Genomic DNA, 125967 nt, shown 5'->3' with positions numbered 1-125967 from the left:
TAAAGGCCCAGGTTCCACTCATTATTTTTCGTCTTATTTCCATGTTTCAACGGTAGCATATATGTGACCTTAAAAGATTCATATAATGGTTATGACATGCCGTGCCACTTCTTACTGTTATTCATTACAAAATGTTCGCCGACGATCTCAAGTTATATTTTCACTCTTCAGCTTCATCACTGACTCTAATTACCAATCTTTTCCCGGCATGCAGGCTAATATTGACTTGCTGTCATCTACTGCTGCTTCTTGGGAGTTGAGGTTTTCCATGCACTGGTAAATGTGTCCATCGTTTTGCTAGACAGCGTTGCACCCAAGATGTATTATACTTAGTCTAATACATCTTGGTTGCACCCACGCAGATGACCTAACTCCCATTTACCTTCTAAATGGCTTCCCAATAAACCAGAGCTTCTCACACATGGATTTAGGAGTAACAGTTGATAGGAATTCGAAGTTGAAATTTCACTACCGCATAAGTTGTACAGCTGCTAAATGTCGGGGAACTGCCTCTAATCTCTTGAAGTCAACTGTCACTCGCTCTGCTTACACTATGTCTACTCTTTTCATCTTTGATGCTCGACCAATTTTGAATTTCGCATCTTCAGTATGGAATCTTGGATTTCAAGGCCAAAACAAGGCCCCTGGAATCTGTTCAACGCAGGTGGACAAAACAGATTACCGGACTGTCTGATCTTCTATATTCTGATAGGCTGTCCACATTGGGTTTTATTCTCTGTGACGGGCAGAATGTTGAGACTAAATCTTATATATTGTTACCGCATTTTTCATGATCTCTCCATCATCTCCCTATCTGACATCTTCATTATGTCCCCAATGGTTACTCACCTGGTTAGCCACCCTTAGCTCCCAAACCAGAAAAATACAACGAAGAGTAGGAAAAAGGTAGCTAGAAAAATGGGTACGCCAGTCAACTTTAGAAGTAGATTACTGGATGATTGTAACAAACTGTGAGTGAACTGGAATGTGTACCCATTGAAACTGTTCAGAAATGCAGGATATATTATTGTGCAGCAAACAACAGCACATGTGTGTATGCATATTACTCCACAAAGTCGTACAGAATGTCGCCTAAATGACTGTGAAGGGCTGATTTGAAGGATGGCAGCGAGTTCAGAGCAACAACATGGTCAGGCAAAGAATTCCATAAACGGACACACCGGAATGAGAGAAATCGAGATCTAAGATCCACTGAACTGTACTGGTGAGCTATTTTAAAAAGATGTCCACGAGTATGTGCATGTGGTGTTGTGATGAATAAATCCTCGGGAGAGATAGAACACTCAGAGTGGAAGATCTTCCAGTACTTTATTATGTCAGCACGAGTACGGCGTCCACGTACAGAGTAGAGGTCAAGAGCTAACAAACGCTCTTTGTAGGACAGTCCAGTCATTCCATGTATCGAGTCCACGACCTCTGAACACTTTCTAGCATCTTTAGGTCTCTAAGATAACATGTGTTCCATAGGCATGAACAGTATTCTAGTAGTGGTCTTACATGTGTAATAAAAAGATTTAGCATGAAATTCTGTGATCTACAAATAGTTGCTTTTAGTAAATTTGCTGCCATACCTGCAGCCTTGTTAACTGTGGTTTTTATGTGCATGTGGAAGCGTAAAGAAGTGTCAACCAGTACACCAAGATCCTTATGGGCATTACCCTTGTACTATTGAGTGAGTAAGTGTTATATGGGCCTGTGTCTTGCTCTGGAAAAGTGCCTCCGTTGAATCTCAGTGTGACACACTTATCTATATTTAAAGAAAGTCCCCAGGAGTTAGATATTCTATATATAGAGTTGATATCACGTTGGCAGTTAGATACGTCAACAATTGCATGGGTGTGCGGCAAGTTACGAATGGGCAGATAAATCTTTAGATCGTCAGCAAATATTTTGCAGTCACTCTTTATGTAAGACGGTAAGTGGTTTACATAGATAATAAAAAGTAAAGGACCGATAACTGAACCCTGGGGTACTCCACTGGGGATTAACTTGTGACTGCTTGAGACGCCTGTATTTAAACAGAGACAGACATTGTTCGCTGAGTGAGGAAGTTTGATCCACTGTAGGAGGACACCAGAGATTCCAAGACAGGAAAGTTTTTGTAGGAAAATAGTGTGGTTGACAACATCAAACGTTTTAGAAAAATCAAACAATTAATTTAAGTTCACTGTATATCCACTGTCTAACGATGATGTGATAGAGTTGTAAGTAAGCAGTAGTTGGTCCTCAGTTGATTTCCCACTCCTGAAGCCAAACTGGTCTGTTGATAAAATGCCATTACTATTAAGATATTCTGTAAGACCGTCAAGTACTATGCGCTCAAGAGTCTTGCAACACACTGCTGTTAGGCTTATTGGTCTATAGTTTAACAGCTGATGGCGGGAGCCTTTTTTGAAAATAGAGGTAATTTGAGATACTTTCCACTTCCTAGGAAATGTGCCTGTTGACATTGACTTCTTAAAAATAAGAAAGAGTGGAAAAGTTAGATTTGGGCAAGACTAAAATGGCGTCACACTAGCACTTTTCCGTCTTCTTTTTCTGTCAATTTTCTGACGACTGTCAACTTTTGCAGACGGTGGCCGTCACACACAAGCTTGCTTCTGCCTTTGCCGCGCTTGTCGATTGTAAACAAACATGGCTTCTCATTCACCCCAGCAAGCCGCGGCTTTTTTGCACCTTATAATGTAATCAGCTGTTCTGTGATCCCAAAGGCAACACAGACCTCTAATACTCTCTATGAGAAATTCATCAGTGTGGTTTGTCCACTGCTCATCTTGGCCAGCTACTTGGAAGTTGCCTTGGAAATTTTCAAAAGCGTCGCATATTCGCACTCCTCTGGAAATGTACACAAACAACTGAGGAACTTTTCATTGCTAGGCTAGAAGAAAAAAAAATGTATACAAATATATATTCATCAACTCATTTAATTTCTTGTCATGATAATAGCATTCTTCCGTTTAACAAAAAAAAAAAAATAAATAAATAAATAAAAAAAAAAATAAATAAATAAATAAAATAAATAAATAAATAAATAAAAGTATTGATTAGAAACCATAGTTCTTATTTTGACTAAAAATTGGCGCTAGACGAAAACGATGCGTTCCGTCTGACTCAAGACGACGGAAAGAGTTGACAGAAGAGTAAAAAGACAACGAAAATCGCCTGAGACGACGGAAAAAGTGCTAGTGTGACGCCGCCTAACGTTAAAAGTTGAAGATGAATACCATCCGGGCCCATACTGGAGTTAGGGTCTATAGTCTGACCGGGCTTAATTTACGGCTGTGGTGGGGCGAGGGTACCTCTAAGTGTGCCACGTTTCCCAGAAATGCGATGTGAAATTAAAGTTATTGGTGTACAAGGCATTGCAAATACCATCAATTCAGATGTATAAAATTTCGACTTGTGTATATAGATGGCTGAATCAACAGTAACCATCATATGCATAAAAAAACTATATAGTACCATACAAACATGGCATATATATTCAACAGTATTGCTGATATCAACTGTAGTAACTTATAATGGTACTTAGCGTATGTTTAAGGTGTGTAATAATATCAGCGTTACAGATATAAGATAATGAGCATGGAAAAAAGAAATAATCTATTATCCAAAGTAAAAAAAAAAAAAAAAAAAATAGAAGTCTTGTGAGTGGCGGCAATACTGAAGAACCCAGCGTGGCCAGGCCGAATAGCCTCACCTTGTAGTACCAGATGTTGCTATAATTATAAGATAAAATGCTCATTTACTGGCTTTTATAGTAATTTCAAGGGTGAGGCATAATCGCATTCATAATTCGTAAGCCAAGTTAATGTGTAGTTTCTATTTTTACAAAATAGTAGGTATATTTCAATACCTAAGTGAAAAAAAAAAAGCATTATTCACTTGCGAGCGGTAACTCTTCCACACCCAGCTGGTGGCCTTGACACATTGTGGTGGCGACATGACTGACCTCGTGCCACTCATATATATATATATATATATATATATATATATATATATATATATATATATATATATATATATATATATATATATATATATATATATATATATATATATATATATATATATATATATATATATATATATATAATGTTACAGTAAGAACACGTACCTAGGGATTACGTGTAATCCCTGAATATTTCAGTGAATACACGTAATCCCCGTTTCACTCAGGGATTTCACGTAATCACTGAATTTTCCGGTGATTACGCGAAATCTCTGAAAAATGGTCCCAGTAATTACGCGTAATCCCTGATGCTCATTTGATCATCAATGGCAACGTTGCGACGAGCATATTAGTAAGTAACTAGATAAAAAATAAAATTAACATTAAAAAATGCAAACATACAGAATTTTATTGGTCAAACAGTCAGTTAGTCAGTTAAAACAAAGCATTTAAAAGTTCTAAAGAATGGCAGAAACCATTGACATGCTACTTGTTACAACAATTGAGGCTGCTATGACATCGTGAGTTACACAGAAGCCCAGCTTTAAGGCATTTACATCGCCTTGTACTACACTTTTGGGCGCCAGTACAGTTGCATCTTGTGAAGCCCTGTCCACCTGAAGCGGATTGAGAAATCACCGCCAAGCGCAGTGAAACTTTTTTTTCAGTGTTTATGTCGTCAGTGTTGAGAAGGCGCTGAGGGCACAGATCGAACTGATTTCTGGAATACAGACCACTGAGAATACCAGCTTTTACGGCTATCCTGTATTGGTCTGTGTCTTCTCGTCTGTCAATTATGACACCAAGGATATTTCTAGGATCGCCTCTCCCACGATCAACAAGTGGAACTGGCACAGCTACATTGTCTCCTTGTTCGCCAGCTCGCAGATCTACGCGACTTCTTTTCACAATCCTTTCTGCTTGAGAAGTTTGTGCATCGGCTGCTTCACGACGACGCCTTTTGATTTCTTTGATGCGTTCTGCAACTCTGTGGTTTTCAACAGAGGAAACAGGACTGTTACTCGTAGATGGAGAGGGTGAGAGAGACGTTACGAGCTCTTCTGATTCTCCAGAAGAAACAGGACTCTCAACATTGTAGGCAGATGGTGTTGCTGTGGGCGAGGAAGGTCCTGTGGGTAGATCAAGGATTTCAGCTGTCATTGGCTGACTTATCACATTGTCACCAGTGTACTGAATTGTAGCGCTGCCATGTTCGACTGGGAGCAGAACATCCTCCGTCAAATCATGTGTTGATGTTTCATCACTTGTAGCTTGGATCTGGTTTGCAACACCATCAGTTTGGGAGAGAGAGTTGTCATTGTCAGAGTCTGGCCTGATTGGTGTGACAGCAAGAAGATCCTCCTCAGTCTCCATCCAAGCAATCACTTCAATCGGCAAAGACGAAGTAGTAAGTCCTACACGAGCCTCACAGCCAAACATTGCAGAATATGGAGAGCACTTTATCCCGGAATGGAGAGCACTGTTTTTCTGGAACTGAACAAACTTGATGCCCGTAGGCCAGTCTTGTGAGTCATTGTCAGCCATCCATGCCACCAGCATATCTTTAATATCACCGTTTGCGCGCTCAACCGACTCCTGACTTTGGGGATGGCGAGGCTTACCATGCACCAGTGTTAGTTTTGGCCAAACTTCCTTCAGCTCTGTAATGACTTGTGAAGTGAACTCGGATCCGTTATCGCTTTGGAGAATAACGGGGGCACCAAAGAGAAGAAAAATGTCCAGTAGATGAAAAAGCGACCTCTGCAGCTCTTTTAGACGTCAAGGCTCGAAGGATGCAAAACTTCGTCAGGTGATCCTGGTACACCATGATCCATTTCTTGTTGGATCCACTGGGCATGCTTTGCATGTCAATTAGATCCACCTGACCCCTTGACGAGAATTCCTTGGTGAGTATTGGACGAACGACAACCCCCTTCATCATCGGCCGTTTTCGTTTCTTTTTGCATTCTTGGCAGAGTGACTTGAACGGCTCAACGGCCTTAGTTGGAATGTTTGCGTATTTCTTTTGTAATTCTTTCAACATCCGGTCTCTTCCGCCATGGCCTGTTGAGATGTGGGCGCTCTGGACAACGTCAAACGTCTCCTCGATGCTCACATAGTAGAGTGGTGACTCCTGTCGTGTCGAACGTCTCTTTATCAGTTTTTCTGTAGGCCCGCACTGGAGTACTTCATACCTGAAAACACAGTTAACATTAGAGAGAGACAAACACACAATTAAAGAGAGAGAGAGAGAGAGAGAGAGAGAGAGAGAGAGAGAGAGAGAGAGAGAGAGAGAGAGTGAGAGTGAGAGAGAGAGAGAGCGAGACTGAGTAAAATAATAGATTGAAGTGAAAACTTACTTCTCCAACAGATAATATCCGTGCCGCCCCTTGGCATGTGAGTTATCAGCTACTGCTTTCAGAGCATCGATGGTCTTCTGATAGTCACACTTTGGAATTAATCCTTTTTTGTTTTCTTTAAAATGATCCGTGAGGTTTTGTGTAAACCTTTCCTCGATAGACATCTTGACTTTGCTGGAGGAAGAGGAAGAATGAGGCAACAAGTCAGAGTTGCTTGAAGAAAAGAAAGAATGAAGCAACGTGCAGTGGTTCAGACACTTTTGAAAATTGAACCATTCGCTCATGTCTCAGTCGTTTAAACACAAACACTCACTAACGCAACTGAAAGGTCGTTAAGTTAAACTATGTTCTGTGTTATTGTATGTGTGTAATTGAACTGTGTGTAATTGAAATGTTCATAGATGAAGGTTACGCGAATTCACTGAATGCTCAATAGTAAGAACACGTAAAATGACAGGTCTAATTTCAGGGATTTCGTGTAATCACTGGAAATTTCAGTGATTACGTGAAATCCCTGAGTGAAAAAGGGAATACGTGTATTCACTGACATATTCAGGGATTACGCGTTATCCCTAGGTACGTGTTCTTACTGTAATATATATATATATATATATATATATATATATATATATATATATATATATATATATATATATATATATATATATATATATATATAAATGACTTACTAAAGAATCAAAGGTAAGCAGAGAGAGAGAGAGAGAGAGAGAGAGAGAGAGAGAGAGAGAGAGAGAGAGAGAGAGAGAGAGAGAGAGAGAGAGAGAGAGAGAGAGATTTTAGGCTTAGACCCCAGATCTCATATAGGACAAGCGGAGAGAAAACAAGTAAATATGCTTAGTGTTAAGAATAGGGTAAAAGAATTAAAATTAAGCCACGCACACAATATTCATAACAACAGAGGACCAACATATCTTGCAGAACACTTCCAAAGGAAAACAGATACCCATACAATTAGGACAAGAAATAATGATTTCAACTTTTGTATGTCAATCGCACAGGGTCCCTCAGCACATACATTCTATCACACAGCCATTAGAGACTGGAACTCATTACCAAAAAACCTACAAATCATAAAATCCAAACACCTGTTCAAAGTAGCTCTCAGGAAATATTTACAGGATGAAGAAAGAGCTGCTGAATCAAATGACTATGTTTATTTTTAACCATGACTGTCTTAGAATGTAGATTTAGGCTTTACTGTTAATTTTATGGAAGAGTAGGTAAATAAGTCTTAGATTTAGTATTACTGTGTGCCATTTCTATATGTATAATGACTCCTGTGCTGTCTGCCCCATCTTGCTGGATAGAAAAAGGGACCCTACTGGAAATAAGTTGTTAAACTTTAGTTGGTCATCCTGGAGGAAATATCTATGTACATTCAGTGGTTTTATACTATGCCTGTAATGCACATGAAGAATCCAAATAAACTTACTTACTTACTTACTATGAACAACAGTAGTGAAAATGTGGCAACACTGTACAGAGACGCTCGCCCCCCCACGACCGTAAATTAAGGCTGGGCAGACTATAGTAGAGAGAGTTTCTGACGAATGTCTTCCTGTTGTATGTCAATATGTGCAATTTGGGAGTCGCTATGTTGATGAGGAGCAGGATACAAGTTTTTGTTCTCAAAACTAGAGGCCATATATTCAAGATTTAAATGCAACATTCACACTGTGAAGCCCGCAGACGCTTTTTCTCTTGTAGAATCGTTCAGAAATGGAATTCACTACCCCATAGAGCTGGGCAGGAACCGGTTCTGCTTTAACGGTTCCACATGAATACAGAAGGTAGATACGCATGAGTTACAAATCACAAATAGTAGGGGTAAGATGGAACCCCCTTCTAAATCCAAGCATAAAGGGCGAGTTTCAAAATTTGACTCCTAGATGGCCTTCACGTCGCCCAACAATAACGTCATCACTACTATATATATATATATATATATATATATATATATATATATATATATATATATATATATATATATATATATATATATATATAAACTTGTTAACCTATATTCCTGCTGGCGCCGAGGCGGGTTTAAAAGCTGGGCGGCGGCGCTGATTGGCTGCTACTACCCTCTCTCGTTAGCACCCACGGAGAGACTGTCTCGTATGTCCACTGAGAAATGTTTTTATTTTATATGCTATAACTCCCTTCATATAAGGGATAGCCAGATTTGGTCAACACCATAAGACTCAGCAGTGACTGTACAATCAAGATGTACGTAGAAAATTAACGAAAGAAAAAAGATAATGGTATTATGACGAGTTGAACTGCGACGATTTCATAAAAATGTTTATATCCTGTTTTGTTTTGCTCGTTATTTTCAAAGGATGTTCATTGAATGCTGAAATATATTATTGCATCATATAGGAAAAACTCTCATGAACACGACAGTGTTATCAGAATGCAGGTAAATCTCCACTTAATGAAAACACATAGTCATTTATAGCCACATGTTACTTACCGACTCCGGAGTTGCTTCCCCGCGCGCCAAGCATGCAGGACACATCTCAACATTAAGGATGGCAGTTTTGGTCCGAGTAGTACTCGGTTTACTCGATTTTTGGATTTGAGTGAGTACTACTCGGTTTTCATAATTCAATTACATGTTCAATTTATGTGTTGAAAATGTAATACAGGCCTTCAAACTAAAGAATAAAGATTTTTTTTCGGTATTTTGTTGGGGGAGAAGGCGGTGCATGCCGCACAACCACCCAGACATTAATGGAATAGTCCAATTCCTAAGAACAAGCCTAACAGTGCCAACAGTCGAACACACGGGCTTGGGTGAAGGAAAGAGAGACCTGTACGAGTACACGACGAGTAGGCTTACTCAGTCAGTTCACAGTTGGTAGTTAGTAGTGGTGGGCAAGTACTGCTAATTTCAGTACCGGTACGTACCGGTGCAAAAGAAACCGTTACCGATACTATCGGTACTGTACCGGTACACACACACACACACACACACACACACACACACACACACACACACATATATATATATATATATATATATATATATATATATATATATATATATATATATATATATATATATATATATATATATATTGCCAATTTAAATATCTAGCATTTATCATTTCTATCTACATAAAGCAAATAACACAGCTTTTTCATAAATATTTTTGTAAAAAAAAAAAATAAATATATAAATTGTGGTTCCCTTTTAAAACTGATGGGAAATACCTGAATTATAGCAAACTAACATGAAAAAAATAATTCGTAATGGTATGAATTGAGTGGTATGCAGCAGCAGCAACAGTAGTAGTAGAAGTAAAAATGCAAGGGTAAAATGCCGGCCAACTGCAGTGTTACTGCACCGCCAGACGCCAGTCCCCCAGACCACCACCCGTCCCGGCCACCGATCCGCCGAGTGGTGCCGACACATTATTCATTCTTAGCGGTACGAAGCAGCAGAGTCCCGGCACAGAGGTTAGACGGTACAAGCGTCAAGCGGTACCGGAAATGATGCCGGCACATTCAGTCGTACCAGTACAGAAGCGTCTCGCCGAGCTACCGCGGCTCGGCCGGTGGAATGAGGCAGCGTGCCAGTGGCACGCGCTGCTTACAATAAGAAGGGTCTACGGTGTCAGATATAAATGGCCAATTTTCACTATTTTAATCCCCACATAAGTTTGTGAAGCTGTGTAAAATCATTGAGTAATAGCCAGAATAAATATGAAAACACGTCATGTTACTGCAGGGGTTAACACGGCGGGGCGAGGCGAGGCGATAGGGGCACCTTGCTTTGCTCCGGGCTGTGTGTTTCCTACATATCATAGCTTCCCTTTGCTCAATAAGCGATAAGAATGGGACACATTTCGCTATACGCTATTACTTGCAGTTTGTGTTGACAGACGCCAGAGATGAAACGTATACAGAACGGTGAAATAACGACACACACACACACACACACACACACACACACACACACACACACACACACACACACAGTCTGAGTCCTTTCCGAAGATCTGTCTATGTGCTCTGAGCTTGTTCCGTAATGGGGAAGGCTGGCTGGGTGACTACCGGGCGACCATAGTGAATCACACACACACACACACACACACACACACACACACACACACACACACACACACACACACACACACACACACACACACACACACACACACACACACACACACGCGCTAAGTACCATGAAAGAAAAGGACACACACACACACACACACAGTCTCAGTCCTATCCGAAGATCGCTCTATGAGCTCTGAGCTTGTTCCGTAATGGGGAAGGCTGGCTGGGTGACTACCGGGCGACCATAGTGAATTACACACACACACACACACACACACGCTAAGTACCATGAAAGAAAATTACACACACACACACACACACACACACACACACACACACAGCCACCTTTCCCTCCAACACCCTCCAGCTGGGAGCTGGGTGTCAGTGGTTCCAGCTGGTGGGCTCCCTCATAACGAAACATAAGGCAACACACACACACACACCCACCCACCCACCCACACACACACCAACCCAACCCCACACCCTCGGGCCTGGAGCCAGGTATCGGCCTGGGTCAAGCCGGGGTGGGGGTCGGCCTCCTTGATGACGTCACATATATTCGTTACGCAAATCATTTTGAAAATGAGGATTCCCAAAAAGGCAGCTGGACACGAATGTTATAAAAATTCTGACTCGTTATCAATCGAAACTAACTTCTAAAATACAAAAACATTGCCGAGAGAAGGAATAATAACAAAAAGCTCAAAAATATACTAAATAAAGTATTAGAACTTCGACTTGCCTAAACACAATTTCAAAGCCCACCAATTTCATTCAACTGAATCGATAACGTTTTTCAAAAATTATGACTATCATTTCGATATATCAAAACCTGGCAACTCGCCCTATTAGAAAAAATAATATTTAAAAAATGACGTTGTTTACAATATTAACAGGACTACATATAATTCTTAAAGTTCACATCTTTAACTTCTCAGGAGCCTTGCACACTTTTCTCATGATAAACCATCTTTTGAAAACACAAACACTTCGCTACAACCTCAAACAAAAAATCAGATAGCGGAGGTAAAAATTTTTGCGTATTTTGGCCCTCCCATTCAAGTCATAAACACCCTCTACATCACCGTACGTCACTCAACTCAAGCATGGTAGACACGTAAAACACAGCGAACTATCATTGGAAACCCTTAAAAGGCACTTGTGACTCGAAATAAATGAACTGAGACAAATATAGATAATAGTGGAAGTCGAGCATCTGGGACCGGCATTTTGGGCGGGAGCTGGTGATGACGTCACAGCCTGGGGCTCGTAACGTCATGGGTAGGCCCGCTTCTTCTCACTGAGCTTCCATAGCACACAAATCAGGTAATTGCGGATATATCTCAACAACTGACATAAAAGATTAGGTCTATGGGTCCACTTTGTGACCTGTCTGGCCTGTAATGAGTGAGAGATGAGGCAGATGATGGCTGAGAGAGAGGCGGCGGGTCAGAGAATCGGTTTGTTTACGTTTTCAAGATTTGAATTATTTGGTTTTTATAAGTATGTGCAGGTGTTAGTTCACTGATATGTTGTCCTGGAGGTTACCAACGTTAGGTTATGACATGGCACCACCGTGAAATGATGAGTTACACCAATATATTACTTACGTTAGCCAAAGACTGCTCGGCGGCGGCTGTCCGTGTCATTAGCAGGCACCCACACTCCACTGTCCACTTTGTGTCCTCAACCATGTTTGAATAGTTAACCTCTGATTACTGAGAGGCTACACACACAATATTCTCTTCGCTACTATAGATTTCACTATTATCGGTATCTTCATTTCCACCACTCACTGTCCCTCACGGCCAGCGCCTTGTCCTGCCAAGTGCAGAGCGGCTCACGGACTGGTGGGCAAGTTCCGGCACCTTCCTCACACAACTGAGAGGCCCCGCGTTCGATTCCTAAGCGGGATGAGATAATTTGGGCTTGTCTGTAATATTCGTACACCTAATCCTATGTGTAGTAGTAGTAGTAATAGCAGTAGTAGTAGTAATAGCAGTAGTAGTAGTAGTAGTAGTAGTAGCAGCAGCAGCAGCAGCAGCAGCAGTAGTAGCAGTAATAGTAGTAGTAGTAGAAGTAGAAATGCAATGGTAAAATGCCGGCCAACTGCAGTGTTACTGCACCGCCAGACCGCCCCCCGTCCCGGCCACCGATCCGTCGAGTGGTACCGACACATTATTTATTCTTAGCGGTAGGAAGCAGCAGAGTCCCGGCACAGACGCTAGACGGTACAAGCGTCAAGCGGTACCGGAAATGATGCCGGCACATTCAGTCGTACCAGTACAGACGCGTCTCGCCGAGCTACCGAGACCGCGCCAGGGCAGCCAGTCGGTACCAGTGTGGAGCGGTACCGAGAGTGAGAATGACTCACACTTACCCATCACCGCTCGCCTTGAACCACCTCCACGCTGTATACAATTTGCTCAGTACCGTTTCGGCTAATTACCGGTACGGAAAATTTTACCGGTACAGTACCGTTAAGGCTGGTACCAGTATTACCGGTACTGGTACCGGAACTTGCCCACCACTAGCAGTTAGCCAGTTTCGCAGTTTCCGTTGGCAGCGTTAGCATCATATCAGCCAGCCGTCTCCCTGACACACACACACAGGTTGTACCATGGTGCAATAACGAGAGTTATTGTTATTGTACCATGGGTTGTACTACGTCACAGCAGGCTGCGGCAAGACGGGGGCAGCTGCCTTCACACCTTGTGATGCCTAATAAATAAAGACGGGTAGAGACGTTACCCACAATAAAAAAAAAAAAAAAAAAAAAACGAGAGAGATGGGGGTGACGGACATGATCTCTCTCTCTCTCTCTCTCTCTCTCTCTCTCTCTCTCTCTCATCAATGGGGAGATTGGAAGGAAAGTGAAGGAGCGAAAAGGAGGCAACTCTATTGGTCGAAGTGGAATAAAACAGGGTCAAGTAATGTGACATGACCTTTAGGAAAGGGAGATGGAGGGAAGGGGGGAGTGAAAGAGAGAGAGAGAGAGAGGGAAGGAGAGAAAGGAATGAGAGGGAAGTGGATGGAGGAGGGGTAAGGAGTTATAGGAAGAAGAGAGGAGGAGTAAGGAGGTAGAGGCAGGGAGGGTGGAGACCCGTGACGCTGAGCCCCGCTATGATAAGCTTCTGGCATTCTATATCCATTATACTATTATTTTCCTCTATTTTAGTTATATTAAGAAAGAAATTATCTGCTAATGTCAACTATAAGTGCATGCACATAATTCACATTCTCATATTATAATAACATTGAAAGTCAAGTGAAACATGATCTCATAATATACGGCCTACCTTGTACAGAAGTTAAAAACCTCAGTCTAACTACACCAAGAGATTAATTTTCTTACACGATTCTCTCCCTTACGTTAAGTTAGGTTAGTGAAAAGTAATAATTTCGTTCGCGGTTTACTCGGTTTCAGTGTAATCAATACCGAAATACTCGGTTCGTCCATCACAACTCAACATGCATTCTCTTCTGTATCACCACACGAGTGTTATTCCATACTTACCATTTCCCCAGTATTCATCATGTATTTTGCACTCCGTCAATCATAAACATGAGCTCCGTCAATCATAAACATGAAGTTATTTTCATATTTTCATTATTACAAGTTTGTGGAGGATATATATATATATATATATATATATATATATATATATATATATATATATATATATATATATATATATATATATATATAACAGACTATTTGCCCAATCATATGGCGACAATTCTTATTTAACCCTTAAAGTACGGTGAGTTGATTTACTTTCCGTTTGTTACAACGGGAAAAAATCACACCTGTCAAAAATGCTAAAAATATTTTTTCCTTATAAAAAACATATTTCTTTGTGTTATTCTGAGTACAACGATGTAGTTTTTAACATGTTATGACCTCTGAGAGCAAAGTTATTGCATATAAAAAAAATTCATTGCAGAACCAAAGAGACACGGACACACCCAATGCAGTTACTCAGGACACGCAGAAATGCAAGCAGAATTTTTTTTCTTCAACGCCTTTTCCTGCTTCAATCTGCATTACTTTCATATAAGGACAATTATTTTTACTCGAGTTCTCAACTACTATATATCGTCTTTATTTTCGTTTTGTTTAGATAAAGATATCGACAACATTTTTTTTATACAAGCAGTAAGTTTTTGTATTGATATGTATTTATAGTTTTCCAAGAAAAAACGCAAAGCATTTATGGTAATAAAGTTATTTTTTTTTCAGAGAAATTCGCTCTGTGGTGCTTAGACACGTGATGCCATCTGGAGACAGAGGCAGTTTCACAAGTCGCCTATTCCAATGGGGAAAACGCTCCAACAATTTTGATTTTCCCAAAAACTTAACATAGTTTAGTATATCATTCAGTATATCTATTTTGAGGAAGTGTACGTCTCTGGCAGTTGAAATTAACTAAAATATATGTATGGGGAGCTCTTAATAGAAAAAGAAGTCATTTATAAAGTGGTCACCGATCATGACTAACATCTGCTATCTACTCAAAAACCGCTGTGCGCGGTGAGGTGTATGACTACGGTGCATTTATTACCACTTGTGAAATAACCATTACTTGTTGTTGAGGGCTGCCAGGTTCCCCTGGAGGGGCCCTATGAGCCCTGGCGATATCCTGTGAGACGCTCACAGGCGTGACAGTTGTCCCGACTTCTTCAGGAAGACACAGGTGAGGCGTAGAACGGCGTGTTGTTTTGTGGGGTGGACACCCGCTGCAGCCAGCAGAGTGGGCAGGTCAAGAGTGGGAACTCCAAGAGCGATAAGTTGTGCTTGTAGCAGAACGCGTTGGGAATGGAAGCGGGGACACTGTAGTAAGAAATGTTCTATGGTGTCTGGGACGGACCTGCACCAGGGGCAGGGGCAGTGGGGATCTGGCGTCAGGCGGAGGCGGTGCAGGTGTGCGTTGACTGTGGTGTGGCCCAGGCGGAGACGGGTAAGCGCTATATCTAGGGCGCAGGACTGTTGCCTCACCCACGGCTGTGGGGAGGAATTGTGGTGGCCCATGGAGGTGATGCGGAGATCAGTGGCAAGGGTGGTGTCGGAGATAGAGTGGCATACTCATGATATGAGGCGCTTAGCGGTGGAGAGTGGCAGAGGGAATGGGGTAATGTTTACTTCTGATAGGGCCATCTTGGCGGCGGTGTCGGCGACCTCGTTACCCTGGATACCTGTGTGGGAGGGAACCCACTGGAGGGTTAACTCCCAGCCTTCGGTGTGAAGATGGATGAGGATCCTCTGGGTGGCGTGGACGATGGCGGTGGAGGAGGATGGGTGGCGGGAGAGGAGGAGGTGGAGTGAGGAGAGGGAGTCGGTGTAGATTACTGCTTTGCCCTTGGTATGACAGACCTGCAGGTGGTTGACGGCCTGGTGAAGGGCATACAGCTCTGCTGTCAAGACGTCTGTCTCTGGTGGGAGTCGCCATGTCGTGCAGATGGATGTGGCGGGGTCGTAGATGGCTGCAGCGGTAGAGGGTGGTGATGGAGAGTGGGAGTCTTCTGTGTAGAGCTTGATGTGGTGTTTAAACAAATGTCTTGTCCCTCTGATGGAAGAGTAGTGATGCTAATCTGCTTGAAGAGTGCCAGTTGGGGAGGCTGGGAAGGTGTAAGGTGAACATGGGGGAGAGGTCCAGCCATGATGGGATGGGAGAGTGTGGGCTAATGGGCTGTGGAGGTGGTGGTGGTAAGCCCAGGATGTTGAGGGTTTGTAGGGCTCTGACAAGGAGAGGTTGCCGTGCTGCAGGGAGCCATACAGGAGTGTGTTGGTCCACCCCAGAGGTGGAATAGAGGGTAGTGAGGAGGTGAGACTGGGGTAAGCTCAGAATGTGGTGGTAATGCTGGCACAAAGTCTCTCTTCTGTGAATAGATAAAGGGAGGATTCCACTCTCTGCATGTAGAGAGAGGATTTCATGGCCCCCAAGGAGATCCTGAGTGCAGCATTTGTTGAGGAGGGAGCGTGTTGCTGAGCTGTAGATACTGCTGCCATACATTAATTTGGGTCTGATGGTGGTCAAGTAGTATTGAAGATCACGGTTGACTCCCCATCTGACTCCAGTAATCTTCTTCAGAATATCAAGACGTTTATTGCAGGCAGTGCGTAGATGGTCTATGTGTCTGGCCCAGGAAAGACGAGGACCATCTAGGCGTAGACCCAGGAAGGTGTGCGTCCTGGAGTAGGGGACACCCTGTCCACACAGTGATGTAGTAGGTGAGGATGGGAGGTGTTTCAGGGTGAAGCACATAAATGTGCTCTTAGGAGTACTAACTGTCAGGCCCCAGGTGGTTACCCAGTCACTCAAGGCAGCTGCAGCTTTGTGCATGTTGGTCTGGGTCATGGCCAGTGTTTGTGCACGGCTGACTATGGTAATATCGTCGGTATATATGAGGAGTTGCGAGTGGAGGGGGATGTGGAGGTCAGACAGGAGGACGTTGAAGAGGAGGGGGCTGAGGATGGAGCCTTGTGGGACGCCTCTGCAGATGGGGTGGGAGGTTGATAAGGAGGCACCCACTGCCACTTGATAAGAGCGGTGGGAGAGGAAGTCTCGGATCCAAGTGAGGGTGGTATGAGCAATGCCCAGTTTGGCCAGCTTGTAGATGATTCCCTCGTGAGGTGCTGAGTCAAATGCACCCTCCAGGTCTATGAAGAGGGCGAGCATGACCTGACGTTGGTGGTAAGTGTCACTAATGTGAAATTCCATTTGGCTCAGGAGATTGATGGTGCCTCTACGAGGTCGGAAGCCACATTGCTCAGCAAGTGCTTCTCCTCGAGCCACCAGGTGAGACACGTAGTCACAAGACGCTCCATCAGTTTCCCGATGCAGGACAGGAGTGCGATGGGCCAGTATGCAGATGGAAGAATTGGATCCTTGCCTGGTTTGTGGATGGGAACAAGTACGGAGGGTTTCCAACATGTAGGGTAAGTCCCCATCGTCCAGCTGGTGTTATAGAGAAGGAGGAGGCCATCCAGGAGGGGAGGAGTGAGGTGGGTTAAAAACTCATAGGGGATAGTGTCAAGTCCTGATGCCATGCCGGTGTGCAGTGTGGCTAGGGCCTTTTTCAGTTCTTGTTGGATGAAAGGCTGGGTGAGTTGCAGATGACCCAGAAAGGTAGTGTAGGTCGGGTGGAGGTTGTAGGGTTGGGAGAATGCTCAGTTTCTGGTGGTAGTGATGTGCCAGCAGTTCCGCCTTCTGAGCGTCATCGAGTGGGGCCTGGGCTCCATGCGTCAGAGGTAAGGGTTGATGAGCCCTCTTACCCTCCATGGAGTGCAGGAAACCCCATGTTCTCTTGGTGGAGGAAGATAACGAAAGGGAGGAGCAGTGAGAAGCCCATGCACTCCTCTGAGCCTTAAGGATGGTTTTAGCACAGACTGCATCAAGGCAACGATATTCCCTGCCAGCCTCAATTGTAGGTGTTCTCCACCTGGACCAAGTCCTCTGACGGGCCTGCACTGCCTGGGCACACTCATCACTCCACCAAGGTTTCCCAGGGCGGCGAGGTTTGGAGCGGGTGACTTGGTGAAAGGCAGCTTTGCCCACTGCCTCTAGTGTGCACTGGAAGGATACTGCAGCTTCTAGTGGGAGGGTGGAAGTCTCTGGGGAGGGCTGAAGGGCTTCCCTGTACTGGGACCATGCAGAGGGCTGTAGCTTCCATTGGGGGCAAGCAGCCAGGGTGAGCTGTTGGGGGTGCTTGTGGGATGGAGGCCAGAACAGGGAGGTGGTCGCTCCCCATGTAGGGACCAGTGGAGAAAGTAAAGTTGTGGAAAGCTGGGTCCCCGAGGAAAAGATCCAGGACCGAGGAAGCTCCGGTGTGGGGATGAAATCTGGTAGCGAGGCCAGGAGGGCTCAGTAGGGACAGGTGAGGAGAATCCATGAGGATTTGGAACAGGGCAGTACCTGAGGTGTTTCTGTGGTGTAGTGGCAGGTCCGGTTCCCAGCACTGGTGATGGGCATTAAAGTCACCCATGATAAGCACAGGAGGGGAAAGGGAAGTGATGAAGTGATCAAGTTCGTGATGTGTAGCACCACCTGGGTTATAAATGACAGCCACGGTGAGCCAGTTGTGTTGTAGCCTAACCCTGCTAGCAACAACCTCCAGATGACCAGCAGGCCAGTGAAGGAGGGAGAAGGGAAAGTGAAGAAGCTCATCACGCAGGGCTAGGAGGACACCCCCGCCACGTCCCTGAGGACGGTCCGTCCTAAGGATGGTATAGCTTGGAAGCTTGAGTGTAAGGTGAGGTGGCAACCAGGTCTCACACAACCCGACCACTGAGGGAAGTGTGCCCCAGAGGTGCGACTGAAGCTCGGCTGTCTTCCTGGGGAGAGATTTGGCATTCCAGAGGAGAAAGGTAAGGGCCATTATTGAAGGAAAGTGGTAAGTAGTTTGGAGAGAGTGGGCCACAGGGTGGTGAGGATTACAGGCACAGAAGTACAGTTGGTAGGCATCCCAGAGAAGGGTGAAGACTTCGGAGAGAACCTCCTCAGTGCGTAGAGGAGTAGGGCTAGGTGTTGAGCAGGTGGGGTCTGCAGGGCGGGCAGGCTGCCTTGGGGGCATGGTGGGCATGGGACGAGGTGAGCCGCCAGGACGGGAAGAACATCCCATCCCCGAGTCTTGGTGGTGTGAGGGAGAATGTGGCTGGTGGACTTCAGCTACAACAGTGTGGTGAGTAGAGCCGTCTATTTGCATCAAGGGCGTCGGGGTTGGTAGAGGTGGTTGGTATCCATGAGGTTTCGGGTGAGGCTGACGATGGTACCTAGTGGGATGGGTTGTGGGGCTGGGTTTGGGAGCAACGGTAATGTCATCAAGCACAATGTCATCCTCATTCTGAAGGTTCTGAAGGGCAGAAAACCTGTTTCCTGTGGTGATGGCAGAGAAAGAGACACCTGACTGGATTTCCCTTACTGGTGGAAGGTGAGGCCTGGTTGAAGTGGCAGATGCAGGTGAAGTGTGGTTGGGGCTGTGTGGAGAAAGTGCAGGTGGAGTATGGCTTGTCCTGTGAAGTGCATGTGGTTTCTGTAAGGCAATGTTTTGTAGCTCCTTGTTTATGGCGTGGAGGGGCTTGCCGTCTTGTGCCGTGGCTGTGTAAACCTGCTGGGCATGGTGATTGAGGGGACAGTACGATGACCTAGGACCATGTGCCCCCCCAAACTGGAAGCAGTGGTATGGCCTAGTGCAGGTGGTGTCCTTGTTCTGCTTGTAGGAGTGGGGACCACTACATCTGGAACAACGTATCGCTGACCTGCAGGCGTTGATGGAGTGGCCGATCTTTTGGTATCCAGGCCAGTGGAGGAGAGGAAGGAGATATGGTAGAGGCCGGTAGACCACCTGGGAGATAGCCACCTTTGTAGGAGATGTGCCCCTAACCTTGAGGCGTACCCACCTCCCAGTGGTGGCTCTTGGCAGGTGATGTGCTGGGATCCAAGCAAGCTCTACCACACGTCCACTATCAAAGGCCTGAAACTTGTCCAGGACATCAGTCAGGGCCACATCATCTCCTAGCAGTCCCACCCTAGCATACTGGAAGTCACCACACTCCCACTCAGCTCTACAGCAGTAAACTGACCATTCCCCCAGGTCAAAGGTGGTGCTGGACAACTGAGGTACCTTGGGGAGAAGGTGTTCCCATACAGCAATGACGAGGGCAGACCCATTGCCCAGGGAATGAGTTTCCTCCCCCATGATGTACTTTGCCAGGTTTGACTGATGGAGGGCGTGGGAAACTTTGCTAGGATTATTGAAAATCCCAGCACCAGAGACAGCACGCAAGAGGAATGACACTTTTACATACTGGTCAGGATGGGGCTGAAAGTCCTGCTCGATGCGTGGAGTCTTGTCTCCTGGGGCGTCCTTCATGGGCGAGGTTGGGCAAGTCCGCTTGTTGGGGGCGGGGAGAGGTGGGAAGGCCTCGGTGGGCATGGCAACATCTGCGATGGGCGGCAGACCAACCTCCATGTTGGCCATCACCTCGGTTGATGTTGCTGCCTTACAGGTGACTGCACAGGTGTGTCACACAGGTCACTGCTATCTGAGTTCATAGCACACTTGTCCTGGAGGAGACAGTGCTCCAAGGATCCTTTGTGCCGGTAGGAGGAAAAACACAGAGAGCGGCTGTTGAGGTCTTTCCACAACGGCGGCCAGAAGCAGACATAACCATTGCTGGTGACAACCAGCAGCTGGTTGCTTCATAGCATCATTTTTTTTTTTGCTTAATTAGGAATTATTGGTTACATTGGTGAGAATAGAGCAGCAGCAAAACATTCCATATTTACCTAGTTATAAAGGCAACGTTAATGATGGAAATGTTATTTTAGAGTTATGTAAGTAGAATTGATATTAGCATGAATGATAATAATAAAAAGTATAGTATTGTTGGTTCTTTTATATGTTATCATCAATACTGCTCACCTTGGTGTTGCTATGTTCTTTATTATTCTATCGTTATTACTACTACTACTACTACTACTACGTACAGCTATATATTATTATTATTATTATTATTATTATTATTATCATCATCATCATCACTATTGGTGTTGGTGGTGTTGGTGCTGGGTTGGGCGTCCGCGTCGCTCCATGGAGCATATGATATGTGCATCTGGCAGGGCAGGTCTTTACTTCCCGTCTCATCATGGTTGGACACTTCTTCATGCCACACCCCCACCCCTAATGATAACATGGGCCATGCTTCGCTTTGCGACCTACGCCTGACCTGCAGAGGAAGTACCATGGCAGAATTGTGCTCTGCTGACACGCATCCAATTCTGATAGTCGCCGGGTCTTCAAATGCCAACTCCTGGACAAGTGTCCTGTACTGACTTCTCGATTGCCTTCTTTGTAACCATTATCGACTACAAAGTTGCCGCTGTGCACCTCTTGCCCTTGGTTCTTGTCTAGCTTCTTTCTCTTCTTCAAGCACACCAAGTGCAAATGTAATTAATCCAGCACGAAGCATGTGTTCAGGTATAAGCGGCATATTTTCGTGAAGGTACTGGTGGTGGCTGGTTTGTTTTGATTAGTTATGATCTCAGATGGTGGGCCATTTGCCTAGGATAGGGAGAACGCAGACAGCTTCTGTGTGCTAGCGTTCCTGGTTTCATATCAAGAACTGCGTTTTGCGTACCATAAGCCAGTGTGATAACCCTTTTAGGGTGGCAAGGCCCTATCAGGTGAGTTGACCAGGTGAATTGACCTAGATCAGGCATCACCAAATGGCGGACCCTGGTCCGGATCCGGACCGAGCGATGGTTCTGTCCGGACCCGTGACCAATCTGCGGCCAGGTGACAGCGGGGAGGGAGGGTGTGGCGGGTGGCGGGGCGCCGTGCAACGCTGGCGGGTGTCAACAGGCCAGTGAGAGCGTGAACACTCTCAATTTCCTGCAGTAGAAAGGTCAAGCTAATATGCAGGGTGGCAGGTATGACCAAAGGGCGTGGTGGGTATCTGGGTGGCATGCACCTTTCACCATGGTGACGAGGTGGTGGACGGTGGCAGCCAGCAGGCGACACGCGGGCAGTGTATAGTGTGGGGGTGGGGGTGAGAGGGGGGGTGGAGAGCGTTCGAGCGTGCTGCCAACGTTGCCAGACTGTCTTACTCAGCCTCTTATATTCACCGGCTTCCGACCCAAAAACTGTCTCGTGGACCTCAGTAAGGAGATTCACTTATAATTATCGTTAAAATAGTTTATTCCTGATGTTTCTTGGCAATAGTTAAGCGTCAGAAACCGGTAAATACTATGCTCTGAGTACGACAATCTGGCAACAGTGCGTGCTGCCTTAACCTTGCGCTCTCAGTGCACCACAGCAGAGAGGAAGAGACAGATGAGAGCATGGCTTGCTCCAAGAGACGCAAAGTTGATGCGGAAAACTGTTGTGTCAAAGAGGAATGGACAGAGAAATTTTTGTTCATTCTTTCAATTTTTAGGCTGGGACATCTTCAAGAAAAAAAATAAAACTTTAATCAATGCTATGTTTGCACATATTCTTTTTCCTAAAAGAGCCACTTTTTATTCATTTTCTCCTGATGATGTTGACTGTTTTACTTGAAGTGTAGGCCTTTAATTCTTTAGGCTGGGACCTCATTAATTTGAGAGAAAAAAGGGTTTTTTGGCTCTGCTCGCAATTTATTTTATTCTGAGATTTCTGTTTTCTTTAATCTGAAATAAAGGCCTTAAATTTATTTGCCTGGGACTACTTTTATTTAGGGCAAAAGAGCTAGCTGTGCACTCTGTTAAACATTTCCTGCATTGAAAATAGACAATAAATACTGTTGAATCCATATGAAAATGTCGACATAGGGAACGGCTATAAGACACAAGCTGGACTTCCGTTCGGACCTTTTACTTGGGGAAATTTTAAGAACTGGACCTCAGTGACTTTTAATTGAATACCCCTGACCTAGATGAAGCCAGAGCCCCATCTAGAAGCAGATGAAACCTCCAACAGGACTACATTTGAATTTGAAGACATCTACTCTAGTTGGATGGCGTATTGTTGGCTAATACACGGTTTTATCCAGACTCCTTACCAGAGAAACACTTCGCACAAACTCATATAGAATGTACGTACATTATGCAGAGATAAATCGAGTTGGCACTTGGCGTTTGAATGCATTGACAAACTGCAGTAACATGTTCAGGGAGATTATTACAAACAGGCAACAGCCTGATTGAAAATAATCAAGCCCTGCATTGACTTTACAGCGAGGAATAGCAAGCCAACTTGTAGGAGTAACCTGTAGCTCGTTTCAACAATATTGCTCCTTACAAACAAGTGGTCCAGATCAGGCCATAAACCATGTAATTTTAATATAAACCATGATAAGATCGGCTCTAAGGAAGCAGCCTTTCATTGAGTACAACTACAGAGAGACGTTCAGAGTATTATAAGTCTCTGCCGGCAGATATATCACTCTATCCATTTCGATATGTGAAGGTCATGCTACCTAAATTTGCATTCTTTGATATGGAATGGTGCGCATTGAATTTTTTCTCGATGCTGCACTGTCAATGCTGTTTTCTATGTGGAAGTTCTGAAATGCCTGTGAGAGGCTGTTAGACGGAAGAAGTAGAAAAATCGCTGGCTGCTGCAGCATGACAATTAATACGCCCTTGTACGTACATATCGCTGCTTGTTCAAAGTTCTTTGTTTAGCAGTTCATGGTGGGGAAGAATTTAGCTGCGGTTCTGCATCCACCATATTCCCCCGACTTGGCACCTTGTGACTTCTGCCTGTTCCTAAAAGTGGGAAAAAAAAAAAAAAAAAAAAAAAAAACGATGAAAAGGAAGCGATTTGACACCACTGAAGAAAACAAATCGAACACGAGTCTCAGCACTTGCCACTTGAAGTTGTTGAAAAAAAGAGGACTTCCAGCTAGGCAGTAGACATCTTTTTGACAGTAGCAGGAATGATGGAACACATGTATGTGAGGAAGGAGATTTTTTCAGTACTTTGAAGATTAGTGACAAAACATCCTTATTATTCGTAATTCAATAAATATTCACACATTTATTACCAAACTTTTTGAACACGTACGCCTTGTATGTGTATGTGTTATCTATCTATCTATCTATCTATCTATCTATCTATCTATCTATATATATATATATATATATATATATATATATATATATATATATATATATATATATATATATATATATATATATATATATATATATATGTATAGTGTGTAGGCTATAGTACATATTAACATGGGGTAGGAGAAGGGAAGAAAAGCGTAGATTTGTTACGATGTGGATATTGTACATCACATAGCTCATCTGTATGTCATAGGTCATCTATAAATGCTTCAAACTTACAGCATTACTGCATGCTTGCTCTTTCAGGGATACTGAATTATTTATGCTTTCCTTGATATGAAATTTTCCATGTTAGACATAGTTATTGTCACATTTAATTAATCATGGAAATCTCTCATATATCTCGTACATGATTTTTACTCATTCCGAGAAAGGCAGAGGCTGCCTTGTACCAATAACAGTATTAGTACCATGTTAGTACAGTATAATAATTAAGTCTCTTTTAGCAGTAGACCTATGAAAGCTATATGTAGGTACTCATTAACTTGCACTCAGCAGAAAATGCAGATTAAGAGGCTCTAAACTGCACATATCAGTCATTCAATAACTGGACTCCATGCCCTTGGGCCTGGTTTCTTATGGCTAGAAAACAATGAATGAAAGACCAGCTATCATTAAATTTTTCGAGGTGAACTTTGCAACAAACTCAGTTTTGTGAATTAATGCGTATGTTACTTAACAACAATTAATCAATGTGCTTGATGGCCTAATAGAATTAAGCTTCTAAATATCTCTTAATAGAACCTAACAAATTCCACAACAACAGAAACTTATCAACAGGTTAATAGTAATTTTTTAAAAAAAGCTGAAGTTAGTGTTACTATGTCATTGTACATCACCTGTCACATGATTTCTCCTTCACTCACAACACACTAAGGGGCATCCAGATTAGGGTTTAAGTTAAATAGCAACATCTTCAAAACATACAATATTCCCAAGAGACTTTAGCTAAGCTTGCTGCTGTACTTATCTAATGATTATTATGAAAGAGAGTCCTCTTTATTGTTGCATCTCTGAAACATTATGATTTTTGGAAAACATGTGGAGAAGCTAAACAAGTTTTGAGATCAGTCATCCTTGGATGAAACATATGAGAAAACTGGTACAAAAATGGTACATTGTCTAGTACATACAAGGCACCAAATCTCCTTTCCTGAAGGAAATATACCTACTTTAGGCAATTATTTGTACTAATTAATCAGTCTATATGTACTTTAAACCACCACATACCACAATATGTACACTACTGTTAGATTGAGGTGTGACCTTATTAATAAAACTAGATGGCTAAAGGTTAGTCTTAACATACTGTTATGCTATGCTAAATATCCATTCTCATTATTCCTGTTAGGAGACAAAGTATATATAAAAAAAAACAACAACAACTTAGTCTTACACATCTGCAGACTTGGAGAGCTTTTGAATGTATCTTTCATTCATACTCAGTCTGACATTTAATTTGCTAATAATTCTCTCATTCACAGCCATACTGTATGAATGTTCTCTATCTATAAGATAGTTCAAGACATCCTGAACATCCCACTCATTCCATATAAATACACAGGCTGAACACTGAACAATCAAAAACAGAAATAAGAACAAACTTATTTGTAATACCTCAAGTTACTAGAACAAACATGGGCCTTTAAAGCACTGTCAGTACTGTATTACTTAAAATGAGGTTGTGATTCCCAGAACAACAGAGTAAGTGTGAAACAAATCTTTTCATAGAATAAATAATTAATTATGTGATTTGAAGAGGATGAAGGGTATAAAAACATTTTGTCAAATAAGCATTTTATTAATGACTTATTCCACCAAAAGATTAGCTGAAAAGACATTGAGAAAAATGATCAAATTTCTAAGTTTCATTCGAATCTATGAAGTTAATTGAGCTAAACTCAAGATTTCAAAAATTTAGCATGGTGATCAAAATGATCTCCCATGAAAGAAGCAATGAAGTAATAAGAATGGTCATATTCTTCCTGCATGCGCATGATGAGTGGCACTCCACCAGTAGCACATGATGTGACCAGAGCATCTGGCAGTAGCTGTCCTTGGGTAAGGAAGTTGTCAGCCTTTCCCTGAAGTAAAGCCATGAATAATGATTGCTCTAAGACCCATTTTGTGATGTTTACATTCAATGAAACAAATACATGTACAGGCAATCCCGGCTTAACGAACGGGTTACGTTCCTAAAAAAAGGTTTGTTAAGCGAATTTTCGTCAAGCAAACCAATTATAACAAGTTTGACCCCCTGACTTGAACTTCCATTGAGAGTAAACAAAGCGAGAGTGCATCATAGTACAGTAAAAGGTTTAATTAAAGTAAAAATTATGAAGTTAAACATTAAGCAGTTTAATTTAAGACGAAGTCATTATAATGTACACTAATGTATGTATGTAAGTAACTTTATAATCTTGATGATATTAAATTTATGAAGGGAGGGAGAATGGAGTGGGAAAGATGCTAGCTGGCAACCTGTGGAATGTAAAGGGTGCATCATTGTACCACATACAAAACTTATGTACCACATTTCCACAAGGCTTTCCATTTTATCCATTGCAGCCACGAGTTCAGGTGGTTCTTTTAGCTTGCAAGGAAGATACGGTCACACCAAACTTCTTAATAGAGTCTGCTGACTTGAAAATAGTAGAGACACTAGATGGAGTCAAGCCGTGGTGGTGAGCATTGCTATTAGTTTTCTCGCCTTTTTTAAACTTGGAAAAAATTACCTGGATAAAATTTTGTTAAAGCGAGTTTGGTGTTCGTTATACGAGCAGATGGTAGTAAAAGGAAACGTTCGTTGTAGCGAAATTTTGTTGTGTGAACGTTCGTTAAGCGGAGGTTGCCTGTACTAGAAATGTGTAAAACATATGTAACGCACACACACAATGGAAGAACATTATGAATGGAAGGAGAGTACAGGGGAAATATGAACTATTCCTACAGAAGTATAGCAAGGGAGTGAAGAAATACGTACCAATCTATAGAGTAAAGAAGAGTATACAAGCCTGGTACAATGACAGATGCATAAAGCTAAGAGGGAAAAAAAATAATGCTTGGAAGAAACTAAAAAAAGCAGAGAAATGAAAGCAGCAGACAGCAGTATAAGGAGAGAGGAAGAAAGAGACTTTGAGAAAGATATGGTGCAGAAAAGCAAAGATGAACCCAAACTTTACTACAGGTATATAAATGGTAAGATGAAGAATAAGGAAACAATAGAAAAAAAGTTAAAATAAGGAAGACAGCAAACAGCAAAGGAAATGAGTGAAATTATGAAAGAGTTTCAAAATTGTTTTCACTGAATAAGAGGAGTTTACAGAACCAAATAGGACACTGCACTGTCAAAGCTTGCAAGAATTTATAGTGCACAAGAGCAAAAAATTGGGAAACTACTAGAAAATTTGGATGTCAGAAAAGCGATGGAACCAGATGGTGTGTCAGGCTGGGCACTAAAGGAATGTAAAGATCAATTGTTAGAACCAATTTAGAAAATGGTTACAAGCTCATTAAAGGAAGAGAGAGTACCACAGGAATGGAAGAGAGCTAACATAATCCCAATATTCAAAGGAGGAAAGTCAACTGAGCCATTAAATTACAGACTGGCGTCACTTACAAGTGTTGTGGATAAAATATGTGAAATTGTTATTAAAGAAAAATGGGTTAAATATCTGGAAGAAAAACAAGTTATATTGAACAAACAATTAGGGTTCATGACAGGAAGATCATGTGTGTCAATTTTACTGGGTATTATTCACAGACAAGAGAGAGGCCAGAAAACTAATAACATTGCTTGCCACCATCTTGACTCCATCAGCAAGTCGGCAGACTCTATTAAGAAGGCTGGTGAGACCGCATCTTCCTTGAAAGCTAAAAGAACCACCTGAACTTCATAATTTTTACTTTCATTAAACCTTTTACTTTTACTGCACTCTCGCTTTGCTTATTCTCAATGGAAGTTCAAATCAGGGGTTAAACTTGTTATAATCGGTTCGCTTAACGAAGTTTCGCTTCACGAAGTGTTTTTTAGGAACGTAACCCCTTCGTTCAGCAGGGATTGCCTGTACATGTGTTCTCAAGTTTTTGACTGAATGAAGTAAATATTCGAGTCAAATGTGATGGGTCTGCTGTTCACCTTAACAAATGGTATTGAAAAAATAGAGAAGCAAGACCTGGTGCTGGTGACAGAAGAAGCTCGAAGGACAAGAGGACATGCAAAGAAGATTAGGAAGAAGCAGTGTGTGAAGGACATTGGAAAATAGTAATATAACATGTAATGGTGAAAAAATGGAATGCACTGAATGATGAAGTTGTTGCAGCACATAATGTGCGTAGCTTTAAAGAAAAATTGAATAAGTGGAGACTTGGAAAAAGGACACTATAAAAGCCCCACTCGAACCCTGTACAATACTAGTAGGTAAATACCACTAGATAAACACACACACACACACACACACACACACACACACACACACACACACACACACACATTTTTAGAAAGACATATAATTTACTAAGGAATATTGGAGTAGCATTTCACGACATGGACAAAGAAATGATGAAGAAATTGATAAGTACTATAATAAGACCCAGATTGGAATATATAGGAGTAGTGTGGACCCCTCATAAAAAGAAACACATAAGGAAGTTGGAGAGACTACAAAAAATGGCTACAAGAATGGTTCCAGAATTTGAAGGGATGACATATGAGGAGAGACTAAAGGCTATGGATCTACCAACCCTGGAACAAAGAAGGGAGAGAGGGGATCTGATACAAGTTTACAAATTGATCAATGGAATGGACCAAGTAGATAATGAGAAACTGATCCTGAGAGAAGAATATGACATTCGAAGCACAAGATCGCATAGTAAAAAGCTGAGAAAAGGAAGATGTCTGAGAGATGTTAAAAAATATAGTTTCCCGCAAAGATGTATTGAGACGTGGAACAGTTTGAATGAAGAAGTAGTGTCTGCAACGAGTCTGCATACTTTTAAAGTAAGATTGGATAAGTGAAGATATGGAGACAGGGCCACATGAGCATAAAGCCCAGGCTCTGTAAAACTACAACTAGGTAAATACACACACACACACACACACACACACACACACACACACACACACACTAAAGGACTAAAGAAACTTACGTATGAGCGGAATGTAATGTATTCCAACATAAATGGAGTGATATCGGGGATTTTAGAACTCAACGATTACTTGAGGGACAAGAACCCAGATATTGTGGGTCTTACTGAAACAAAACTGAGAGAGGGAGAAGACTTGATGATGGTTGGAGAAGGAAATATAATGTTTGGAAAAGAAATAGAGTAGGTAAGATGGGAGGAGGAGTGATGTTGCTGGTTAAAAAGATATAAAGGTGGATCAAGTGAAAGAAGGTATGGGAAAGGCAGAAGTGCTAAAGATCAGAGCAGAAACTAATGAAGGAAAAAGAGGCACTACATAGTGGTGTACGTACCACCTAAGACAAATGCATGGTCAGTACAGGAATATGAAGAAATGATAAGTGATACAGGAACATGTCTGGAAGAAATGTTGGGTGGCTGTGAACGAACTATAATGATGGGAGATTTTAATTGTAAAGAGGTGTGTTGGGAGGACTGGTCAATGGAAGGATCAGAGACAACATGGGAAATACACTATTGACACTGGCAATGGAAAATGTGTTAACTCAGTGGGTCAAAGAAGATACTAGGTTTGGAGGAGAGGGAGCATCGTCAAGACTGGACTTGGTCTTTAGTACAGAGCCAATGGTCATTGAGGAGATGAGGGTGGAGTGCCCTTTAGCAAAGAGTGATCATGCAGTTTTGGAGTTCAAGGTGATAGATGAAGAGAAATCTAGAAGAAATGAAGAATATAAAGTGGGAAGATGGAATTATGCCAAGACAGATTTTGGAAACCTAAAGAAATTCTTTCAAGAGACAAATTGGATGAAATTCAAGAGTGCTAAGGAGCAAATGAAAAGTGGAAGGAATTTATAAAAATATACAAAGAAGGTGAGAAAAATTTGTACCAATAAGACAACATAGAAGTTGGAAAGCAGGACTGGTTTAACGATAGATGTGAAAAGGCTAGAACAAGAAAAGAGGATGCATGGAAGAGGTGGAGAAGGAAAAGACGGATTAAGCAGTGGGAAAGTTACAAAAGAGCAAGAAATGAATATGTGTTGATTAGAAGAGAAGAAAGAAAGAAACAAGAAAAGGATATAATTGATAAATGTAAAGACCAACCAAGGCTTTTTACAGACATGTGAACAACAACATCAAAAATAGAGAAAGTATTGAAAGTTTAGAAGTAAATGGAGTATGCAGTGAAGATCCCAGGAAATGGCAGAGGCTATGAATGGATGCTTTCGGAAGGTATTCACAAAGGAGACTGCTTTTGACAAACCACTGGTAATGGAACAGAAAGGGATTATGAAGGAGTTTCAAGTAACTGTGGAGGAGATCAAGAATATGATGGGGAGTTTAGAAGTGAGAAAAGCTGTGGGACCTGATGGGGTATCAGGATGGATTTTAAGAGAATGCAGGAGCAACTGGCAGAAAAAGTTTGTGAAGTAATTGATGCCTCATTAAGGGAAGGTGTAGTGCCCCAAGACTGGAAAAGAGCTAACATTGTCCCAATCTATAAATCAGGTAACAAGAGAGACCCATTGAACTATAGACCAGTGTCACTTACAAGTGTGGTAGCTAAGATGTGTGAGAGGGTGGTGAAGAATAGATGGACAGACTTCTTGGAGAAAAATGACATACTTTGTGAGTGTCAATTTGGTTTTAGAAAAGGGCGTTCATGCACGACAAACCTGATATGTTACTATTCGAGGGTGATAGATGTAATACAGGAAAGAGATGGTTGGGCTGATGGAATATATCTGGATTTAAAAAAGGCCTTTGATAAGGTACCACACGGAGACTGATCTGGAAACTTGAAATGGTAGGAGGAGTGCATGGCAGTTTACTAAAATGGATGGAAGACTTTTGGTAGGAAGAGAAATGAGAACAATAATTAAGGACAGACCATCAGAATGGGGCTTGGTGGAGAGTGGAGTTCCACAGGGATCAGTGTTGGCACCAGTAATGTTCGCGGTCTACATAAATGACATGGTGGATGGGGTGTCCAGTTATGTGAGCCTATTTGCAGGCGATGCAAAATTGTTAAGAAAAGTGAGATGTGACAAAGATTGCGAACTACTCCAGGAAGACTTGGACAGAATATGGAAATGGAGCTGTACATGGCAAATGGAGTTCAACACGACAAAATGCAAGAAAATAGAGTTTGGCAAGAGTGAAAGAAGAATCAGGAGTATGTACAAGATAGGAAATGAAGACATAAAACCAGTCATGAAGAAAAAGACCTTGGGGTGACAATTACCAATGACCTATCGCCAGAGACATATAAACAAAATAATTGGAGAAGTATTGAACTTATTGAGGAACATAAGAGTGGCGTTCGTATATTTAGATGAAGAAATGATGAAGAAAATAATTACTGCAATGATAAGACCGAGGCTTGAATATGCAACAATACAGTGGGCTCGAACTTAAAGAAACACATAAGGAAACTAGAGAAAGTACAGAGGGCTGCAACAAAATGGTGCCTGACTTAAGAGATTTGACTTATGAAGACAGACTGAAAAAAATGCAACTTCCGACCCTGGAAAACAGAAGAAAGGGAGACCTGATAGCAATATACAGAGTGATGATTGGCATGGAAAAATGGATAGGGAAGATCTGTGTATGTGGAATGAAAGAATGTCGAGAGGGCATGGGAAAAAACTAAAATGGCCACTTATAGGAGAGATGTGAAAAATATAGCTTCCCTCATAGAAGGGTGGAAGCATGGAATAGTTTAGACGTGGAAGTGGTCAACGCAAGGAATATTCATGATTTTAAGAAAAAGCTGGACATTAATAGATATGGAGACGGGACAACACGAGCATAGCTCTTTTCCCGTATGTTACAATTAGGTAAATACAATTAGGTAAATACACGCACACACGCGCACACACACACACACACACACACACACACCACATAGTGAATGGTAGCACACTTGACTCATAACTGAGAAGGACTAGGTACAAGTCTTAGGTGCAGTGATGCAAATGGGCCGGTCTGTTAATGTGTAGCCCATGTTCACTTAGTAGCAAGTAGCTACATGGTGTAATCCAAGGACTTGTGGCTTCACTGTTCCAGTGTGTGGTGTGTAAGTGGTCTCAATCCTACTTGAAGATCAGTCAGTATGAGCTCTGAGCTCTTTCCATAGAGGAATGGCTGGCGAAGTGACGAACGGATGACCATGGGTGAATGTGACCGGGATGTTTACATTTTAGAAATGCTGACTGTCCTGTTCGGGTGGACAGAAGACTACTGTGTCACTGAGTGAGGTCTCTGTCCCATGCCCCATGACACACCCATAAGGCAGACCACAGCAGGCTGCCACATAGATCAGACCATGGCAAGCTACCACAGAGGATACATTATCATCATCATCTCCTTCGTAATGTGTTGTGCATAGTGCATAGTAAACACATAAGTTCATTGTCCTTTGGATATGCTTATCCCGCATGCCACTCTATGATTGTATCTTATTGTATTTTAGTCGCTTCACATAATGTATCATGTACTTGTTTCACAGCCATTCTCATTTGGTGGGAATATGGGTGCAACTTGTTATTTCACCTGCATCCTTGTCAAAGGAAAGCATCCCTATTATATTTGTTTTACTGTGATATATTGTGTCAATAAGTTTTTGATCCAAATATACAGTATCGTATCAACATGAGAATCTCACTGTCCTACAATGACCAGATGGGCAGTTACACACACACACACACACACACACACACACACACACACACGGGACATCGTCGATGGCGGAGGTGGTCGCTGAGCTCCAGAGCAATCATCTATAATTCTACAGTTACCTAAGAGTAACCAAGGTGGGAAAGGAGCTGGTAATGTTTGTCCCGTCTCCATATAGTCATGTTAACTGTTGATTAGCAAAATAATGTCCAGTGAAGGTAAATATAAACTGTAGCCTGCGTTTGAGCCATCAGCTGGTTTGTTTACGTCTGCGCAACATGGCGGCCGTGAACTCGAAAGAGGAATCAGACTTCACAGGGTTTCAAGGAATAATGGAAAAAGAGCGCTTATGTGAAGAAAATTCTGGAGTTAGAAGGTAAAATTGAAAAACTGTTTGAAAAGTATGAGGGCCTGGAAACGAGTTATGACAATGTAAAGAGAGACTGTGCCGATATGAAGAAGGAAAATGCAGCACTGAAAGAGGAAGTTAAGCTAATTAAAGTGAATTGCGAAAAATGTGGAGAATCTCTAGGAAAAGTGATGGAGAAGCAGGCTGAATGGAAAAAAGTCAGGAAGTGGAAAGAAAGGAGGTAAATTACAAAGTTGCAAGTCTGGAAAAGGAAATCAAAGAGTCAGGGAGAAAACTTTGGGCCTTGCTGAAATTATAGATCAACAGATCATAGAAGAGAAGATAGCTGAGAAAGTGGTGAAGGTTATTAAGTCAAATGAGACATTGGTGAGGGAAACTGTAGACAAAAGAGATGTGTGGTGATATTTGGTGTGGAGGAGGATAAGACACCGAGTAAAATGGAGAGAGAAAAACATAAAAAGGTGATAAATAATATCATTAATGTGGTGCAAGAGGAGGAAAAGACCTAGTACAAGAAATAGAGGACTTCCATAGAATTGGAAAGTTCACAAGAGAAGGTATGAGGCCAATAAGAATCAAACTTAAGTCACAAAAGGATGTAGATGAATTGGTGGAGAAGTCATGGAGGCTAGCCCAGCAGGAAACAACAAGGAAGATTTGGTTGAGAAGAGATCTCGGTGAAAAGGAAAGAGAAATGTTAAATGAGTTGAGAAAGGAGGCTTTGAAAAAAATGAAGAGAGGACAGAAGAAGAGAAGAAAGAGTTTTCTGGAGAATCTTGGATATGAGACTGAGGAAGTGGTTCATAACCCAGAAAAGTACAGCAAGAAAGGACTAAAGAAACTTACATATGAGCGAAATGTAATGTATTCCAACATAAATGGAGTGATATCGGGATTTTAGAACTCAACGATTACTTGAGGACAAGAACCCAGATATTGTGGGTCTTACTGAAACAAAACTGAGAGAGGAGAAGACCTGATGAAGGTTGGAGAAGGGAAATATAACGTTTGGAAAAGAAATAGAGTAGGTAAGATGGGAGGAGGAGTGATGTTGCTGGTTAAAAAAGATATAAAGGTGGATCAAGTGAAAAAGGTATGGGAAAGGCAGAAGTGCTAAAGATCAGAGCAGAAACTAATGAAGGAAAAAGAGGCACTACATAGTGGTGTACGTACCACCTAAGACAAATGCATGGTCAGTACAGGAATATGAAGAAATGATAAGTGATACAGGAACATGTCTGGAAGAAATGTTGGGTGGCTGTGAACGAACTATAATGATGGGAGATTTTAATTGTAAAGAGGTGTGTTGGGAGGACTGGTCAATGGAAGGATCAGAGACAACATGGGAAATACACTATTGACACTGGCAATGGAAAATGTGTTAACTCAGTGGGTCAAAGAAGATACTAGGTTTGGAGGAGAGGGAGCATCGTCAAGACTGGACTTGGTCTTTAGTACAGAGCCAATGGTCATTGAGGAGATGAGGGTGGAGTGCCCTTTAGCAAAGAGTGATCATGCAGTTTTGGAGTTCAAGGTGATAGACGAAGAGAAATCTAGAAGAAATGAAGAATATAAAGTGGGAAGATGGAATTATGCCAAGACAGATTTTGGAAACCTAAAGAAATTCTTTCAAGAGACAAATTGGATGAAATTCAAGAGTGCTAAGGAGCAAATGAAAAGTGGAAGGAATTTATAAAAATATACAAAGAAGGTGAGAAAAATTTGTACCAATAAGACAACATAGAGAAGTTGGAAAGCAGGACTGGTTTAACGATAGATGTGAAAAGGCTAGAACAAGAAAAGAGGATGCATGGAAGAGGTGGAGAAGGAAAAGACGGATTAAGCAGTGGGAAAGTTACAAAAGAGCAAGAAATGAATATGTGTTGATTAGAAGAGAAGAAAGAAAGAAACAAGAAAAGGATATAATTGATAAATGTAAAGACCAACCAAGGCTTTTTACAGACATGTGAACAACAACATCAAAAATAGAGAAAGTATTGAAAGTTTAGAAGTAAATGGAGTATACAGTGAAGATCCCAGGGAAATGGCAGAGGCTATGAATGGATGCTTTCGGAAGGTATTCACAAAGGAGACTGCTTTTGACAAACCACTGGTAATGGAACAGAAAGGGATTATGAAGGAGTTTCAAGTAACTGTGGAGGAGATCAAGAACATGATGGGGAGTTTAGAAGTGAGAAAAGCTGTGGGACCTGATGGGGTATCAGGATGGATTTTAAGAGAATGCAGGGAGCAATTGGCAGAAAAAGTTTGTGAAGTAATTGATGCCTCATTAAGGGAAGGTGTAGTGCCCCAAGACTGGAAAAGAGCTAACATTGTCCCAATCTATAAATCAGGTAACAAGAGAGACCCATTGAACTATAGACCAGTGTCACTTACAAGTGTGGTAGCTAAGATGTGTGAGAGGGTGGTGAAGACTAGATGGACAGACTTCTTGGAGAAAAATGACATACTTTGTGAGTGTCAATTTGGTTTTAGGAAAGGGCGTTCATGCACGACAAACCTGATATGTTACTATTCGAGGGTGATAGATGTAATACAGGAAAGAGATGGTTGGGCTGATGGAATATATCTGGATTTAAAAAAGGCCTTTGATAAGGTACCACACCAGAGACTGATCTGGAAACTTGAAATGGTAGGAGGAGTGCATGGCAGTTTACTAAAATGGATGGAAGACTTTTGGTAGGAAGAGAAATGAGAACAATAATTAAGGACAGACCATCAGAATGGGGATTGGTGGAGAGTGGAGTTCCACAGGGATCAGTGTTGGCACCAGTAATGTTCGCAGTCTACATAAATGACATGGTGGATGGGGTGTCCAGTTATGTGAGCCTATTTGCAGGCGATGCAAAATTGTTACGAAAAGTGAGATGTGACAAAGATTGCGAACTACTCCAGGAAGACTTGGACAGAATATGGAAATGGAGCTGTACATGGCAAATGGAGTTCAACACGACAAAATGCAAGAAAATAGAGTTTGGCAAGAGTGAAAGAAGAATCAGGAGTATGTACAAGATAGGAAATGAAGACATAAAACCAGTCATGAAGAAAAAGACCTTGGGGTGACAATTACCAATGACCTATCGCCAGAGAGACATATAAACAAAATAATTGGAGAAGTATTGAACTTATTGAGGAACATAAGAGTGGCGTTCGTATATCTAGATGAAGAAATGATGAAGAAAATAATTACTGCAATGATAAGACCGAGGCTTGAATATGCAACAATACAGTGGGCTCGAACTTAAAGAAACACATAAGGAAACTAGAGAAAGTACAGAGGGCTGCAACGAAAATGGTGCCTGACTTAAGAGATTTGACTTATGAAGACAGACTGAAAAGAATGCAACTTCCAACCCTGGAAAACAGAAGAGAAGGGAGACCTGATAGCAATATACAGAGTGATGATTGGCATGGAAAAAATGGATAGGGAAGATCTGTGTATGTGGAATGGAAGAATGTCGAGAGGGCATGGGAAAAACTAAAATGGCCACTTATAGGAGAGATGTGAAAAATATAGCTTCCCTCATAGAAGGGTGGAAGCATGGAATAGTTTAGACGTGGAAGTGGTCAACGCAAGGAATATTCATGATTTTAAGAAAAAGCTGGACATTAATAGATATGGAGACGGGACAACACGAGCATAGCTCTTTTCCCGTATGTTACAATTAGGTAAATACAATTAGGTAAATACACACACACACACACACACACACACACACACACACACACACACACACACACACACACACACACACACCACACACACATACACACACATTTATGTCATTGATATCATCACCTTATATGAAACAGTTGCAAGGCTAAGATCTTCTGATAATTAAAAATATCCAATAATGGGCTTCAGCTTAACACCACCTTACCTGATCTACTAAAATTTCCAAGGGAGGTCCATTGTACTTCTTGACCAATTCACATGCATCATATTCCTTCCAGGAATCTTTTTTATCAGTTCCTAAGTAACCTGAGAAAGCCTTCACACCCCATGGACAGTTGATAGGGTTGCATATTGGTGAAAATGCTGAAACAGACTTGTACTGGCCAGGATTCTTGAGGGCACATATCAAGGCACCATGACCTCCCATGCTAAGTAAGAGAGGGGAAAAAGATATTAAAAGTATTCTGAATGCAAAATGAAGATCAATTCCAAAACATTTTGATTTTGTATGATTGAACAAAAGTAATACAGATTTTTAAGAAAAAAAAAGTAGATAACTGACTTTACACATTTATTAACAGTGAAAATTATACGCAAAGTGTGTGGCAAAATGAAAAATTAAATTAAACAAGCAATTAGTATCATTATATGCAATAATGAAAACATGGAGGAAAAGGAAATATGAAAAAAGTGGTGAAATAATAAAAATGGACATTAATACGAACTGGAGAAAAAAAAAAAAAAAATCAAGACACAATAGCTATGCTTCTTTATACTATATATATATATATATATATATATATATATATATATATATATATATATATATATATATATATATATATATACAGTTAGCCACCCCGCACTTGGCGAATTTCAGCTTGGCCAAATTCACTTTTGGCAGTAGGGTGGCTATGGACCACCAAGTGCACACTTGGTGATTTGAATTCAAACTTGGCGGCCGCACAGCGAACCACGCGGCTCCCCGGTGACATCAGACCTCTCTCTAAACCTATCAGAACGCAGTGTGAGAGTTCCCTTCAGCTATTTTGTTTGTGCTACCCTCTGTTCTGCTATCATGGGAACAAATTCTGGCGACTTACTGCCAACATGGCTTAGGGTAAGGACAATGGTGGTAGCGGCAAGGACAAAAGTGGATGAGGGAAACGGGTGGAAAATCGCGAGTTACAGCCTTTATATTGTGTCTTATTACCTTTATTTATTGTTTATTAGTTTGTCTTGTACATGTGTTCTAATATGTGAAGGCAAAATATTTTATTTCAGCTTGAAAGATGGTATTTTAGGGGTCAAAAGAGGGACTTTGGCAATGAACAAAGACTTTGAAATATTTTTAAGGCAATTTATATTGTATAAAGAACTCGTGCTTGGTGAAATTCGTATTTGGCGGTAGTTTCGCCAAACTAATTAATTTGCCAAGTGCGGGGGCTTACTGTGTGTGTTTCACTGTTTGATCTGTTGCAGTCTCTGACGAGACAGCCAGACGTTACCCTACGGAACGAGCTCAGAGCTCATTATTTCCGATCTTCGGATAGGCCTGAGACCAGGCACACACCACACACCGGGACAACAAGGTCACAACTCCTCGATTTACATCCCGTACCTACTCACTGGTAGGTGAACAGGGGCTACACGTGAAAGGAGACACACCCAAATATCTCCACCCGGCCGGGGAATTGAACCCCCGGTCCTCTGGCTTGTGAAGCCAGCGCTCTAACCACTGAGCTACCTGGCGTGTGTGTGTGTGTGTGTGTGTGTGTATATATATATATATATATATATATATATATATATATATATATATATATATATATATATATAGTACATACACCTAACCCTCCGTTATCGCGCCCCTTCGTTATTGTGCTTATGCGTTATCGCGCACTTATGAAAATCTGGAAAATTCAGTTTTAGCGCATCTGGAAAGTTGTTATCGCGCACCCATAGTAGTAGTACTACCCATATCCCAACCACACACTGATGAATGTTTAGATGGGAGAGGAGGAGGAAAAAGTGGAGGGGGAGAAAGATGATGATCATGAGGAGGAGCAGCAGCCAGCAGCCAATCATCGCTGTGTATTCACATCAAGTGATTTGAATAAGGGAGCTGATTGGTTCTGGTCACTCTCCTCCTCACCACCACCACCACCACCACCACCACCACTACCACAGTCTCGCACGTGGTATTCTGTTGTTCAGAGCTGTTTTTTTTAGGACATTTTTTGGGTTGAGGCACCAATTTATTTATTTCCTATTTATTCTTCACTTCCGTTATTGCATTTTCCGCTATCGCACGGTTTTTAGGCACCAATTTCGCGTGATAACGGAGGGTTAGGTGTGTGCGCATATATATATATATATATATATATATATATATATATATATATATATATATATATATATATATATATATATACACAGTAAGGTCCCGGGTTACGTCGGTCTCGAGTTACGTCAAACTCGCACTTACGTCAGTCCACTATAAGGCAATTTAAGATTTAAAAAATTGAAAATTTATAAATCGTAAAGCGGGGTTTATTGTTATTGTTGGCAGGCGTCACTAGTGGTTATCCACCACACCGCCCACCTCATGCTTGAATACAATAACACTCTACGTACCTCAGTTCCACCACACCGTCGCCCCTGGCAAGAGTGTTCCTACCTCTACGTTTGCTGACTATCTTAGTATCTTGCTCAATGGCACCAAAAAGAAAACTCCTAAGTGATAGCAGTGATGCTAAGAAAAGGAAAACCATTACGCTACAAGAAAAAGTGGACATAATTAAAAGACATGAGAAGGGAGGCAGCAGCTGTGTGTAAGGGAGTGAAGAAGAAAATGGGAAACCCGTTACCATGACAATGGGGAGGTTTATGACCTTGAGAGCTCACGCACCTATCACAACAATAACAACTCCGGAGCCTTCGCCTGGCCCCACACTACGCTCGCAGCTCACTTGCACCGTCTGCGCTTGTCTGCTGATCCCTATTGCCCTTTCCTATTGCATTTCCTGCCCCGCTGCCCACGCTTCTACTCCCACCGCACTGCACTACGTTCCCAGCTGTCCGCCCTGGGCGTCACAACATTCGACCTGCCCACCCTCCTGGCGGCCTCAGGCGTCCACCCCTCTGGCAACATGCATTCCTTTGCGTTCGCGGCCCTAATCAATAACAAAAACAAGCTTGTGTTTCATATTCCTACATACTTGTAAATAATATAACAATATAACCTTTTACTTATATAACGCTTCTACTCCTACCGCACTCCACAAAGCTCCCAGCTGTCCGCCCTGGGCGTTACAACATTTGACCTGCCCAGCCTCCTGGCGGCCTCAGGCCGCCCCTCTCGGCAACCTGCAGTCCTTCGCGTTCACGGCCCTAATCAATATATTCCTACATAGTTGTAAATAATATACCAATATAACAATATAACCTTTTACTTACCTGAATAACCATAAAAATTATTGGTTGAAAACTCGATAATATGCTTTGAAAGTACAAAACTCGAGTTACGTACAAAATCGACTTACGTCATGTTTCAGGAACGTAACTCTGGCGTAACTCGGGACCTTACTGTATATATATATATATATATATATATATATATATATATATATATATATATATATATATATATATATATATATATATATATATATATATATATATATATATATATATATATATATATATATATATATATATATATATATATATATATATATATATATATATATATATATATATATATATATATATATATATATATATATATATATATATATATATATATATATATATATATATATATAGTACCCTCTCGAGTTTAGCGCTTGCTTTCTTCTTAAGATATAGCGCCAAACTCGAGGATCGCTAAACTCGGGGTATTGAAAACAATGTAAAACGCTTATTCATTCTGGCCGGACGAAGCTGATTTTTTTTCCTCCCCACTTTACTCCCTTATTTCAAAATACCGATAAATTGGTGGGTGTATTCTAGCTTGACATTGGCGATAATTTCTTGATCCAAGGGCTGTATAATAGAGGTTGTATTAGGGGGAAGGAACACGACTTCACAGTTAGGATGACGGCCTTTCAGAAACGTTGGATGCCCGGGTGCGTTGTCCAACAGCAGCATCAACTTGAATGCCAGATTGTTGTTCTCGCAGTATTTCTTTCCTTCAGGTATGAAGTGGTTATCGAACCAATCCAAGCAGGTGACAGCTGTCATGTATCCTTTCTTGTTGCAGGTCCAGTGCACATTCAGATTTTTCATGTCCTTGTTACGATAAGGGTGAGGGCGGGCAGCGGTGTACAGAACAAGTGGCTTCATTTTACAGTCTCCAGTTGCATTGACTGTAAAAAGAACACTGAAGCGTGGCTTACTTTCCTTGTGCCCTCTGGGCTTCCTTTCTTTGGCGATTATGGTTGATTTTGGTTGTTGTTTCCAGTGAAACCCAGTTTCATCGGCGTTGAATATTTGACGGAGATCGTAACCGCCATCCTCAGTCATCTGTTTCAAGACACCAATGAAACTTTCCACCTCTTCTGTAGATGCGTCTGCTGCTTCACCCAGACATCGTGCCCTCTTGAACGAGTGTCTTTTTTTTAACCTTGAGAACCAGCCATTACTAGCAGAGAAAGGTGTAGGATTGTCAATGTTTAACTTACGTGCCACTGCAGCATATATTTCTCTTGCCTTCTGTCTTACCTTACCAGAAGATATGCACACATTTCGGTAATTTTTGTCAACAATATATTTCTTCAAATAGTGTTCTGTTGTTACCATCAACTTGCTTGTAGGATGCATGATGTGAGCAACTTGAATCACAGAGCTCCCTCGAGCGTCTTTCAGGAAATGTTTTATTTCCTCATGTTTCGCTCTTATTCCTCTAACAGTAGACTCACTAAAGTTGAACAAGTTTCCAACGGCAACAGGTCCCATTCCAGCATCAAGCTTATCCAACACTTCGCCTTTTTCCTTCATGTTTAACAGTCTTTTCTTCTTACCCTGCCTCTCTGGCCTGCTTCCTTTTGCCGAAGTAGGTTTCTTCGAGCCACATGCTGCAGTCCCTCCTTTATTTCCTGACATCACAATTAATTAGCTTGCATATAAGAACTATGAAGATGCTGGTGGAAGAGGGCTAAGGACGCGTGCACACGTGGTCAGCTCAGTCAGCCAACTGCAGGTGTCTTGGGGCAGCATACGTGACGCCGCCCGGAAGTAAACGCGACTGATACTTGTCAAAGCAGTGCGAAACTCGGGGCGATACAGCGCCAAACTCGGGATGGTAAGAATTTAGGACTAAGCGCCAAACTCGAGGATCGCGAAACTCGGATAGCGCTAAACTCGGGAGGGTACTGTATATATATATATATATATATATATATATATATATATATATATATATATATATATATATATATATATATATATATATGAGACTATGACAAAAACAAATTGCATGTTTACTAAGACCAAACTGTGTATTGCCTAAGAGTAAGAATTACCTGTAGCATGAATATGATAGAAAAACTGCAACATTTAGTGATGAGTGTATCTGGTGGAAACAAAGTAAGAAATTGTGATGATGAAGGAAACTACTGTGTCAAATGCAGAGAGAGAGAGAGAGAGAGAGAGAGAGAGAGAGAGAGAGAGAGAGAGAGAGAGAGAGAGAGAGAGAGAGAGAGAGAGAGAGAGAGAGAGAGAGAGAGAGAGAGAGAGAGAGAGAGAGACTTAAATGAGGTGTGTGGATAGATGTGAGTGGACTATGCTCTGCCATAACCACACTCTAATGGAATTTAAAAAGACTCGTTGCCAAGTGGAAAGAACAAAATAAAGAGGTTAAGATGTGATTACCTGTGCCCCATGACAGCAGCCTTGTCACTTGCCACTTTGAAGTTTTCTGCAATGATAGCAGGTAACTCCTGGGTGACATAGGAGTACATGCGATAATTCTTTTTCCATTTTTCTTCTGTCGCATCCACATAGAATCCTGCACCTGTACCAAAGTCCCAGCTGTCTTCCTCTCCATCAATATTGCATCCTCCTGTTGTTTTCAAGAATTAACTCATTATATGATATTACTGATTCTTAAATAAAATGTGTTATCAAGATGATATTCCTGGCAGAATCAAACAATAATAGTAGTTTAAAAGTAATGCCATGGGAGGAAAAACTACTGTTGTTTATATTAAGAGTATGAGCATGGTAAGATGGATGAAGACAAAAATTCTCTAAAGATGTTTGGGAGCTAAGAATTAATTACAATCAATAGAGAAGAGTATCATATGGTGTAGAGTGTATACTGAGAACAATAATCATAAGTAAGCATGGAAAAGGAAAGTGGCATGAGATGGTAGGTAAGGTTTGTGCATAGACAAAATATCCTGAGGGTATTTCTGCTGTGACCTTCACTTGCTTGAAGCTTCCCAGAGAAAAGTGAGATGTCTCAAGATACAGTTGGTACATAAAAATACAAACAAATAAATAAATGAATAAATAAATAAAAATGAATAAAAATAAATAAATAAATAAATTAATAAATAAATAATAAAAAAAAATAATAAAATGAATAAATAAAAATAAAAAAAACTAAAATAAAATAAAGAATAAAAAATAAAACTGAAGTAAAATAAATGAATAAATAAAAATAAATAAATAAAAAATACATAAAACATGAAAAAAAACAAAATAAATAATAATAATGATAATAATAATAATAATAATAATAATAACAATAATAAAATCAAAATATAAAGTATAGATCAATTAAACACAAAAATAAAAATATACAATAAACAAATTAAATCAAATAAACATGTACATAAGTTTAATTAAGTGGATAAGTTGTGAATGCCACATAAAACAACAATATACACATCATAATGAAGCAAGGGTAGTGTATGCACTGGAATTTAGGGTGAATCTGTAAGCAGCAAACTTACTGGGGCTGGTGTCAGGTGCCACCACCAGGAAGCCATGTTTAGCTGCATGCTGCTGGGCACCAGCTTTGGTCACAAAGTTTTGTTCAGTACAAGTAAGTCCTGACAGCCAATACACCACTGGTACAGGGCCTGAATGAAAAGTGTACATAAATTAAACATATCATCTACCAATGCATTCACCAATCTTGTATCAGTTACTTGATTGACAAATGGTGAAAACTCACAGAATCTTTCCCTATCCTGATGCAGAGGCATGACACACACCTTTGGAAAACGATAATAGACAGAAAGATGGTACAGTAATACTCCGCTTAGCAAACAGGATAGGGGGTGTCAAAGCTGTTCGTAGAGCGAAAATTCGTTAAGGGGATGTAATTTTCCCATAGGAAATAATGGAAATAGGGGGGATGCGTTCTGGGCTGGTCTCCAACATACCACATGGGTAAAAAAAAAAAAAAAAAAAAAATATATATATATATATATATATATATATATATATATATATATATATATATATATATATATATATATACACGTTTGGCAGCATATTGGGCCACCGTTGTACCACTACTTTTATGATGTCATATGAGTCATTGGAAGTTAGAGGAGCTACGTACAAATTTTCTCACATTCTCGCATTTATGTTCACAAAACAACATTTCTATTAGCTTTTTACAAACCTTGCCACCAAGAAAGGATTGTTATGTAATGCATAAAGTGAAATCTAATGGAATACCAAAAAATAAAGCAGAGAGGAGATGAGCCACAGATGAAACGGGAGACTCGCGGTGACTCACCGCTTCTTTTTCTTCTTGTGACACTTTTAGCCTGCATGTTGTCTTTCCCCATGATATTTGTTTCCACTCCTCTATTGCCTGCTATAATGGATATCATATCTTAGTATTCATATACGCTCATGCCACGAGGATAACCTTGACTCCATGGCACTGAGTGACAGTGAATTATTAATGAAATACTGCGGTATTTCATTAGTATTTCACTATCACTCAGTGCCACGGAGTCAAGGTTATCCTCGTGGCATGAGAGTATATGAATACTAAGATAAGATATCCATTATAGCACTATAGGCAATAGAGGAGTGGAAACAAATATCATGGGGAAAGACAACATGCAGGCTAAAAGGGTCACAAGAAGAAGAAGAAGCGGCCGAGTGGCTGTGAGTCTCCCACTTCGTATGTGGCTCATCTCATCTCTGCTTTATTTTTTGGCATTCCATATAAGATTTCACTTTATGCATTACAAAACAATCCTTTCTTAGGGGCAAGGTTTTCAAAAAGCTAATAGAAATGTTGTTTTGTGAATATAAATGCATATATAAGACAGTAACACCACCTCCAGAGGTGGTGTTCCCAGCAACCTCAGAGGAACCTGATAGCAATCTTGTCACCGTTCCTTCAAGCGTTCATGGATGCCATTTCGCTGCAAGAGGTTGCTCTGACGTTGTTAAAGAATCTTGGATAAAGCTCCAGGAGCACTAGAGACAGAGGCAGGGAGCCAGACAATCACAGCGAAACTGCCAAGTTCGGTCCCTCACCAGGCAAATTCAAACCCAGAAAATTCGCTAAAATGGATGTGGTTGTACGTTATGCGGACTTTTGGTTTAACTTTATATATTACGTTAAACCGGAAATTCGTTAAACGAACGTTCGTTAAGCGGAGTATTACTATAATTGTGTTTGAGATAGTAAACTAATACTTAAAAAATAAAATTACTTATATGCATGAATATAGTTCCAAATGTGAAGGTTGTTACCAATTAACTAATTAGGACAGGTTATTGGTACATTCCATTCCTACTCACACTGTGTTAGATTTTTAGTGCAAATTAAGAGCAAGTTTCACTATAGTATTCTTCTATACTTGAAGTGGAAAATTTCAAAAAATTACTGCAAATTACATTTTCAAACAAGGGCTACATTTGTGATATTTCACAGTATGATGAAACACAAAAATATGACTGTAACTGAATTCAGGAACTGAAAAGATATATGATTCTGCTTTCATATTTACCTGTTTCAGCCTCAGATGGGATGAAAACTCCAAACTTCATGCGACAGCCAAGTTCTTTGCTGAAAAATGTTTAATGCATAGATAAATCCAATTAAAACCTCATCATTGTATCCAAACAAGTCAGATAATACAATCTGTGGCAATTCTTCAATATGGTTCTTTGTCCAACAACTTAGAAAATCACAAAAGGGTGAAGGTAAAGCATATCTCGGTATCAAATCTTTATCCATCAGAGAGAGAGAGAGAGAGAGAGAGAGAGAGAGAGAGAGAGAGAGAGAGAGAGAGAGAGAGAGAGAGAGAGAACTTAAAAATCTCAGAACTGAAAGATGGCCTCTTAAGAAAACATGAAGTCATGAAGAGGATGATGTGACAGATAAAAAAAAAAGAAGTAAAAAACCACATATGATATCAATACATGCTTTATCAGATTCTTATTGTCTCCCATACAACTCACCTGTCATGGGAGTACACTTTCTGCCATCCTCCGAAAGATTTGTTGGAGCTCTCTTCAGTAATAGATGCCATAATACTGAGGTGTGCTGTAATAAGAAAGCAAGTGTCATAAGCAAGCCTTAGAGAGAGAGAGAGAGAGAGAGAGAGAGAGAGAGAGAGAGAGAGAGAGAGAGAGAGAGAGATATATATATATATATATATATATATATATATATATATATATATATATATATATATATATATATATATATACAGGTAGTCCTCAATTTAAACAAATTTACTTTATACAAATTCAGAGTTATACAGTGTCCAAAAATAGGGGTTATTCATCACATTGTACGAATTTCTCAGAATTATACGGTCTCAAAAAAGTTAAAATTTGCGTGGTGATTTAGTTCAGAAATGCAGCCACAAGGTGTCACTAGCTAGCTGTTTCCTGCCACCCGCTTCCCTCACACCCTGGCTGCAGTGCTTCCATTTTAGTGTAAAATACCCTAAACTAGGGTAATTGGATCCTTCTTAGAGTAGTGTTTAGGGTTATGCAAAAAACTAGGGTAATTTTAGGGTAATCTGCTGTCCTATGGATAGGTGTGCTTGGAATGGTGCCAATCTGGTGGCAGGCTGGTTCTCTTTCATGTTCGATTCATGTACACAATCATCCCCGTGACTTGTATCATCCCTTCACCCCCGAACCCCTTTCTCCCCAGTCTCCACTCACCTGTCTACTACGTGTAAACGTTTTGGACCTTCGGACGGTTAAATCACAGTTCACACACAGAGTCAGTCACTTGCTATGACGAGTCCACACAGAGCAGTCGCAGTAGTGGCTGTAGTGTGTAGTCCTGTGTGTGTGTGTGTGTGTGTGTGTTTGGGGGTAGGGGGGGCAATATTTAAACTTATGTATGATAAGAGTGCATTAATCAACAATTAATGGGCAACTTTGACAATCTATGGTAAAACACTCGAATCTAGGATAAAATCGACAAAAATCTAGGGTAAGATTTCATCATCTCATGGAAGCACTCTCTGGCCGCGCTCCAAGTAGCCTCGTTGTTCACCTACGCGTGGTTGTGGCAACATCTCCCTCTCTTGAGTCCAGTTTTTACCATGGCTCCCAAGTGCCCTTCTGCATCTCCAGTTAGCGGTGATACACCCAAGAGAGCCCTCACAGCAGCCAACTTGTCTGAGTGTAAGGGCTTGTTGGCACAGTCAATGAAAATTCTTGAAGAAAATGACCCAAATATTGAAAGAAGTACCGCCATCATCAGAGGGGTCATGGAAAACGTGACGTGCTATGAGGTTCTTCTCAAAGAAAAACAGCAATCGATAACAAGCTTCTTCAGACTGCACACACCAAGTCAAGTAACAGAATCGAAGACAGATGATGACACATCAGAGGAGGAAGTAGCAAAATAAAGGAAGGTGGTAATAAAATAATTTTGTTTAAACATTTCCTTTTTTCATGGTCATTTTTATGTCTTTGTAAGTTTATTAATAAAAGCATTAATAAGCATAATAGAAATGTGTTTAATGCAAAATGTATATGTACAGTGAAAGATTATTTTATTTTGAAACACATCCTTCAAAGTCGTTTCCTGGTCAAGACGGCCCTCCCCGATGGCCCCATGTTTACCGTGACGACCCAACACCAAATTTTAGGTTACTGTCCTCTTATTTTTTTCATTATGTTAACACGTTAACCGCGGATGGCAATTCAGCATTCCTGAGATAGTGTTTTGTAGTATGTTAAAACCATAACATATTGGTACACCGCATATAGTGCAGGGTGTAACACGACTTTCTGTAAATATTGAAAGAGGTGAGAGAACATGCATTTCTAAGCAGAAAATGTTACATACACATATGCATTTTAAGGTTGTGTTTACTCGTAAGATGATTTTAAAATTTCTGAGAGGCGCGTGATAGTCCATAGTGTTTTTTTATGAGGTGATGACGACTGTTGTTGGCTTGCTGCAGCAGCCAGAGGTGCCACTTGGCGAAATACCGAATGTTTTAATATTATGTTTTGCAATCTTACATTTAAGACAGATTGTATCAACGAGTATGCAATTTACTGATAAACATTACACGATAACATTATTGCAGTGATTAAAAGTAAGCACTCATGTACAGTACTATCGGGTACAGTACCTATCACTGGATGAGGAAGAAGGGGGAGGGATGGGGGTGGGGAGCGACTGATTTATTAATACAATCTGTCGCAGTATAAGATGTTCTATTAACAAGTATAATTTAAAACCATCTTAAGGAGAAAAAAAAAAAAAAAAAAAAAAAAAAAGGATGCTGTGGTCTGTAGTGTGGGGCGGTCGTGGTAAACATGGGGCCGTCGGGGGGACCGTCGTGGTCAGGCAAACCCCGTTTAACGAAGGGGTTACGTTCCTAAAAAACACTTCGTTAAGCGAAACTTCGTTAAGCGAACCGATTATAACAAGTATAACCCCTGATTTGAACTTCCATTGAGAGTAAGCAAAGTGAGAGTGCATCATAGTACAGTAAAAGGTTTAATGAAAGTAAAAATTATGAAGTTAAACATTTAGGTAGTTTAATTTAAGTCATTATAATGTACACTAATGTATGTATGTATGTAACTTTATAATGTTGATGATCTTAACTATATGAAGGGAGGAAGAGTGTAACGGGAAAGACACTAACCGGCAACCTGTGGAATATAAACAAAGTGCGCATCATTGTACTGCATACAAAACTTATGTACCACATTTCCACAAGGCTTTCCATTTTATCCATTGTAGAGTCACGAGTTCAGGTGGTTCTTTTAGCTTGCAAGGAAGATACGGTCTCACCAGCCTTCTTAATTAATAGAGTCTGCTGAGTTGAAAATAGAGACAGTATAATATGGAGTCAAGATAGTGGCCAGCACTGCTATAGTTTTCTGGCCTCTCTCGTGTCTGTGAATAATATCTAGCTCCATTTGGAGAGTAAGAGACTTCCTGGTTTTCTTACGAACACTAGGCCAATTGCAGGGCATTTTGGTGGTAAGTTGAGCTAGGGAAGACAAGTTGCTGCTGACCCTGTTATGTTTTGACTGGGGAGTGAATATTGAGTGTGTTGTCCACGAGAGGCTTGATCTTGATCTTAATCTTTATTCTATAGGGGTCCCAGGATTTTTTCTGAGGCAGGCCTTAGTACCAGCAGCTCCTGGTGTATTCAAAAGCCTGTCAGCTTGCGTGATATAGTGGGGCTTTCAAATTTTGAAAAAAATTACCTGGATAAAACTTCGTTAAAGCGAGTTTGGTGTTCGTTAAACGAGCAGATGGTAGTAAAATGAAAACTTCGTTGTAGCAAAATTTCGTTGTGTGAATCTTTGTTAAACGGGGGTTGCCTGTATATATATACAGGCAACCCCCACTTAATGAAGGTTCACACAACGAAATTTCACTACAACGAAGGTTTCATTTTACTACAATCTGCTTGTTTAATGAACACCAAACCCACTTTAATGAAGTTTTATCTAGGTAATTTTTCCCAAGTTTGAAAGCCCCGCTATATCATGCAAGCCGACAGACTTTTAAATACACCAGCGCCTCTCGTGGACAACACGCGCACCACTCACTCCACCCGTTCAAAACAATAACAGCGTCAGAAACAGCTCGTCTTCCCTTGCTCAACTTACCACCAAAAATGCCTTGCAATGTCGCCTAGCATTGCTAACAAGCCCAGGAAGTCTCTTACTCTCGAAGTGAAGCTGGATATTATTCACAGACACGAAAGACGAGAAAACTAATAGCATTGCTCACCACCATCTTGACTCCATCTACTGTCTTTACTATTTTCAAGTCAGCAGACTCTATTAAGAAAGTTAGTGAGACCGTATCTTCCTTGCAAGCTTAAAGAACCACCTGAACTCGTGACTCTACAATGGATATAATGGAAAGCCTTGTGGAAATGTGGTACGTAAGTCTTGTATGTGACACAATGATGCCCCCTTTGTTTACAATCCACAGGTTGCCAGTTAGTGTCTTTCCTGTTTCTCTCTCCCTCCCTTCATAAATTTAAGATCATCAACATTATAAAGTTACATACATACATACATTAGTGTACATTATAATGACTTAAATTAAACAGCCTAAATGGTTTTTCACAATTTTTACTTTCATTAAACCTTTCACTGTACTATGATGCACCCTCGCTTTGTTTACTCTCAATGGAAGTTCAAGTCAAGGGTTAAACTCATTATAATCGATTCGCTTAACGAAGTTTTTTTTTTAGGAACGTAACCCCTTCGTTAAGCAGGGGTTGCCTGTATATATATATATATATATATATATATATATATATATATATATATATATATATATATATATATACATATATATATACAGTAATACTCCGCTAAACGAACAGGATAGGGGTGTCAAAGCTGTTTGTAGAGTGAAAATTCGTTAAGCGGACGTAATTTTCCCATAGGAAATAATGGAAATAGGGGGGGGGATGCCTTCTGGGCTGGTCCCCAACATACCACATGGGAAAAAAAAAAATTATATATATGTTTGGCAGCATATTGGGCCAGCGGTGTACCACTACTTTTATGATGTCATTTGAGTCATTGGAAGTTACAGGAGCTACGTACAAATTCTCTCACATTCTCGCATTTATGTTCACAAAACAACATTTCTATTAGCTTTTTACAAACCTTGCCCCTAAGAAAGGATTGTTTTGTAATGCATAAAGTGAAATCTTACATGGAATACCAAAAAATCAAGCAGAGATGAGATCGGCCACAGACTAGGCGGAGACTAGCGGCGACTTGGCCGCTTCTTCTTCTTCTTGTGACCGTTTTAGCTTGCATATTGCTTTCACCCCGGTGTTTATGTTTCCACTTCTCTATTGCCTGCTATAATGGATATTATATCTTAGTATTCATATACTTTCATGCCATGATAATAACCTTGACTCCGTGGCACTGAGTGATAGTGAATTACTAATGAAATACTGTGGTATTTCATTAGTAATTCACTATCACTCAGTGCCATGGAATTGAGGTTATCCTCATGGCATAAGCGTATATGAATACCGTGGTATTTCATTAGTAATTCACTATCACTCAGTGCCACGGAGTCGAGGTTATCCTCATGGCATGAGCGTATATGAATACTAAGATATGATATCCATTATAGCAGGCAATAGAGGTGTGGAAACATAAATATCATGGTGAAAACAACACACAAGCTAAAAGGGTCACAAAAAGAAGAAGTGGCTGAGTCGCTTTGAGTCTGCCTCGTCTGTGGCCGTCTGGCCGACCTCATCTCTGCTTTATTTTTTGGTATTCCATGTAAGATTTCACTTTATGTATTACAAAACAATCCTTTCTTGAAGGCAAGGTTTGTAAAAAGCTAATAGAAATGTTTTGTGAACATAAATGCATATGCAGGCAAACCCCACTTAACGATGGGGTTACGTTCCTAAAAAACACTACGTTAAGCGAATTTTCGTTAAGCGAACCAATTATAACAAGTTTAACCCCTGACTTGAACTTCCCTTGAGAGTAAACAAAGCGAGAGTGCATCATAGTACAGTAAAAGGTTTAATGAAAGTAAAAATTATGAAGTTAAACATTTAAGCAGTTTAATTTAAGACTAAGTCATTATAATGTACACTAGTGTAACTAGTGTATGTATGTAAGTAACTTTATAATGTCGATGATCTTAAATTTATGAAGGGAGGGAGAGTGGAGTGGGAAATATGCTAGCTGGCAACCTGTGGAATGTAAACAAAGAGTGCATCATTGTACCACATACAAAACTTATGTACCACATTTCCACAAGCTTTCCATTTTATCCATTGCAGGTGGTTCTTTAAGCTTGCAAGGAAGATATGATCTCACCAGCCTTCTTAATAGAGTCTGCTGACTTGAAAATGGTAGACAGTAGATGGAGTCAAGCCATGGTGGGAAGCAATAATGCTAATTGTTTTCTCGTTTCTCTCGTGTCTGTGAATAATATCTAGCTTCCCTTCGAGAGTAAGAGACTTCCTTGTCTTCTTAGCAATGCTAGGCGACATTGCAGTGGATTTTGGTGGCAGGTAGAGCGAGGAAAGACGAGCTGATGCTGATCCTGCTATTGTTTTGAATTAAGGGAGTGAGTGATGTGTGTTTTGTCCACAAGAAGTGCTGGTGTATTCAAAGGCCTGTCGACTTGCGTGATATGGCGGGGTTTTCAAACTTGGAAAAAATTACCTGAATAAAATTTTGTTAAAGTGAGTTTCATGTTCGTTAAATGAGCAGGTGGTAGTAAAAGGAAACGTTCGTTGTAGCGAAATTTCATTGTGTGAACCTTCGTAAAGCGGGGTTTGCCTGTATAAGACAGTAACACCACCTTGAGAGATGGTGTTTCCAGCAAACTGAGAGCAACCTCGTTACCGTCCCTCCAAGCGTTCATGGATGCCATTTCGCGGCAAGAGGTTGCTCTGATGTTAAAGTTTCTTTACACTAGAAATGCGTTCCTCAAACAGCTATTGTAAACCAAAATTAGTGTAAACCGAACCAGTTTTAACATGTATTAGATAGGAATACGTTCCAGCTCAGTATGAAAGTCAATCAAAAAAAGTAAACAAACTGGACATTATGTAGGTTGGACCAATGCTGAAAACGATCAAACCAGCCTTTGCTGGTCTTGAACTGCACATCCTTCATATCCATCTCAACCTTCAAGGTTTCAATAATAGACAGGGCCTTTTCTGAAATGAGGCTCAACGAGAGTGGGGCATGCTGGCGTGTTTGGCTGTCTATCCAAATTTTAAGTAAACCCTCCATCCGATCCATAATGGGTTCCCGATATTTTGTCATTAATTTTACCTGCAGGCTTGAAGCATTAGCTGCTGCCTCCTTAACACTTGAAGCATTCCTCAAAACAGTAGCAACTGTTGACTGTGGTAAATTCAGGTAACGGCTTATGGCTGACAACCCTTCCCCAAGTTCTTTTCTCTTGACTATATCAAGCTTTGTTTCTAACGTTAAACTTTTCCTGGCTCGTTTAACCTTACCCACTTCTTCACCAAGATCCAAATTACGTTTCAGTGACATTTTGGACAGGAATTGGTCTTCAGTGCAGAGAATAATGTAAGTAAATCAACGAGCAGTCTCACTGTTATTTGTCGTGGTGGCGCGAAAGTGACTGGTTTGTTGTTGGTCGCAGTGCAGCGCCACAATCATAGGCGGCGGGAATTTCAAATATTGTAAGTGCAATTTTTTTTTTTCGTAAATTGAAAGAATGGTAGTAATTGTCAATTATCGTATCTGCGAATTTATCGTATACTAAACTAGTGTAAAACATGGACTTACTGTATATATATACACTCGACCCTCGAAACAACGGACAAATGCGTGCACGACCCTGTCCGTAGATTGCAAAAGTCCGTTCTTTGCAAAAGTACGTAAAAAACTGTATAAAATGTACGTAAAATACTGTGTAATCATTAAGAAATCATTGAAGCAACATTACAGAGCATTAAGTACAACAAATAACCTGAAATAAATTACATGAGCATGGTCAGTTTAATAAATATTAATAATACAGAAAACGAAGTTTACCGGACAATAATTTGCCGGGAACCGACAATCGCGCGCATTTTAATATTAGTCCATAGATTAAACCGGACTCCAGAATTTGTCCGTAGTTTCTGAAATCTGTTGATGGGAGGTCCGTTGTTTCGAGGGTTGAGTGTATATATATATATAGGGAGGCGGTGGCGTAGTGGATAAGGTGGTGAGTGTGGGATCGGGCAGACGTCCATGCGTAAGTTCGAATCCCACCACGTACAGTCTTAAAAACACTTTGCCATTTGTCGAGTGGTTTAAAGTTACCTACATGTCACCATGATACCCAGGTTCTAGGTGGTTACACCCAAGATGAGCTTGGGCAGTGATATGGGCCCTAATATGGGTACCACTATAAATAAAATTGCCTGCGCCACTAATAGGCAGAAGCTGAACAGCGCTTCCCATACACTCTTCAAGTGTGCCTACAGGCGCTATAAGCCTTACCGTAAAAAAAAAAAAAAAAAAAAAAAAAAAAAAAAAAAAAAAACTTGACCCTTGTTTATCTGGATTTTGGTTAATACGGACAGCGTCCAGATAATAATTTAATAATATGAGTCCAGACGGCCAAAAATTGAATTCAAACAATCCGTGCCTCACACACTTCCAGAAATGGTCAATAGATGGTAGTTGTGAACAAGTCCAGCTGATGCAAGTGAATACTGTGTATTGCCCCATATCAGTGACCAAGTTTGTGCATTATTCAGTAAAAGTCCATAGACATAGTTGGAAGAGTGCAGACATGGAAGCATAGTTTTTGAGAACAATAGGAGGGACCCTATCAGGTCCATAAGCTTTCTGAGAGTTTAAGCCAATGAGGGCATGGAAAACATCATTATGAAGAACTTCAATTGAAGGCATGAAATACTCAGAAGGAGGAGGAGAGGGAGGAACGAGCCCAGAATCATACAAGGTGTAGTCATTAGCAAGGTTTGAGAAAAAGTTCTGGTTTAGATACAGAAGAGATGGCAATGGTGTCATCAGGATGATATAAAAAGAGGGAAAGTTGAAGAAGTAAAGCTATTGGAGATGTTTTTTGGCCAGATGCTAGAAGTCATGAAGGGGGTTAGAGTTTGAAAGATTCTGACATTCTCTGTTTATGAGACTGGTAAGTTTAAGAATAGACTTGGTATAATTCCGGACAGAAATATAAAGTGCATGAGATTCAGATGGAGATGGACGGCTCAAGTACCTTTTGTGGGCAACCTCTCTATCATGTACAGCATGAGAACAGGCTGTTAAACCAAGGTTTGGAAGGTTTAGGTTGAGAAAAAGAATGAGGAATGTACGCCTCCATGCCAGACACTATCACCTCTGTTATGCATTCAGCACACAGAGATGGGTCTCTGACATGGAAACAGTAATCATTCAAGCGAAAATCAGATTAATACCTCCTCAGGTCCCCCCCAACTGGCAGGCAAAATGGCAAAGACACCTCTGTTTTGGGGTATCCTGAGGAGAAATTGGAGAAATAGGACAAGATACAAATATGAGATTTTGATCTGAGAAGCCCAACGGAGAAGATAGAATAACAGCATAAGCAGAAGGATTAGGGGTAAGGAAAAGATCAATAATGTTGGGCGTATCTCCAAGACAGTCAGGAATACGAGTAGGGTGTTGCACTAGTTGCTCTAGGTCATGGAGGATAACAAAGTTCAAGGCTAGTTCACCTGGATGGTCAGTGAAGGGAGATGAAAGCCAAAACTGGTGGTGAACATTGAAACCTCCAAGGATGGAGATGTCCGCGAAAGGGTAGAGGGGTAGAATGCACTCCACTTTGGAAGTTAAATTGTCAAAGAATTTACTATAGTCAGAGGAGTTAGGGGAGAGATAGACAGCACAAATAAATTTAGTTAGAGAGTGGCTACTGAGTCGAAGCCAGATGGCGGAGAACTCAGAAGATTCCAGAGCGTGGGCACGAGAGCAAGTTAACCCCTTCAATACGGTGACGCCTATGTAGGCGTCATGAAGCCCCAGTAGCAAATACGGTGATGCCTACGTAGGCGTCATATTTCTTTTCTGAGCTTTCTTCAGTTCAGTTGTCCCGTATAGTGTGTTGGATACCAACTACACACGCCGTATGCTGTCCTTAAAATCCTAGTGCTCCTCCCACCATCCTTGTCTCCACCAATCACTAAAGATAAGCTACATGCGTCCCACCTTGTGTCTAAAATTACCCAATGGCATAGACTGTTCCCATCTCTCTCTCTCTCTCTCTCTCTCTCCATTCCCTCCCTCCCCATCTCCCTTTCCTCCCTCTTCATCCCCCTTTCCTCCCTCCCCATCTCCCTTCCCTCCCTCCCCCTCTCCCTCTCGAAAGATAATTTACATGCGTCCCGCCTTGTAACATTCGTGAAAACACACACACACACACACATGATTTTAAGAAAAAGCTGGACATTAATAGATATGGAGACGGGACAACACGAGCATAGCTCTTTTCCCGTATGTTACAATTAGGTAAATACAATTAGGTAAATACAAATACAAAAACAACAAATTTTCTAATCTCTCTCTCTCTCTCTCCTCCCTTCGTTTCCCTCTCCCTTCCCTCCCTCCCCCTCTTCCTCTCCAAAGATAAGCTACATGCGTCCCGCTTGTGTCTAAAATATTAGCAAATGTCACTCTCTCTCTCTCTTTCTTTTTCTCTGAAGAGAGAAGCGTCCACTTCCCTCTTCGAAGGCGATATAGTGACTAAAAAATAGCAGCATAATACACAAAGACGACAAGTATGACAAGCTTGCACGAGTTTCCTGCGCTCGGGCGCGCGGCACTACCACCTGTATATCATACAGGCGGGCTTTTTTAACATCCGGCGCGAAGGGGTTAAGTCGTTGTGTACATAGATGCAACATCCAGCTTTGGAACGAAAATGAGGATAGAGAAAGTAGAAGGGAACAGAGAATGGGTTACTTTTGGTTGCCTCAGACAGCTGCATTTTCGATGAGGAGAAGAGGAGAGATGGTCATCTATAGATTGAAAATTAGATCTATGACTGTGAATGTTGCAGAAGTTAATGAAGAAAAAATAGAGGGAGGTGTCAAGACATTTTATGTTGCCACCGAGAAAGCAGTTTGATCTGGGGACATTTCCGGTCCCCTCCCCAGAAGGGGACTCTGAGGCTGGATTTGGAGTTGCCATTTTTAATTTTGAATTTCAAGGGAAGGGTGTGTGTGTGTGTGTGTGTGTGGTAAGTGTATGTAGTTTTGTGTAAAGAAGACGAGTTGTCTTTTGAGGAAAGGCTGTGACTGCCACCTTGAGTTGTGAGACAACTGAAAGAATGTAGGGAAGAACTAGCAAGTCCTATATACAACATCATAAAATGCTCAATAGAAAATGGAACAGTACCAGCAGAATGGAAAAGAGCTGAGGTAGTTCCCATATATAAAAGCAGAAGGAAGGAAGAACCTCTAAATTACAGACCAGTATCACTAACTAATGTAATATGTAAGATGTGTGAAAAAGTAATAAAGAAACAATGGATCGAGTTCCTTGAAGACAACAAATCATTATCAAATAGCCAATTTGGCTTTAGAAAAGATCGGTCGTGTGTAACAAATTTACTGAGTTTCTACTCTAGAATAGTTGATAGGGTACAAGAGAGAGGGGGATGGGTTGATTGTATTTACTTGGATTTAACAAAGGCATTTGATAAAGTGCCACATGCAACGTTACTGTGGAAATTAGAGAAAGGTGGTTTAAAAGGAAACACATTGAGATGGATGGAAAATTATTTGAGGGGGAGAGAAATAAGGATGGTAGTCAAAGATATGAAGTCCAAGTGGAGAGCAGTAGAAAGCGGAGTGCCACAGGTGTCAGTATTGGCGCCAATACTTTTTCTCACTTATATAAATGACATGCCAGAAGGAGTGAAGAACTACATAAATCTGTTTGTTGACGATGCAAAACTGTGCAAAGTTATAAAGCAAAAAGAGGATTGTGAAATACTGCAAGAAGACCTAAATAAGATCTGGGAATGGAGTACTCGTAAAATGTAGGAGATGGAATTCAATGTGGACAAAAGCCATGTCATGGAAATGGGAAAGAGTGAAAGACGACCAGTGGGAATCTATAAGATGGGAGATGGTGTAGAACCGGAGAAAGTAAAAAAGGAAAACGATTTGGGAGTGACGATAGAAGAAAATAATCAACCGGCAAGCCATATTGATAGAATTTTCAGAGATATATAATTTGCTAAGGAATATTGGAATAGCATTTCACTACAAGGACAAAGAAATGATGAAGAAACTGATAAGTACTATAATAAGACCCAGATTGGAATAAGCAGGAGTAGTGTGGACCCCTCACAAAAAGAAACACATAAGGAAGTTGGAGACTACAAAAAATGGCTACAAGAATGGTCCCAGAACTTGAAGGGATGACATATGAGAAGAGACTAAAGGCTATGGATCTTATAACATTGGAGCAGAGAAGGGAGAGAGGGGATCTCATACAAGTTTATATATTGATAAACGGAATGGACCAAGTGAACAATGAGTATCTGATCCTGAGAGAAGAATATGCCAGTCGAAGTACAAGATCACATAGTAAGAAGCTTAGGAAGGGAAGATGTGTAAGAAATATTAAAAAGTATAGTTTCCCGCAAAGATGTGTTGAGACGTGGAACAGTTTGAATGAAGAAGTAGTGACTGCAACGAGTGTGCATATAGTTTTAAAGTAAGATTGGATAAGTGTAGGTATGGAGACGGGGCCACACGAGCATAAAGCCCAGGCCCTGTAAAACTACAACTAGATAAATATAACTAGGTAAATACAAAGGGAAATGTTCAGCGAGATCACAACTAGCTTTAATGGAAAGTTCACAGCACCCCCTGAACTAGTGCTATTATAAATTTGATGGGAGTAAATTATCGTTTTGGTGGTGTCTACTACCTCCTCCAAACGTTCCCTTCACTGAGTGACAGTTAACTACCTGCTTCCTTAGGCACGAAGTTTTCGAACTTTATCTGACAAAAGACAAATCAGTGGGGCATGCAAGTCTCATTCATACCCAGATTTTACTTCACTTACTGACTAACCAATACTGAACTATTGCAGTCAGCTCTGGTCACCCCCAGAAAAGGTGACATACAAGAGCTTGAGTCAGTACAAAGAGCTTATACCAGGAAAATAAGAGGCATGAATGAATTAACTAATCTACTGGCAGAGATTACAGTGATTTGGACTATATTCCCAACTGAAGAGGAGAGAGTGGTATAGGGCCATATACACGTATGTGTGGAAGATACTGAAGGAGCAAGTGCCTGACCCTACCACCATGCTATTGAAATCAAAGAATAACGAGCGCTCAGGCCGCTAACGTGAAAGATGGGCTTTTCCGTCCTCTATCCCAGGGAGAGTCAAGACCCTCCTCACCTCAGTCTTTCATACAGTGGCCCCAAACTTTTCAATGCCCTGCCAAAAATATGTCAGAGACACCCCAGGCTACCCAGTGTCCAGATAAGGCATTGGACCACTTTCTGCGAATGGTGCCAGATGAGCCTCCTGTCCCAGGCTACACAGCTTACTGCAGGGCAGCCTCTAACTCTGTGCTGGACCAGATGGCTCTTCTGAAAAGTAACTTTCTGACTGGCAGCAGCAGTGTACCACCACAAGAGTGAGGAAGACCCTTTAAATCCAACTAAGTAAGTATGTGAGAATTACATGCCCCACTGATTCCTCCTCTGCCAGATGAAGTTGCAAAGAAAAAAGTTCATGCTGAGAGAAGCAGTATTTCAGTAGTAGTTCACTATCACTCACTGCCACGGAATCAAGGTGATCTTCATGGCGTGATCGTATATGAATACAAAGATATAATATCCATTATAGCACGGAGATTTCAACCTGTTTTGATTGAATCTGCACTTTGTTTCTGTCGCAAATCAGTACTTATTTTTTATTACCTACCCTCCCTCCTTCTCTTACTAATCACTGCCAACATTGCTCATCACTGATTATGCCACCCTATTTTAGGCTATCAATTTAACCAAAACTAACCTAACCCTAATTTTAATCTAACCTAGCTAATGTAACCTAGTTGAGATGACTTGCACCACTGATTTGTCTTCCTCACAACAAAATAACTTTATCTAACACAATTAAACATATATAACCTAACCTAACCAAACCTGACTGGCAATGCTAAGAAATGATCAAGTCATTACCTAATTTCTCTTTGTAAAATCTGCTGATACAATGGATATAATCAAGGCGATATCCTGCCCGTTCAGAATTCTTCTGTAGATTGAGTCACTTCTCTCCACAAACTGCTCTGATTGACTACTTTATTCTGTATTATTTTTATTGGTTAGTGGCTGCATGCTCAAACAATAGAACCAATTTCACGCGTACGCAAATAATGTGACAATACACAAGCAAACACGTGTAATGGTGTTTCTCAATGCCCGACAGTCCATCACATGGGTGGGTGTCGCTTGCTCTCCCCAAAAAGTGGTAGATTTAAAAATAAATCTTATCAACATTATAAATAATTTGATGGGTATGTATGGGTTCCAATTACTCATAATAAAAAGCTCTATATATAAGATGAGAAGGGTAACAAAAGCCATGTTGCTGTTGCTGTAAGAGTACAATAATACCCAAAACACACCTGGATCCTTGCTGATCCATCATTCCCAAACAAAATAATATTTCACTTCATATGGTGCCACAGCATGTCACAAGACACAAGCCGGTATAATTCTAGTTTCTGCCCATACTCTCCCTCCACCCCCAACAAGCTTGGGGACAGGTGGGAATGCGGGGTTTTATGTGGTAGGGTTCACATGCTACATGAAATGCGTCGGAAATGCGTATTTTTTGCGTAAAATGAAAAAAAATTCCCATTAAAAAGTCTACATGATTTTCATTACAAATTTCATGACGTTGATGAAGCCACGGAGCTCCATCACACTCGGAAATAAGCAGTACACTGACTTGCATTTGTTTATTGCTGGGGTTTGTGGGTAACTAGTGAATAGGATTCTTATTGTGTCTATAGTACTTTTGTCCCATAACGTGCCACCACCTCTTAACACCACAAGCTGCGCCAATGGGAATTTGCTATATGTATTCGAAGGCGGGGCACAGCTGGGCAGACAGGTGCACAGAGAACTGTGTGCGCAGTTGAGCTATGGCCACCAGTGACATTAGTTGTAAAGGTTGCGAATTTGAGTACTGGGAAATCATCGCTCCTGCGATGCAAGTCAGTGTACGAGTGCAATCGAGAAGAGGACCAGCCAGGACTCTCGTTAAGGTATTGTGAGGAGGGTATTGGTAGAGTTAGGGCATATTGTGACTTTTAAGCTATAAGAGAACCGTTGTGAGGGGTGGAGGAAGCTGCCCCAAAGCAAGGATACGCTAGGTTTGGTTACGTTAGGTTAGTCAATTATCTCATAAAGTACGTAAGCAATAATCCTAAAGGAAGCTGCTAATGTCTAACCCTTACATCACATACGCCTTTCTGCTTGACAAGACTGCAAAACTCACGCTAAAGTGGCTCCTCACTAATGAACGAAGCCGGCGCTTAGCTAGTGAAGGGTACAAATGATAAGACAAGAATTTCCATAGCAACAAAGTTGATATATTGTCACTACATATCGCGGCCGCATCTCCACGTAGCCTGCCCCACCTCAAAGTTGTTCTCAACTTTTTACCGAAAAATCATTACCTGAGTTACACAGTATTCCAAGAAGCAATTTGAAAGCTCTCGATGTTGACACGCACTGCTGCAGCGCAATGAAAGGATGAATCATGGAGTTGTTGGAAAATTAAGCCTTTATTACGGTATATCAGTATGGATATATTCATCTTATCTCGTTATCAGGATATATACTGATGGAATGAAGGACAGCCACTTTAATAATTAATTTGTCACTATTATTATCTATTGACTCGCCTATCCCTATTCCCTAAGTTTCTGAGTCAGGCAGTTTTTTTTTATAATTTATTTTTCCACTCGTCTAATAGTTCATGTTAATTAAAGTAATACATTGCATTTGTATATTACCTTTTTTCTAGTATCTTTATTACCTCCGTAATCAGGAAACAATGACAATGGTGATGATGAGAGGAGGCGTGGCCTTGGGACAGTCAACATCATAAGACGGGCGATTGCGCCATTAGTAGAGTAGACATAAACACAACACAACGCAAGGCAGAGGTAAGACGGCCGCCCCTGCATTACTTTATGTGTGTGCCTAGCAAAGACATTTATTTTCACCATTGTCATCAAACTTAACTCGTTTAACTGATTGGGCTTAAATTTGAAGAGTTTCTTGCCGAAAAAAAAAAAACGTGATTAAAGAGATTAGTTTGGGTAGTCCTTACTCTGGGAAAACTCCACATTCTCATGTTGTGTAACACATGTCACGTGGGCAGTGAGTGTTATGCTTGGGGAAGCGTCTGGGACAGAAAATCTAAGGTCAGTTTATAATTTCATCCAACCAATGATGTGGCCTACGTTTTTCTAGTGAGATATGTTGTGAAGTGATTGATGTTCTACATCACAACCATTTTTTTTTTTTTTTTGATGCTTTGTCATTGTTCATGTATTTTATGTGTAAGGTATTGCCCTCAAATTCAATTTTTACATGTAACCTATGCTTTAGTTTATTTTATATTTTTAATTAAATTTCAAAATATGTTAGTGACTGATAACTCCTTTTGTTAAAGTGAAATGTGATTAAGAGAATAAATGAAGAAAGAAACTGTGTACCTCTGCTTGCCCATATATATACACACACACATGCGTAGTTTATCTTATACCTTGTTATATTGCACCCACATCAAATGAAGAGAGAGAGAGTGAAAGTGATATCAGCTACATATTTGAAAATCTACCTTATAAAAATGTCGGTTTTAAGTAAAACTAAAAAAGAAAGAAAGAAAGGATTTGAAGTTACTTTTGTGAATCATAGAATATTTCATGCCAAGATAATATTCATATCTGGTATATGTGGTGGAAAATTGGATCAAAGAGAGAGTAATTAAAATTCGTTTTTTCCTGTAATGAGAAGGGTTAGTATTATAGTCAAACCAAAATGTACTGGCTCGTAAGATGAGACCGTTAATCCCCACGACATTGTCGTATATCACTCATTACTTCAAAGAAAACAGAGTAACTGTTCTTCATTTAACGAAAAACTGTTACTCTGTTTTCTTTGAAGTAATGAGTGATATATGGCAGTGCTGGAGGGATTATCGGCCTCACCTTAGGGGTTAATACATTTTGGTTTTGCTATAGTTTCATAGTAAATATCTGTTCAAGACCTCAGCATACAGAATTAGGTAAAAATAATAAAAAATTTTCCTGGAATCTTAACTGCTGATGTACCTTACAGTTCCTCACTGTATCTTTTACCTCATTGTTTACCATTCCTCTTTTCTTTGTTAAAATTTAAGTGCATTTTTGTATGTAATATATCTTGCATTGTTTCAGACTGTTGTACGAGTGTGATCCATCCTGTTGAGAGAGAGAGAGAGAGAGGTAGGCAGCTATCAAGAAAGGTAGAAAGTAGTAGCGTAGCTCGTGATAATTGGACCATGGCTGGCTCGGCAGCATCCCCCACTTCCTTAGTTGAGCTTACCATTTCCTGCAGGTGAGAATGAAAACACTATTAGATTTCATTGAGTTAGATTGAATTGCATTCTTATATTGTATAAAGATTTCCATTGTTGACTAACGTAGAATTCTTTACAGTACTGTGTTATTCTCAACATTATATAGAGATTAGTATCCATAGTCCTTTCTATTGAGGCATTGTCCTAGTGCTAAACTAGGGAAATTTGATGTTTATCCAGGAAAAAAATACAGTAAACTCCTTCCCAGCAGCAGTGTGGATGAGTGTACTACCAAATAAAATTGTATATATATATATATATATATATATATATATATATATATATATATATATATATATATATATATATATATATATATATATATATATATATATATATATATATATATATATATATATATATATATATATATATATATATATATATATATATATATATATATATATATATATATATATATATATATATATATATATATATATATATATATATATATATATATATATATATATATATATATATATATATATATATATATATATATATATATATATATATATATATATATATATATATATATATATATACCAATATATATACAGGCAACCCCCGCTTAACGAAGTGGTTACGTTCCTAAAAAACACTTCGTCAAGCGACACTCCGTTAAGCGAACCGATTATAACAAGTTTAACCCCTGATTTGAACTTCCATTGAGAGTAAGCAAAGCGAGAGTGCATCATAGTACAGTAAAAGGTTTAATGAAAGTAAAAATTATGAAGTTAAACATTTAGGTAGTTTAATTTAAGTCATTATAATGTACACTAATGTATTTATGTACGTAACTTTATAATGTTGATCTTAACTTTATGAAGGGAGGGAGAATTTTTTTTTTTTTTTTTACGTAGGGAATAGGGCCTGCCAAGGGCAAAAAAAAAGAAAGTTAGAAAAAAGCCCACTTGAGCGCTGGCTCTCCAAAGAGTACAAAAAGTGCCAAAACCGTCAGCCAGAATTAGTGGAGCAAATGCCTCGATACCTCCTTCTTAAAAGAAGACAAGTTGTAGGAATTTGGAAATACAGATGCAGGGAGGGAGTTCCAGAGTTTACCAGTGAAAGGGATGAATGATTGAGCATACTGGTTAACTCTTGCATTAGAGAGTTGGACAGAATAGGGATGAGAGGAAGAAGAAAGCCTTGTGCAGCGTGGCTGCAGGAGGAGGGGAGGCATGCAGTTAGCAAGATCAGTAGAACAGTTACCATGAAAATAGCGATAAAATATAGAAAGGGATGCAACATTTCGGCGGTGAGAAAGAGACTGAAGACTGTTAGTCAGAGGAGGGGAGTTGATGAGACGAAGAGCTTTCGATTCCACCCTATCAAGCAAAGCTGTGTGACTGGAACCCCCCCAAACATGCGAAGAGTACTCCATACAGGGACGGATAAGGCCCTTATACAGAGTAAGCAGTTGGAGTGAAACGAGAAAGACACTAACCGGCAACCTGTGGAATGTAAACAAAGTGCACATCATTGTACTGCATACAAAACTTATGTACCACATTTCCAAAAGGCTTTCCATTTTATCCATTGTAGAGTCACGAGTTCAGGTGGTTCTTTTAGCTTGCAAGGAAGATACGGTCTCGCCAGCCTTCTTAATAAGAGTCTGCTGACTTGAAAATAGTAGACAGTAGATGGAGTCAAGATGGTGGCGACCAATGTTATTAGTTTTCTGGCCTCTCTCGTGTCTGAATAATATCCAGCGTCACTTCGAGAGTAAGAGACTTCCTGGTCTTCTTGGGAACGCTAGGCCACATTGCAGGGCGTTTTGGTGGTAAGTTGAGCTGGGAAGATGAGCTGCTGCTGACGCTTTTATGTTTTGACTGGGGAGTGAGTGGTGCGCGTGTTGTCCACGAGAGGCTTGATCTTTATTCTACAGGTGTCTTAGGATTTTTCCTGAGGCAGGCCTTAGTACCAGCAGCTCCTGGTGTATTCAAAACCCTGTCAGCTTGCGTGATACGGTGGGGCTTTCAAATTTGGAAAAAATTACCTGGATAAAAGTTTGTTAAAGTGAGTTTGGTGTTTGTTAAACGAGCAGATGGTAGTAAAAGGAAACGTTTCTTTGTAGCGAAATTTCGTTGCGTGAACCTTCGTTAAACGGGGGTTGCTTGTATATATATATATATATATATATATATATATATATATATATATATATATATATATATATATATATAGGTATATACAGGTAACTCGATTTACATGATAGATGCGTTCCAAGAGGCATCACATATACCAAAATTTGCGTAAAACAAACTTGTAATTCTCATAATAAACAATAGATAATATGGGGGATGTGGGATGTGGCTCCAAAAAAATTGTACAAAATACTCTATTTATTTGGCTAAATTAACATGTTTTTATTATTTATCATTCTAAATACTAGAAGTGTATTTAAAGTAAAGAAATAATAAGAGAAAGCAAAAAATTATAAGAGAAAATAACAAAACAAAGAATACGTAAACACAACACTCACTGCGTCACTTTATCAAAAATAACCCCAGTATAAAAATAAACACTAGCTAAAAAAAAAAAAAAAGACGCAGGACTCCAATGTCGTCACCCCTCACAAGCACACGCCTCGCTGTTCATCTCCTAGTCAAGGATTTCTTCATCCACCTGTGCTTCCTCTGCTTCCTCCGCTTCCATGGGATCGTCCACATCCTCTTCTGGTACTACATCTTCCACTGGTGTTTTCTTGAAAAACTGCAGCATGATGGTCTGGCGCTTTTTCTTGGAAAATTCTTTTTGCATCACTGTGTAGCAGAAGAGTGCATCCATGGCAGTAGAGCTCCCACCTATCGGCCAGCTGCGGAACTCTGTGGCATGCAGTTTGAAATTGTTTCTGGCGCTCAGTTTGAAAATGCATGGCACTCAGTTTGAAAATGTAGTTTGGCCAAATCGTGTATAAGCTAACCGATCGCGTAAATTTGATTAACTATATTATTTTTTCAGTCGCGTATTAACAAAAACGCGTAAATTAGATACGTGTAAATCAAGAGTTAACTGTATATATATATGTATATATATATATATATATATATATATATATATATATATATATATATATATATATATATATATATATATATATATATATATATATACAGTAAGGTCCCGGGTTACATCGGTCACGAGTTACGTCAAACTCGCACTTACGTCAGTCCACTGTAAGGCAATTTAAGATTTAAAAAATTGAAAATTTATAAATCGTAAAGCACGGGGTTTATTGTTATTGTTGGCCGCCAGGTGTCACTATAGTCCGACTCAAATATGAAGGCCGCTAAGGAGGGAGACCTAACGGGGATTCCCCGGCTGCGGTGTTGCCAAGCATCGTAGCACATGTTTCGATCTCATTATTAACTTACATCTTAATGAACCGTCATAAAAGTGTATTCCTCTAAATTTCTAATAAGGATGTATAGAGAGCTTTGAATATTATTTTAGTGTAATGAAGACAATGATTTTGTATAGATACCACAAAATGTAGCACCACTGCTCTCCAGCGTTGCTACTTTTCAAAGTTGGACATGGGTGAGGTCAACCTCCCTGACCGCTGATAATCCCCAGGTCAAATCGAGTCACTCCTCCCCTCCCTGTCGCTCAGGATGGAAGGTGAATATCTCGTCCGCGCTACTCGCCATCGCAACCTTCATAGTCAAGAGAAATTAATTATTTACAGCGTCAACAAGTTCTGCTTAGAGGATTCTTTTATTATCAATGTGGAGGACACTTCTGACGAAGAACTGTCTGATTAAATAGCTGAGAGAGGATTATGCTTACAGGGTAAAACCTCTATAAAAAAAAAACGCACCTTAACTCTGGGTGTGGTGTGGAAAAAGAATAAAATAAAACAACAAAAAAGATGCATGTCTACTTGTCTATTTTAGAGAGAGAGAGAGAGAGAGTGTGTGTGTGTGCGTGTGCCGCGTCACAGGAGAACCAATACGTAAACTGTTGAAAGACTCGCAAGCAGGATTACACACACACACACACACACACACACACACACACACACATGAGAGAACTATATAGTAATAAGAAACAGGAGAAAGTAGTAACAAGCCACAGTGAGAGAGAGAGAGAGAGAGAGAGAGAGAGAGAGAGAGAGAGAGAGAGAGAGCACGGGAGAGATGGGCATTTCTCCACACTTCAGTGTTAATCCTATAATTGGGGCTGGTTTGGCGCGCAACCGGGAATTCGATAGGTCTCCCCTCAGCGGCCTTCATATTTGTGTCGGACTATAGTGGTTATTCGCTATACCGCTCACCTCACGCTTGAATACAATAACACTCTACGTACCTCAGTTCCACCACACCGTCGCCCCTGGCAAGAGTGTTCCTACATCTGCGTTTGCTGACTATCTTAGTATCTTGCTCAATGGCACCAAAAGAAAACTCCTGAGTGATAGCAGTGATGCTAAGAAAAGGAAAACCATTACGCTACAAGAAAAAGTGGACATAATTAAAAGACATGAGAAGGAGGCAGCAGCTGTGTGTAAGGGAGTGAAGAAGAAAATGGGAAGCCCGTTACCATGACAACGGGAGGTTGACGACCTTGAGGGCTCACGCACCTATCACAACAATAACAACTCCGGAGCCTTCGTCTGGGCCACATGACACTTACAGCTCACTTGCACCGTCTGTGCCTGTCTGCTAATCCCTATTGCCCTTTCCTATTGCATTTCCTGCCCGCTGCCCACGCTTCTACTCCCACCGCACTGCACTACGCTCCCAGCTGTCCACCCTGGGCATCACAACATTTGACCTGCCTACCCTCCTGGCAGCCTCAGGCGTCCACCCCTCTGGCAACATGCAGTCCTTCGCGTTCGCGGCCCAAATCAACAACAAAAACAAGCTTGTGTTTCATATTCCTACATAGTTGTAAATAATATACCAATATAACAATATAACCTTTTACTTACCTGAATAACCATAAAAAGTGATTGGTTGAAAACTCGATAATATGCTTTGAAAGTAAAAAAAACTCGAGTTATGTACAAAATCGACTTACGTCATGTTTCAGGAACGTAACTCTGACGTAACTCGGGACCTTACTGTATATATATATATATATATATATATATATATATATATATATATATATATATATATATATATATATATATATATATGTTTAGAGAGAGAGAGAGAGAGAGAGAGACTCTAGCAACTTTCATCCATACATCTATATACAGGGGATCCTTGCAAATCGACGGGGTTAGGGCGGTTTTTCATCGGTCGAATCAACATTTATTTGAATCGTGAAGCAATTTTTCCTATAAGATACTTAAGAATAAGGGGGGATAGGGACCAACCTCCAGCCTAGACCCCCCAAAACATCACTATAACCTCTAAAAACACTAATTTAGACTAAATCAATACTATTAAAGGCTTCATTTATATCCAACTTTTTTTTTATTAAACACATTAAAGTTCTGTACAGTACATTTTTGGAAATAAAAACACTTGCAGTGGTCTCGTTGTACTTGTCCCTGTTTTTCCAAATTGTTGATACTGTTGATCTAGGGACACCCATTTGCACTGGAACGACACTGTGAGCTATACCTGCCTCACACTTTCTTATAAGCTCAAGCTTATCTTTGAAAGGCAGGAAATTGTGCTTCTTAGAGCCGGGGCTGAAGGTGGCTTTGCGTGGCATGGTCGAAGCGGCATGGAGACAGGAGGTGGAACAGCGGAGTGTGGCCTGCCTGGACAACAGCAGAGGAAACGACGCACGGCCTGTGGATCGTATCCTCTGCCAGATTTTCCTAATGAAAAGTAGCAGAAGCACGCTTGAAAAGTAGTGGATTTCACCACAGTATATCCCAATACAAAAAATTACTACCTATTACTTTAACTACTATATTTTGTACTTACCACTATCCGCTCATATTTTTTTTCCATGGGGTTAGGGGGAGGGGAGTGGAGTCCTCTTTCTCGATGTACCATTTTTTCCATAAGTTTTTTCGGGCATCTTTTTTATCTATAGATTATTTCCATTCTTATCTATATTTAGTGATAGTGAATTACTAATGAAATACCACGGTATTTCATTAATAATTCACTATCACTCGGTGCCACGGAGTCCAGGTTATCCTCATGGCATGAGCGTATATGAATACTAAGATATGATATCCTTTATAGCAGGCAATAGAGAAGTGGAAACAAATGTAATATTGTGGTGAAAGAAAACACGCCAAGCTAAAAAGGTCACAAGAAGAAGCGGCCAAGTTGCCGGAGTCTCCACCGTCTGTGGCCGATCTCATCATCTCTGCTTTATTTTTTGGTATCCCATGTAAGATTTCACTTTATGCATTACAAAACAATCTTTTCTTGGGGGCAAAGTTTGTAAAAAGCTAATAGAAATGTTGTTTTGTGAACATATATGCATATATAAGACAGTAACACAGGACCAGCGGGAGATTCAAGTGGAGACCAAATCGTGCAATCGCGAGTCAGAGTCGTGCTCGGCGAAATATGGTATATTTTACCGATTGTTGTATACGTGAGATTCGTGTTCGGCGAGGTATGACAGTATACAGGCAACTCCCATTTAACGAAGGGGTTATGTTCCTAAAAAACACTTCGTTAAGCGAAACTTCGTTAAGCAAACCGATTATAACAAATTTAACCCCTGATTTGAACTTCCATTGAGAGTAAGCAAAGCGAGAGTGCATCATAGTACAGTAAAAGGTTTAATGAAAGTAAAAATTATGAAGTTAAACATTTAGGTAGTTTAATTTAAGTCATTATAATGTACACTAATGTATGTATGTATGTAACTTTATAATGTTGATGATCCTAACTTTATGAAGGGAGGGAGAGTGAAACGGGAAAGACACTAGCCGGCAACCTGTGGAATGTAAACAAAGTGCGCATCATGGTACCGCATACAAAACTTATGTACCACATTTCCACAAGGCTTTCCATTCTATCCATTGTAGAGTCACGAGTTCAAGTGGTTCTTTTAGCTTGCGAGGAAGATACGGTCTCACCAGCCTTTTTAATAGAGTCTGCTGACTTGAAAATAGTAGACAGTAGATGGAGTCAAGATGGTGGCCAGCAATGTTATTAGTTTTCTGGCCTCTCTCTGTCTGTGAATAATACCCAGCATCACTTCGAGAGTAAGACACTTCCTGGTCTTCTTAGGAACGTTAGGCCACATTACAGGGAATATTGGTGGTAAGTTGAACTAGGGAAGATGAGCTGCTGGTGACACTGTTATGTTTTGACTGGGGAGTGAGTGGTGTGCGTGATCTTGATCTTGATGCTACAGGTGACGCAGAATTTCTTCTGAGTCAGGCCTTTGTATCGGCAGTGCCTGTGTTGCCCATGAGAGGCTTGATCTTGATCTTTATTCTACAGGTGTCTCAGGATTTCTCCTGAGGCAGGCCTTAGTACCAGCAGCTCCTGATTTATTCAAAAGCCTGTCAGCTTGCATGATACAGTGGGGCTTTCAAATTTGGAAAAAATTACCTGGATAAAACTTCTTTAAAGCGAGTTTGGTGTTCGTTAAACGAGCAGATGGTAGTAAAATGAAACCTTCGTTTGTAGCGAAATTTCGTTGTGTGAACCTTCGTTAAACGGGGTTGCCTGTATATATATATATATATATATATATATATATATATATATATATATATATATATATATATATATATATATATATTTCAGCCCCAATTGGGCGTGATAGCTGAGGGTTAAGTGTATAAATAAATATATATATATATATATATATATATATATATATATATATATATATATATATATATATATTTACACAGGCAACCCCCACTTAAAGAAGGTTCACACAACAAAATTTTGTTACAACAAAAGTTTAATTTTACTACCATATGCTCGTTTAACGATCACTAAACTCGTTTTAACAAAGTTTTATCCAGGTAATTTTTCCCAAGTTTGAAAGCATCGCCGTATCACACAAGCCGACAGGCTTTTGAATACACTAGCGCCTCTTGTGGACAACATGCGCACCACTCAACCTCCCTGTTCAAAACAATAACAGCGTCACCAGCAGCTCATCTTCCCTCGCTTAACTTACCACCAAAACTCCCTGCAATGTCGCCTAGCATTGCCAAGAAGACCAGGAAGTCTCTTACTCTCAAAGTGAAGCTGGATATTATTCACAAACACAAGAGAGGTGAGAAAACTAATAGCATTGCTCGCTACCATCTTGATCCCATCTACTGTCTCTACTATTTTCAAGTCAGCAGACTCTATTAAGAAGGCTGGTGAGACCATACCTTCTTTGCAAGCTAAAAGAACCACCTGAACTCGTGACTACAATGGATAAAATGGAAAGCCTTGTGGAAATGTGGTACATAAGTTTTGTATGTGATACAATAATGCGCCCTTTGTTTACATTCCACAGGTTGCCGGTTAGTGTCTTTCCCGCTTGAATCTCCTTCTCTTCATAAATTTAAGATCAACATTATGAAGTTACATACATTTATACATTAGTGTACATTATAGTGACTTAAATTAAACTGCCTACATGTTTAACTTCATCATTTTTACTTTCATTAAACCTTTTACTGTACTATGATGCACGAGCAGATGGTAGTAAAAGGAAACGTTCGTTGTAGCAAAATTTCGTTGTGTGAACCTTCTTTAAGCAGGGGTTGCCTGTATATGGTACCTTGAGATACGAGCTACCTGAGATATGAGTTTTTGAGATATGAGCTATGATTTGGTAATTTCTTTATTTTGAGATATGAGCAAAATTTCAAGATATAAGTCACCCTTTGGAATGTTGCTACTGTAGGCAGCAGCTCGGCTCATCGGTCCAACCTCAACTGAGCTAGTATCGACATGTTTCCCGTGGATCTCATGCACTGTGATTTTTCTTTCATCATTTTCACACTATTTACTGACCTTTTTTTTGTGTAAAGGAAGTGCAGTTTTAATTTATGTTTAATGTTTACTTGTGAATGATGCCTGCATCCTTTCCTCCCTTCCTCCTCCTCCTTCTCCACCATTTACCATTAGCCAAAAATGTGTGTCTCCAAGGTAAGAACACTAAATAAATTTTTGCTGCTATTTCACCTATTTTCATGCATTAATAAAGTATGCATGTGTACGTAACTGAAAAAGGCAAAACAAATTTCTTTCTCTGCCTACCTCTTCCATCGATGCTTATCGTGGAGGAGGGGAAACAATATAAACGAACTTCCTCTATGGCTACAGCGTTGTGGCTTCTATTCTCTCTCTCTCTCTCTCTCTCTCTCTCTCTCTCTCTCTCTCTCTCTCTCTCTCTCTCCTTAAAACTTTTAAACTTCATTTATTCAATGAATAATTATTACAGGATCGTCAACAAGTTCTTCTGTGATTATTAGAGCAGCCAGGCAATATTTGTGCACCAAGCTCATTGAGAGTCACAAGTAAGGGTTGGGAATGCGGTAGGGTAATAACCCGTGGAATGCACCCACTTAGATATATATACTTTGTAAGAGTAGTTTACCTATTTATATTATCATTTGTTATATTTTATTATTTTTCTGTGCAGTGAGTATTATTTATGAATACCTTTTTCTTACCTGAAAACACATAAGAAAAATAGAGGTGCTCTTTTTGGAGAGGCTGGAACAGATTAATGGCATTTCAATGCATTTTAGTGGGAGAAATTGTTCCGTTATGGAGCTCATATCTCAAAAAGCTTGTATCTCAAGACAATTTTTCCCATTGAAATGCACTGAAGTGCCTTTAAACTATTCAAGCCTCCCCAAAAAGAGCACCCCAATTTTCTTTTAAGTAGAAACAGGCATTTACAAATAATAATTATTGCATAGAAACATAATAAAACATAACAAAAAAGATTATAAATAGACAAACTGCTCTTATAAAGTACGTATATTTATATGGTAGGGGTGCATTCCACAGGACGTTACCCTACCGCATCCCCACCCTCACTTCTGTCTATTGATTAACTAGAGTGTACAAATATATCCACCCACAAAAGACTAGCTGTTCTAATAGTCACAAGAGAGCTCGTTGATGATCCTGTAATCATTATTCATAGAATAAATGAAGTTTTAAGTAGGAGAGAAATAGAGAGAGTTGGGGGGATAGAGGCTGCACCACTGCAGCTGTAGATGTTTGTTTACATTGTTCCCCTCCCTTCATGATTAGCGTCGGTGGAGGAGGTAAGTGGAGATGGAAGAAATTTGTTTTGTCTTTTCAGTTATGTACACTTGCTTAATTTATCAGTGCATGAAAACATAAAATATAAACAAAAGTTTATTTAGTGTTCTTACCTTGGAGACAGACATTTTCAGCTAATGGTGGTGAATGGTGGAGGAGGAGGAGGAAAGGAGCGAGGGATGCAGGCACCATTCACACAAACATTTAAGGTAAGTCAAAACTGCACTTACTTTAAACAAAAAAAAGGTTAGTAGTGTGAAAATGATGAAAGAATCACAGTGCACGAGATCTGCGGGAAACACGAAGATACTAGCTCAGCAGCTGAGGTTGGACCAATGTGTTGAGCCACCAACTAGTGGTAGCATCCCCCAAGCATGACTAGTATCTCAAGATTTCGCTTGTATCTCAAAACAAAAAGGGGACTAAATCATAGCTCATATCTCATAAAACTCGTATCTCAGGTAGTTCGTATCTCAAGGTACCACAGTATATATATATATATATATATATATATATATATATATATATATATATATATATATATATATATATATATATATATATATATATATATATATATATATATATATATATATATATATATATATATATATATAAATAGTATATACACCTAACCCTCCATTATCGCGCCCTTCCGTCATCGCGTTTAGGCGTTATCACGCACTTATGAAAATCTGCAAAATTCAGTTTTAGCGCATCTGGAAAGTCACTATCGTGCACCCTTAGTAGTAGTAGTAGCAGTAGCAGTAGTAGTAGTAGTAGTAGTAGTAGTTGTAGTAGTAGTAGTAGTAGTAGTAGTAGTAGTAGTAGTAGTAGTACTACTACTACTACTACTACTACTACTACTACTACTACTACTACTACTACTACTAATAATAATAATAATAATAATACGACTACTACTACTACTACTACTACTACCACCCATATCCCAACCACACACTGACGAATGTTTAGATAGGGGGAGGTGGAGGAGGAAAAGGTGGAGAGGGAGAAAGATGATGATCATGAGGAGAAGGAGGAGCCAGCAGCCAATCATCGCTGTGTATTCATGTCATGTGATTTGAATAAGGGAACTGATTGGTTCCAGTCACTCTGCTCACCACCACCACCACCACCACCACCCCTCAGTCTCACACATGGTATTCTGTTGTTCAGAGCTGGTTTTCATTAATTTCAGATTGTCAAATGTTAATGAGCTACTCCAGTATTAATGGATGTAAATTTAGGGTAACAGGAAAATTTTTTAGGAAAACTTTTGGGTTGAGACACCAATTTATTTATTTCCTGTTTATTCTTCACTTTCATTATCGCGTTTTCCGCTGTCGCACAGTTTTTTAGGCATCAATTTCGCGCGATAATGGAAGGTTAGGTGTAGTATATATATACAGTCGCGGCCAAAAAAGTCGTAACATCTCATTGGCAATAAAAAATCGTAACACAAAATTCACGTGTTACTATATTTTTTGCTGTTCCAACATGAAGAGAGTGGGCAGAGCTTTTGTTGCTGCAGTGGCCTTGACTGGCATGTAGCTACACCACACCACCCATACAGGTCTTGGTGCACAACGACTGCTCGTCAGGAGAGGTTGCATGTAAAGCTGCTCTCGTTAGCACTGATCCTGACTGTAGTCCTATCTTTCCAGCCATATAATTTAATTCAACCTGAACACAATGGGACATACTAAGCTCAGCATGGAGGAAAAGTCTCGTGCTATCGAGCTATTAGATTATGGCATGTCTGTGATTCATGTAGCCACTGACCTAAAGGTGTTTAGACAAGCCATTGTCGTGTTCGGGATGCGGTGGCGATGCACGACCCCGCCAAGGAAATCAGGCTCTGGAGCACCAAGAAAGACATCAGCAAGGATGGATAAATTGTTAAAACGTGAAAAAACACCCAAACATCCTTCAGAACGTTGCTATTAGGACAATTTGGCACTGGCTACAAAAAGATCTTGGTTACCCGCACGACGCGTAGCCAAGAAACCCCTTCTTACTAATGCTATGAAGAAAAGGTGGTTTGAATTTTGCAAGAAATACAAGGACTGGACCTCAGAGGATTGGAAAAAGGTAATGTTCAGCGACAAAAGTACCTTCAAACTGGTCAGGACTCCGTCGCCCGAGAGGTGCATCATGGTTTGATCCCTGGTACACAGTGAAGATGGTAAAACATCTGGACAGTGTAATGGTGTGGGGTTTTTTCGGTGGTGGGAAGGGCAGAGCACGGCTGTACTTCCTCCCCAAGAATGTTACCATGAGGGGGAGCAATTACACTGATGTTTTGAAGGAACATTTGCTATGTTTTGGGAGTATTCATGAGTGTAATTATTTCATGCATAATGGGGCCCCTGCACACAAATCAAAAGTGGTCAAATAGTTCCTTGCAGACAAAGAAATTGAAGTGTTAGACTGGCCAGGTAATTCGCCGGATCTGAACCCCATCGAGAATGCTTGGAATGTTACGAAAAACAAGGTACAAGCATCCAAACCAACCAACAGTGCAGGAGGCACTGAAGGGGTTATGGATCAATATGGACGTCTCCTACTTTGCCAAGTTCGCCGAATCAATGCCCAAAAGACTTCAGATGGTGATAAAGAACAAAGGCAATACGTCTAAGTACAAACTTTGAGGATATAATCACAATAAAATACATGCAAGTGAAATATTTGTCTTTTATTAACCGTATCGTGTGAATGTTACGATTTATTTGCTGCGACTGTATATATATATATATATATATATATATATATATATATATATATATATATATATATATATATATATAGTCAACCCTCGGCTATCGCGACTTCAGCTATCATGACTTCAGCTATCGCGTTTTATTGCTATCACGCACCCATTAAAAGCTGCTAAAATTTCATTATCGCGACCTCAGGTGCCTGCTATCGCGCGCCTAGCCATGACATCATGAGGTATCTGAGCGCTCATTGGCCAAAACCGATACCAGAATTTTGGCCGATTCCGATACCGATACCACCTAATTGGGCAGATACCGATACTACTATCGATACCGATACCACCGATACTGATACTACTACTTATAGTGATTACTGCACTGGACACCAGGATGAGTTGGTGGACGGCGATCGTAAGTCCTTCTGAGAACGTTTGTGAAATAGGAGCAATTCTAGAAGCTTTTTGAAGCCATTTGCAAAGGTAAATTACTCAGTAATCAATATCTTATATCGAATATATCGCTAAGTAGTAAATTCCTTTTAGGTATCGTAAGTATCGGCATAAAATAAGCCGATACTGATACCCAAAAAATGGGCCGATACTGTCGATTCCGATACCGATACCAATGCATCGGTACATCTCTAGTAAATACAATGAGCTGATGTAATTTTTTTTTTTTATGTTATAACCTTGACATGTTTTAATTGGTACCAATGGATTATACAGTAATTTAAAAAGAAGTAAAAATGAGGGATATTAGGAGTAAAATTTGTGGTTGCGGTACCAATAACAATTTTCACCATTAGTTGTTCAATTCGGCTATCGCGTTTTGGCGCTGGCTATTTCGGCCCCAATTGGGCGATAGCGAGGGTTATGTATATATATATATATATATATATATATATATATATATATATAGTGATCCCTCATTTATCGTGGTTAATGGATACCAGAACCCCCCCGCGATAGGTGAAAAACCGTGAAGTAAGATTTGTCCCCCCTTAGGAATTTTCGTGTATGTGTATGTGGGTACCAGAATGTTTAAAATATGTAAAGAGTAATTTTATACTTTACATATAGAGTATTTTACTTAAATCTATTTAATTATAAAGCCTAATACAGTAATTATACATTTACTCTTTCCCTCGCACAGAATAGTTAACACTCACCCTCTCTTGCCCTCTTTGATCATATCCAAAAGTTTCCACTTTTTTACTGATGGTCATCATCTTCCTCTTCCTCTTAGGCTCACTAGAGGAAGCTTTCGCAGTGGCACAGCGCTTAGGTGGCATTGTAAGGGCTTAACGAATCACTAGTTAAACAAAAAGTTATCGCGAACACAACACTAAGATACAGTATGCGAGACAGTCAACAGCCTGGACGAGACTGGCAAGATACAACCAAGGCCCTTAGAATAGAAGGTCAACCTATGAGGCGTTCAAAATGTGTCTGATATGCACATCCATGACATCAGCGGGTTCAGTTAGCAAGCTGCTGGGTAAGTATTGACGTGCTTCTCTCTCTCCCATTCTCTCTGTTCTGCGTCAACATCGGTCACAATACCGAGTTGTGCAGTGCGTGACTGTTTTAATTATCAGTAGTATATAATATGTAGTATGTAGTATGTAATAAATGAAAACCATTACTATTTTTTTCCTGGTAATTTTGCACCTTAGTCTATTATATTAGTAAATTTCTGATGTCTAGTTATTGAGAGGTCCCCATTCAGTTACTTGTGTAGATATAAATTGCCTCAATTATATATGTAACATAAAAATGAAATAATAATAATAATAATAATAATAACAATAATGAAAATAGCAACACTATATTAATATTAATAATAATAAGAGCAAAAGTTTAATAATAGTAATAATAATAATGATAATAATAACAGCAAGAGTATTGACATCATTAAATATGATGATGCAATGGTCAAAGAGAGAAAAAAAGAGTGCTCTGACAGTAGAGAGAAAGAGAGAGAGAGAGAGAGAGAGAGAGAGAGAGAGAGAGACCTAGCAGGTAGAGGGTGTAAGAGAAGCCTTCACAAAACTTGTCTACTGTGCCAATTAAGTATGATTTGCTCAGCGGGCAGAGGGAGAGTGTGAGGTTTCCATGCAAGAAAGACACGTCTTGGGAGGAAGCTTCCCTGTTGGTGAACCTGCTGACGACGTCACTAGTTCCCCCTTTTCCCCCTAGAGATGCACGTAGGTCGACCTTCTGTTCTATGGCCTTGGATACAAGGGAAGATTGTTTTCTTACCCCTCACTTGGCGAATCTCAACTTGGCAAAATTCACTTTTGGCGGCAGGGTGGCCACGGACCACCGAGTGCACGCTTGGCAATTTGAATTCAAACATGGCGGTCCCCTGATGGCCGCACGCCGATCCACGCAGCTCCCCAGTAACGTCAGACCTTTCTCTAAGCCTATCAAAACGCAGTGTAAGAGTCCCCTTCAGCCATTTTGTTTTTGCTGCCCTCTGTTCTACTAGCGTGAGAATGAATTCTGGGGATTTACCGCCAACATGGCCTCTACCAGGGCAACAGGTGGTACCGGTTGGGGTAAGGACAATGGTAGTGGAGACAAGGACGAAGGTGGGTGAGGGAAACAGGTGGAAAAATGAGAGTTACAGCCTTTATATCATGTCTTATTAGCTTTGATTATTGTTTATTGCTGTGTTTGTACATGTGTTCTAATATGTGAAGGCAAAAAATTTTATTTCAGCTCGAAAGTTGGTATTTTAGGGGTCAAAAGAAGGACTTTTGGCAATTTATATGGCATAAAGAACTCGTGTTTGGCGAAATTCGCATTTGGCAGTAGTTTCGCCAGACTAATTAATTCGCCAAATGCGGGGGCTTACTGTATACATATATACATACACACAAATACATTGACATCTACTTATGAAGATGATATTAAGTTGAGATTATAGCATCATTCCAATTAGCAAGAAAATAAATTTTATTATAAAAGTTTTGGCTAGAAACCATAAATCTTAATGTGACTAAAAATTGACTCTAGAAGAAAACGGTGTGTTCCGTCTGGCTCAAGACGACGGAAAGAATTGATGGAACAGTAAAAAACCAACGGAAATTGTTGAAGATGACAGAAAAAGTGCTAGTGTAACGCCACCTTAACCCGCTAAGACCGATGGCCGCAAAATTCGCACCCTCCCATTACCGCAATTATCATAAAAAAATCAACTCTTATAAATTACTCTGGAAAAAAATCTGCTGTTAGTAGACATGACAATGCATCATCCTACAAGTTTTTATTGCTGTACTCACTATGGTTGTCTCAGAATAATAACCGATAATTGGAGAAGATTGTTGTAGCGGCAACTCGGGGGAGGTGCTTTTATGTGTATTCTTACATAATGTAAGGCACTGCTCATGTTTTTATGTGTTTTCACATGTTTTTCGTGTTTTCACTCATATTGGCTGATTATAGTTACGTATGTTTTATCAAGCGTGGGTGACGATGTTGTCACAATAGCGGGGTCGGGATCTACCTCCAACCTGTGCACTTTCCGTCTTGTCCCGCCTTGTCTATCACTTTTATCACTAAACTTTAGCTTCCTCTTAGCACCAGTAGCCATAGTTGTAAATAATAGTTCCTTAAATAAGTAAATACGTAAATAATTATCACCGCGACACGACGCTCACACACCTCACAGAAATTTGCGGGAGACTAGCTGGCTAGAGTGGTGTGCTTCCTGGGAGCCGACAGTACTACCATAGGCCTACGTCATGACCAAATATAGCAGCGCTACCAATGCTAGCGCAGTTTTTATTAGCGCTCAAAGTAGCTGCCCCATTTAAGGACTGTCGGAAGTGTGCAATGCAGCCCTATTTAAGGCCTGTCGGACTTTACGGGTTAAGTGCTGCCGCCTAGCGGGATCAAGGGATCACTTGCGCAGTACGTTTGAATATGCTTGGGGGCTGCTCCGGATAGTAGCAAATTCCAGATAGTGGTGATCCGGATATGCGGGCGATTACTGTATATATATATATATATATATATATATATATATATATATATATATATATATATATATACAGGCAACCACCGCTTAACGAAGGGGTTACGTTCCTAAAAAGCCTTCGTTAAATGAAATTTTGTTAAGTGAATTGATTATAACAAGTTTAACCCCTTACTTTCACGCGGGGACGCCACGGAATGCCTGACTTTCGATCTTTCTAAGATTTCCGATTGGGGTAGAGAAAATCTAGTAGTTTTCAATGCCTCAAAGACTCAATTCCTCCATCTATCAACTCGACACAACCTTCCAGACAACTATCCCCTCTTCTTCAATGACACTCAACTGTCTCCCTCTTCCACAATGAATATCCTTGATCTGTCCTTTGCTCATAATCTTAACTGGAAACTTCACATCTCATCTCTTGCTAAAACAGCTTCTATGAAGTTAGGTGTTCTGAGGCGTCTCCGACAGTTTTTCTCACCCCTCCAACTGCTTACTCTGTATAAGGGCCTTATCCGTCCCTGTATGGAGTACTCTTCGCATGTTTTGTGGGGGGTTCCAGTCACACAGCTTTGCTTGATAGGGTGGAATCGAAAGCTCTTCGTCTCATCAACTCCCCTCCTCTGACTAACTGTCTTCAGTCTCTTTCTCACCGCCGAAATGTTGCATCCCTTTCTATATTTTATCGCTATTTTCATGCTAACTGTTCTACTGATCTTGCTAACTGCATGCCTCCCCTCCTCCAGCGGCCACACTGCACAAGGCTTTCTTCTTCCTCTCATCCCTATTCTGTCCAACTCTCTAATGCAAGAGTTAACCAGTACGCTCAATCATTCATCCCTTTCACTGGTAAACTCTGGAACTCCCTCCCTGCATCTGTATTTCTGAATTCCTACAACTTTTTTAGAGGGAGGTATTGAGGCATTTGCTCCCCTAATTCTGGCTGACGGTTTTGGCACTTTTTGAAGTCTTTGGAGAGCCAGCGCTCAAGTGGGCCTTTTTCTAACTTTCTTTTTTTTGCCCTTGGCTTCCATTGAGAGTAAACAAAGCCAGAGTGCATCATAGTACAGTGAAAGGTTTAATGAAAGTAAAAATTATGAAGTTAAACATGTAGGCAGTTTAATTTAAGTCATTATAATGTACACTAATGTATATATGTACGTAACTTTATAATGTTGATGATCTTAAATTTATGAAGGGAGAGTGAAACGGGAAAGACACTAACCGGCAACCTGTGGAATGTAAACAAAGGGCGCATCATTGTATCACATACAAAACTTTGTACTACATTTCCACAGGGCTTTCCATTTTATCCATTGTAGAGTCACGAGTTCAGGTGGTTCTTTTAGCTTGCAAGGAAGATACAGTGTCACCAGCCTTCTTAATAGAGTCTGCTGACTTGAAGATAATAGAGACAGTAGATGGAGTGAAGATGGTGGCATTGCCCGCCACTAAAATAAGAAGAGATGGAATGTTTCACTGTGTATATAGATTTACCTATGGTGTTTTTATTTACATAGTTTTAAATTTGTGGTGAGTGCTCCAGCAAATTTGTAATGAGTGGTGAAACAATAGTGTCTTGCAGACTCCTTGCTTTTGATGTTTTTGTGTTCAGCGGTCGGGTATATGGTGAATGTGTTCTTGTATGAGAATGACTTTTTTTCTTTAGAAATTTCTTTCAAATATTAGGGTGCATCTTCCAAGATGCAGCGTCTTGTAAGCCGTAAAATATGGTATTTATTTAATTTTTTGTTCAGTTTCTAAATGGCGAGAATTTTAAAATTTTCGAGTTTTGTTTTGTATCTTTCATATGCTGAGTAATTTTTCGCAGTATGAAGCGAAAAAATCTTCGCTTATCATTTTGTAAAATGAAATTTTTGTATACAGAAGCTTTCGTGTCTAGAGGTACCACGTACTTCTTATGCCTCATTCACCTCCTCCCCCCCTCCCCCATTCTCTCTCTCTCTCTCTCTCTCTCTCTCTCTCTCTCTCTCTCTCTCTCTCTCTCTCTCTCTCTCTCTCTCTCTCTCTCTCTCTCTCTCTCTCTCTCTCTCTCTCTCTCTTTCTTTCTTTCTTTCTTTCTTTCTTTCTTTCTTTCTCTCTCTCTCTCTCTCTCTCTCTCTCTCTCTCTCTCTCTCTCTCTCTCTCTCTCTCTCTCTCTCTCTCTCTCTCTCTCTCTCTCTCTCTCTCTCTCTCTCTCTCTCTCTCTCTCTTTCTTTCTTTCTTTCTTTCTTTCTTTCTTTCTTTCTCTCTCTCTCTCTCTCTCTCTCTCTCTCTCTCTCTCTCTCTCTCTCTCTCTCTCTCTCTCTCTCTCTCTCTCTCTCTCTCTCTCTCTCTCTCTCTCTCTCTCAGTATGCAGACAGATTGGTGAAGATTGTATTAAGTGGCATTAGATTGTGGCCACTTATTTCCTTGACCTGCATTTTGAAATGTAGGATGAAATAGCTAATTTTATTTTTTTAAAATGTACAGTAACATTCAGAAGGTAATGTATTATAGAGAGAGGCTGTAATCTCCATTTTTATGTGAATGTGATAAATGTAACGATAACATTTGTTTCCATATGTAAGTGATTGACAGAAAAATTATTGTTAGTGTTGATGTCTAGTTTGCTTATTATTTTGAGGAAATGGTATGCAGGCAACAAGATTAAAAGAATTTCACTGTCACTAATTTGTAAGTAAGTAAGATCATAGCCATCATGGAGATAATGGTTACATTATCATCACAGCAGAAGAACTTAGTTCATGTAAGGAGGAACTTGTTGTCTAGTTTGTTGGGAGGAATCTTGAAAATAGAGGCTGGTTCTGTTCTACTATCAGCCCATTTCTTGAATGATTTAGAATGTTTCATGTATTGGAAATATTGTGAATATATAGGTGGGACTAGTAAGCTTGAAAAAGTTACTTCACATTGTGTAAAGTCATACATTATGGAAGTAAATAACTTTAAAACATTATCAGAGTGGCTGATAAAAATTCAATAAGTTTAGGTGAAAGAAATGCCCCTATTATACTTTCTAAAATTTTCTGAAAATGTACCAGAAAATATTAAGAAAGTTGTATATAGCAGAAGAATGGTAACAGATTTCTTCTCATTATTGATTTGTGCCTATGTACTAGTCATCTATCATCATATTTTCTTTCCCTGTCTGTTGTTTGGTCCTTTTATTTATTAATTGATAATTTTCTTGTGATTAAGTAGTTTTCATATTTCCACCCTTCACTAGGATGGCAGCATTTATAAGCTTAGAATAATTTTTATAGGTATTTTTTGCTGATTGCTTTTTGTATTTATTTGCTTTTTATGTGTTTTCAATGTACTAACTGCACCACATTTGTATTTACGATGTAATCATCAAAATTTTTTATCATGAGGGATACTGAAAGCTAGCTTCTTTATTATAAACCCTGCTTATTTTGTCATATATACGTATTACTCTTCATATAATTTTCTGATGACTTTTAACTAGGTAAGTGGATGTACATATACAGAATGTACGGGAGAGATGTTTGTCTGCCTGTATGTTTGTATATATGCAGTGTTAATTTATGGAAACTAATAATCATAATAAAGATAAAATGTCTTGTCATTATTTCAGATTACATTACTGTTCATATTATTTAAAGTGTGAGAGGTATGATTAGATTATTGAAAAAAAAAAAAAACTAAAGATATAATAAAAATCTAAATGTGTTTTTCGATTTCCAGGAATCTGCGTGACACAGATGTCTTTTCAAAGTCAGATCCCCTCTGTGTAGTGTTTTATCAGCCTTTTGGATCAAAAGAGTGGAGTGAGCTTAAGAGAACTGAATGTATTGATAATACACTTAACCCTGACTTTGTTACTAAGATCCCAATCACCTATCACTTTGAACAACAACAGAATCTTAAGTTCAAGTTGTTTGATGTTGACTCTAATTCACCATCCCTTGGTAAGCATGATTACCTTGGAGAGTATGAATGTAGCTTGGCACAAATAGTCAGTTCTAGGAGTATCCAAAAGCCTCTGTTGGATCATAGCCATCATGGAGATAATGGTTACATTATCATCACAGCAGAAGAACTTAGTTCATGTAAGGAGGAACTTGTTGTCCAGTTTGTTGGGAGGAATCTTGAAAATAGAGGCTGGTTCTGTTCTACTATCAGCCCATTTCTTGAGTTTTATAAAGCTAATGAAGATGGAACATTCACTCTTGTACATCGCACTGAACATGTACGTGGAGCAGAAGACCCTGTGTGGAAGGAATTCTCTGTACCCCTGCGATCATTCTGTAGCGGAGACTATGATCGCAATATTAAGGTTGTTTGCAATAACTTCAAAGTAAATGGGAGTCACAAGCACATTGGCACCTTTTATACTACAGTAAAAAAGATCATTGAAGGCCCAGGTGCAGAAACCCCACTCTGGTTGATCAATGAGCAAAGAAAGGTATGTATTTTTGATATGTGCCTACTTGGTATTGATGAGTATGCAAAAAAAGTGAAAGTAATGCAACTATGTTGTTTTTTGTTATATATAAGGAATTTAGATTTTAACTACTAACACATTCTTAATCACATCAGTCAATACTCTTTTAGAACCTAAAAAAGTTGGTTTGTTTCTTTCTAGCTAACATGTTTCCTTGATTGAACAGATGCAGAAAGGGAGCAGCTACAAGAACTCTGGGGAGGTGTTTGTGAACAAGGGTCACATTCGACAAGTATTTTCCTTTCTTGATTACATTAAAGGTGGCATGGAGATAAATGCCTTTATTGCCATTGATTTCACAGGTATGTTTTATTTGTCAGTTTTCAGTATGTAGCCAAACCACATGAGCTGTGCTTGACCGTAGTCACTCACATATAACTTTTATTTATTTTTATCTTTTTTTAACTAATTCCTGAAAAAATAACAGAATTACATTGTTACACTTCCATTCATGCTAAAATCTAGAGACTCCCAAACTCATAATTATGGCCCAAGTGAGGATTTCGAGTGTTTTTGAGGGTTACTGTGTGGTTTCTTTGAAAAAAAAAAAAAAAAAAAAAAAAAAAAAATATATATATATATATATATATATATATATATATATATATATATATATATATATATATATATATATATATGATACAATAAAATAAAGGCAGAAAATTTAATTTTTTGTAGTAAGATTCATAAATATTTTGGTATTATAGTTAAATTAATTGTACACAGTAGAGATATTTATCAAAATCTCAAAATCTTATAATGTGTGTTCATAGTGATAAGGTTTCATGCTTACTATTAAGATTCTAAGAAGAGCACAGTATTCTCAAACTCTGTGAATTGGATTGCAAGCATTAAACCACATGCAAATGTTGAAGTTTTATGATAGAGTATAGCTTTGCTTTAACACTGTGCACTTGTTATGTACTGTTATTCGGTGTTTAATTGATAATTTAATTATTGATAATAATACATATTGATAATGCAGTACAAAGTTTGATTGTAATTTCATGAAAGTTGTTTAACTGCATCATTGAGGTATTGAACAAGATGTATGCAGCACTAGTCTCTCATCATCCTTGAGAGGAGGTTTGAGGAAAACAAAACCCAACCTAAGAGCATGAAGGAACAGGGAAGGGTAGAGTGGGTATTTGATACCTCAGTCATGCAGCTAAATGGCTTTCATGAAATTATGATCAACTTTCTTATCAGTAAGTATGTACTTGCTTAATCTTACACTTTCACCTCAGCAGGCTGTGTAACTGATGTCACAAATGCTGTCAATGAGAGCTTTAGAGTAATTGCTCAAACCTATCAAACCATACTACATAGGAAAAGAAAATCAGTAATCCATTATTCCCAACAATTAATACTTTTATTTAGAAAAAAATAAGTACATAAGCAGAAGACAAAATACCAATAAAATTTACAATGTTAGACCATAGTATCAGTGTGAAAGTGTATGCATGGGCAACATAAAACTTCCATATAATTCTGATTAAAAAGCAATAATTCCCTTTTATATGTCTGAATAGGAGTATACAAAATTGGACTAAAAATAAGAGCACAATCTAACTAGATAAGACAGCTTAGGCAAAGAGGCTTTGGTTCTTTATAGGTCTGTGGTAGTGTTTGGTAGATTCACTAGACCATCCCACAGTGGAGATGATGGTGGAAAAAGGTAGTGTCAAACCAGCTTTGCTAGATGAAGTAGACCTGGTAGAATGAGTGAGAAAGTAGAAAGATCCACTCTAGCACTTTACATAATGTCTTTTATCCAGTGCCTTGAAGTGTCCTGGGAGGCAAAACTTATGGGAGGGACAGTGGTTAGAAGAAAAGCCAGTAGTTGATCTCCTAGAAACTGAGTTGAAAGAAACTTTTCTGCTACAGCATCTGTCAATGCAAGCAACAACCTAAGAAAGATGCGAGTTTGAATATAGTTCTTGCAAAGGGATTTTAATCCCAATTAGATGGTATTCAATTCCAAACTATTAATAGGATCATGATGTGCCTCATGACCACCTGTTGTCAAGCTACTTACTGTTACTCCTCACGCCTCCCCTCACCCCCCACACACGGCAATGACTGTTTGAGGCGGACCCAAAAACAAGACCCCTGACATGGGCTACACTACCAAGTTAAGACAATGAAACCTAGCAGACCTGGTGATATATTACAGAGGGATAGTGGGCTAGGTTAGTGAGCCTGTCTCCAAAGTTGTATAGAATTTGCTTGTGTTGAGGGCTTGAGGCCAAGAAGTATGGAAAGGGATGAGAATATGGACCTTGCAGTCGGCACTGCTGTTTATGTAAACAAGGGAGCCAAGCCAAACTGAGAGTACTCAGGAGTGAGATTATTGAAACACCTCTGGGATTACAACAGCTGGAATATTGAAGCAAGAAAAGGGAATTTTCTGGATTTAAGGAGGAAAGTCAACATGAGAAGGATTATCACAATAGATAGAGAAATTAGAGTCTTGAGGGAGATGGTTGTTGGAATTCTTGAAAAACAGTATCGGCTGATCATGGAAAACCTAGAGCTGAGAGAGAGGTATGAAAAGTCAGAGAGTACAATTAGAATGAACAATGACATGAAGAAAACTCTAGAGGAAATAAAAAGGGAAAACAGCTCCCTTAAGAACAAATGTGTGAACTATGAAGTAGCACCACAAGGACTTGAAGAAAGACTAGACTAGATCTGGAAGTGGTTATACAAAAAAATCTGAACCCTGAAAAACACATAAGTAAGATATTTGGATCATCATATAAAATGTTAAGTAATAATAGAGTGGCATTTCAGTACTTGGACAAAGATGTGATGAAAAAATTATTATGATCAGGGAAGTGCACAGCTAGTTATCTGTGGGTTAAATGAAGAAAAGGAACCTATAAATTTCAAGAGGGAGAAAGAACAGAAAAAGGTAGCAGAAGATGTGGTAAGAAGTTTTCAGGGAGAAGGTGAAGACTGGGTGAGCAAAAATGAGGAAGTGCACAGACTAGAAAAATATACAGAGGAAGGAAGAAGACCATTGAAAGTCAAGTTCAGAGCACAATCTACAGCATCAGAGGTGATACAGCATGCATGGAGGCTGGACAAGACTGAACAATTTAAGAAAATTTGGATAAAAAGGGACATAAGTAAGGTGGAGAGAGATAAAATGAATGATCTTATAAGAGAGGCAAAGGAAAAAAACAAGAACAGATCAGAGGAAGAAAAGTTCTACTGGAAGATCAAGGACGAGAAGATGAGCAAGTGGTATCTGACAAGGAAAGAAGAGGAGTCAGTAATGTAAATAGAAGCACTAAATGGTCAGCAAAATATACAAACATAAATGGTATAATATCAGGGTTACAGGAAATCAATAATTACATAAGATAAAGCAGCCAGACTTCATAGGCATAACAGAAACTAAACTAAATGAACCAGCAGAAAATATAAATATTGGTGATGGAAATTATAATGTGTGGTTAAGATCTAGGAATAATGAGGAGGAGGAGTGATATTACTGACCAAGAAGAATATAGCAGTGGAGAATGTTTAGATAGGAGAAGTAATCAAGATTAAGATAAAAGAAAAAAGAAAAGGGAAAAAGAGATGTTGCAGTAGCATATGTACCATAAAAAAACTAATGCATGGAGTCAAGAGTATAAGTATAAGAGTATAAAGGGATGTTGAGAGATATGGGTAATTGTTTAAAAAAAAAATTGCAAGAAAGCAGGAATATAACACATATGGGTGAGTTCAACTGCAAAGAAGTATGCTGGGAAAACTGGACCACACAAGGAGGAGAGTTGTGGGGATATACACTTCTAAACTTAATAACAATTAACACTATGGCACAGTGGATTAGGGAAACTACAAGAGTTGAGGGAAATGAGGAGGCATCAAGGCTTGACCTATTGTTTACAAAAGAGATTGAAGTCATTGAAGAAATGAAGTATCAGTGCCCTCTAAGGAAAAGCAACTATCTGTTAATCAAATTCAGCCTAGACAGCAGTTCAACAGTAAATAAGAACAAACTTCACAAAAATGGAAGATACAATTATGGGAAGGCAGACTTCACAAAATCAAGCTGAGTGGAATCAATTATATACAGCAAATAAAGTATAAGAGATATTTATAATGATGGGATTAAAAGATATGTTCCCAAAACAAGAATAAGTGAGGGGAGAGAAAGGAAGACTGGTATAGCATAATATGTAAATTAGCAGAAGTGAAAAAGGAAGCAGTATGGAATAGATGAAGAAAAAGAGGAGGACTTAATAAATGGGAAGAATTTAAAGTAGTAAGAAGTGAATATGTCCAAATACTAAGAGAGGAACAGAGGAACTATGAGAAAGATATAGTTGACAAATGCAGAAATGAGCCAAAGCTCTTTTATAAGTACAGGCAACCCCCGTTTAACGAAGGGGTTACGTTCCTAAAAAACACTTCGTTAAGCGAAACTTCGTTAAGCGAACCGATTATAACAAGTTTAACCCCTGATTTGAACTTCCATTGAGAGTAAGCAAAGCGAGAGTGCATCATAGTACAGTAAAAGGTTTAATGAAAGTAAAAATTATGAAGTTAAACATTTAGGTAGTTTAATTTAAGTCATTATAATGTACACTAATGTATGTATGTATGTAACTTTATAATGTTGATGATCTTAGCTTTATGAAGGGAGGAAGGGTGAAACAGGAAAGACACTAACCAGCAACCTGTGGAATGTAAACAAAGTGCGCATCATTGTACTGCATACAAAACTTATGTACCACATTTCCACAAGGCTTTCCATTTTATCCATTGTAGAGTCACGAGTTCAGGTGGTTCTTTTAGCTTGCAAGGAAGATACGGTCTCACCAGCGTTCTTAATAGAGTCTGCTGACTTGAAAATAGAGACAGTATAATATGGAGTCAAGATAGTGGCCAGCACTGCTATAGTTTTCTGGTCTCTCGTGTCTGTGAATAATATCTAGCTTCATTTGGAGAGTAACAGACTTCCTGGTCTTCTTATGAACACTAGGCCAATTGCAGGGCATTTTGGTGGTAAGTTGAGCTAGGGAAGACAAGCTGCTGCTGACGCTGTTATGTTTTGACTGGGGAGTGAATGTTGCGCGTGTTGTCCACGAGAGGCTCGATCTTGATCTTGATCTTTATTCTATAGGGGTCCCAGGATTTTTCCTGAGGCAGGCCTTAGTACCAGCAGTTTCTGGTGTATTCAAAAGCTTGTCAGCTTGCGTGATATGGTGGGGCTTTCAAATTTGGTAAAAAATTACCTGGATAAAACTTCGTTAAAGCGAGTTTGGTGTTCGTTAAACGAGCAGATGGTAGTAAAATGAAACCTTCGTTGTGTGAACCTTCGTTAAACGGGGGTTGCCTGTATGTTAATGGGAAAATAAAAAACAAAACAATAGATAGATTAAAATTTGACAATGTCACATACGAGGATACAAGATCACAGGCAGAAATAACGAATAGGTACTTCCAATTGATACTCACCAAAAGAAAACAAGTTTGAAAGGACACAAACGGGTCACAGGGACAAGGAAACGGGGGAGATCCATGTAGAAGTCAGGGAAATCAGGAAGATTATGTAAACCTTGGATGTGAATAAGGCTCAAGGACTGGATGGGGTGTCAAATTGATATTGAGGGAATGTCATGACCAGCTGGCAGAGATATTACATAACATTATAGTATATTCTTTTAAGGGAGGAAAAGTCCCTCTAGACTGGAAAAGGGCAAACATTGTACCAAATTTTAAGGGAGGTAACAAAGAAGAACCATTGAACTACAGACCATTGTCCCTAATGAGTGTGGTTACAAAAATAGCTGAAAAAATAGTGAAAGACAGATGGATGCAATAGCTAGAAGAGTCACATACAATAACTGGAAGACGATTTGGCTTCAGAAGTGGAAGATCTTGACAATGTCACAAACTTATTGAGCTTCTACGGCAGAGCAATAGATATAATTCAGGAGAGGGACGGATGGTCAGACTGTGTCTACTTGGATCTAAAAAATGCTTTTGATAAAGTACCACATCAAAGATTGCTATGGAAAATTAAAAATAAAGGTGCTTTACAGGGAAAAGTACTGGACTGGATAACAGACTTCTTAAAGGACAAAGAAATGAGAACAGTGATAAAAGGTGAGGAATTAAAAGAGTGCAGAGTTATAAGTGGAGTTTTACAGGGAATGGTTCTGGCCCCTGTAATGTTCATAGTGTATATCAATGATATGGTTGATGAGGTGGACAGTTATATAAGCTTATTTGCAGATGACGCAGTTACTGAAATGAGTGGAAAATGACATGGACTGTGAAATGCTACAGGAATTTAATGCAAAAAAAGTGCAAAGTGATGGAACTAGGGAATAGCAATAGAAGACAGAAAAGATCTTACATTACAGGAGGGGCAGAAATTCAGAAAACAAAAGAGGAGAAAGTCCTGGGTACTACAATAAATGACAGTTTATCACTGGAAAAATGCATCAACATAGTTGGGGAAACATATGAGTTACTAAGAAAAAATGAAATGGGTATTTACTTATATAGATGAACAGATGTTGAAGAAATTAATAGAATACATGATTCCACCTAAACTAGAATATGCTGCATTTGTATGGTTACCACATAACAAGAAAGATATAAGGAAGATAGAAAGGATTCAGAGCTGCAACCAAAATGGTTCTAAGTTTGAGAGAGCTAACATATGAGGACAGATTAAAAATATTAAAACTTCCAACATTGCAACAGAGGAGAGAAAGAGGAGACCTAATTGCTATTCATATACAGAGCATGGAAGGGGATGGACACAGTTGACAGAAAAGGCCTATTAGTGTTGGACTCAAGAGATACAAGGGAACACAGCATGAAGTTGAAAATGACCAAGTGTAGAAGAGACATTAAGAAATATAGCTTTCCAAACAGAAGCATAGAAATATGGAATAATTTGGATGAAACTAGTTCAAGCAAGAAATATTTATGACTTTGAGGCGAAATGGGATGACTATAGGTATGGAGACAGGACAGCACAAGCATAGGTCTTTTCCTGTAGTAAAACACAACTAGGGAAATACAACAGGTAGATACACACACACACACACACACACACACACACACACACACACACACACACACACACACACACACACACACACACACACACACACACACACACACACACACACACACACACACACATGGCCCGGTAGCTCAGTGGTTAGAGCGCTGGCGTCACAAGCCAGATGACCGGGGTTCGATTCCCCGGCCGGGTGGAGATATTTGGGTGTGTCTCCTTTCACGTGTAGCCCCTGTAGGTACGGGATGTAAATCGAGGAGTTGTGACCTTGTTGTCCCGGTGTGTGGTGTGTGCCTGGTCTCAGGCCTATCCGAAGATCGGAAATAATGAGCTCTGAGCTCGTTCCGTAGGGTAACGTCTGGCTGTCTCGTCAGAGACTGCAGCAGATCAAACAGTGAATTACACACACACACACACACACACACACACACACACACACACACACACACACACACACACACACACACACACACACATTTTGTCCATAGAAGGAAAACTGGATAGAGTTATAGCCGAGAATGATTTGTTAAAAAAAGAGATCTATTTGTTAACGAAAGCGAATAAAGAGCTATTGAAGGAAAAAGTAGAAATGGAGAAAGAAAACCAACAACTAAGGAATCAATGTGAAGAGATGAAGGCTAAACTCCTGGAAATGGAGATGAAAATATCGGAAGAGAACTTGAGGAAGGAGGAATGCCTTAATCTAATTGATACCAGGATGAAAGAAGTGAACCATGAACATCAGGAGGTACAAAGGTCCTTTAGGGAGATAGTGAAAAAGCAGGAAGAGGAAAATAAAATGATTACGCAGAGTGAAATGGTAAAGGCACTAAAGGAAAATGAGTATGTGGTGAGAGATATTGCTGAAAAGAAAAAATGTGTGATCATAATAGGATTGAGGGAAGAAACTAACAGGAACTGGCAGGACAGGAGGGATAAGGAAAATGACAGGATTAAGTCTTTACTGAATAAGATCTCTGTGGAGGAAGAGGACCTATATGCTGAGGTAGAAGAAAGTGTGAGATTGGGAGCTTTTGAGGAAGGCAAGAATAGACCATTAAAATTGAAATTAAAGTCTCAGGTGGCAGATGAGGACTTGTTGAGGAGGGCTTGGAAACTTAAGGACTCTGAGGAAACCAAAACAATTTACATAAGAAATATGTCACAGGATGAGCGAATGAAAATGAAAGAGCTTGTAACTGAAGTGAAAGAGAGGAATGATGAAAGAACAGAGGAGGAAAAGACCAAGTTTTTTTGGAGGATGAGAAATGGGAGGCTAAAGAAGTGGTGGCTAAAACAGATTATGAGGAAAGACTGAGGAAGCTGGGGCTGACCACATTAGAAGAGAGAAGAACAAGAGAAGACATGATAACTATGTATAAATTGGTGAACAAGATTGACATACTGGACAGAGAGTTGATAAAGGTGACCACAATTAATAATTTCTCCATGAGGGGGATCATCGTCATATCTTTGTCATCTTGTCCAAGAAAGATGTCTCCTGATTCTGGGCCTGGTCTTCCATGATGGGACAACATGGGTGTCTGGAGACAAAAAAACACTTGGTTAGAATGCAAGGTTGCACACGAAGGAAGAACTGTAGGGCAGGTAAGCTTCTCAGAACAATGCTTCAGAGAAGCCATTAGCAAAAAAAAAAAAAAAAAAAAAAAACTCTAAGAAACAGTTGAAGGCCCGAGATAACAGGGGCTTTGGGTTGACTGAACGATAGTTGACGGCAAACTGATGAGAGACGTGGTATGTGACTTGTTTACTACTTTTGTAATGTCATTTAAATGGTTTGTTGAAGTGAAATTGCTGGCTCTTCTTTATTGCTAATTTATCACTGTGTTTTTTCATCCAAAATATCACAAAACCAACTGTTTTATTCTGCTACTGTTTTTTTGTAGCTGTATGTGCAGTATTTCCTTGTCCTTTGCATAATGTTTGAATTTCAGAATTTCCAACCTAGGAAATCTCAATTTCTGTGTATGCTACAGGTTGACCTTCAATATTTTCCCCAAATGATTTGCCCTCAGAACTTGACATATATGTAAAAAAAAAAAAAAAAAATATATATATATATATATATATATATATATATATATATATATATATATATATATATATATATATATATATATAATTTGCAGTACCCAGGTTCACTAGTACTTTTAACAATGCAGTGTTGTCAGTCCACTGCCATTCCTCAAGCAACAAATATCAACAATTAGAACTTTTGTTCTTTATCATACATCCAGATATCATTGCATTGGTGTGTTGATTCTATCAAAAGTGTTGCATTTTTAATTTAATGTTTTTCATCTTTTCTTCATCTTAAGCCAATTAGAATCAACATCATCTCTTGCACAACACAAGAGAGAAAATAAGATGAGTCAAGGATTGATTGAAAACAAATTCATCCACATACACACTTACACCACTTTGTGAAGAAGTATAGGTTCTGCAGCAGAAGTATAGAAGCATTGAACAAACTGGGAGAGAAGTTGGTCTTTGGAAAAGAAAAAAAAAAGAAAAAAAAAATCAAGAATAAGTTGGACGAGTATACATGGAGATGGGACAGCAGGAGCATAGCTCCTTTCTCATATGTTCAAATTAAGTAAATGCAAACATGAGAGCAGAATATAACTAGCACAAAGCATGATTGGTAATTTTTTATGATTCCTTACTTTACAGCTTCAAATGGTGATCCAAAGTCATCACAGTCTCTTCACTTCATACATTCACAAACTCCCAACCAGTATGTCCGTGCCATCACTTCAGTGGGAGAGATTATAGAAGACTATGACACAGACAAGTTCTTCCCTGTCCTCGGCTTTGGAGCAAGAATGCCGCCTGACTACACACAAGTGTCACATGAGTTCTTTGTCAATGGGGATCCTTCCAATCCTTTTTGTCATCGAGTCCAAGGTAAGTTATTTTTATTAGATTTTATATTTTGGTTCTGGTGTCATGTTGAAACTTCATGCAGTAAGAAAAAAAAAAAAATTTATTGAATATGTGTTTGATCCATCAATAGATATTTTTTTTACTTAACAAGTTGCCATATTTAAAGTGAGACATTCAATAAAGCATTAGAATAGAAATTTAACCAAGAAAAAAGTAAAACTGATAATAGCAAATTCAAGTCACATTACTATTACAAGTGGGATAGAAATATAGTGTGAAGAGAGTCTGTTAGATGGAAAGAGAATGTCTGGATAATTTAAATTGCATAAAATGGAATACAACCTACAACCTCAAAGTCTTCTTGGAAAGTTCATCTGCATATGATCTAATTAGCTGATCATGTCAGATATGCAAAAAGAAATAGGTCAGATATGGTGCAGCAGTGATAAATAAATTTCTGTTGTCATCCAGTTGTGAGAATCCTGAGTATGTTGCACCATAGATTGATTTTTATTTTATTGTTTGGGAATGTTTGTCACTGTAATTGGAAGAATGAGTTTAATGCTTATTGGAGCCTTACCTCAACATTCCTCTTTACTGGATATGTTCTATACATATATGGCATAACCATGGTCAGAAGTTTGTTACTGTCTTACACTTTTCTGGTGTCTTTAGCACATTCCCCCAATTTTAAGTCCTGATCTGTTTGTAGGATGCTTACAGAGTGTGACAGAAAGGTTCTAAGGATAATGGAGAAGTTGCTGACAGAAAATGCAAAGCACTGTGGAAATTAGTCTCTCTCTCTCTCTCTCTCTCTCTCTCTCTCTCTCTCTCTCTCTCTCTCTCTCTCTCTCTCTCTCTCTCTCTCTCTCTCCCTTACATTCATTGTCATAGTTATTATTTCTAAATAGAACTTTGAATTCAGGAAACTCATCAATTTATATTCTTGTGCTATTCATCAATTTAGCAATTTTTATGAATGCTATATAATTTTTAATCAAGATCATACTGTAATCTTTATGCATTATGAAAATGCTCTTATTCAAAAGTTGCAAGTGTTTAAAGTTAGTTGCAGTGCTGTTTGTTAATTAATATATGATACATAAGTATTGAATGCAGAAATTAATTAATTTAATCATATGACATTCTTTCAGCAAACTGTTTTTCAATCATTGCTAGCATAACTGTCAAAATTGAGAAAATCCATTTATTTGTATGACTTCACCAATACAATACAAAGGTGCCATTTGAAAATCTGTACATAGTCTTATAATTTCAACTCTATTTGAATTGATATATTATCCCATTAAGAGTGCTTTCTGTTTGACCATACAAGCACAGTGATTCCCTTTAAGTATTTGTTATGATCGCAATTTATAAAACTTTTGTGCCTAGTAATGGTTTATAATTGTTTTTGGATTGTAAGCAATTGTGAATTTTGAATGTTTTAAATAAATATTTTGATATTTTTATCCCAGCTTGGCTGCCACTCCAAGACAATGTTGGATAAATATTGCCACTATATTCCTGTGCTTTGTAAATAGTAACTTAAGGTTGGGTTCAGGCCTCTCTCTGTTATTCACTGTGCTATCAATATAAAGTACAAAATTTATCATAAGTTCCTTTCATACTCAATAAAAGTTACTTATTTTCAGTTAATTTCTATATGTACAAAAGTTTTGTTTATACACAGGAGTTCTTGAGGCCTACTATAACTGCCTGAATCGTGTGCAGCTTTATGGACCTACCAACTTTGCCCCAATTGTGAACCATGTAGCACGCTTTGCAGCTTCAAACAAGGATGGGGATAAGTATTTCATTCTTCTGATCTTGACGGATGGAATCATTACAGATATGCCCCAAACCAAAGAGGTAAATGAATGTCTTTTTCCATAGGCTCACTTGTGAGTCAGTAAGTGATGAGCCAGTTATTCCAAATCCTTTGAGGAAATTTCAAGGAAAAATGTATAGAGTAAGAGTGTATCAGATAATTAGATAAGACAGTGTTCCTCATAATGCTAGACTTGCTTGTCTAATGGTTTGAATACAATAATGAACCATCTTTAAATATCTCATAAAACAACTACAAAGACTTAGATGTTTTTGAATAAGTCATCTTTTTTAGTGAAACTCATTTGATCTCTGTAGAGGTTGTATTAGTCCTCAGAAGATTATGATTCTTGATGGACCCTGAATACTTAACCAGATTGAACACATCAGTAAGGTTAACCCAAACAAGCTGCATGGCAAAGGATTGCTTTAAGATCTTCTATATATATAAATCTTTTCAAGTGTAGTTTTAAATTATTGACTCATTTCTTATTTTACTGATGAATATCTCACGATTTTTCAGTTGATATTTAATTCTTTATTCCAGGCTATTGTAAATGCATCCTCCTTACCTCTGTCAATCATCATAGTTGGAGTTGGTAATGCAGATTTTGACAACATGGAAGAATTAGATGGAGATATGGTGCGTCTTTCCAGCAATGGTCGGTATGCTTCTCGAGATATTGTTCAGTTTGTTCCATTTAGGGATTTCTTGAAGGGGATGGGGGATCCTCGCATGGCTAGGCTTCGACTGGCACGAGAGGTTCTAGCAGAGATACCTGACCAAGTTGTCTCGTACATGAAATCCAAAAACATTGCACCACAGCCGCCAAAGGTTAATGAAGCTCAGTTGCCATCAGATCACACTGCCATTGATGCTTAACACATCATGTTGCTTGTATTTTTTATGAATGTTTCACTTTTATATGGTATTTATCATGTATCCTTTATAAAAACCCATCAACTAGTGTATTGTGATACCCTGTACTATTGTGCACCAGTCGGTGTTAGAGACACTTTCTGAGATATATCCAGCTTATGTTTAACAAGAAGTATATGGCAGTCTCTCAGTGCACTTTGGAATTTATAGAGTTTATATTTTTTTCTTTAGGAAATCATTACTTTTCATTGATGATATGGTATATTGATTATTTTACATGCCTGTCAGTGCCTAAGAAATAAATCACTGACATTTTTTAGGTTATATAGGCTTAAGCAGCATTAGTTCCATGCTGTAAGATTTCATTACAGTGTATTCCATCAGGAAAAGCAAAGCTGTGAATAAAAATCCTAATTAGTTGGCATCTACAGTGGGTAGATGGCCCTCAAGTAACTAGTTCACTGCATGCTGAATGATATTGCAAAAAAGGAAAATCTCTTTATGTACAGAAAGATTCAAGAAAGCCAAATATATTATGAAGATATGAAGTAAGAAAGTATTTGTACAAATAATAAAATGAAAAGTTGATTTCAAATAGAAATTTTGGAAATAAATTTCAGTAAGTTAATAATGGATATGCTAGTTGCTTACCATATGAAATAATGCAGTATTTTGTAAATATGTGATATATTCTTAATGTGTGAAGAAAGTAAAAGAAATTGTCAATATTGAGCTGAATTTTTCAAAGAAATCAGAATAAGCATATGAAAGGTTAGCAGGTGGTGCTAGACTGAAATACTTCAGTGGTGCTTTTTAAGAATTTCAGTGTGATTCTAAGTCCAGATAGGTGGATCACTAACTTTGTAGGTTATTGATTGTATATCGTTTATGAATGCATATTATTGTCATTGAAGGAAAGTGTTTTATATATATATATATATATATATATATATATATATATATATATATATATATATATATATATATATATATAAATACACACGCACGCACATACAAACACACACACACACACACACACACACATATTGAGTTATTGAAAGATCTGAGTTACATGAGGAATTTTTTTTTTTTTTTTCTTCCCTCCACATTTCACACCGGTTATCACTGACAGTTGAAATGGTCTGTGTAATGTATTACATAAGTAGACACTATATACATGGTGTGCACGCACACTTACGCATGCAGCATACGCACTCACACAAACATACTTGACTCACAACCGAAAAGGCTTTGGTTCGAGTCCCGGGTGTGGTGAAGCAAATGGTGAGCCTCTAAATGTGTAGCCCCTGTTCACCTAGTAGCAACTAAGTAAGGGACGTAATTCGAGGAGTTGTGGCCTCGCTGTTCGGTGTGTGGTGTGTGGTTTGGTCTTGGTCCTACCTGAAGATCAGCCTATGAACTCCAAACTCTCTGATGGGTAAAGGCTGGCTGGGTGACCAGCAGGGTGAATTACATGCACCACACACACACACACACACACACACACACACACACACACACACACACACACACACACACACACACACACACACACACACACACACACACCGCGTAGTGTAGTGGTTAGCACGCTCGACTCACAATCGAGAGGGCCGGGTTCAAGTCCCGGGAAACGATGAGGCAAATGGGCAAGCCTCTTAATGTGTAGCCCCTGTTCACCTAGCAGTAAATAGGTATGGGATGTAACTCAAGGGGTTGTGGCCTCACTTTCCCGGTGTGTAGTGTGTGTTGTGGTCTCAGTCCTACCTGAAGATCGGTCTATGAGCTCTGAGCTCGCTCCGTAATGGGGAAGACTGGCTGAGTGACCAGCAGACGACCGAGGTGAATTACACGCACACACACACACACATGTGCGTATGCGGCATTGCTCACACCTCTCTCATGGCCCTGTATAGCAGCTTTTTGTCTGCCACCAACAGCATCTTCATCCTAACTGACATGGAAGACAGCCTTGTCCTTAGAATACATGATAGAATTACAAAGATAACTAAGTAAGCTGTGTAAACACTGATCTAATGATCATGGCACCAGCTGGTGCCGTGACGTGTCCCCATTTCACGTCTCAAAAGGCTCGGACAACTCCTCAAATATTTTATTGATTTAAGAGCTTTCATGGGTATTTTTAGCCTGTAAATAAGGCAAGTGGCTTAAAATTAGTCAATTAAAAGGCAAAAAATGCCTACCTGTGCACTTGGGATAGAGTGTAAAAAAAAGAAATGAAAGAAAAAAAATTCTGAAAGTATATGACATCAGATATCTGGCTTATTTGGATGCCATTTAGGTGGGATTTGCTGTATATTCTAATCTTGATTAAGCAGTAACATTTTTGCATCTTTATTTTTATGGTGGGTACTGATAAAAGAATTAATTTATTCATGAAAATTGATATGCTCCTTTGATAACCCTGACCAATCTTGAAATATGAAATTACACACATAGTAATCTATCCAAAAATATGCTCCAAATAATACAGATGGGCTATTGTAAGAGTTGATATCCTGAATTATATTTGGTTATCTTATGATGGTGTAATCAGCACATAACTTGGATGAATTTAAATGTATCCAAGTTTGGTTTAATTCAATCTTAGTCAGATTTATTTGAATATGAATGAAGTTTACTGCATCATAAGTCAAGTTTCAAGGAATTCACTTATATCTTATTCAAACTTCAACTTGTGATGGAGTTGAAGGACTGCTGAGCCACAAAATTCACTTACACTACTGGTTCAGGATTTCAGTTGTGGTGAAAGCTGAGAGTCAAGAGGACTTGGTTTCCCACAATGCATTTATCTTAACTATAAGAAGCTTTTGCATGTTTCTTTCAATTTCGTATTAATATTGTAATCATCGTTACATTAGTATCTGAATATTCAAGCTATTGTTTTGCATTTTGTTTTAATGCTTGATTATTATTGTTGATTTTTTTGTTTTTCACTTTACATTTCATATCAGTGTGCTTGATGTGAGTGTTTTAGTGTAAAGTTGATGCATGACACAGTTGGTTCTTGATTTATTTGAAGGATGTATTCCAAGTTAATACATGTGATGTGTAATAACTTATTCTGATTGCAATCAAAGTTGAAAAATGCAGATTAAGTTAATAAGTCCATTCAAGCTTGAAGTATGCTCTGCATTGTGGTGTTGACTTTCTAGTTTCATGCACATTTGTGTTTTGAATATTTATGTCAAGTTTGGTGTACCTCTCATTCTAAGAACATATCTATTTTCAATATATGTAGATCAGGGAAGTCCTGTTCTTCACTGGTATTTATTATTTGCATGCTTCATATAATGTGTCCAGTAAATTTGTCTTTCTGTGAAGTGATTAAGGTGGTAATTCGATGACTCGATATCAATATCGATTTTTTGGCTCTTCCATTGCTATTTTTTCACCGAATTCAATAATATTTATACACAAGGTGTACGTTTATGGTGTACGTCTTCAGTGTTAATTTGGTACACAGATGTGGCGTAGTTTTTTTGCAATAAATATTTTTTCGGCGATAAGAAAATAATTCAAAATACCATTATAAAATCAAAACTAATAACAGTGTGGCAATTTCCTCTTAACCACATATAATATACATAACAACAAATAAATGTTAGCATCGGCATACACATAACCTATGTTATAACAATTTCATTACACGCCAAATTGTTACCTTTTTTTCATCAAAAATTTGAGTTTATAAGCCTGTTGTAAATTTATTTGAGTGAGTTCATGCATTATCATGCTGGCATTTGTTAAGATGAGGTTGTTGATCATTTTGCTGCAAAAATTTTTGAAATTGACCAATTACTGAAAAAGTTATTCAACAGTATATGCTGAAAAACTGAAAGTCGAGAAAAACGCATTTTTCTGTGAACATCTTCAAAACCCCCACATAACTCGCTTCCTCACTCGGGGCAACGGTTTCCTAGCAGGTGGGCTTTAAGATAGGAGGTACCCTAAAAAGTATCCCCTTTAGCCCATAAATTCCCGTGAAAAGCCCACATGGTATAAAAAAAAAAAAAATAACTCACTCCAATATGTACCAAACTCAGATATGTACTTACATAATCCCTTGACAACTGCTTGGAGGCTGGTAGTGGCTGTTTAGATAGTTTCAGGCCATGTTACATCATGGCCTTACACGTGGCATTGTCACAATTTGGGAACCCAACACGTGTAAAATACGATCAACAGGTAGGCTGCACGCACGCGCACTCCCTAAGGCTGTATCGATTGGTACTGAGGGAGTAGCGTCTTCCTCACCCTCACTGCCTGATACTAAACTATCGTACATCACGCAAAAAAAAATAAAACAGCTCAAAAAAGGAAATAAATACAAGCAAAACAAAGACTAGAAGAAAAAGGGGTGTATGCACGCTTGGGTATTTAAAGGGCCGGCCCTTTAAACCCGCCATTACCAGGTAAGCAGTGCGTTATGCGCCTGGCAACTTCGGCCATGGCTTCCCTCTCTAGAGACGAACCCAAGTACCAAGTTTCCAATTTTTCAATTTTTTTGACCAAATTAACGAATTACCCCCTTAAAAGAAGTTCAGTGGTATACTTTTCTGAATTTTGCAAACAATTAATGAAATATCTTTGATTGTTATATGTATGTATAGAAACAATTTTGAGCATATAAGCAACTTTTACATATTCCTTTGGAGACAAATTTTATGAATGAATAAATTTGAGACAAATTTTATGAATGAATAAATTTGACCACTAACAGTAATATTATTTGAATTAGTGTTGATATTGTGGTCATAAAGAAGTTCTGCCATCCCTTAAGAAAGTCTGTCAAAAGTCAACTCTTGATTAACATGAGAGTTGTGTTCCTGGAGACATCACATTATTCAAAATTGCGATATTCAAACATGATTTTCCCATAATATGGGGTATTACATTCCTGGCCACTGGCAAAGTCTGCCTACCTTTAGAATTTTATTACTCAAACTTAAAAAGTAAATAAATCAAATCAAATCAAATCAATACATCATTAGGTCATGGAAACAAAAACACACATTCTCATTTTATGAGCTCTGATGATACACAATATGCTCTCCCTTAGTAACATCGCTTGGACAATCACTGGGGTTTTTTCTCCCCTTGCATAGTGACTTCTAACTTCTTTTCAGTGGTCACAGTCTTCCTTGATTTCATGGAATAACTTTCTTGTGAGGAGGTTGAAGGATACTTGGATGCCATAGTATAGGACACTAGGTGAAACTACAGAGAAATGATTCACTCACAGTGCAGGTTAGCTCCAGACTGAAGAGTGAGGACTGTGAGAAGGAATAGCTGAGCATCTCTGAACTATCACTCAGTACCATGGAGTCAAGGTGATCCTCATGGCATGATTATATATGAATGCAATGATATGATATCCATTATAGAAGGCAGTAGAGGGGTGAAAGCACAAATATTTTTGGAAAAGCAACACGCAAGCCAAAGGGGGTCACAAGAAGAAGCAGCCATTGCCAATCAGAGAAAGACAAGTGCCTTCGTATTTCCTGCTTTGTTTTCGTTGTTCTGTGCAAGATTTCACTTGTGTATCACAAGACAATCCTTTCTTAGTGGTAAGGCTTGTTAAAAGCTAATAGAAATGGTGTTTTGTGAACACAAATGTATTTATGAGACAATAGCACCTCCTTGGGAGGTGGGACCATGCTAACAACTCATTACCAAGGCAACAATGTCTCCCTATGTGTTTGTGGATACAGTGTCATGGTCAGAAGTTACTCTGCTCATTGTTAATTCTTGGATCCCAGCCCAGTGTGATTCCCACCAGAAGCAGTGTGGGGTGCATGTGACGTCATCGAGTTGAGTTAAGTCGCAATAAATTGAATAAATCGTATTATTTAATCAAGTTGCGTTATTCAAACTCACGTTAATCTATAGTTGACTGTGCTTTTTTTCTATTCCTCATTTGTTACCTGTTTATTTTATTTATTTTTTTCCTACCAGCAACAATGTTCATTAAACTGAACAAAAAAATTCCAGGAGTGATTAGATGCTGTTTCTGCTCTTTTTAAGGATCATGGGTGATTGTTGTTTATTTAGGTGTATGTTGTTTACTTCATTGGTAATGATAGAGTTAGTAAAAAACTAACATTTTATAAATAATAAGATATTTGTAGAAAATAACTTATAGTGAAACACATCATTGTTAATATTTTTTTTATGACCAATAGCAAGTTAATATTGTAATGCAAATTATAATGGCTGACAAGAATTTCCGGTTTGAGAGACAAGGCCAACTGCTGGTCCTTAGAGCAACATAAAGACTACTACTTTGTATTGTGTGGCAAGTTTAGGTTAGAATTGTAAATGGAAAAGAGGGATCAGTGTATGGCATGTCACCCATATCTGAGAAGCATTGGCTAATTATTTGGGAATTGAAATAGAGTACATCTATCCGGAGTGAATTCAGCTTATAGGTAAATGTATCATTATGCTCAACATTGGCTAACCATTGTTTGCTGATAACAAATAAGAAAAAAAATAGATGGAACCATGTTTTTTTTTTTACTGCACACACTAAATCAAGAGTATTACTAAAATGTACAGTAATATACAGCATAGTATAGTGAAGCACTGATCAATTCCTTAACACTTTTCTTCACCAAATGCCCCCAAATTACAAACCTCTCAATAATTTACCAAATTGATTATTTAACAACATTATAGTATTATTTGTGAAATTAAACCATGAATCAGCCATTTAATTATGCATTAGTCTTAGGGAGAACAGAGACATGTAATACTATCCATCCAAGTTTTATTATCTTGAATTATGGTAGACTATTATGTATATATTATTTTCACCTAACTGTCATGAGTTTGTTTAATGTGAAGCTTGTTGTACAGACAGATTCACTATATTGAGGGTGTAGAAACTCCATTTTCAGGTCTTGATGGCAAATGAGGGAACACACTGAAATTGGAAAGTTCTTAGATTGTAGTGTTAAGCTTAAAAGTCTAAAATCAATTAGATATATAAAATACCCATTCAAAAAGGAAGGAATGTTTGAAATTGTTTTGTAACGTGTGAGGTGCATTACTTGGTGCTGTATCCTTGGGGTACATTACTTGGTGCTAAGTCAGTAATAATAACACATATTGGTTTTTCATTGCTGCAATGACTATTTCATATGGTTGAATTTGTTTAGATTTCTTCTGATTTTCCTTTGATAAGGGAGACTTGTTGGTTTGCATAACTACATAAATTTTAAGCTAGCTTTCCTTTATTTACAAAAATGTATGAAGAGTTTGGAAATTAGCTTTTAACATCTCTTGAGATTTTCTATGAAAACTTTGATAAATAGAGGTTTGCAAGCTAGGAAGTTTAAGAATAGAATATTCCCCTGTGTCCCATTAAGTGCATCTTAAAAGGATCTCCCATGTGTGTGTGTGTGTGTGTGTGTGTGTGTGTGTGTGTGTGTGTGTGTGTGTGTGTGTGTGTGTGTGCGTGTGTGTTTGATCTGCTGCAGTCTCTCACGAGACAGCCAGACGTTACCCTACAGAACGAGCTCAGAGCTCATTATTTCCAATCTTCGGATAGGCCTGAGATCAGGCACACACCACACACTGGGACAACAAGGTCACAACTCCTCGATTTACATCCTGTACCTACTCACTGCTAGGTGAACAGGGGCTACACGTAAAAGGAGACGCACCCAAATATCTCCACCCGGCCAGGGAATCGAACCCCAGTCCTCTGGCTTGTGAAGCCAGCGCTCTAACCACTGAGCTACCGGGCTTGTGTGTGTGTGTGTGTGTGTGTGTGTGTGTGTGTGTGTGTGTGTATGTATGTGTGTGTGTGTGCTCATGTGCATGCGTGTGTCCGTGCATGCATACCTAAAATACATTTATATTAATGTGGTTTTCCTGTATATTAATAGGACTCTAGGTAAACTATAATCATACACAAATAAGATTATTAACAAGCTTTTTGACTTGAAATATTGTGGTGAAGAATACATTAACATCATTATTTTATTTTCAAAATGCAGATGGTGCCTTTATTATTTTACTTGAGGAGACTCAAAGATTTCAAGAGTAGGACATGATGCTCAGTTTGATCCATACTCTAGTCTTTATTAAGCATAGCCAAACCATTTTTATCCTAAGCTTTTAAGCATGGATACCATGGAGATTTCCCTTTCTGTTGCTCTCCCATCTGTCACAACACCCAATTTTCAGTCTAGTAAGTTGACTATGTTTTACTTCAGAATGAATCTCGATACTCCCATTTCTTTTTTTCAAAGTGGTATGAATGTTAAGTTTCCTGTTTTATTGGTAATAACAATGTTCGTAGTATATATGCCTATAGCACAAGATTTGATAACACTACCCTCTAAGCATTTAGGCATTGTCCTTTTAGGGGATTTCTCAGCCTATGGAGCTACCACACTTGTACCAAAGCATACCTTGTGCCAGGTACTTCTAATATCAAAATTAAATGGTGATATAAAAAATCAAGTCATTGTAGTGTACATTCGACTCTTATTTATCTGGACCTCATTTATTTGGATTTCGGTTTATCTGGACTGTGTCCAGATAATAATTTAATAATTTGATTCTGGATAGCCAATAAATGAATTCAAACAATGTGAGCCTCACGCACTACCAGAAACCGCCGCTGCGGCAGGCAGTTGTAAACAAGTCCAGCTGACTAGTGAACACTGTGTATTGTTCGGTATTAGTGAGCAAGTTTGTGCATTTTTCAATACCTTAGAACTCTTAATTATGTCTCCCAGGGGTGTTAGGCATAAGTGAGTGGCCCTAGCTGTGATTTAAAAGCTAGAATTAATAAGAAAATTAGAGAAAGTTGCAACTTGCCAGTGTTTGTGAGGAGTATGGTGTTTAACACTCTTGCTAAACTTGAACACTCACAACTGCATTGGTCACAGGAAAATAAACACATGCAACAGATTAGACTATTTACCTTGGTGGTGATGATTTGTCGTTGTCACTAACGTGTCCAAGAAATGATTTATGACCGTTGACTCCCCAATCTACTAGCCAAAACACACTGCCAGTGCACCACGGACCTCACTAACACACACACACACACACACACACACACACACACACCATCAGCTGACCAGAGATCCTATCAAGACACACCACCCCTTCCACCTTAAAATCCACCATGAAAAAACAAGACAGGAGCACTCTCACAACAGCAACCAACAAGTTTTGCCCCTTCTCTCCTTCTCCTCTGCTACCGGCACTCCACCAACCCCTCATCACCTCCCTGATCTTGATCTTGACCCATCTCTCACCATATGTATAATTATAATTTATGATGTGATTTTTTTTTTTTTTTTTTTTTTTATTTATTTTTTTTTTTACAGTAAGGTCTATAGCACCTGTAGGCACACTTGAAGAGTGTATGGGAAGCGCTGTTCCGTTTCTGCCCATTAGTGGCGCAGGCAATTTTATTTATAGTGATACCCATATTAGGGCCCCTATCACCACCCAAGCTCATCCTGAGTGTAACCACCTAGAACCTGGGTATCATGGTGACATGTAGGTAGCTTTAAACCACTTGACAAATGGCAAAGTGTTTTAAGGCTGTACGTGGTGGGATTCGAACCTACGCGTGGACGTCTGCCCGATCCCACGCTCACCACCTTATCCACTACACCACCGCCTCCCTAAAAAAACCTAGGAGGTTGAAAAACCAATCTAACTTCCTTGGCTAAAACATACATATATCCTGATATGTATACTAAAGGGGCCTTTACACAGTCAAACGGTTTGTCAAACTCGGTTTGACAAACACACGTTTGAAGTGATGTTTGAAGGGATATTTGGTTTTGAACCACGTTGGTCAAATGGTTTGAAGAAAATCTGTCTGATGGAGCCTGACTTTTGTGGGTGGGGCTCCATTCATCCACAAACTGTTTGCATGTGAGAACCTCAGAATAAGCGTCAAACATCAAACTTCAGTAGCACTTCAAGCCAAGGAGTGGACGGATCATACTCTAGACCTAAAATATGGAGGAAACAAATGCCTGTCGCTAGATAATGGAAAGTGACACTCAGTCTTTCATTTGGAGTTATGGCCTTTCTCATAGGTGTATGTTTATACTTAATGAAAGGGGTGACACACCTCAGTCGATCTATACATGCCTCTTCATCCATCCTCAAATAATTACACAAGTCATCTGGCTCTAATTTCCAATCAACAAGCAAGTAGGTATGTGAAAGTTTATCTCTTTTATCCACTTTGATCTCCTTTTTTTTTTCCTTAGTGCCACTGCTAAGCTAATGTCAATTGAATCGTCCTGACTGAGAGGCATATCTTTGCTTCACATTAGCATGAGTCATACTGAGTCGAGGACTGAGGTTTGATGTACATTTGGTTTGACAGTCTGACACCTCTTTAAACTGTTTGACAAGCAAGTTGAACAACTGGGTTTGATGAATCAATTGACTGTGTAAAGGGCCCTTTAGTCTAACATATGGTATGGGCAGCAAACTGTGTTGGACATCAGTAAATCAAAAGATAAGCTGGTGAAATATTCTGCCAAATACTGTGTAGATGCATCATCAAGTTAAAGTAGTAAAGATGCACCAAAGAAAAATGTAGGGATTGGAGATGATGCTGCATAAGATGTTGCAGTTATGAAGTGGTATGTGCTGCAGTGGTTGGGGGGGATCAATGTACGTGACATTGAAATCTTTGCAGCCACTAGGAAGCTGGCACACAAATTGATATAGAGAATTTCATTGGGAGTGATGGGCGGACATTGTGCAGGCGATGTGGACACAGCCAGCATTGCTGTGTACTCACTGTACTGCACAGCTATCAAGTTTTTTTCATTGCATGCCTGGTTATTACTGTTAGGTTAGCTTTAGTGTTAGCTTAACTTTGATTAAGTTTGTTTTGGTTTAGTTGGTCAGGGAAACCAAAATAGCCTAAATTTTGCATTTCCTCAAAAGTTTTAAGGAGACAAACAGCCATATTTGGCCTGCACCATTTAGTCTGGAAAAATGAGGGTGGAATGTATACATATTTATCTTTAATGATAATTGCAGTGTTTTTTGCAAATAGTGCAATTCTTGACTATGGTCCTTTCCTTATACCTTTATTTACTCAATAAATAAGTATTTTTTGGAGGAAAAGGCTAATATTTGGCTATCAATTGACATTTCAAAAGCTGTTGTCCAAAGAGCAAAAGCCACCACCATCAGCGAGAGAGAGAGAGAGAGAGAGAGAGAGAGAGAGAGAGAGAGAGAGAGAGAAATGGTGTGTAAGGAGTGAAGTTATCAATGACAGAAGCTCAAATCTGATAATTTGTCCAGTGGGCCAATACAAGGTTTGGCAATGTTGCAGGCCAGTAAATTCCAAAAAAAAACAATGCCCCAACATTTAGGATGAAATAGTCAGACTAAAAGTTCAAAATGGTTGCTCACAGCCATGCACCACAGATGAAATGGAGGGGGTGACTGAAGTCACTTCTTCTCTGGGCACTTCATATAATAGAAGCTTCCCTTCCTGCTACTGCCATGCACAATGACATTAATGAATTATATATATATATATATATATATATATATATATATATATATATATATATATATATATATATATATATATATATACAGGTAACTCAATTTACGCGATAGATGCATTCCAAGAGGCATCGCTTATATCAAAATTTGCATAAAACAAACGTGTAATTCTCATAAGAAACAATAGATAATAGGAGGGATGTGGGATGTGGTCCAAAAAAATTTGTACAAAATATTCTATTTGTTTAGCTAAATTAACATGTTTTTATTATTCATCTTTCTAAAGTATATTTAAAGTAATAGGAAAAGCAAGAAATAATAAGAGAAAGCAAAAAAATAATAAGAGAAAACAACAAAACAAAGAAAATGTAAACAAAACACTCACTACGTCACAGCCTTCACCACTCACACCACAGTCAGTCACCATCTTCCATCTTGGTGAATTATAGGCAGATTGAAGAGATTCCGTCTGTACTCAGTGCTGGCAGACTGCAAATGAGGCACAAGAAGAGGAAGGAGCAGCGGAGCTCCCACCTATCGGCCAGCTGCGAAACTTTCTGGCGCTCAGTTTGAAATTGCGTCTGGCGCTCAGTTTGAAAATGCAGTTGGGCCAAATTGCGTATAAGCAAACCGATCGGGCAAATTAAATTAATTATAATATTTTTTTGGTTGCGTAATAACAAAAACGCGTAAATTGAACACACGTAAATCGAGTTACCTGTATATATATATATATATATATATATATATATATATATATATATATATATATATATATATATATACACACACACACACAGTAAGTCCTCGTTATACGGTACATATACGTTCCTGAAAACCTTACCGCATATCGAATTTACGGTATACCGAACCCATTATAACATGTAATAATAGGGAATGCGTTCCAGCACGTCAAAAGTCACCCCTACAGAAATGAAAATACATGAAAATAATCATAAAAAAAAAAAAGAGTAAAGTACTGCGCAAAAGAAATAAACAAAATTTTTTTTATTTACCTTTCAATTGCCATGTATTCTATCAGATAACGTCCCTCCCGAGGCTAAAGGACAATAGGGATTTCAGCCCTTAGTCATCTTCCACTCACGCACAGGTTCTTCCTCGTCTCCCTCTTTTTCTGCCTCATGTGATGCCTTGTCCAGCTCTATAAGTTCGTCATTTCAGACAGATTCAGCATGCCTTTCCAAAAGATCTTGAACATCATCAACATCAACTTCATCGAAGCCAGCCCTATGGCACAGATTTACTATGTCATTTCTGATCGCACTGATGTCGTCTTCAGCGAAGCCTGGGAAGTCATGCGCTCATTCTGGCCATACTTTATTCAACGTCAAGTTCATGGTAGACATCTTCACTTCGTCCCAAGATGACTTGATGTTATCTAAGGCGTGCTTGATGTTATACAATTTCCACCATTCTCTGATAGTGGGCTTGCCAGGCCCATCTGTGCCCTTTATCAGTTGCTGCATGGTTCGCCACTGGTAGTAGGCTTTTAGTGTTTGCCATGATTATTATGAATATATTTGTGCTTACAATAGACCCTTTAATATTCCATTAATTCATCTAATTAGTAATGCATGTAAGTAATATGTAATGCAGTTAAAAAAAGAAGGGGAGGGGAAGAGATAATGGGCTCCAAGGGTGGTCAAGTTAAAGTAAGTACTGTGAGTGGCGGGGAGGTGTGGCGTGGATGACGTCATCACCCCTGGTCCCCTGCGCTGGGCCCTCTCGGATGACATGAGCGGATACCGTATCTGTGAATTTTTCTTACTGTATATCGAATTGAGGGTAGTAATTTCCAAATACCGTAACTGTGAATTTATGGGATAAAGAACTACCGTATAACGAGGACTTACTGTATATGTATATATATATATATATATATATATATATATATATATATATATATATATATATATATATATATATATATATATATATATATATATATATATATATATATATATATATATATATATATATATATATATAGAGAGAGAGAGAGAGAGAGAGAGAGAGAGAGAGTGGTATACTTGAAATGGGGTTGGCAATAGTGAGTGTATTCTTCAATCACTATTTGCTGTATAGTCAGATTGGGCTATGGAGTAGACATTGGAATCCCGAATGGGGACACTCCTAATTGCATGAGCCTCTCAAAATTTTTAGCTTTGGACTACTATGGTGAAGTTTTCTGAGAAAATTCATTATACTTATATTTGAATGACTATCCATACATTATACTCATTAATGTGTTGTATTGATAATAATACTGACACTGTGATGATTTGAATATAGAACATTATAACATTACATACTTTTCTCTATAACAGCTATTATGTATAAACATTTTTCATTATGTATGGATAGTACATTAAATCCTTGTAGATTTATCAAACTTGAATTCTTAGTAATATAAGACCTGCAGCTAACTTTCTACATATATTACTTAATTGCATTGAATGACCTCTATACATTTGGAAGATATAGTTGTTGCAGTGTTTTAAAGGAATGTGCTCTGGACTAAATCATAGTACAGGATTGTACAATGCACTATAATACTGTGGTGCAGTACACTGCCATAAAGGTCATGATTTATTCACAACACAGAGCAGTACAGTATGATGCAGTATTGTGCAGGGTACTGTAGTGTTAACAGCATGATGCTATCATTTTACCAGACGTGACTGATTATTCTTGTATTATTCACCTCATTTTTTGATACATAAATTATTTATATTGATTTGTATGTTATTCATAATCTGTGCCAATTTTTATCTGAAGAAACATATTATTTTCATCACCAGTGGGTGAAAGTGATGAATGCCTTTAGTTTTGCACACAAAAAATGACCTGTTAAGTCCAGTCTGTGTGGATCCCCTTTTCCCCTTTGAGCTTCCTAATGCATTTTTTTTTAATTAATTAATTTATTATTTTTTTTTATGAAAGTGTAAGGCTTTGCTTGCTTATATCATTATTGTGTATCTTGTGATGGGATTATGGCAATATGACTCACAAGATTACTTTTCAGTATGCCAATATAACACTTCAGAGTTTAGTGTGTTTGACTCACAGCTAAAATGCCTCAGGTGTAAATCTGGGACTGGGGAGGAGACAAAATTTGATTTGACTCCTTTTTCATTAAATTCTTTGTTTATCTTGCATTGAATAGATACAGGAAATAAGTTGAGTAATTTTGACTTTGTAGCATGGCAAAAGTGGAATGCCAGCAGTCCTCCCCTTCTCGTATGTGTATATTATGTGTAATTGTATGCACTTTGTGTGTGTGTTTGTATGTGTATTTGTGTGTGTTTACCTGGTTGTGTTTTACAGGAAAAGAGCCATGCTTGTTCTGTCCTGTCTCCATACCTATAGTCATCCAGTTTAGCTTTAGTCATGAATATTTCTTTCTTGAACCACTGTTTCATCAAAATTGTTCCATATTTCTATGCTTCTGTTTGGAAAACTATTTCTTAATGTCTCTTCTACACGCGTCCCCTTGTATTTCTTGAGTCCCACATTAATAAGTGTTCTTTGTCATCTGTGTCCATCCTCTTCCATGCCCTGTATATGAATAATAATTAGGTCTCCTCTTTCTCTCCTCTGTTTCAATGTTGGAAGTTTTAATATCTTTAATCTGTCCTTATACATTAGGTCTCTCAAACTTGGAATAATTTTGGTTGCAACTCTTTAAATCCTTTCTATCTTCCTTCTATCTTTCTTATTATGTGGTGACCATATAAGGGCAGCAAATTCTAGTTTAGGTTGAATCATGTATTCTATTAGTTTTTTCATCATATCTTCATCTTTATAGGTAAATGCCCATTTCATTTTTCTAAGTAACTCATATGTTTCTCCAACTATGTTGTTTATGTGTTTTCTGGTGATAAATTGTCATTTATTGTAATACCCAGCAGAACCATTCCCTGTGGAACTCCACTTACAACTCAACACTATTTTGATTCTTCACCTTTTATCATTGTTCTCATTTCTCTGTCTTTTGAGAAGTCTTTTATCCAATCCAGTAATTTTCCCTGTAAACCACCTATGTTTTTAATTTTCCATAGCAATCATTGATGTGATACTTTATCAAGACCTTTTTGTAGTTCCAAGTGGACACAGTCTGTCCATTCGTCCCTCTCCTGTGTGTCCTGTGTATTTACCTAGTTGTAGTTTTACAGGGCCTGGGCATTACACTTGTGTGGCCCTGTCTCCATATCTACATTTTTCCAACTTTTCCTTAAAGCTATGCACACTCCTTGCTGACACTACATCTTCACTCAGGCTATTCCATGCTGCTATACTTCTTTGTGGAAAGCTGAAATTTTTCATATCCTTGCAGCATCTTACCATCCTCAACTTTTTACTATGACATCTTATGCTTCTACTGGTGACTTCATCTCTTAGTAATAACTCCTTGTTATCTACTACATCCATTCCATTCATTAGTTTGTAGACCTGTATTAGGTCCCCCCTATCTCTTCTCTTCTTTACTCTAGTGTTGGTAGATCCAAAGCCCTCAGTCTCTCCTTGTATGTCATCCCTCTTAGCTCTGGTACTATTTTTGTTGCCATCCTTTGCAGTTTCTCCAATTTCCATACATGTTTCTTTTTGTGTGGGGATCACACCAGCCCCGCATACTCTAATCTGGGTCTAATCACTGTGGATATCAGTTTCTTCATATCTTTATCCATGTAGTGGAAAGCCAGTCTGATATTTCTTAGCAAATTTTGTGTCTCGCCAAATATTTTGTCCACATGGCTATGTGTGTTTGTGTGATAATTATTTATTTTTCATAGAGACAAAATGGAAAAAAAAAAAAAATGAATCCACTTGTGCTATTACAAAATACATATTCCTTTCCTAGTGTTTTATATTAGATATGTTTTTTATTGTAAATTCATTAAGTTAAATTGTTAAGTTTATGAAAACATTATGTATATTTGTATGTGACTACATTTAAAGTTATTTCTTTATGTTGGGTAAAATTTAAAAACTTATAGATCAAAGAATCGGTTGTTGATCTGTTTATCAACTACTGTTATTAAATGTATGGACTTTATATTATAGTGATTTCAGAAATTAGCATTCTCAATGATTTTGCCCAAAGCTACCAGTATTTTATGTGACCATCTTTTATATCTCATACTACAGTGCCTTTCAAACTGTTTAAATATTTTCTTGTTTAGTATTGAGTATCAGTCAAGAATGAGGTACTCTTAGTACCAGCATCTGCTATGTAGTGGTGTTTATGATGACAGAACTATTTCAGATAACAGACATGGGACCATTACAATGTGCATAATGTAATTTCTTGTCTTTGCTCTGATGACCGTTGATCTGGAGTTGAAATATTTAGGATGTTGAAACATTAAAAGTAGTTTTCATGACTTTGCAGATCCAGACTGAAAGAAGAATTTTTTTTCTTTTATAGTAGCTCAGGAAAACTCATTTCTATTAATAGTATTATATGTGAATGGAAATTGCTATAAAACTAAATGGCAGTGTTAACAACTACTAAGTAGGTCAGTGGCTAACCTATGGGTCGCAACACAAAATTGAGTCACCAACCCACTTCAGTGGATCGCCAAGGATATGTACATAGTTTTTTTTCCTCATTTTACCTTTTGAAAATGTTACAAAGTCATTAACATCTAAGGCTCAGCAGATCATAGAGACAGAGTTGTATGACACATGAAGGAGATTGAAACATTGGACAACCTATATGGGAGAAGGGTAGTTTGAATTTGAACATTTAGATCTTGGCAAAGATTGATATTGTTCAGTCATAGATAAATCTCATGTCTTGACTTTACCAGTCACTGTTTTGAGTAAAAAAAAAAAAAAAAAAAAAAAAAAAAAAGATAGTTTTTCTGTTTATAAAGAAACACTACATACAGAATAATCACTAAATATTTGATAATTTAGTGTTGTACTTACATAATGTACTCAAGAAATATATAGTTCATATGTATGCATAAAACAGTATATAGCTGTATAAGTACAAACTAATGCATACATATATTAGCTATTTACATCCTGAAGTGGAAGGATGGCATAGAAGTTTGTGGCATCTTGAAAACAGGTAAAAATGGAATCCTCATCAAACTATAACCTCCTCAGGATATAGCCATGCATAGTAACCTCTGTCTTAGGGAGACTGTAGGTTCATAGAAACATTTAGGGGCTACATGATAAATGTAAAAGCATCCTTTTCATCACTCAGTTGACGGAGATTATGAATTTCGATTGATTCAAATCTCTCTCAAATGATGAGTACATACTTGTTGGGTACATATTTGTAGCTTAAAATAAATGCTGATTTGTAAAAGAAATATGTATTGGATCACTCACTAATTTGGGCACACAGAGTAACTTAATGGAGTGACTTAACACCATTGAAGAGTTGTCATTTAGAGACTTCATTAAATGAACTTGTTTTTTTGTCTGTGGTTGGGCCTTGCTATGGATGTAAGTGGGCAGTTGTGCTATGCCTAAAATCTTGGGATGTAATAAGGCAGTCCGTAAGACTCTCCCTTTCCACCATGTGCTGAAGGGGGTTAGTGTGTGAGTGATATATGTATGTGGGTGTAGTGCTTTGCTTGGGCTACCTTATGTGGAATTGCAGTGCTGAGATATAAGTTGATAGATAGGAGTTTCCATTCAGCCCAAGAAACATAGACTGTTGCCAGTTGGAGATTAGGCATTCCCCAGAGTGCTCTTGCCATATTTGCTCTATGTCTAGATTTATGATTAATCTCATGTTTTTTTATTTATTTATTTTTTTATGTAGAGATTTGTTCACTGCTGTATTTCCTATAGGTTAAGTTACATTTGGCTGAAAATCTTGTGTAATTTGCTGTTTTCACACACATGGTTGTTGTTGCAATGTTAATTTGTAGTAATAACCTGTGGCCTTAATACCGTAGTCCCTGAACCACCACTGATCCTCATAGTGGCATATTTGTCATATAGATATGGTTGCTCCTTAGTCTGAAACAATATCCCATAACTACCAGAGCTATGTGGACATAGTTTGTTGATGCATGCATCATTCCATTTCCTCTCCTTGCATTAAAGAAAGCCTTATTACTTCTGATAGAAATTAACAAAGCTGAACCATTAATAATTATAATGAAAATGTTCCACTGATCTAATTGAAAGATAGTGAATGTTCCAAGTTTGCAACACATGTATATTCACCAATTTCTTTTATGTGATGTGTTGGACTTGTGCCATACGGCCTGTCCATTATTTCTATCTTATGTGCCAAGAGACCTATTAACTTAGCACTCTCTTATATTTAGGCAATGCTTTGTGGCTGTACCTATATTGAACACATGATATATTTTGTGAATGAAACACATTTTCCATCCTTTATAAATGTAGTTCTAGCTTGGGATATCACATATAAAAGATGGAAGCTACATCAGTATGTTTAGTTCATTGTTTCTTTGATCATCATTTTGCATAGTTTCCTTACCAATAAGATAGTCATGTGACATAAGGGTACATTTGATTTGCTTTAGATATTCTTTTAAATCATGAATGATCATGTGCCAGATTTAAAAGAAAATATATGCTGATTTTGAAAGCTACAGTCTTGGATACATTATTTGTGTTGGTCAAAATAAAGTACCCGATAAAACATAACTTGATCATTTTGAACTAATATATATATATATATATATATATATATATATATATATATATATATATATATATATATATATATATATATATATATATATATATATATATATATATATATATATATATATATATATATATATATATATATACATACACACACACACACACACACACACACACACACACACACACACACACACACACACACACACACACACACACACACACACACACACACACACAGTGGTGCCTCACAATAACGGACACTTTGGGGATGATGGGATGGGTGTCTGTTACTATACTGTTGAGGTTAAAATCAAAGTGTGTTCTCTATAAAAAATGTAAAAAGTCTTCCCTATTCTAAATGTGGCATTTGTGCAAGGAAGTGTGACCAAGTGCAGTCCCGCTATGGACTATTGTCCTACTGCAAGCTTGCCATATGGCCAACCTCACAGCTAATCTAAGGCAGTAATATGCAACGTGAACAAGTACTTCTTGGAAGAAGTGCGGGAGAGAGAGAGAGAGAGAGAGAGAGAGAGAGAGAGCTTGGCAAAGCATGTAGGCTAGGAGAAGGCTGTATTACTGGTGTTTTGTTTACTTTCTGCCAATATGGACTAATTTCTTGGTGCAAGCTCACTTTATGGCCACCCTCACAGCCAATCTAAGGCAGTAATCTGCAATGTGAACAAGCACTTTTTGGAAGAAATATGAAAGAGAGAGAGGGAGAGAGAGAAAGAAACAGAAAGCGTGTAGGTTGATGAAACACAGACAACAAAAAACAACAAACAAAAGCACCCAATTACTTGATTTTTGTCTTCATTCAGCAGTCCTTGGAGGTCTACAGTTGTATTTCTTTTTTTTGACTGAGGATAATTTAATATGAAGTGGACAAGGTTTTCTTCTTCTAGAGGAGCTGGCAGAAAGTAACAATAACACACCTGCTTCTCTGAATCTCTCATCTGTTCTCTCTCTCTCTCTCTCAATGTGGCAGTGTCATTATCCTTGCTTGGCTAACAACTTTCAAATAAATACATTGACAGGCTGCGGTTCCAACCAGCTTGGAAACCCATGTCGCCATGAGTGTCACTCCGGTGACCACCACAACCACCTTATTTTCCACTTATTACAAGTTTTGTAAATTGTAGACCAACAAAATAAGTTACAATGGTATCCACTATGCAGGAGTAGATAAACAGGCCTTTTTTGGCTTCTTTATTGTGTCACATGTATTCATCCACTATGGACTCGTAGAAAAAAAAGAAAAGAAAAACTGCCATTACGGTTAAAAAAAAATTGGTTAGTATCTGAGTAGTCTGTTACTTAGCGAAATCCATTACTGTGAGGTCTGTTATCATGAGACACCACTATATATATATATATATATATATATATATATATATATATATATATATATATATATATATATATATATATATATACTGAAATTTTTACATGGTTTCCATTTATGAATTATACTTAGAATAATTTTCCAGTTTTAGATTTTTTATTCCTTTTATATAAGTAATGCAATTAAATTATCTAGATATTTTTTAATTGAACTTCCTTAATTAAAGTTTGCAATTACATAATACAGGAACAAGTGTTGCTTCCCACGTGGCCTTGCTGTAACATTAAGAAAAGCTTGATTGTTATTAAGATCATGGAACTGTTTTACTGCAGTCAAACACTGTGGCATTATTGTGAACTTAGCAGTTACATTATTATTTATTTATTTATTTATTTTTTTTTTAAGCTTTGAAAAATATCACACACACACACACACACACACACGGAACATCGTCGATGGCGGAGGTGGTCGCTGAGCTCCAGAGCAATCATCTATAACTCTACAGTTACCTAAGAGTAACCAAGGTGGGAAAGGAGCTGGTAATGTTTGTCCCGTCTCCATATAGTCATGTTAACTGTTGATTAGCAAAATAATGTCCAGTGAAGGTAAATATAAACTGTAGCCTGCGTTTGAGCCATCAGCTGGTTTGTTTACGTCTGCGCAACATGGCGGCCGTGAACTCGAAAGATGAATCAGACTTCACAGGGTTTCAAGGAATAATGGAGAAGAGCGCTTATGTGAAGAAAATTCTGGAGTTAGAAGGTAAAATTGAAAAACTGTTTGAAAAGTATGAGGGCCTGGAAACGAGTTATGACAATGTAAAGAGAGACTGTGCCGATATGAAGAAGGAAAATGCAGCACTGAAAGAGGAAGTTAAGCTAATTAAAGTGAATTGCGAAAATGTGGAGAATCTCTAGGAAAAGTGATGGAGAAGCAGGCTGAATGGAAAAAAGTCAGGAAGTGGAAAGAAAGGAGGTAAATTACAAAGTTGCAAGTCTGGAAAAGGAAATCAAAGAGTCAGGGAGAAAACTTTGGGCCTTGCTGAAATTATAGATCAACAGATCATAGAAGAGAAGATAGCTGAGAAAGTGGTGAAGGTTATTAAGTCAAATGAGACATTGGTGAGGGAAACTGTAGACAAAAAGAGATGTGTGGTGATATTTGGTGTGGAGGAGGATAAGACACCGAGTAAAATGGAGAGAGAGAAAACATAAAAAGGTGATAAATAATATCATTAATGTGGTGCAGGAGGAGGAAAAGACCTAGTACAAGAAATAGAGGACTTCCATAGAATTGGAAAGTTCACAAGAGAAGGTATGAGGCCAATAAGAATCAAACTTAAGTCACAAAAGGATGTAGATGAATTGGTGGAGAAGTCATGGAGGCTAGCCCAGCAGGAAACAACAAGGAAGATTTGGTTGAGAAGAGATCTCGGTGAAAAGGAAAGAGAAATGTTAAATGAGTTGAGAAAGGAGGCTTTGAAAAAAAATGAAGAGAGGACAGAAGAGGAGAAGAAAGAGTTTTTCTGGAGAATCTTGGATATGAGACTGAGGAAGTGGTTCATAACCCAGAAAAGTACAGCAAGAAAGGACTAAAGAAACTTACATATGAGCGAAATGTAATGTATTCCAACATAAATGGAGTGATATCGGGATTTTAGAACTCAACGATTACTTGAGGGACAAGAACCCAGATATTGTGGGTCTTACTGAAACAAAACTGAGAGAGGAGAAGACCTGATGAAGGTTGGAGAAGGAAATATAACGTTTGGAAAAGAAATAGAGTAGGTAAGATGGGAGGAGGAGTGATGTTGCTGGTTAAAAAGATATAAAGGTGGATCAAGTGAAAAAGGTATGGGAAAGGCAGAAGTGCTAAAGATCAGAGCAGAAACTAATGAAGGAAAAAGAGGCACTACATAGTGGTGTACGTACCACCTAAGACAAATGCATGGTCAGTACAGGAATATGAAGAAATGATAAGTGATACAGGAACATGTCTGGAAGAAATGTTGGGTGGCTGTGAACGAACTATAATGATGGGAGATTTTAATTGTAAAGAGGTGTGTTGGGAGGACTGGTCAATGGAAGGATCAGAGACAACATGGGAAATACACTATTGACACTGGCAATGGAAAATGTGTTAACTCAGTGGGTCAAAGAAGATACTAGGTTTGGAGGAGAGGGAGCATCGTCAAGACTGGACTTGGTCTTTAGTACAGAGCCAATGGTCATTGAGGAGATGAGGGTGGAGTGCCCTTTAGCAAAGAGTGATCATGCAGTTTTGGAGTTCAAGGTGATAGACGAAGAGAAATCTAGAAGAAATGAAGAATATAAAGTGGGAAGATGGAATTATGCCAAGACAGATTTTGGAAACCTAAAGAAATTCTTTCAAGAGACAAATTGGATGAAATTCAAGAGTGCTAAGGAGCAAATGAAAAGTGGAAGGAATTTATAAAAATATACAAAGAAGGTGAGAAAAATTTGTACCAATAAGACAACATAGAGAAGTTGGAAAGCAGGACTGGTTTAACGATAGATGTGAAAAGGCTAGAACAAGAAAAGAGGATGCATGGAAGAGGTGGAGAAGGAAAAGACGGATTAAGCAGTGGGAAAGTTACAAAAGAGCAAGAAATGAATATGTGTTGATTAGAAGAGAAGAAAGAAAGAAACAAGAAAAGGATATAATTGATAAATGTAAAGACCAACCAAGGCTTTTTACAGACATGTGAACAACAACATCAAAAATAGAGAAAGTATTGAAAGTTTAGAAGTAAATGGAGTATGCAGTGAAGATCCCAGGAAATGGCAGAGGCTATGAATGGATGCTTTCGGAAGGTATTCACAAAGGAGACTGCTTTTGACAAACCACTGGTAATGGAACAGAAAGGGATTATGAAGGAGTTTCAAGTAACTGTGGAGGAGATCAAGAACATGATGGGGAGTTTAGAAGTGAGAAAAGCTGTGGGACCTGATGGGGTATCAGGATGGATTTTAAGAGAATGCAGGAGCAATTGGCAGAAAAAGTTTGTGAAGTAATTGATGCCTCATTAAGGGAAGGTGTAGTGCCCCAAGACTGGAAAAGAGCTAACATTGTCCCAATCTATAAATCAGGTAACAAGAGAGACCCATTGAACTATAGACCAGTGTCACTTACAAGTGTGGTAGCTAAGATGTGTGAGAGGGTGGTGAAGAATAGATGGACAGACTTCTTGGAGAAAAATGACATACTTTGTGAGTGTCAATTTGGTTTTAGAAAAGGGCGTTCATGCACGACAAACCTGATATGTTACTATTCGAGGGTGATAGATGTAATACAGGAAAGAGATGGTTGGGCTGATGGAATATATCTGGATTTAAAAAAGGCCTTTGATAAGGTACCACACCAGAGACTGATCTGGAAACTTGAAATGGTAGGAGGAGTGCATGGCAGTTTACTAAAATGGATGGAAGACTTTTGGTAGGAAGAGAAATGAGAACAATAATTAAGGACAGACCATCAGAATGGGGATTGGTGGAGAGTGGAGTTCCACAGGGATCAGTGTTGGCACCAGTAATGTTCGCAGTCTACATAAATGACATGGTGGATGGGGTGTCCAGTTATGTGAGCCTATTTGCAGACGATGCAAAATTGTTAAGAAAAGTGAGATGTGACAAAGATTGCGAACTACTCCAGGAAGACTTGGACAGAATATGGAAATGGAGCTGTACATGGCAAATGGAGTTCAACACGACAAAATGCAAGAAAATAGAGTTTGGCAAGAGTGAAAGAAGAATCAGGAGTATGTACAAGATAGGAAATGAAGACATAAAACCAGTCATGAAGAAAAAGACCTTGGGGTGACAATTACCAATGACCTATCGCCAGAGAGACATATAAACAAAATAATTGGAGAAGTATTGAACTTATTGAGGAACATAAGAGTGGCGTTCGTATATCTAGATGAAGAAATGATGAAGAAAATAATTACTGCAATGATAAGACCGAGGCTTGAATATGCAACAATACAGTGGGCTCGAACTTAAAGAAACACATAAGGAAACTAGAGAAAGTACAGAGGGCTGCAACAAAATGGTGCCTGACTTAAGAGATTTGACTTATGAAGACAGACTGAAAAGAATGCAACTTCCAACCCTGGAAAACAGAAGAGAAAGGGGAGACCTGATAGCAATATACAGAGTGATGATTGGCATGGAAAAATGGATAGGGAAGATCTGTGTATGTGGAATGGAAGAATGTCGAGAGGGCATGGGAAAAACTAAAATGGCCACTTATAGGAGAGATGTGAAAAATATAGCTTCCCTCATAGAAGGGTGGAAGCATGGAATAGTTTAGACGTGGAAGTGGTCAACGCAAGGAATATTCATGATTTTAAGAAAAGCTGGACATTAATAGATATGGAGACGGGACAACACGAGCATAGCTCTTTTCCCGTATGTTACAATTAGGTAAATACAATTAGGTAAATACACACACACACACACACACACACACACACACACACACACACGCTGAGAGAGGACGGCTCGTCTCCGCTGCGGACGGAAGAAGTGAAAATACCTATGGTGTTACAGGGCCCGGGTACCTCTGAGTTAGTGTCCTGTTGATGTCCTACTGTCGCATAGTGTTGAAAGTGAGGGATATGGAGAGTGGTCCCTGAGAGGAGAGTGTGGCGGTGATTGTTTTGGCCATAATCAGCTGACAATAGCAAACATGGCAGGTGCTACTAGGCAACCCAAAGATTTTGAAGGTTTTGTAACTACTCCAAGAGGACTGGAGAAATTAGATATGGATGCAAGAATCCAGGCACTGGAAAGTAAGTTCCTAAATATTTTGTCCATAGAAGAAAAACTGGATAGAGTTATAGCCGAGAATGATTTGTTCAAAAAAGAGATCTATTTGTTAACGATAGCGAATAAAGAGCTATTGAAGGAAAAAATAGAGATGGAGAAAGAAAACCAACAACTAAGGAAACAATGTGAAGAGATGAAGGCTAAACTCCTAGAAATGGAGATGAAAATATCCGAAGGGGACTTGAGGAAGGAGGAATGCCTTAGTCTAATTGATGCCAGGATGAAAGAAGTGAACCATGAACATCAGGAGGTACAAAGGTCCTTTAGGAGATAGTGAAAAAGCAGGAAGAGGAAAATAAAGTGATTACAGAGAGAAATGGTAAAGGCACTAAAGGAAAATGAGTATGTGGTGAGAGATATTGCTGAAAAGAAAAATGTGTGATCATAACAGGATTGAGGAGGAAACTAACAGGAACTGGCAGGATAGGAGGATAAGGAAAATGACAGGATTAAGTCTTTACTGAATAAGATCTCTGTGGAGGAAGAGGACCTATATGCTGAGGTAGAAGAAAGTGTGAGATTGGGAGCTTTTGAGGAAGGCAAGAATAGACCATTAAAATTGAAATTAAAGTCTCAGGTGGCAGCTGAGGCCTTGTTGAGGAGGGCTTGGAAACTTAAGGACTCTGAGGAAACCAAAACAATTTACATAAGAAGAAATATGTCACAGGATGAGCGAATGAAAATGAAAGAGCTTGTAACTGAAGTGAAAGAGAGGAATGACGAAAGAACAGAGGAGGAAAAGACCAAGTTTTTTTGGAGGATGAGAAATGGGAGGCTAAAGAAGTGGTGGATAAAACAGACGGAATAGACATTACATGGAAGAAAGAGACTAGGAATGGAATACAAGTGACTTACATGAATATAGATGGATTTCTGTCTAAGAGGCTAGAATGTATGGATTACCTAAGAAATAATGAACCGGACATAATGTGTGTAGTGGAAACAAAGCTAAGGCCGAAATAAAGCTAGACTGGTTTGTTGTAAAACACTACAAAGTATGGAGAAATGATAGAAAAATAAAGGAGGTGGTGGTATAATGGTTCTTACTAAGGAAGATCTGATAGTGAAGGAGGTGAACTATAGTAAGAGAAATGAGGAAGTGATAAGTATGCTTATAACAGATGGCAAGAGGGACATTAATATTATAACAGTATACATACCACCCAGAACCAGTGCTTGGGAATATGAACAGTACCAAATGGTGATGAGAAATACTCTAGACAGAATGAAGCAAGAACTCATCAGAAAGGATAGAGTGATGATAGTTGGAGACTTTAATTGTAAAGAAATAGTGTGGGAAGACTACGAAGTGGTGAACGGTGGTGAGTGGGCAGAGGAATTGTTAAAGGTAGCAACAAATAACTTGATGACACAGTGGGTGAGATCACCAACAAGGTGCAGGGGACAAGATGTTGCAGCAAGGTTGGATTTGGTATTTACCAGGGGCATCTCTCTAAAGAGGAAATTGAACATAAATGTCCCTTGGGGAGAAGCGATCATGATGTCCTAAGCTTTGAGCTGGATACGGAATTAAGCACGAATAAGATTGTGGAACACAGGGAGGAAAAATTAAATTATATTAGGGCAAATTATAACCATATAAGGGAGTTCTTTAATGAAATTGACTGGTCCGTGGTATACCAGGAAAGGGATATGCAATTGAAATACGATAAATTTATGGATTTGTATAACTCTGCTGTGAAAAGTTTGTGCCATATTACAGAAAGAGGACTTTAAATAATAAACAGTGGTTTAATAGAAATTGTGAAGAAGCAAAAAAGAACAAAGAAAAGGCATGGAAGAAACTTAAGAAAAACAGTGATGTATTATCAAGAGAAGTTTACAAAACAGCAAGGAATAGATATGTTGAAGTAAGGAGAACAGCACAGAAGGAATATGAACAGAGGGTGGTGGAAAACTGTGATAGTGACCCAAAATGTTTTACAAATTCATAAATGGAAAACTAAATATAAGGGAGGCAATAGAAAAGGTAAAAACGGGAAGAAGTATATGAGGATGCTGGAGATATAGCTGAAATTTTGAACGACAACTTTTGCAAAGTGTTTACAAAGGAGGAGCATTTTATGGGAGGAAGGCCTACGGAAATAAAGCAAATGCAGGACATCATGGTTACTAAGGAAGATGTAAGGAAAATTATAAGCAATCTGGATATTAATAAATCAATGGGGCCTGATGGCATATCTGGGAGGTTGCTAAATGAATGTAAGGATCAATTGTTGAACCCGTATTTGATATTGTGGAAACCTCCATACGAACAGGATTAGTCCCGAAAGAGTGGAAAAGAGCTGACATTGTGCCTATATATAAGAATGGTAGTAGAATGGAACCGCTAAATTATAGACCAGTATCGTTGACTAGTATATTGTGCAAGGTATGTGAAGAAGTAATTAAAGCTAAGTGGAGTGAGTATCTAGAAAGTGAAAACATTCTGAGTGAAAGACAGTTTGGTTTCAGAAAAGGAAGATCGTGTATCCAATTTATTATGTTTTTATTCAAGAGTGACTGACATACTACAACATAGAGAGGGATGGGTGGATGCTATCTACCTGGACTTGAGAAAGGCCTTTGATAAAGTACCACACAATAGACTGATGTGGAAACTAAAGAAGATTGGAGGAGTAAATGATAAACTAGCAAAATGGATGGAAAATTACTTAATGGGAAGAGAAATGAGAACAGTGGTGAGAGGAAGGAAGTCCGAGTGGAAGAAGGTAACCAGTGGAGTTCCACAAGGGTCAGTGCTTTCCCATCATGTTTTTGATTTATGTTAATGATATGCCAGTAGGAATTGACAGTTACATGAACATGTTTGCGGACGATACTAAAATTATGAGGAGAGTAAAGAATGTGGAAGATTGTAACAAGTTACAGGAAGATCTTGATAAAATATATGAGTGGAGTAAGGAGTGGCAGATGGAATTTAATATAGACAAGACCCATGTTATGAAAA

General features: G+C 39.0%; 3 protein-coding genes across 6 annotated transcripts; 1 reads left to right on the top strand and 2 right to left on the bottom strand.

The window, feature by feature from the left end:
- Positions 1–5666: 5666 nt before the first annotated feature.
- LOC123505368 (KRAB-A domain-containing protein 2-like) lies at positions 5667–6497 on the bottom strand. The gene is made up of 2 exons (XM_045256586.1): positions 6334–6497; positions 5667–6168 (listed from the first exon to the last, which is right to left on the bottom strand). Exons 1-2 carry the CDS (start codon positions 6495–6497, stop codon positions 5667–5669), a joined length of 666 nt encoding a protein of 221 aa, XP_045112521.1.
- A 19326-nt stretch (positions 6498–25823) lies between these two features.
- Positions 25824–61748, bottom strand: LOC123505335 (S-formylglutathione hydrolase-like). Of its 3 annotated transcripts, none has more exons than XM_045256531.1 (7): positions 61617–61748; positions 46376–46460; positions 45922–45980; positions 43891–44019; positions 42803–42992; positions 37134–37356; positions 25824–26122 (listed from the first exon to the last, which is right to left on the bottom strand). In XM_045256531.1, exons 1-7 carry the CDS (start codon positions 61699–61701, stop codon positions 25940–25942), a joined length of 954 nt encoding a protein of 317 aa, XP_045112466.1. In that variant the 5' UTR covers positions 61702–61748; the 3' UTR covers positions 25824–25939. The 3 variants fall into 3 exon arrangements, with proteins under 3 accessions (XP_045112466.1, XP_045112468.1, XP_045112469.1); XM_045256533.1 differs by lacking the exon at positions 61617–61748 and adding an exon at positions 61436–61498; XM_045256534.1 differs by lacking the exon at positions 61617–61748 and adding an exon at positions 61395–61419.
- A 153-nt stretch (positions 61749–61901) lies between these two features.
- On the top strand, positions 61902–98319 carry LOC123505334 (copine-8-like). Of its 2 annotated transcripts, none has more exons than XM_045256529.1 (7): positions 61902–62108; positions 63387–63546; positions 84153–84873; positions 85079–85214; positions 94667–94900; positions 96573–96751; positions 97257–98319. In XM_045256529.1, exons 2-7 carry the CDS (start codon positions 63491–63493, stop codon positions 97590–97592), a joined length of 1662 nt encoding a protein of 553 aa, XP_045112464.1. In that variant the 5' UTR covers positions 61902–62108; positions 63387–63490; the 3' UTR covers positions 97593–98319. The 2 variants fall into 2 exon arrangements, with proteins under 2 accessions (XP_045112464.1, XP_045112465.1); XM_045256530.1 differs by having other exon boundaries at positions 62064–62369.
- The last annotated feature ends 27648 nt before the right edge of the window (positions 98320–125967 follow it).

The sequence above is a fragment of the Portunus trituberculatus genome, chromosome 18, assembly GCF_017591435.1.
Source record: "Portunus trituberculatus isolate SZX2019 chromosome 18, ASM1759143v1, whole genome shotgun sequence".
NCBI lineage: Eukaryota > Metazoa > Arthropoda > Malacostraca > Decapoda > Portunidae > Portunus > Portunus trituberculatus.
The sequence above is the reverse complement of the archived record's forward strand: the minus strand, read 5'-3'. Positions and strand labels throughout refer to the sequence as shown.

Excerpts from the sequence above, each read along its gene's own strand:
- LOC123505334 (XM_045256529.1), top strand. The coding sequence starts at position 63,491 with ATGGCTGGCTCGGCAGCATCCCCCACTTCCTTAGTTGAGCTTACCATT. Across the intron at positions 85,215-94,666 it reads TATTGCCATTGATTTCACAG|CTTCAAATGGTGATCCAAAG; the intron begins GTATGTTTTATT and ends CTTACTTTACAG. Across the intron at positions 96,752-97,256 it reads ATATGCCCCAAACCAAAGAG|GCTATTGTAAATGCATCCTC; the intron begins GTAAATGAATGT and ends TCTTTATTCCAG.
- LOC123505335 (XM_045256531.1), bottom strand. The coding sequence starts at position 61,701 with ATGATTCATCCTTTCATTGCGCTGCAGCAGTGCGTGTCAACATCGAGA. Across the intron at positions 46,461-61,616 it reads TGGAATACTGTGTAACTCAG|CACACCTCAGTATTATGGCA; the intron begins GTAATGATTTTT and ends TTCTTATTACAG. Across the intron at positions 26,123-37,133 it reads TGGAAATTTTAGTAGATCAG|GGAAAGGCTGACAACTTCCT; the intron begins GTAAGGTGGTGT and ends GCTTTACTTCAG.
- LOC123505368 (XM_045256586.1), bottom strand. The coding sequence starts at position 6,497 with ATGTCTATCGAGGAAAGGTTTACACAAAACCTCACGGATCATTTTAAA. Across the intron at positions 6,169-6,333 it reads GGATATTATCTGTTGGAGAA|GTATGAAGTACTCCAGTGCG; the intron begins GTAAGTTTTCAC and ends CTGTGTTTTCAG.